This window comes from Mirounga angustirostris, unplaced genomic scaffold (genome assembly GCF_029215605.1).
Source record: "Mirounga angustirostris isolate CCGP_5_RB_7025 unplaced genomic scaffold, mMirAng1.0.hap1 SCAF_10, whole genome shotgun sequence".
Classification (NCBI taxonomy): Eukaryota; Metazoa; Chordata; class Mammalia; order Carnivora; family Phocidae; genus Mirounga; species Mirounga angustirostris.
This window is the reverse complement of record NW_026991718.1, coordinates 74577956-74699851: the sequence shown is the minus strand read 5'-3', so window position 1 is coordinate 74699851 and position 121896 is coordinate 74577956. Positions and strand designations below refer to the sequence as shown.

At 38.9% G+C, this 121896-nt stretch overlaps 2 protein-coding genes across 5 annotated transcripts in view; both read left to right on the top strand.

Annotated features, from left to right (window-relative positions):
• The first annotated feature begins 6749 nt into the window (after window positions 1-6749).
• Window positions 6750-83520, top strand: PPM1B (protein phosphatase, Mg2+/Mn2+ dependent 1B). Of its 4 annotated transcripts, none has more exons than XM_064572534.1 (6): window positions 6750-7183; window positions 58601-58743; window positions 66693-66810; window positions 69627-69738; window positions 70130-70187; window positions 79829-80887. In XM_064572534.1, exons 2-6 carry the CDS (start codon window positions 58615-58617, stop codon window positions 80132-80134), a joined length of 723 nt encoding a protein of 240 aa, XP_064428604.1. In that variant the 5' UTR covers window positions 6750-7183; window positions 58601-58614; the 3' UTR covers window positions 80135-80887. The 4 variants fall into 4 exon arrangements, with proteins under 4 accessions (XP_064428604.1, XP_064428605.1, XP_045741038.1 ...); XM_045885082.2 differs by lacking the exon at window positions 79829-80887 and adding an exon at window positions 81728-83520 and having other exon boundaries at window positions 6751-7183; window positions 58601-59460; XM_045885080.2 differs by having other exon boundaries at window positions 6751-7183; window positions 58601-59460.
• A 21308-nt stretch (window positions 83521-104828) lies between these two features.
• Window positions 104829-121896, top strand: part of SLC3A1 (solute carrier family 3 member 1) — a 47843-nt gene continuing 30775 nt past the window's right edge. Inside the window, exons 1-2 of the mRNA XM_045885079.2 lie at window positions 104829-105668; window positions 118440-118889. Coding sequence (XP_045741035.1) covers window positions 105659-105668; window positions 118440-118889 — 460 coding nt within the window. The 5' untranslated portion in view covers window positions 104829-105658. The remainder of the gene's footprint in view (window positions 105669-118439; window positions 118890-121896) is intronic.

The following is a 121896-nucleotide window of genomic DNA, read 5'->3' as shown; positions in this document are numbered from 1 at the left end:
TTTTATTATGTTATGTTAATCACCATACATTACATCATTAGTTTTTGATGTAGTGTTCCATGCATGGTTCATTATTTGCGTATTGATTTTAATGGAAGTTAGAAGGCTGTAAAGTTCTGGTGTCTCAGAGCCTAAGTTTGTTGTTGTTGCTGTTGCTGTTTTTAATGTAAACATTTTCATTTCTTTATTTGACAGAGAGAGAGAGAGAGAGACAGTGAGAGAGGGAACACAAGCAGGGGGAGTGGGTGAGGGAGAAGCAGGCTCCCCGCTGAGCAGGGAGCCAGATGCGGGGCTCGATCCCAGGACTGTGGGATCATGACCAGAGTCAAAGGCAGCCACTTAACCAACTGAGCCACCTAGGTGTCCCAGGGCCTAAGATCTTTAATGGTTGGGAAAGAGAGGGCTGGGTGCATTGAAGACCCACTAGAGTCTACAAGGACTTCTTGATTTTGCCTCTGCTTGAGCTTATTTCCTTTCTTTCTTTCTTTCTTTCTTTTTTCCTTCCTTCCTTCTTTTCTTCCCTTCCCTTCCCTGTCCTATCCTTCCCTTTCCTATCATTTCCTTCCGTTTTCTATTTCTTTCTTTCTCTCTTTCTTTCTTTCTTGATTTTATTTATTTATTTACTTTTAAAGTAAACTCTACATCCAACGCAGGGCTTGAACCCGCAACCCCGAGATCGAGAGTTGCATACAGTACCATCTGAGCCAGCCAGGCGCCCCTGCTTGATTTTATTTTCATCTGTGCAGAGATAAAACAGAAATAAAGCTGCAAAAATATTGATAAATGCTAACGTGGCCATGTGTCTGGACAGCACTGTACCAATGCCAGGCAATGGATCCAGATTAGCCTAAGTCAGTGGTTCTCAAAGTGTGGTCCCTGGGCCAGCAGCAGCAGTGTTACCAAGGAACTTGTTAGAAATGCAAATTTGTTAAGCTTCTGCCTTCAGCTCAGGTCATGATCCCAGGGTCCTGGGATCGAGCCCTGCATTGGGCTCCCTGCTCAGCAGGAAGCCTGCTTCTCCCTCTCCCACTCCCCCTGCTTGTGTTCCCTCTCTCACTGTCTCTCTCTCTGTCACATAAACAAATAAAAAAATCTTAAAAAGAAAAAAAAAAAAGAAATGCAAATTCTCAAGTCTCACCAGAGACCTACTGGATCAGAAACTCTGGGGGTGCGGCCTAACAATCCTTGTTATCACAAGCCCTCCAGGGGATCCTGATGCTTGGTCAAGTTTGAGAACCTTGACTCTCAGAAACTCATGACATCACAGTTCCCTAAGTTGCAGGCCTCCCTTACAGCTGGGGGTAGTCATGTGATTCCCTCATTCCCTACTGTCTTCAACTTGGGCATCTTATGGGAAGCTGCAGTAACCATCCTGCAATCTTGGGGCAACAAGATAATTGTAGAAGCACTGACGCTGACATCTGTGGTCACCTCCAAACTTCTTGTTATGTGAAAGAAAATGCCACTCGCACCCTCCTGTAATTTAAGGCACTGTTTAGGTTTTCTGTTAGCCAAACATATTTCTCATTTTATGACATGGTTTAAAAAAAACTTGTCTCCTCATGATGATAAAAACTTTAAACAATATTTTAGTGTTGAAATAAGTATTAAATATGGAGCAGAGGGCAACAGTCTTATGGATTTTTAAGATAATTTTTAGCCTGTGTGGCCTAATTCTTGCTGAATCTCAGATACCTTGGGATAAAAGGGCCTTCCTCCTAAAGAGCTCTCTGGAGCTGTTTGAGACAAACTTTGAAGAGAAACTATGTTGTGGTTTCATTTAAATCAGGATTGAGGCTTTCTAAGAAAGTAGTGGTGGTCAGTGAAAAGGGAAAGTTTCCTACTCTACTCACAACACTTCTGACCTGATGTGTGGGTTGTTTTCCTCCTCACCTTAAGCAATGCTGACACTAACTACCTGGAGTTAGGGCAGTTCCCACGGGTTAAGAACTCAGTCCCACAAAACTGTCCCCATTTTTAGAGGCCAATCACAAGTCCCAGGTTGTGACCTGTCCTACTAACCACCCAGCTATACATGGGGATTCCCACAACGCATTCCTCAGGGTTGATAATTTTTCTAGAACTGTTCACAGAACTCAGGAAAGCACTTTACTTACTACGATCCGTTTATATAAAGGATAAACTTGGGAACAGCCAAATGGAAGAGAGGCATAGGGCAAACTATGTGGGAAGAGGCATGGAGCTTCCCTGGCCTCACCAGGATCACAACCTTCTCAGCACCTCAATGTGTATGCCAACCCAGGAGTTCTCTAAACCCAGTCATTTAGGGATTTTATGGGGACTTCATTACATAAGCATGATTGATTACATCATTGGCCATTGGTGATTAAGTTCATTTCCATGTCCTTTTCCCTCCCCAGAAGTAGGGAGTGAGGCTGAAAGTTCTGACCTTCTTATTACATATTTGCTTCCTTTGGCAAGCAACTATCCTCTATGAGTTACCTCATAAGCATAACTTTAGAGGTTCAAAAAGGCTTCTTATGGGGCACCAGGCTGGCTCAGTGGTAGAGCATGTGACCCTTGATCTCAGGATCTTGAGTTCAAGCCCCATGTTGGGCCTAGAGCTTACTTTAAAAAAAAAAAAAAGGGCTTCTTGTTAATAACAAAAATGCTCTCCTTACCCTTTTCACACAAAAAATGGTAAGGATTTTAGGAGCTCCCTGCCAGCAACTGGGATGAAGATTAAATATAGATTTCTTATTTCACAATATCACAGTTAATTAATTTCAAAGGCAGCAGTGCCTATTATTTACCTGATTATTGGTACCTGATTCACAGTGAATGCTTAATAAGTATTTGTAGAGTGGAACTGGTGAAAAAAAATTTTTTTTATGAAGAAAACAGGTTTATCAGTGGAATATTTCCAGTGGTGAAGAGGGGAGTGGATCCATCTGCTCAAATTGGACTACTTGAAATTTGACACCAAAGCTCCCTGTCAGAGAGAGCATAATGGTCTGCACATAACCAGCATATAAATATGCTGAATGAATACGTGAAATTTCTTCTGTGTGACATATAAAAATTATGATTCCACTGTGACAGCCAATGTGTTAGGTGTTATTGTATACCACATCCCATTTCATCTTTATAATAATTACATGAAGTAGGCAGTACTGGATTATCAAGTGTGGGTTTAGGGTACCAGAAAAACTGAGGCACCCAAAATTTGGAGACAATTGATATCTAATGTCTTATTTAAAAAAGAATACCAGGAGTGCCTAGGTGGCTCAGTCAGTTGAGCGTCTGACTCTTGGTTTCAGCTCAGGTCATGTCATGGGTCCTGACATAGAGACCCACGTGGGGCTCTGTGCTCAGCGGGGAAGCTGCTTGAAAGATTTTCTCCCTCTGCCCCCTCCATCTCTCTCAAATAAATAAATCTTCAAGATTTATTTATTTTATTTGAGAGGGAGAGAGAGAGCACACACATGCGGGAGGATGGGCAGAGGGAGAGAATCTTCAGACTCCCCTCTAAGCACCGAGCCCCACGTGGGGCCTGATCTTATGACCCTTGAGATCATGACCTGAGCCGAAACCAAGAGTCCACCACTCAACCCACTGAGCCACCTGGGGGGGCCCTAACAAATAAATCTTAAAAAAAAATAAGGGCACCTTTGTTGCTCATTCGGTTAAACGTCTGACTCTTGGTTTCGGCTGGGATCATGATATCAGGGTCTTGAGATAGGGCCCCATATTAAGCTCCATGATTCTCTCTCTCCCTCTGCCCCTCCCTCACTTGAGATAGTGTGCACTCTCTCTCTCTCTCAAATAAATAAATAAATACAATCTTAAAAAAATAAAATAAAAAGGAACACCAGAGTATGAAAGCCAACACTGGAGAAATCAGGAGTTTTTCTACATTACATTTAGTATTGTTTCCACTGTCTTTTGGAGAGTGCTTTGCATTACTAACAGCATCTAAAGGTCTTCACCTGGCTTCCGAAGATTTCCATGATTCCTATTTACAGAACAAGAAAACAAGCCTCAGAGTGCTTAGACTAGATGCATTCACACAGTAACGGAGCCCATGGTGATGGTACTCAATGTTTATGATACATTATATATTTATGATGGTACACATCAATTTACCTTTTAAACCTGTGAATCTTGTTGGGCCTTCTTTATTGGTTTAGAGTTTTAATCAAATAAAGCACGTGACAAAATTAACCTAAATGTGTTTTGATCCCTATTGTATTCTTAGCCCCTAGAACAGTATTCAGTGCATCTGTATTTTTAGAGATTGAAAGAATGAATGATATGCAATCATCAGCCCACCTAAATGATTGTGCTTTGTATTAGTTTTAGGTTCAACCAAGGGAAAGTGAGAAGGAAATCCAGCAGATCAAGAAACTTCTCTGATGCCCTACTGAGATTGCCTGGATTCTTAAGACCAGGGTCCTACAATGTCTCCATTTTTATGATCTTTAGATTCCTATTTTGGAAGCTGGGATCCTAGACTCCTTTCGCCCTATATAAAGTGTGTCAGACAAAGGAGTGTGATTTAAGGGAATGTATTCTTCTTTTTTTTTTTTTAATTAAGGGAATGTATTCTATAAGTTATTTAAGAAATGTTTCCTAAGAACTGATACTGATAGTAAAGGCGACAAGAGAAAGGCAAAGTCTAAAGGGCCTACTTCTTTTTCTTCATTACTTTTCCTCCCAACATGAAGAAGTGGGGAAACTAAATTTTAGTCTATGGTATCTCCATTACCTATACTAAAGGATCTCAATGATGGGTGTGCAGAAAACCCACCTGGAGAATTTAGAAATTCACCTTTCTAAGTCTTGTTTCAGAGTCCCTGAGATTACAGGTGTGAGTGGACCCAGGAATCGGCACCCCTGGTGAGTACGGCCCTGGTGGTCCAGCCACTGAACTGTAAAAAACACTAATGTTAAGCAAATTTGGGTCATAGACAAAAAATCTGAACTGCAATCAAGTCTTTATTTCTGTCATCCTCACCATGGCTTGGGCAATTGTCCTATTCCTAAATTTGCCCTTATTCCTAAAATATCCACAGCTCCTTAGCTGAATAACATTCTGCAGGGTCTTAGCTTAACTTGTCTGTCCAAACCAGTTTACACAAAAGTGTGAATAAGGTTTAAATCCTTTAACAGGGCACTTTCAAAAAAAAAGTATCCTAAGGTATTAGAATGCTTTCATTACACTTAAGTTTTGTTTCTTTGGCAGGGAATTAACCTGCAATACCTGTTAGTCTAATTCGATTGCTGAAGGAATCCTGTCCACTTCCCTCTTCTGCTTACTGAATTATTCCTTCTAGACTCATACTGTTCTTTGTGAAGACTTCTTGATAAACCTATCCACAGGGACGATCCCTTATATCACCCTCATCCCTTGCATGTTTCAGTGATAGTACCTATCATCTTGTACTGGGATTGCCTAATTTAGTTTCGTAACTCCAGTTCTAGGAACAGTGCCTGCCAAACAGCAGGCGCTCAATAATTGTGGAACGAACAAATGAATGTCAAAGACTAGGCCGAGAGTTTTAAAAATCAGTGTTGACTAAGAAACAAAACACGGAAATGTCAAGGGCTGAATGCCAGGCGTTGCAGGCCTAGAAAGAATAAAAATAACCCCTAACAGCACAGAGTCCTCTTGAAGGGATCACCTGTTCCATTTTCTCACTTCGCTTTCCAGCGTCTCCTGACACCCCAGTTTCCCGCTCACTAACTCATTCTCTTCCCTACTGTGGACAAGTCAGGCAGGTAGCACAGCTCAGCAGCTCTGATTGGTCGGCGATGATTTCATTGTTAGGAAACATCCGGGCTTTTTCCCTCCCCGCAACACCTCCCCCAGGGCCCTGCGTTCCGAGCTTCCCTCTCCCACGTTCGCCCCACCCGTGGCTGAAGCAAAACAACTGCCTCTCCCCGGACCGCTTCTTATCCTCGCCTGCGCCATCCCTTCCCGTCTCTTCGCCAAAGAGAGGCGTTTATGCCCTCCAATGAGGGCCTAACAGGACTTTGTTAGCCAATCAGCAGCCAACCCCCTGCAATTCCGGGTGGGACTAGGCTTCCACACCTATAACTGGACAGCGCGTTGGCTCCTTTATTGAGCCTGTTTTACGCAAGGCTTAGAGGTCAAAAATAAAGGGGCCTGGTTCTCCTAGGACGGGAAGGAACCGCACACACTGTGGATTTGACCGTTTTCGAACACTAGCCAATCGCTCTTCGGATACTTCCCCGCCTTTTGCGCGTTCATTTAAAAAAAGCCAGTGTGACGGACTTGGAAATTGGTTCAGTGACGGACACGGACTGAAAGCCAATCATTGAGGGTTCGGGTCACCCTTTGGACCAATAAGAAAAGAGAATCGCTAGGGCTCGGTCTTTGCGAGGCGGAGTGCAGGTGGGCGTTACTTGATTGATGGTGATCTCTACTTATGGCTGTTGGGGTGGGTTGGTCCCTAACACCCAGAGGCGCGGCTGAATGAAGTAAATGGTAATGAAGGGTTGGGTCTCACTCAGTGGGCGGTGTTTGATGGATAGTTGACCTTGCCAATTGAAGGTGGTCGCTGATGCCCAATGGGAAATTAGGAACTGAGAGGCGGGGCATTGTGGGCGGTGAAAACTAAGTACCGAGGTACAGAGCAGCCGAAGTAGGAGGGAGGGTGATGATTGACGGGTCGTCTAGCCAACCGGGTGCAGCGAGAGGCTGCACCGTCCCAATGGGTGTGAGCTGGGGGCGGGGCTCGCCGAGGGGCGGGGAGGACAGGGTGCGGGGAGGGGGTTGCAGAAGGAGCCGAGCGGCTGCTGCTCAATGGCGGAAAAGCCGCCGGTACTCTGACCGCCTGGTCCCCCTAGCAGTTGCGGGGGAGTTTCCTGCCGGCGCGGCTGGAGTCTCTGTTTCTCAGGGTTCGGTGGCTGGAAGATGCTCCAGAGAGACGAGGCTGCGGCGGAGGAGGTGGCGGCGGCCGAATCGGCAACGGCGCTAGGGTGGAGAGAAGGCGGCAGCGGCGGCGGCGGCGGCGTGCGGGGCCCGACGGTGTAAACAGCCCCGGAGGCGGCGGAGGCGGCGGCCGAGACCCCGACGGGGAAGCGGCGGCTGAGGCAGGGTCGCGCCTCGGTCGGAAGCCTGGGCTGAGTGCAGCAGAGGGTCTCTGCGGCGGGCGAGAGCGGACGCCCTAGACCTCGCTTCCCTCCCTCGCCCCAGGTAAGGCCGCTCCGCACCCCGCCGCAGGGGAAACGGCTCGCGGGCACCGCCGAGGCCCCGGACCGTTTTCGGGGTGCCGCCGGGCTAAGGTCGTGGGCCCTGCCTGCCTAATCCTCGCCTCTTCTGCCGTGGAGCCTGGGGGAGCAGAACGCCGGGCCTGGCTCCTGGCTAGGCCCCTTCCCCAGCCGCCGCCTCCGCGCTCGGCCAGGCTGGGAGAGGCTCGGGGCAGGGAATTTTACTTTGCTCCAACGCCTGGAAGTAAACTGCTTTCCCCTGTTCTCTGCTTCAGTCTGCGAGCATCTCTTTCACACCAAAACACTGGGGCTACCCCAGGCCTTAACTCATCCCTTCCTGGATCGTGCTTATTTGAAAACCTTACCTTTTCCATTTGTTTCCTCATCCGCTTCTGCCCCACTCTGCGCTCCACTTCACTTCCTTGTTAAAATCTTTCTCGCTCTTCTGTCTGTGCGTCTCACCACCTCCTTCCTTCTTAAGTGGCTTTAAGTCGCTTCTTAGCCGACTCCGGGCTTCTCTTCCCTTCCTTCCCCAGCGATCCTTTTCGGATGTCATTGTTTTTAACAGAGAAGTTTTTAAATGAAACTTCTACCGCCAGTAACCCAAATCTTCCAGACACCTTTTAAGAGTAGACTAATCAGCTTTTTGTGGCAGATCCGTTTTTGTTTTGTTTTGTTTTGTTTTTGTAATTTAACTGAGCCTAATAACCTTAAAAAAAAAAAAAGGTTGTATTCTTAAACGCCAAATGTGGAAATGACACCGAGGTAATTTTAAAAACGAGGGACTCAGTGAATGTTGAAAATAGTTATTTCATTTTTTAAGTTGCCTGACCTCTGATGTCGGATTTAGCAGATCTAGAACGTTTGCCCATCTTATTTGGCAAAACTGCTTCTTAAGCCGGCCCAGATTCATCAGTATTCAAGTCGGCTTAAAAACAACGTGAAAACTTTAAAAAGAAGATATTTTATGAACAGCTAACTAGGAAGCTGTTTTCATGAAGTCACAGTTAAAGACCTTTTAAAATAGGCTCCACATGTTTAACGTATCAAAATAAAGTTGGCAGGAGTCTCGTAAAAGGATTATTTAGGAATTTGAGTAGTCTTAGTGATATGTAACTATTTTGGGAAAAACATTCTTTTTCTGTTAAGAGACGTTTACAACTGTGATGTGAGAATTACTGAGGTTTATTGTGGGATTAACAGAGGAACTCATTTTATTTGAGCTACTGCACGGATGTAGAAGTGGTAGATTGTTCCGGGCAGATAGCGTAAGTTGGTATGTTCTGGGAGATAGAGAAACATGCCATCCACGCTGAATGTTAATGGACATTATTTCATTTACTTTATCTGTTGTGCAATAGCAAAGTTCCTATTGTTGGCCTACTTTTAAATAGAGAATTTCTAAATGGAGACAAGTTATTCTAATTATAATAGTCTTTTCCAAGTGTACAGGCTTTAAAAAAAATATGAAGTTATACTATTAAAACGGTAATTTTTAAAGAAATATTTTTGTAGGCTTCTTCAATGGGCAATGTATTGTTTCAATTGAACTTTTAAAATTTAGTGTTTAGAAAGGTTTTTTTTTTTGTCAACTTTTTTTTTTCCAGGGATAATCCTGATTTTTACCATCCTTTTTTGTTTCTCTCAATGTCTTTTTTCCTTTTAATGGTGGTGGTTTGTGTTTTTCCCTTTCATTTATTTTTGCTCTCATAAAGTCTTATCACGGTTTCTACAGTGGCTTTTTATGTTGCTTTATCAGCATGGAATAGTATTTTTATGTGATCTTTCATACCCGTTAGTTAAGATTTCCTCAGTTTTTGTACATTATCCTTTGAATTTCTTCATGTTGTAATTATTCTCTTAGAAGTGACCAGCAAATCTTAGAACACCTGTTTTCTCATACCAGGTGTCTGATTTCTGTGAAGACTCCAGGAATAGGTGAAAGCTTTTAAAGTTTGCCTGATAGTCATGGCAATAAATATTATTTTATGTTAGTAATTAACATGTTATAATTACCAAATCCCTTAAGATTGCATCATCTGAAGGAATGGTATGTCTGAATAGCTGTGCTTCTAAGAATATCTGATTCACAAGTTGAAAAGGTCAGAAAAAGTGGTTTTCTTGTTGAAAATTTATTTTCCTATAATGTACATTTTTTACGAAGTCTTTTGAATTAAAATTTGATGCTGATGGACTCTCTTGGCACTCTTGGAAGAGTAGAATTTGCCAAAGTGTAGTTTAGTGATTGTGGAGATTCATTACAGTCCTTTCGCCCTTGGCTCAGTTTTTAAACATGCCCTTGTAAATGAGTTGGTAAACATTTCTTTTATTGCACATGATACTGACAGTGAATTCCCCCCCACCACTCATTGGTGTTAGTTACACATATTATCTACATTGTATGAAAACTTGTATGTTACATGTAACTATTTTAAAGTATCTTGTGACATTACCTAGAATAGGAAGTAGTAAAATAGTATAATTTAACTCCGTAGTGGTCTTTCGTAAGATACAAGTGGTCTTTCATAAGATAAAGTGAATAAAATTAACTTATTAAAATATAAGACATGGTATTTTACTTTTTCTGTGAACTTTGCCTTTCACAGTTCACTAATTTTAAGAAAAAATTAGTTGGGAAACAACTGACAGGGTCAGAGTTAGAATAGTTAAGCTTTTTTTAAATCCCAGAATTTGAATAGCAAAATTTATTCAAGTAATACTTAGCATAAAATATAAAATTATGGTTAGTCGTAAGAGAATTTGGGGGAATATGGTTACTTCTGGATATCCATTGTGTTTGTTTTTTTTCCACATTGTACCTGGTTCTTTATTTTTTCTTAGTGAACTAATTTCAGAATTTGAGTTGAAACCAAATTATTAGTAGCTTTAAACTTTTATGGTAGAAACATATTTTATATATCACATCAGTAGAATTGTGGATTAAAAGAATTGACAGATTGGGGCTATGAGGTAAAATTCTCAGATACTAGGTAAACCCTGGAAATGTAATCTGACTACTTTCCATCCCACTCTTTTGTACTCCAACTAAACAGTGAAGGGAAATAGGGTAGAGTTTGGGAATATTGGTTTTTGTAGTTTTTGCTTGACATTAAAATTTATAAAATGACAGGGTCTGTCATCTAGCAACTGATCTAACAAGTATAGGTGAACAAAAAGATACTTCATAATCTTTGTTTTATCCTTATTTTTGTTGATGATACTTGTTTATAACAAAACATTTAAAAGAAAATAACTTTTGATCTTCGAGAGTAATTTAAGTATGCTAATATCTCTGATTAGCCATTTTGGAATCTTTTTTCAAATGAAACATTTCTAACGTGGTTTAACCTCTTTGCGTAGACTGGACTTGCATTACATTTTTCAGTGTTTAAGCTGTACCCTCCCCCCCCAAAGAAAACCACCATTTAGACTAACTTGAGTGATTTGATCAGGGAGTTGAATCAGTATTATGATTAAAAAGAGTCTTTACTAAATTCTTGATGGAATGAAATTTTCTGAAAGTGTAGTCTATATATTGTAGTTTAATTTCTCAGATTTTAGGGCGCCTGGGTGGCTAAGTTGTTAAGCGTCTGCCCTCGGCTCGGTCATGATGCCAGGGTCCTGGGATCAAGCCCTGCATCGGGCTCCCTGCTCGGTGGGAAGCCTGCTTCTCCCTCTCCCACTCCCCCTGCTTGTGTTCCCTCTCTCGCTGTGTCTCTCTCTGTCAAATAAATAAATAAAATCTTTAAAAAAAATTATCAGATTTTATAAAGATTGTGAGATTTCATTTTTAGCCTCATCTACCAACCTAGAAAAAAATACCATAAGGTAGCTCGTTCTTTTTTTTTTTTTTTAATTTTCATTCAAACTTCAGGGTGTGTTATTTCTCCCTTTCAATTTAATGTTTGTTTGTTTTAAGATTTTATTTATTTGACAGAGAGAGGTAACACAAGCAGGGGGAGTGGGAGAGGGAGAAGCAGGCTTCCCGCCAAGCAGGGAGCCCGATGTGGGGCTCGATCCCAGGACCCTGGGATCATGACCTGAGCCGAAGGCAGATGCTTAACGACTAAGCCACCCAGGCGCCCCCCTTTTCAATTTAATGTTAATAACAGACATAAACATTTTGTTCTGGATTATGGTAAGTCACGACATAGAGGAGTTCTCAAGTAAATATTTTTCTTTTTTAGCTACAGCTAACTTGTGACCACATCTACGGTATCTTCTTATTTCTTGGCATGACATATACTTTTTATAATGATACCCTTTGTATGTAGCAACTTATTTAAGGACCCAGTAGTTTAACAATTGTGGTATTTTAACTTGTTCATATATTTAGGGAAATTTAACATGGTTTGTAACATTTAAAGCACAGTTCACCAATTCAAAGCTTTTTTCATTTACTTTATTTTTTTTTATTTTTTAAAGATTTTATTTATTTATTTCACAGAGAGACACAGAGAGAGAGGGAACACAAGTAGGGGGAGTGGGAGCGGGAGAAGCAGGCTTCCTGCGGAGCAGGGAGCCTGATGTGGGGCTTGATCCCAGATCTCCGGGATCATGACCTGAGCTGAAGGCAGATGCTTAACGACTGAGCCACCCAGGCGCCCCTCATTTACTAGTGTAATATTAACTTACTAAAAATGGAGTCAAAGGTTTTTTTTTTTTTAGTATGTTGAAATATCAATATAACAACTATTGGCTTTAAATTGATTTCTTTCTGAAAATTAGAGACCTTAAAGTTTGGAAACATAACCCTTGTTGAAAAACTTGTTTTACATTCCTTTGAACAAAAGACTATTAAATACATGGTCTGATATTTAGAGGAGAGAGAGATGAACGCTGGAAGACTTCTATTGAATATTAAGGAACTTGTCTCACTTTCAGAGATGGAACTAAATATTGGCAGGGGTATAAGGAGAATAAGACCTGTGTCTAGTATTGCTGTGCTTTTTGTCTACATAGAATGTCCCCCACTTCGAAATAGGTTCTGTATGTTAAGTGCATTTGTGTGACAGAAACATGAAAAAGCTTTTCCTTAGTGGGAAACTTTTTAAAATGTGGTTATTATCAGGTATAATCAAGTCTGTATATAAGAAAAATCTAAGTGAATAGATTTTGTTTGTTAGATAGTATAGACCCGAGAAGCAGGTTTGATAAAGGATAATTTGTGAAGTTCTGAAGGATTTCAAAACACTTTAAAGCTTGAGAGTAATGTCACTGATTCTTAAGTCTAATTGCATTTTATTTTCTTGTTGTAGGTATGTATAAGTGCACTCTTAACATGGAAAAGGGAGAGTTAATAGATGTCCTTATAAGTAGGAGAATCTAGGAGTGTCCATATTGCTCATGGGTACTTAACCTATCTTGGGAAAGAATGTTTCTTTTACCCTCTTCTCATTAAAGCATTCAATTCTGAGTTAATGAACTGGTATTACCTATTAAATACAGGTGGCCCTTCTTCTGAGTCCCTTACAAAGAGGAAATAATGAACTCAAAGCAACTCTAAGTGATAGAATGTATGGGGAGATCAAGTTCAGATATGAGTGGCTTCCCTTTACTTTTACTTACTGGAGGCTACCAGCCCACTGAGAAGTAAAGAATTCCACGTAGTTAATAGTATTTAGTCTGTAGCCACCCCATCCTCAGCCATTATTTTGGCATTCCCTGAGTGCCTTCTAACCTGTAAGGCACCGTTCATGGCTGAAGACTGAACAAAACAGACAAAAATCCCTGCTCTCATAGATTTTACATTGTGATAGCAAACACACTGCCTCAGTCTACATTACAACTGTGCTTTTTTTGTGGATGACTGAAATTAGGAGTGGACGATTTGGGATGTATGGTGTTTTCTATACTACACTTAGAAGCTGTGATTAGAGCTTTACTTTTTTTTTTTTTAAGTAAGCTCTACATGCAAGGTGGGGCATGAACTCAGCACCCTGAGATCAACAGTCGCATGCTCCACTGACTGAGTCAGTCTGTAGCCCCTAGAGCTTTACTATCTATCTATTTATTTATTTTTAAGTAGGCTCTCCATGCCCAGTGCAGGGCTTGAACTCACGACCCTGAGATCAAGAGTCAGACACTTAACGACTGAGCCACCCAGGCGCACAGAGCATTACTATTTTTAACATTACTATTTTTAACAAGAGGGAAGAAAAATAAAAGAGGAAAGAAGAGTTTTTCTGTAACTAGACCAAGACTGATGAAAGAGGAAGTAGGAAGGGGGAAATATTGTTGTACCTAAGATTAAAAGGTGAGCCAAAGATAGAAAAGAGATCCCTGTATTAGGCATGAGGGAAGCTGAGGCCTTCAGGTGTTTCCATTTACTGCCCAAGCTTGGATAAATGAGTTCTTGGACAGGAAAATGGGAGAAGGTAGGATAATGGGAGCAGGGTAAACAGGACTTTTTAGCAAGACTGGTTTAAGTGACTTGGGATGCACCTATAAAATATATGTTGTCATTTGTATTTAGAAAAAACGCTGTTGCTCTTTGTGTTCTTTTGTGAGTATAGCTGAAAGATTAGTGATTGGCCATTAGTGTCTGGAACTACTGTCGCTGATTTGTGACTGCTACTTCTGTTTTCTGGTTATTTGACAGTTCTGTTGGAGATGGCTGATGGAGCCAGTCTGTCTCAGTTTATTATGCTAAAATTGGTCTGTATATTTGTTACTGCTTCCCTTAATTCTGGAGCTGTGGTGTGTAACTTGAAGTTGTGCCTTTGTTTTTCCTGCATTGTAAATGTCTGCATGAGGATGTCTTATGAAGCAGGTGCTTATTTTTCTACTTTCTGTTACGTACCTTTCCTAGTGATGATCCAGTTTGGTAAAAATGCCTCTTCCTGAGTTTACACAAACATTGCACATTTAAGATAAGCATGAGAGATCTTTGATCTTTGTTTTTATCTTAATTCATAATGGTCTTTTGCTTTCATTTGTGAGGCATTGAGTCAGACTCTCATGTGATCTTGCTTGCTGCAGTAAATTGAGATTTTTTTTTATTTTAAAGCAAATCAACTTGTGTTTATTTCAGTGCCTCAAGATAAAAATGAACACTGGTTCCATTCATGACCTAAGAGACTTCAGTTATAGCACCCAAATTAAGCCTTCAAATTACTAGTTTCACTTTTACTATATTTTTGTGACTGTATTTATCACTTCTATCAAAGTGCTGATGTGCAGAAGAATTTGAACTTTTTAAAAAAAGATTTTATTAGAGAGTGAGTGGGGGAGGGGCAGAGGGAGAAGGAAAGCATCTCAAGCAGACTCCAGGCAGAGTGCTAGAGCCCCGAGCCCATCGTGGGGCTTGATCCCATGACCCTGAGATCATGACCCGAGCCGAAATCAAGAGTCATATGCTCAACTGACTGAGTCACCCAGGCGTCCCAGAATTTGAACTTTTTGAATATATTAAATTTAGTGCTGTAAGTCAGACCAGGTTCACTAAGCTGTTCAACATTTTAGATTAAAAAATAAAGCCTTACTTGATAAATTATCTCTTGTAACTGGTTTCATTTCTATAGTACAGCATTTAATTAAAGCTTTTGTGGTTGTCGGCCCTAAATGTAAGGAAACTGAGTTTAATTTCTTGCTATTCATCTGTTGTCGAGTGTTTTGAAGCAAAACGTGAAAGTGAAATGGTAACTTTTGCCTAATATATAATGGTTTTCAGTTATACTCTTCTTTGTTTTTGTTTTATGTAATCTAACTCTAGTTTGTAAGGGAAGTAGAAGTTTGGAAGGATTCGTGATGATTTAGATTGCATTATTACTGTTATTCTACATCATGTGTCTTTTTCTCAGTGATAGGTTTGTTTTTAGTTCAGATTATTTGCTCTTCTCTTGCGCTTCTAGTTTGCGTTGCTTTTTCTGCCTCTGTGATTTCTTGATTTTTATTTAAGTACAGGGTGGCCACCAGATCTGGAAGCCCAGATGCATAGACAATAAATGGTTTGTTGATACTCCAGTACAGAATGTTAAAATAATATCTATGTTTTCGGACTTTCTGATCACCCTACAGACTGGAATTCTTGTAGATGGGTCTTTTGTTTTTGTTCAGGCATATATTGCATGGCTAAATTATGGAGTCAAGTATAAGGTATATTCTGAATAGAAAGGAGAAGAGATGCATAGTTAATTTTAGAGAGCTAGCTGGAATAACATTGTGCCTGTTTATGAGGACTGAAAACAGTCTAACAAAGATAAGTCTGAGATTTAATTGGTTGTCAGATATTTTTTGCTAACAGAGTTTGGGAGATGCTATATAGCAGTAGTTTCAGGAGCATACTAAGTGAAAAATGGTCAGAGGAATTGGCCAAATGGTCATGACATTAGGAGACTATGTTTTTAGGCCTTAATTCTATTATTTCAGAGTAATGCCTTGATAATAATAAAATCCTTCTTAGTCATATGTGAATGAAAACCTTCTATACCCATAGACCTAGGTGAGAATTACTTGTTCACAAACATGCATGAGGCTTCTTGTCAACATATTTAGATATGTATTTCTGAATTTTTTGCTACTTTATGCATTTAGGTAATGCTGTAGGATGCTTAGCACGGTTTATTTGTGTAAGTGTATATTAAATGTAAGAAGGCTTTATACTTGGAGTGAATTATGTTTCTGGAAAAAGCTGCAAAAGGAGGATGATGATTGGAGGCATTGACACTGAAGTCAAACTACTTGGATTTGAATTCCTGTCCCATCACTCCATAGATGGGTAACTTAAAGCAAGTTACTTACTGTCTCTAAACCTCAGTTTTCTCATTTGTAAAGTGAATGATAATATATGCATATTTTAAAATTTTTATTTTGTTTTTTAAAAGATTTTAAGTAATCTCTGCACCCAACGTGGGGCTTGAACTCACGACCCTGTGATCAAGAGTCACATGCTCCACCAACACAGCCAGCCAGGTGCCCCAGAATAACAATAGAGTTCATAAAATTGTTAGATTAGGACAGTCCAAGGAAAGCCATTACTATAGAGCCTGGCACATATAGTCACTAACATTCGAGTGCTTTCTATTGCTGTTACTACTGCTACTACTACTACTATTATACCACTACCTGATACATGGTAGGTTGAAAGAGTACCTGACCTAGAAGGCAGAAGACCCAGTTTGAGGTTCACATAGAAACTAATGATTCTGTGACTTTGCAAGTTACTTATTCTTTCTAGGATTTAGTAATTTTAATTTGCAATGTAGTAGTTCTACCTGAGTTAAGGCAGAGGGCTGGACCACGTGATATCTTGAGGTCCTTTTGACTCTAAAATTGAGAGTTCTGTTCTAAGATTCTCATTTTCTTTCTTTCTTTCTTTCTTTCTTTCTTTTTTTTTTTTTTTAAAGATTTTATTTATTGGGGTGCCTGGGTGGCTCAGTCATTAAGCGTCTGCCTTCGGCTCAGGTCGTGATCCCGGGGCCCTGGGATTGAGCCGGGGTCCTGGGATTGAGCCGGGCTCCTTGCTCGGTGGGAAGTCTGCTTCTCCCTCTCCCACTCCCCCTGCTTGTGTTCCCTCTCTCGCTGTCTCTCTCTCTGTCAAATAAATAAAATAAAATCTTAAAAAAAAAGATTTTATCTATTTATTTGACAGAGAGAGAGCACAAGTAGGCAGAGCTGCAGGCAGAGGGTGAGAGAGAAGCAGGCTTCTCACTGAGCAGAGAGCCTGATGTGGGGCTCGATCCCAGGACCCTGGGATCATGACCTGAGCCGAAGGCAGACGCTTAACAACTGAGCCACCCAGGCGCCCCAGATTCTCATTTTCTATTAGAGTGTAAGCTACATGAGGGCAACAACTGTGTTAGTTTTATATGCTGCTTTATCTATGTATTATGTATCTACATTGTATTTGTTGTATCTGTAAATACCTGCTGAGTAAAGCTTTCCATAGAAACAGTATCTTTAAAGTTTTTGTGTGTGTGGTTTTTTTTTAAGTTTATTTATTTAAGTAGTCTCTACATCCAACCTGGGGCTCCAGTTCATGCCCAGGAGATCCAGTCGCCTCTTCTGCTGAGTGAGCCAGTCAGGCGCCCAGAAACAGTATATTTTAATGAGAGGACACTAGGGAGTAGGAAGAGGGGAGAGAGGTTTACATTCCTTCTCAAGAACTAGATGCTTAAGGGCGCCTGGCTGGCTCAGTTGGAAGAGCAAGGAATTCTTGATCCCGGGCTTGTGAGTTCAAGACCCACATTGGGTGTAGAGATTTCTTTAAAAATAAGTAAATAAACTTAAAAAAAAAAAAAACCCTAGATGGTTAACTTTTTAAAGGTATGAGTACAAATTTCCTTCTGTTCAATTTTTATTTGGTAAATATTGTCTGCTAGCATTAGGCACTTTGGGGAACAAAGTTTATTTGAATCTGCCATCTGGAGGAGTGAGGGAGTAAAACTTAATGTATATGATTAATTATACAAGGTAATAAGTAAAAATGTTATAAAGGAAATATAGGTATATTCATATGTTAAGAATCTTTCTAAAGGGGCGCCTGGGTGGCTCAGTCAGTTGAGCGGCTGCCTTCGGCTCAGGTCATGATCCCGGGGTCCTGGGATTGAGCCCCGCGTCAGGCTCCCTGCTCATCTGGGAGCCTGCTTCTCCCTCTTCCACTCTCTCTGCTTGTGTTCCCTCTCTCGCTGTGTCTCTCTCTGTCAAATAAATAAAATCTTTAAAAAAAAAAAAAAGAATCTTTCTAAAATGTGTAAAATTCAAATGACAGTATAATTAGAGTATTTTGTAATTGTCTTGTTCTTGCTTTTAGAAAGCAGAAAAAGCATCAGGGTCATGAATTTGAGAAGAGTTTCTTTTGGGTCAAATTTGATACGTGGGGACACTTAAAACTAGTATTTGTGGAGGAGAGTGTTGAATAAAATTTAATAAACTAATAATCTCATAATGCATCATTGCCTTTTTATTATGAAAAATTCTTTTGTCGAAGCATAGTTGACATATAATGCTATATTTATGAACATTTTTTTTTAGTTCATGAAAATTTTTAATCCCACAGAACATTGTCATAGTATACTGAGTACCTATCTACCCACCACTTAAATTCAACAGTATTTATATTTTTTGCCATATTTGCTTTATATAATCTTTGCTGAACCATTTAAAAATAATTTTTTCACCTTCTAATACTTCACCTCTAAATACTTAAATGTGAATCTCCCCCTAAAGTTACATTTTCTTCCTACCTACAATATTGTCATCATACATAACACAATTATCTAATCCCCAGAAATCATCTAATCCGCAATCCATATGCAGATTTCCCCAGTTAGGTCAAAAATGACTTAGATAGCTTTTCCCTTCCACACCAAGGTCCATTGAAGGATCGTGCACTATTATACTGTATTTGCTGTTGTGTCTCAGTTCTCTTTTAAATTTAAATTTAAATACCTATTTCAAAATCTCTTTTTGAAGAGATTATCTTGTAAAATGCCCTATATTCAGAATTTGTTTGTTTCTTTGGGGTCTTTTTAAAAATTTACTCCTTTGTCTTCTGTAGGCTGTTAAAGACTTGAGTTAAATTCAGGTTAAACATTTTGGCCAGGATACTTCATAGTTGATGCTGCTCCGTATTACATCACCTCAGGAGGCACAAAATGCCTGATTTAACATGATTAGTGGGGCTAAGTTTGATCACAGGTGAAGTTGATGATTGCTAGATGTCCCCACGGACAAGGAACATTTTCTCTTTTGTGATTATCGGGTAGATCATGGCATATTTTGTTACCATGCAAATCCATTTCTCCTTCAGAATTTTACTTAATGGATTTAGTGGTTTCTTTCTTTTAAGATTTTATTTTTTAAGTAATTTCTCCACCCAGTGTGTGGCCTGAGCCCACTTTCCTGACATCAAGAGTCACATGCTATACCGACTGAGGTACATGGCACCCCATGATTTCTTTTTTGAAGATGGATCTAGATAGGGGTCACCTAGTTATGGCTCATTGGCCAAATTTTGTCTCCTGTCTGTTTTTGTAAATAAAGTTTTATTAGAACACAGCTATGCTCATTTGTTTACATAGAGTCTGTGGCTGCTTTCCCACTGCTATGGCAAGTTGAGTAGTTGTGACAGAAACCATATGGCCCTGTACAGCCCCAAATACTTCTTGGTTCTTTAAAGAAAAGTTTTGCTGTACCCTGATGTAGTATGTATATATTGTCCCCTTTTTCTCATTGTTACGGTAGTAGAGGTATAAAATTGGTGTTTATATATTTGGTATTCACATAATTGGTGTTTTTATGTAGCTTCTGCACCCTGATGTTGTTTAAGGTATAACTGCTTCTAACATGGTGAAAATTGTGACGTTTTTGCTTATATCTCCAAAACCATAAAGTATGGTGCTGTGCATGGTCCATAAAGTCATATGTTAAAAGCACAGATATATTTCAGATGTAAAAAAGTTATAAAGAATAATGAACACCAAAGTACCCACTACCCAGCTTAGTTTAGGTGTAGGACATCCCAGCATACTTGAAACCCTCTTGTTACCTTTACAGATTCCAGCCTTTTTTCCCCACTGTCCTGAATTTTGTGCCTACCCTCACATATATGATCTCTGTGTACGTATCTGTGCATATACTACTCTTAGGTCAAGCTCTTAAGAGATTTTATAGTTTTTGTGCGTGATCATATATGGAATGCCTTTTCATACAATTTGCTTTTCTCAGCATTTTTGTGAAGTTCTTGTTGCTCTATTCCTCTCTAATAGTATTGCATATGTATTATATAGTATTCCATTGTATGATTATAACACATTTAGTCTCTTTGGATGGACATTTGGGTTATTTTTGTAATTGTAAACAGTAGTGTTAAAATATAATTTACATGTCTTTTGATATACATATTATACTATATATATAAGAGTTTCTCTAGAGCACATACTTAGGGGTATAATTGCTGAATTGTAGGCTTTTCTCATCGTACTGCCTACCAAGGTATTTCCAAAATTCTCTCCAAAGTGGCTGTAGCAATTTATGCTCCCTGTTAGAAGCAGTTATACCTTAAACAACATCAGGGTTCAGAAGCTACATATAAACACCAATTATGTGAATACCAAATATATAAACACCAATTTTATAGCTCTGCTACCATTACAATGAGAAAAAGGGGACAATATATACATGTATATATAAATGTAATATAAATGTATGTATATATTGTCAGAAACTAAAAGTTTCTGTTGCTCTATATCAATATCAGACTGTACTATATAAATACAGCATTGGCCACACACGTAACTTAAAATTTTCTTTCTTTTTTCTTTTAAAGATTTTATTTATTTGTCAGAGAGCGCATGCACAAGTGTAACTTCAAATTTTCTAGTAGCTACTTTAACAAAAAAGAGCAGGAGAAGGTAATTTAGTAATATATTTTATCTAGTATATTGAAGATACCATTTCAGTATGAAAACAATAAAAATTAATGAGATATTTTTGCATTTTTTATTAAATTCTTTGAAATATGGTATGTATTTTATACTTACCAACATATCTCAGTTTGGATTAGCCATGGTTCAAATTCTTACTAGCTACATGTGGCTACTAGCTCTTAGATCAGACAGCACAGCTCTATGTCCTTGTCTACATTTGGCATTGAGGAATTTTTTTTTCTTCAATCTAATGAGAGAAACGCTATTTCATTGTGACTTTAATTTTGCATTTTCCCTATTAGGAAATTTGCATTTTCCTATTACTACTGGGGGTGAACATTCTCATATGTTTAGTGGCCATTTGAATTTCTCTTTGTGTGTATTTGCATTTCATTTGGTCTGTTTTCTGTTTTCCTGTTTGTTTTTTTAAGGTTTTATTTTTAAGGAAACTCTACCCCCAACGTGGGGCCGGAACTTAGAAGCCCCAGATCAAGAGTTGTAAGCTCCACCGACAGCCAGCCAGGCGCCCCATGTTTGGTTTTTTTCTTAATGACAAAATCTTGTAGGTATAAATAACAGATTTTCTTTGCCAATAGAATGCTGGTGTTTCTGTTAATTGTGTTTAAGGGTTTTTAGGGATTAATTACATGGTGTGTCTATAAAATGACACAAACATTTTAGGGGCGCCTGGCTGCTCAGTTGGTGAAGCATGTGACTCTTGATATCAGGGTTGTGGATTCAAGCCCCATGTTGGGTGTAGAGATAGCTTAAAAAGAAAATCTTTAAAAAACAAAACAAAAAAACCCCCACCGCATTTTTAACCTAAAGGTAGTTTTACAATAACTCCAAAAATAATTTGGATTGAAGTAAATGTTTGGAAGGGTAGTACTTGAATAGTAATATGGGGAGTGGGGGACAGGGTAATTGCTTTATACTTGAGGTAAATAATCCTTTGTGTATATTTCTTTTCCACTATACTTTTCCTCCCTTTGCTAGTTTAGTCTTGCTCCTCCTCAACTCTAAGCCCAGAGACCCTTAGGAAGAGTTAAGCTGAATGGCTTCTGGTCTAAAGCCAAAGATGTTCTCAAGCAGGGCTTATAGGGCTAGACTGTTTTAATATAAAGCATTTGGAAACAAACCAAGTGATAAATTCAGTAGTGTGCCCTCTGTCTGCAGTAAGTGGGTGTGATTGACTGTGTTCTTTAAATGTGAAACCCCAAAGGTAGAATTGCTGGAAATCACAGCTGAAATGACTCTGTTGTCAGAGAGTTTACACAGACATCGGAGGCAGTGACAGAAATATAGCTCATGTCTAAGATGGACAGATTCCTGAAGAAGTGCATGAGTGTGTGGAGGTTCTGGTGTGTTGTGGTGGCAGTGATAAGAGATTTCCTAACAGGGTGGCCAAGTACATCAGTAGGTGTAACATGCTATGTACAAACCTAAGCTCCCATGTATGAGCAAAGTCCTTGAGGAGGATACTTAGTCACCATGGTGGAATTGGCCATTCCTGGAAATGTTGGTTGATTTGGAAAGTAAAAGCAATAAAAGATAGGAATCATAAAAATAATGAATAAAATGACTTTAAGCATTTTAAAAGGTTGCTGGAAATAAGAACTGCTTGTACTTCATATATGTTACAGTAGATGACAGAGGCTCGTCGGTGTTCCAATCGATTTTTGGGGCTCTGCCAAGTTAATATTTTTATGAACTTTGGAATGGTTGACTAGGATATCCTTTCTTTCTTTCTTTCTTTTTTTTAAAGATTTATTTATTTATTTATTTGAGAGAGAGAGAGAGAGTACATGAGAGGGGGGAGGGTCAGAGGGAGAAGCAGGCTCCTCGCTGAGCAGGGAGCCCGATGCGGGACTCGATCTCGGGACTCCGGGATCATGACCTGAGCCGAAGGCAGTCGCTTAACCAACTGAGCCACCCAGGCGCCCCTAGGATATCCTTTCTTGAAGAGGTATCTTTTAACTTGTATTTTACGTAGTACGTACTAGGTGTCAGAGTCACAAGTTAGGTAGGAAGGATAATGAAGGCAAAAATGTCAAAAGGAATATGGATGACTGTATAATATAGGGGTGCTGAGAGGCTGGGTTGAAGGGTTACTGATGGTGACAAAAAGGAGGTATTATTTCTTAGGCGCCTTGAATGATTCGGTTAGCCCACTTAAAGAAGTTTGAGCAAATTGATTAAGGTGGGAATAAGAATGATGTATTTGGCCTGTGTAAGGCCTAGGCAGGGCAGGTTAAAGAGGAACGTTCCATACTAGATGTTTTGTCCTCAGTGTAACTTGGAGAGTGGAAGGCCACTGCATCTTTCTGGGACACTTAAGGTATGTTTTAGGGAAATGAAGCTGGTGATAAATCTGCAGGGTGGCTTGAAGGAAGGGGACATTGAAGTCAGGGAGACCAACTAGGAGGCAGTTAGATAATCCAGATTAGCATGGAGGATAAGAGACACTTACAATGGAGATTTGATGGAACATAGTGATTGGTGTGTAGTGATTGGATTTATTTAAAGATTAATGGTTTCTAGCCTGAGTTACTAGAAGAAGGATTATGGATAGGTGGATTAATAGGTAGTGAATACAAATAGATTGGAATATAAAGGTGATTTGCATGCAGAGGGGAAGATTTTGGCTATGTTCTGTTTGAAGAGATAACGTAGAGCAACCAAGCTTAAGGATTAAAAATCTGAGCGGTCAATAGAGAAGTGATGGCTAAGGGGGTGCCTGACTGGTGGCTTAGTTGATAGAATGTGTGACTTTTGATTGTGGTGTTGTAAATTCAAGCCCCACGTTGGGTGTAGAGATTACTTAAAATACCTTCAGGGGCGCCTGGGTGGCTCAGTTGGTTAAGTGTCTGCCTTCGGTTCAGGTTGTGATCCCAGGGGCCTGGGATGGAGCCCCACATTGGGCTCTCTGTTCAGCGGGAAACCTGCTTCTCCCTCTCCCTCTGCCTGCTGCTCCCCCTGCTTGTGCTCTCTGTCAAATAAATAAAATCTTTAAAAAAATTTTTAAAATATCTTTAAAAAGTGATAGCTGAAGCAATGAGATTGGATCAAAGGGCAGATACTGTGTTTTGGGTTGAGGCTAATTACTATTTTGGGGAGCCTACTTACCTCTTGAATTTTGGAGGCTGAAGGAAAAGGAATGGGCATGAATGATTGGGAGTTTTGTGTTTTGAAAGTCGGCAGAAGTAGAAAGAGTTTCAGGAAAGGGGAGGAGTTATTGATAGTGTGAAGTGCAACAAAGTACCTTATCTTGAGAAGCCTCCTTTTTAGGACCAGACTGAAGAATGAGTAGCTAATTCTAAAAAAGACGTCAGTATTTGAGTTGTTTTGGTGATTTTTGTAATGATATAGTTTATATATTATAGCATAAGAAACATTCCCTATATGAAATATTCTAGATATGTTGGTCATACTATGTTGTTCCTTTAGGGTGAAGTAAATTCACTTTTGTGGGTGTTGGGACTATAGTGATGCATTAGAGCCATGTTCTGTACCACTTCACTAACTACTCTTAAACATGGCACTAAAGGCAATCAAACCTATCAATAAAATTCACTCGGGAAGCCTCCTGAAACTTTTTGCTGTCTGAGTTTTTTTCGTAATTTGCTTTTTGTAACCTGGAACCATTTATTTGGGAGGGAGGTGAGGACAGAGAACAACTAAAAGTCAATCATGTAGCTCTGCAGTTTTATTGTCATTGCCAATTGAAAAACTACCGGGATTAGGAAGAGCGCTTATTTGAGTTCTGGGCTGATTTTTGCTGAAGTTAAAAAGGTGATACCTGTCAGTATGTTTGAAATCAGTCTTGTAGTAAAATAAACATAGATCATGACAAAGTTCAAGGTGCATTTAGCCCTTATTTCATCATCTGTATAGTCAGATAAAGATAGGACATGAACTCCCTCTGATTTCAGCAACATTAGCTATAAAATTTAGTATTGTGATCAAGGGGAAATAATTCTTTTACCTTAAAATATTGAACTTTTAATGGACACCTCCAGGTAGCTGGTGATGCATTCTTTATATAGGCCTAAATAAACTACTCTCCTTAGCCTTTGCCTCTCAGTCTTCTTCCAAATAATATTAGGACCTCAAGATTTTAAAAGCCATGGAAGCAGTGAAGAGGAACAGACTAATGATAAACACATTGTGGATGGATTTTGGAGACATTATGCTAAGTGAAAGAAGCCAGACAGAAAGGGGTACATACTATACATTTACATGAAATTCTAGAAAAGGCAAAACTACTCTATGGACAACACATTAATGGTTGTCTAAGTCTAGAGGTTCAGGGGAGATTGGTTTCAAAGGGGCATGAAGGAACTTTTTGAAATGATAGAAATGTTCTGTATCTTTATTGCAGTTGTGGTTGCACAAGTGTCTACATTTAACTCCTCAAACTATGCACATAGGATGGGTGCATTTTATTTTATTTTTATTTTTTATTATTTTTTAAGATTATTTGTCAGAGAAAGAGAGCACAAGCGGGGGGGGGGGGGGGCAGTGGCAGGCAGAGGAGAAACAGGCTTCCCACAGAGCAAGAAGCCTGATGTGGGACTCAGTCCCAGGACCCTGGGATCATGCATGACCTGAGCCGAAGGCAGATGCTTAACTGACTGAGCCACCCAGGCGTCCCAGGTGCATTTTATTATAGGTAAAAACAACAGCCAGGGGCCTTCACCAATGGGAACAAGTTGGATGACAGAATGGAACTTTATGGATTGGACTCTAATCTTAGGTTCTTATCGTGAATTGACTTTTTTTTTTTTTTTTTAACAGTTAAGACACCTAATATTGGTGGTACCCCTTGATGCGTCTGGCAGGGAGTTTATATGTAACATGTAACTGAGATTAATGCAGTGATTTTGCTGCGTTTGAAATATAAGTAAACATGCATATAATCAACTAAAACGTTCTGGTAACATCCAGTTAAATAATTTTTTTTTTCTGGTTTGTTGGTTTCAGAAGTCACTGAAAGGATTTCAGTAGTGAAAAAGCCTTTAAGGAATATTTAAGTATAGTTGAGCCTAGTTGGAAAAACTTGAGAGTTCAAAATGTTATCCATAGGATAATCATCCTCTAAACATCGGATATTTTCTTCTCTGTCAGTTTATATATGGATAGTTGATCTGGGATGTAAATTATAACTTATTTTGCTGTTTGACTACATCTGATTTTATTTATGCTTTAGGTTGGTTATGGTAGACTAGTTTGATTTATGGATTGTAGTGGTAATGATAGTTAATACTTTTAAAGCACTTACTTTATGCCCAGCACTGACCTACACAATTAACCTGCACTATCTCATTCATTTATTACAACAACTCTGTAATGTAGGTGCTTTTATTACTCGTGTCTTTTAGATGAACATATCACAGCTTTAGAAATTAAATAATTAGGTCAGGGTCACACAGTAAGTGGTTGAGCTCGCATTTGATTCAAGTCTATTTTGTGCTAAAGCTCATAACTTTTTTTTTTATGTAAAGTTTTGAAGGGGAAGTGGTGATTTAAAAGAAGAGGGCATGACTTGGCTTTCTGTGGATTCTGTGACCCATAATAAATAGATCCTGGGTACCAGAGAGTCTGGCATTTCTAGCTTTTGACAGCCCACGATGGCAGGCAGTGCTTCATGGATCTGAGCTAATGGCAATAATGGCCACTGGGAATGAGGTTTCTGCCATTCCCAGGTCATTCATCCAACAGTCCGGCTCTTTGCCCTCAGGAGCCCCTTTTTCTTCTTTCTTGTCTTCCTCCTTACTCCTAGCATCCTTCTACCATTATCTCAAGTCAGGTTCTTCTGGAAGGTCTCATGGTAACAATATTCCCTGAGTTCTTAAAGGTTCATAAGAGTTCGTTTACACTCTTACACTTGAAATCAGTTTTGCTGGATGTAAAATCTGTGGCAAATATTTTTTTGCATATCTTAAATACCATTGTTTTTGGATTAGAGCATTGCCGTCAGTGTTGACAATGTGCTATAACCTGAATGCATATTATTCGCAGTTCAGATATGCATGTAGTATAATATTTAGCCCATGCTATACATATCCAAAGAGTGATAGGTTTTTTATTTATTTATTTATTTATTTTTTAAAGATTTTATTTATTTATTTGACAGAGAGAGAGATAGCTAGAGCAGGAACACAAGCAGGGGGAGTGGGAGAGGGAGAGGCAGGCTTCCTGCCGAGCAGGGAGCCCAATGTGGGACTCGATCCCAGGACCCTGGGATCATGACCTGCGCTGAAGGCAGACGCTTAATGACTGAGCCACCCAGGCACCCGAGTGATAGGTTTTTTTTCCTCATTAAAATAGTAGCTGAAGCAAAAGGCCACTGTCAATAAAGTTATTTCCATTTCATGACCTACCTTTTCCTTATTGAAGGACTAGGGGAGGGATTAACAAGTGGTACCATTGCCCGAAGCTTGAAAGTTTTAGCTATGCTTTTGAATTAGAATAAGAAGATCTGAATTATTGTCAGATCTGGTGAACCTTATAAAATCACAAAATCTGTGACTTAATTGATTTGTTTTCACAGTATAATCTAGAGCTATAGTTTCCAGCCTTTGGTAGAGTCTTTGTCTTTTTGTTTGTTTTGGAAGGCAAGCAGATATTTATTAGAATTAGTTGGAAAGACCTGGGGGCACCATGCATGAATGTTCCAAATCAAACGCTAGCTTTGCAGCCAGATTAATTGGTATTCCTATCAGTTACATCTCTTTATTACTGGAACTGGGTGTGGTCAGTGCCTAGTTATCCAACTATTATAATAAAAAATGTTAAAAGTATCAATTTAACAATTATCCAATTGTTAAATTGTTCAACACTTGTGAACTTTCCATATCTGTTATTATTTCAGAAATCTTAAGCAAATGCCACTAATACTACAATTCAGCAGAGTTGATTTGGAAGAAGAGAGAACTTTTGATTTTATTCTGAAATAATTAAGAATTGGAAGGGAGGATGAGAGCCAAATGTTCTGTTTCTGTGAGTTTAGTGAAGGGAAAAGTATTCTTTGTTTCTCAGTCAAGTGGAGACTAGTATTTAGGATTTGAAGCAGATATTTGTGAAAGAATATGCTCTTGAAGGCTCTGGATTGGTATTAGTACCATGTAACTTTTCAAGCATCATTTAGAGCATGAGCTGATTATGGATTTTATTGCTGCTGTCATTTTATTTATTCATTTTTAAGATTTTAGAGAGTGAGAGTGTGTGCACTCGAGCAGGAGGAGGGACAGAGGGAGAGGGAGAGAATCTCAAGCAGATTCTCACCGAGTGCAGAGCCCTACACTGGGCTGGGCTGGATCCCATAACCCCAAGACCATGACCCCAGCCGAAACCAAGAGTTGGTCGCTCAACCAACTGAGCCACCCAGGCACCCCTGTTTGCTTATTTTTTTGAAAAAAGATTTTAATTAATTAATTAATTAATTTTTAAAAGATTTTATTTATTTATTTGACAGAGACACAGCGAGAGCAGGAACACAAGCAGGGGGAGCGGAAGAGGGAGAAGCAAGCTTCCCGCGGAGCAGGGAGCCCGATGTGGGGCTCGATCCCAGGACCCTGGGATCATGACCTGAGCCGGAGGCAGACACTTAACGACTGAACCACCCAGGCGCCCCAAAAGATTTTAATTTTGATCTGTATACCCAACGCGGGGCTCGAACTTAGAACCCTGAGATCAGATGTGCTCTGTGGACTGACCCAGCCATGTACCCCATACTATCATTAATTTTTTTTTTTAAGTAGGCTCTGTGGTTAACATGGACAATTGACTTTTTAACAGTTTTTTTAAGTGGGCTCCATGCCCAGTGTGGAGCCCAACTGGGAGCTTGAACTCACAACCCTGAGATCAAGACCTGAGCTGAGATCAAGAGTTAGATGCTTAACTGAGGTGCCTGGGCAGCCCAGTTGGTTAAGCATCTGCCTTTGGCTCATGGTCATGATCTCAGGGTTCTGGGATAGAGTCCCACATCGGGCACTCTGCTCAGTGGGGTGTCTGCTTCTCTCTCTCATTCTCCCTCTGTGCTCTCCCTCCCTGTCTCTCAAATAAGTAAATAAAATCGTAAAAAAAAAAAAGGTGTTAAAAAGATGCTTAACTGGGTCACCCCGGCACCCTGACAGTGTTTTGTTTTGTTTTTTTAATTCAGAGAAACACGCTTTATGTTTTTTGAATAAATAAATAAAATCTTTAAAAATAAAAAAAAGATTTTATTTATTTAACAGAGAGAGACACAGCGAGAGAGGGAACACAAGCAGGAGGAGTGGGAGAGGGAGAAGCAGGCTTCCCGCTGAGCAGGGAGCCTGGTGCAGGGCTCGATCCCAGGACCCTGGGATTATGACCTGAGCCGAAGGCAGACGAGTAACGACTGAGCCACCCAGGTGCGCCCCTATGCTTCATATTTCATAATGGAAGGCAATAAGAAAATAAGGATGATTTAACTTTATTTTCGTTATCTCTTAAGTGAGCAGTCTATAAAGCTCAATAAAGATAATTTTATATATAACAAATAAGTAATATGTGCTCAGGTTTTTAAAAAATATGTGCTTAGTTTAAAAAATATTGTATAGAAGGCTTATAATGAGGAAAATAAATACTTCCCTCCAGAAACAAATTTTTTTTTTTTAAAGATTTTATTTATTTGAGAGAGGGACAGAGTAGTGACAGCACGAGTGGGGAGAAGAGGGAGAAGCAGGCTCCCCACTGAGCAGGAAGCCCAACATGGGACTCGATCCCAGGACCCTGGGATCATGACCTAGCTGAAGACAGATGCTTAACCGACTGAGCCACCCAGGCCCCTCCAGAAACAATTTTTGTAATATCTGTGGGCTTTTCTGGTAATTACTTCTATTATCTTTAACTAGAATGTTTATACAACTATTTAATGAATTTTTTTAATTTTTAATTATTACTATTTTTTTAAGCAAGCTCTACGCCCAACATGGGGCTTGAACACGACCCTGAGATGAGTTGCATGTTCTATTGACTGAGCCAGCCAGGGGCCCCGATGATTTTTTTTTAAAGTTAGAAATTATTTGATTTCCATCATTTGATGGAAGTTCAAAGGAATTTTCTGTCATCTAGTTTTGCTGATAGGTCCATTGTCATTTGGATTCTTAGTTTTTTTTTTTAAAGATTTTATTTATTTATTTGACAGAGAGAGAGAGCGCACAAGCAGGGGGAGCGGCAGGCAGAGGGAGAGGAAAAAGCAGGATCCCCGCAGAGTAGGGGGAGCCCGATGCGGGGTTCTATCCCAGGACCCTGGGATCATGACCTGAGCCAAAGGCAGACACTTAACCGACTGAGCCACCCAGGTGCCCTGGATTCTTATTTTTTAAAATACTTATTTATTAGAGAGAGAGAGCGAGAGAGCGCGAGCCCGCACGAGCAGGGGGAGGGGCAGAGGGAGAGGGAGAAGCAGACTCCCTACCTACCAGGGAGCCCTGTCCCAGGACTCTGGGAACATGACCTAAGCCGAAGGCAGGTGCTTAACCAACAGCCACCCAAGCACCCGTGGATTCTTATTTTTGTGTAGGTGACTTTCTAGCCTCATTCGTATCCCTAAAAGCTTAAACATTTTTTTAAATTGTGCTTTAAAAAAACATAAAATTTACCTCTTAATAAGTTTTAAATATACAGTAGTGTTAGGTATGTTTACATTGGTGTGCCGTGGATCTCCAGAGCTTTTTCATCTTGCAAAACTGAAACCCTCTCTACCCACTAAACAACTCCCCTATGTCCCCCTCCTCAGCCCCTAGCAACCACAGTTGTACTTTTTGTTTCTAGAAATTTGACTAGTTTAGATACCTCATATAAGTGGAATCATAGAGTATTTGTCTTTTTTTTTTTTTAAAGATTTTATTTATTTATTTATTAGAGAGCGAGCGAGAGAGAAACAGCATGAGAGAGGAGAGGGTCAGAGGGAGAAGCAGGCTCCCCGCCAAGCCGGGAGCCCGATGTGAGACTCGATCCCAGGACCCTGGGATCATGACCTGAGCCGAAGGCAGTTGCTTAACCAACTGAGCCACCCAGGCGCCCCAGAGTATTTGTCTTTTTTGTGACTGGCTTATTTCACTTACCATAATGTCCTCAGGGTTCATCCATGTTGTAGTCTGTGTCAGAATTACTTCCCCCTCACCCCCCTTTTTTTCAGTTTTAATTCTAGTGTAGTTAACATACAGTGTTATGTTAGTTTCAGGTGTACAATATAGTGATTCAAAAAATATCCTTTTTAAGGCTGAATAATAACTGTATGTGTGTATACCACATTTTATGTGTCCATTCATCTGTCATTGGGCACTTGGGTTACTTCCTCTTCTGGGCTATTGTGAAATGTTGCTGCAAACATGGGTGTGCAAGTATCTCTGAGATTCTGCTTCAGTTCTTTTGGATATGTGCCCAGAAGTGGGATTGTAGATCATTTGGTAGTTTTTATTTGTGCGTTCTGGGAAACCACCACATTGTCCCTGAAAGCTTTTAAGAAATTAAAAATTCACAGTGATCTCTCTGAACATGGGTTCCTCCCCTCACCCCCCACTTTGAGTCTGATTGCTTCTATCTTCCCTCAGCTCCGAGAAATTGTTTCTCTTCTTTATTTCTTTGATAATTTATTTTCTTGTTCTCTGTTTCTGGAATACATATTTGGTCTGTTGTGGCACTACCTGGATTGAATCTCTGTGATGTTCACCTTTTTACCTTTTATTTTTGTTTTTGTTGTACAGGCTGGGAGATTGCTTTGAGTTATTTAAACTTCCAAAATGAGCGAGGTGTGTGTTTTTTGTTTTTTTGGCAGGGGGAGTGGTAGGGGCAGTCATATATTTAAATCTGAAGGGCTATTTCTCATCCTGTGTTCATTTTCATAGCACCCTGTTCCTGTTTAATCGAAGCAAGATACAGTATCTTTTTTTTTTTTCCTTTGAGAGAGAGAGAGAATGAGCAGGGGATGGGTACAGAGGGAGAGGGAGAGAGAGAATCTTAAGAAGTCTCCATGCCCTGCTTAAGTGCCTCACAACACCAAGATCACGACTTGAGCCGAAATCAAGACTCTGGCACTCAGTGGGACATTCAGCCGACTGAGCCACCCACGCACCTCGACAGTATCTTTTTGAATCTCTGACGATTCTGATTTCTCATTAAAAAAAAATTCTCTTCATTGTTGAAGTTCCCACGACAGTGGCATCATTCCAGCTGTTTGCCTTTCGTGCTGCTGGGTTTCCTCACATGGTTGATTATCCTTGAGTTGTCTGTTCATATGGCTTCTTAAATATGCATATGAAATTCATTTTAAATTTCTTGAGAACACTTCTATTTTTTGTTTGGGGTGAAAAGTCTGCCAGAAGCTTTTCTGGATGTGGACTGGGGGTGGGGGTGGGATTAATGGTTCTCTGTAACTTTCAGTAGCTTCCCCTGTCTTCATTCTCTTGTTCTCTTCCCATTTTACTGGGTCCAAGCACCATGCTGTGTTTGAGTTCTGAACCTGGCTAGGAGTTCTCTTCCCACTTCTAATTTACTACTTGGATATTCTGAACTGCTGATTCTTGCATTTTGTTTCATTATTCAGTCACCATGCTTCCATCTTTTACACCTTCTAAAGATTTTTGATATCTCTACCCATTGATGGCATGCCTCTTCCTTCCTTCATTGTTGTTTGTTTTATACTTAAATATCTTTACTAACATTTTGGTGGTGTATTGGGAAGGGTTAGAGATAATGGGCTATATGTTCCTTCTGTTTTGAATGAGAAAATCCTTTATCACATGGTAATATATAAATGTGAACGATTATTTTCATCATCAAAACATTTCACTGTCGCTTCCCTGGCTCAATTGGTAGAGCATGCAAACCTTGATCGTGGGGTCGTGAGTTTGAGCCCCACGTTGGGCATAGAGTTTACTTTAAAAAACAAACAAAAAAAACCATTTCACTGAAGATTACACTACCCTAGGGCTTTTGTTTGTGTACAGATAGTTATTTGATAATAACTATCTGTGTACATACAGTTATTTGATAAGTCTTTTTTTTTTTTTTTAAAGATTTTATTTATTTGTTTGACAGAGAGAGAGAGTGAGAGATAGTGAGAGCAGGAACACAAGCAGGGGGAGTGGGAGAGGGAGAAGCAGGCTTCCCATGGAGCAGGGAGCCTGATGCGGGGCTCGATCCCAGGACCCTGGGATCATGACCTGAGCCGAAGGCAGACGCTTAACGACTGAGCCACCCAGGTGCCCCAGTTATTTGATAAGTCTAGAGAAATTTAAAGACATTAGATTTGGGGAATATATTGAATTTGTAAATCTCACGTCTTGTTTTTCAGCACTTCTGAAACTTTTCTCCTCTTCCATTTTTTAAAACTTATTTTTCTTTTGAAAGTAATTTAAAAGAACTCTCAAATTTAGTAGGCAGATAAATTTAAATGAGTTGATCCTTTATTTATAAGTGTTAGACCAGGCGTCTGTTAAAACAGAAGTGACATTTATTTTGGCTAAACAGTTTCTGTTCTACATATGTGTTTACATAGCATTTTCACACTCCATAAATTGAACAGAGCAAGTAGTCATATTTTTGGGTTGACTAAATTTTACTATAATATTTGTCAAGGAAATGGGTATTAATGACCATTTAATTGTAAAAGAAATTGGTGCAGAATTAATTGTGTTGAAATGAAGTTGTACTGAATTTTCATGTCAGTGTATGCAGCTTCTTGAACAGTATGAACGTTTTCTTGCAGCATGAGAATTTGATTCTTGACAAGAGGATCCATGTGCCTGTCTCAGGATTTAAGGGACATTAACATTTTGCTGTGTTTGCTTCAAACTGCTCTCAGAAAGAACGAAAGTGTTACCAACTTTCTCTAAATACTATCATTCCATCTCTTCTCTTTTTCCTTGAAAGTAACTATTATCCAGTTGGTTTTAGTAGTTGAGTAGCTTTAGTTTTTATACTAATCAAGCATGTTTTTAATACTTTCGCTGGCTATTCACCCATCTAATCATTTATTGTTCTGTACATTTTATAACTTTACATAAATAGCATCACACTGTCTGTATCTTTTCCCAGCTGGCTTTGTTTTTGCGATTTATTCATGGTGATGCATGTAGTTGTAAACCATATTTTTAACTTCTGTAGAGTATTACATTGCATCAGTGTCATCGTGTGCTTCTCGTGTATAGAATTTCTCTAGGGTGGATACTCATAACCCAACAACTCCACAGGAAGTTATGAGCATCTTTACGTTGCCAGATATTACTCTGAGATTTCTGATGCCGTTGTGGTTCCTGATTCTCTCTGTGTGACCTATTTTTTTCCCTCTGGGAATTTTCAGGATTTTTGTCTTATCAGTGTTTTGAAATTTCAGTTACCTTTTTTTGTTGTTGTTGTGGTTCTGCTTTCATCAGTTTGGCCAGGCACTTTTCAGTCTTGATACTTAGATTTAGTGCTGGGGAACTTTTCTGAATCATTTTTTTGATAAATTTCTTCTCTTTGCATTCCTTGTTCTTCCTGGAATATCTGTTAGTTGGATGCTATGCCCAGTACTGATCCTAAAACTTAGTTTTATTCTCTCCTTTTTTGAGTGTGTGTATGTGTGTGTGGGAAGGGGTGGGGGATGAGAGAGGTATAGAGAATCCTACTTTGGGGTTGTTTTTCTGACTTAATATTGTAATCTTTTATTAAAAATATAGCTGTCCTCATTTTAAGTCCTAAAGAGCACTTTTTTTTTCCCCTGTGATTTTTTTTTTAACATATATGCTAGTGGCATTTATTTATTGATTGATTGATTGATTGTATTTATTTAAGTAATCCCTACCCTCAATGTGGGGCTGGAACTCATGACCCCGAGATCAAGAGTTGCATGATTCTCTGAGGCATCCAGATTTTTTAAAAATAACATCTCATTCTTGTTTCATGAGTTGAATACTCTTATTTCTCTTGACGATTTTTTTTTTTCCTACTTTGTTGTTCTTTCTGATTACTTTTTGTTTCATTCTTTTGATTTATTCTGTTTTTCACATTGTATGTTTTCCTTCAATGTCTGGTAATCTTCAGGTGTTTTTGGTAGTCCTGCTCATAAGGTGACCTGACCATTTTGTTGAGGATCCTGTGTGTAAGTAATCTGTAAGTACTTTCTCTGGGACTATTGAATTTCCTCAGAGAGCAGAACTGTTACCTGCTTGAGGTTTGTAAACATATTTCTGGAAATAAATTTGGAAAGAAGGCTGAGGGTTTCAGCATTCACAGTTTAAATCTCTGGTTTCAGTAAGGTTTCTTGCTCTGGCCTCTCAACTAAATATGCTGTCTCTAAATTCAGAGTCTTCATAGTTCAGCTTTTTCAAAGTAAACCTCCAGTCTTTCTGCCATGTGTGGTAGTTTTAATATATGTCTGTAAATTCATTCTTTTTTTTTTTTAAGATTGAGAGAGAGAGAGAGTGTGTGTGTGTGTGTGTGTGAGGGGAGGGGCAGAGGGAGAAGCAGACTCCCTGCTGAGCAGGAAGCCCGATGCGGGACTTGATCCCAGGATCCTGAGATCCTGACCTGAGCTGAAGGAAGACGCTTAACTGACTGAGCCACCCAGGTGCCCCTGTAAATTCTTTTTTAATCTCCCTTTTTGAAAGATGAAGTCTCTGCTGTAAGGGGTGGGGTCTGTATCCCCTCCCTTTGAATCTGAACTGGCCTTAGTGTCTTGCTTGTAACCATCAGAATGCAGCACAGGTGACACTCAGAAAAGGACACATAGCTTCTGCTTGGTTCCCGTGGAACATTTCCTCTGGGGAGAGCCAGGTCTCATGTAAGAAGTCTGACTGCCCAGAGATAGTCAAACTGTATAGACCACATGCGGGTGCTCCTGGGGACAGCTCCAGCTGAATTCTCACCAGCAGTAATCAACTGCCAACCATTAAATGAACTTCCAGGTGACTATTTCCCCAGTCAGTATCTGCACAGTGATGTGAGAAACCCCAAGTGGGAACTTCCCAGTTGAGCCCTTACTATTAAGGAGCCAATATTGATACATTATTATAAACTTAAACCCATACTTATTTACTCTGGTTTCCTCATATTTTTTTAATTACTAAAATTTAATATATATTAGATTAATTTTTTTTTTTTTTTAAAGATTTTATTTATTTGACAGCACAAGTAGTCAGAGCAGCAGGCAGAGGGACAGGGAGAAGCAGGCTCAGTGCGGGGCTCGGTCCCAGGACCCTGGGATGACCTGAGCCTAACGCAGCCGCTTAACGACTGAGCCACCCAGGCGCCCCAGCACTGATTTTGAGCTCTTTGAAAAGGAAGTCATTATGCCCAGACCATCCTGAAAGGGGCGGAAAGTGATGGTTCACCTATTTGAGTATGATGTATCTACATAAATTATTTGGAATTCTTCTGCACTGGATATTTGTTTGATCTCTCCCATTCATTTATTCAGTCATTCATTTTTATCAGTATGGACTCATGGAATTTTTATACTTGGGTTGTAATCCAGTACCACTTTATTTTGTTGCTCAGGTTATTCCAGCTTTGCCCATTAAAAAAAAATAATAATAATTGTTTGATCTACCATAGCCTAAGAGTGGCAAATTAGTTCTGTTGTTTCTGGTTCTTTCCCCTTGTCTTACCTGTAGTTTACATTTACATATTTTGGTTGGTGCTTTTCGGTTTATCACTACAGTTAAATTTTCATTGTGGATTATATTTGTTGTCTTCTAAATTGGATTTTTCCCCCTTGAATTTGACCTAGGTTGCTATTAACTAATACTAATTGCTATTAATTAATATATTATTGCATTTGTTGCCCTTGTTTTTTGATCTTTTATCTTCCACCTTTCTAGGTCTCTTTGTTATAAGTGGGGTTTTGTTTTGTTTTTTAAGATTTTATTTATTTGACAGAGAGAGAGACAACGAGAGAGGGAACACAAGCAGGAGGAGTGGGAGAGGGAGAAGCAGGCTTCCTGCCGAGCAGGGAGCCTGATGAGGGGCTCGATCCCAGGACCCTGGGATCATGACCTGAGCTGAAGGCAGACGCTTAACGACTGAATCACCCAGGCACCCCAATGAGTGTTTTTTTTTAAATGTAGTATATAGATGAGTTTGTTTTGTGTTCCAGTTTGAGAATTATTTTTTAAATAGTTGAATTTATACTTTTAATATGACATGTCTTTGTTCTGAATTGTCTTGTTTGCTTTCTCTTTTAAATGTTTGAAAATTTTAGAGTATTTTACCATCTTTTGGGCATGTTTTTTCTTGCTATGACTTAGATATTTTATAATCTCAGTATTTCTCTGATGGTTTGTTTGTAATTGTATAATTTGAAATTCTATTTTAATGATAATCAAAGATGTGGAAATTAGTTTACTTCTAATATTTAATACCTTATCTTCTGACACCTGATTGATTCTTTCATTACTTCTCTTTAGTGTATACCTCCGTCATTTTATTTAATAGCTCCAAACAAATATGACCATCGTTCTCATGAAAGAAGAAATTCACACATATGCGCTACCTTTTACTTTCACTTCTTCCCAGTACCTTCCAGTCTGTGTTAGTTATTTTACTGTTTCTGCTTCATTATGATTAATGTTTATCACTACTTCTTCTGTAGTCATTTCTCGTTTAGCAGAGTTTGCTCTCAATATTTTTTACAAGAAAGGGCCTAGAAGAATGAAATTGAAGGAGACTTTCCCTCTACCCTCTCATATTCATGGGTTGGGGCCTTATGAATTAAACTGACAAAATACAGAGTAACAGGAGAAAAGGCAAAGTTTATTTGTGTATATACATGGGAGGTTAAACAAGTGGTTAGAATTTAGAGTTTAGAATTTAGAGTTCCCCCTAATAGGGGAAGGGGAAGGAGAAAAAAGGCTCTCATGGAAAAACAAGACTTTTAGGAAAGACAAATTAGGTCTTTTTTTTTTTTTAATATTTATTCATGAGAGAGAGAGGCAGAGGCAGAGGGAGAAGCAGGCTCCCCGCGGAGCAGGGAGCCCGATGCGGGACTCGATCCCAGGACCCTGGGATCATGACCTGAGCCCAAGGCAGACGCATAACCGACTGAGCCACCCGGGCGTCCCGACAAATTAGGTCTTTAGGAGAGTAGATGAGAGGTATGACAATGTTTATGTGATTTCTCATCCCAGTGCTGACTTTGTTGCAGGTGATAGGAATAAATCTCTTGTTATTGGAAGCCTCCTTGAAGGGTGATTTTTGTCCTGTTCAAGGATTTTGGAGGACTCTGCTTTTTAGGCAGAAAAGGGGTGTGGAGTTGAGATAAAGCCTTTCAAAGCGTCTGTTGATTTTCAAATGTCTTCAGTGCAAAAATAATTTTTGTGCCACTGTGATAAAATTTGCATCCCTTTACATGTTTTTTTTTTTTTTTAAAGATTTTATTTATTTATTTGAGAGAGCATGAGAAGGAGGAAGGTCAGAGGGAGAAGCAGACTCCCCGCCGAGCAGGGAGCCCGATGCGGGACTCGATCCCGGGACTCCAGGATCATGACCTGAGCCGAAGGCAGTTGCTTAACCAACTGAGCCACCCAGGCGCCCCTTTTACTTTTTTTTTTTTTTCCTTTACATGTTTGAAAGAATAACAGTTTAGAGATAAAACACTTGCATTGTGCTTTGCTTCCTTGAAGTCTTTACTTACCCTCGTTCCATTTCCCTCTGCATTATGCTTCGGAAGACTGGGAATAGCCTGATTTTGTCTTCTCTCCTGCTTTAAGTGGCTTTATTTAAGAGTGATTGGAGGAGTGAAGGATTGAATTCCCATGGGATTCTTTATTGCCTTTAAAATCGAATAGCTTGAACATATTGTGCTTCCCCCAAATTCTTAGTAGATATGACTGTATAGTACTTCTGTAGATGAAGGTTTATTAGCCTCAGCACTGTTGCCATTTGACCCATTAATTCTTTGCTGCCAGGGTGTGTGCATCGTAGGATGTTTTACAGCCTACTTGGCCTCTACTAACTAGATGCCGTATCCCCTCCCTGTGCCACATGTTACAACCAACAGTGTCTCTAGATATTACCAGATGTCCTCTGGGGGCCAAAATCTCCCCTGGTTGAGAACTACTGCTATAGATTTGGCCCATTCCTCTATTGTTAGAAATGCAAGTTATTATTTTAAATAACACTCTAACGAACATCATTATACACAAAGATTTTTCTCTTTTGATGTTATTATGGTGAATTACTGATTTCCAAATATATAACTAGTTTCTTTTTTTTTTTTTTTTTTTTTAAGATTTTATTTATTTATTTGAGAGAGAGAGCACATGAGAGGGGGTAGGGTCAGAGGGAGAAGCAGACTCCCTGCTGAGCAGGGAGCCCGATGCGGGACTCGATCCAGGGACTCCAGGATCATGACCTGAGCCGAAGGCAGTCGCTTAACCAACTGAGCCACCCAGGCGCCCACTAGTTTCTTTTTTTAAGATTTTATTTTTAGGGACGCCTGGGTGGCTCATTCGGCTAAGTGTCTGCCTTCAGCTCAGGTCCTGTGGGTGGGATCGAGTCCCACATCGGGCTCCTTGCTCAGCGGGAAGCCTGCTTCTCCCTCTCCCATTCCCCCTGCTTGTGTTCCCTCTCTCTTGCTGTCTCTCTCTGTCAAATACATAAATAAAATCTTTAAAAAAAAATTTTTTTTTAAGTAATCTCTACACCCAATGTGGGGCTCAAACTCAAAACCCTGAGATCAAGAGTCACATGCTGCAACGACTGAGCCAGCCAGGCGCCCCTATAACCATTTTTCTATTTGTTTTGTTATAGAGGAACGTATTTTTGATATGCCAATAGATTCTATTTGTTAATATTTTTATTCTTTTAAAATAGTAATACAGGAGTGCCTGGATGGCTCAGTCGTTAAGCATCTGCCTTTGGCTCAGTCCTGGGATCGAGGCCTGCATCAGGCTCCCTGCTCAGTGGGGAGCCTGCTTCTCCCTCTCCCACTTCCCAACCCCCCTCCTGGCTTGTGCTGTCTCTCAAATAAATAAATGAATAAATAAAATCTTAAAAAAAATTGTGTCCATGGGCCTGAGGGACACCACCTTATCCTTTTGACAGGAAGCAGATGGGATTGACAGATTGTACTGTTCTTAAGGAAGGCTTGCCAATGTCCATGTGTCCCCTCTATGAAATAGTGTGCCAGCTGTAGGAAGGAGCGGGGGAGTTTTGCAGTATCTGAAGATCCATGGTTGAAATTTTATAATTTGCTGTGTCTAAAGATTTTTGGTTGAAGGTCTCTTTGCAAATTGTTTGCTTTTCAGATATTTGTTTTTCTAAAGGGTAGAATGTTTGTGAAGCCTTTAGAACAGTGCCTGCAACAGAATGAGCACCATGGAAGTATTTGCCTATTCCTTAGTGCCTCAAATAAGATAAAAGCATTGTATGATTACTTGTTATAATGAGTCTCTGGAGCAGAAATTAATTGAAATAGTAAGAGGTGAGAGGACCATTAACCCTCTCAAATTAGTCACCTGGTTGTCCCTGAAGAGGCTTGGTTTCTGACCAAACCTCTTTGCAGTTGGCCCCCTTGTGCTGTTGAGACAACTAAAGGTTCTTACCTTTGGCCTAGGGCTGATGGATTTATGAGTGGTTTTTGGCATTTATAATTATGAGGGAATGGAGGGAGAATGAAATTGTTTTGGCAGGATCTTCTCTACATGTCCTGCAGTTTAAATTTCATTACAGTCACCAGTATCCGAGTATGGTTGTTGAGGAAGAAGTGGTCTTAATTTTGATAGAACCTAGAGAGACAGCAACTAATTTTAAAATTAGTTTAAAAAATTTGGTTATCGAAAATTTGGGACATACATAAAGGTAGAAATAATAGTACATATTGAGCCCCCCTGTACCTGTTTTACTTCAGTAGTATTGGCATTAAGAGGGTATTTTTATTTTTATTTATTTATTTTTAAAGATTTTATTTATTTGACACAGAGAGAGAGAGCACAAGCAGGGTGAGCGGCAGGGAGAGGGAGAAGCAGGCTCCCAGCTGAGGAAGGAGCCTGATGCGGGGCTCGATCCCAGAATACTGGGATCATGACCTGAGCCGAAGGCAGACGTTTAACTGACTGAGCCACCCAGGTGCCCCTAAGAGAGTATTTTTAAATTGTGGTGAACCCTCATAATATTATCCAGTCTAATAACAACCCCCCGCCCCCTTTTTTTAAGATTTATTTATTTGAGAGAGAGAGCGGGAGGGGCAGAGGGAGAGAGTGAGGGAGAATCCTCAAGCAGACTCAGTCAGTGCTGAGGACAGAGCCCAACTTGGGGCTTGATTTCACAACCCCGAGTTCATGACCTGAGCTGAGATCATGACCTGAACCGAAATCGAGAGTTGGAGGCTTAACCGACTGAGCCACTCAGGTGCCCCTAATAGCAAACATTTTAATTTTTGTATATTTTATATGCATAGATTTTACATTATTAAACAAGAGTACAAATATTTTTGTTTTTCTTTGTGTTTACTTTTTTTGTAAGTAGTCTCAGTGATAATCATTTTAGTGGGGATCACAGTTTCTATTTTATGTTCCTCAATTCTCTCTCCATTTGCTCTTCTTTCCATATTCTCTTTCTGACTTTAGCTTGGAAGGGGCACTGACATTTTTATGTTGCAGTTTACAGCAAGATGATGGTGCATCTTGGTTTCCATGTATTTATAAGCAATTGACATCTTCAAATATAGAGATGCCCTTTGGGGCGCCTGGGTGGCTCAGTCGTTAAGCGTCTGCCTTCAGCTCAGGTCATGATCCCGGGGTCCTGGGATCGAGCCCCACATCGGGCTCTCTGCTCTGTGGGAAGCCTGCTTCTCCCTCTCCCATTCCCCCTGCTTGTGTTCCCTCTCTCGCTGTGTCTCTCTCTGTCAAATAAATAAATAAAACCTTTAAAAATATATAGAGAGAGAGATGCCTTTTTAAAAATCCCTTGTCGGGGGTAGGTAGTGGGAGTGCATGTCAACTGAAATTCCGAATTTTTAATTTGATTGCATCCTTTCTTTCAGTATCCCTAATAAATAACATAATCTTTTAAAAAATGTCTTAAAAAAATAGAAATGTCTTAATGTTAACTAGACACCTGTCTTCCACCCATTGATTCTAGATCTGCCCTCTGGAACAAATGGATAAGCCTTTTCTTCTTTAGTAAGAATTCAGTATTGACCACCAGCCCTGTACCTTCTCTCTAGTCTGAGCAATATCAGCTTTTTCAAATGTTCTTTATATGTTCTTCAGGTATTTTTTAAGCTATTTTCATTCTTCTGCTTGGGATATATTTATGTTTTGTCAGAGTCCCTCTTAAAATGTGGTTCTTAGTGAATGCGGTACTTTATATGTTTGGCAAGTCAGAGTATTGAACCTTATGTTAATCTAGACTGTTGTGTTTATATTTTCTAGCTTTAATGAGCTTGAGTTGCGAACTATGGCTCAGCCATTTTCAATTGCAGTACACCTCCCATAATGTGAGCATCATCCAGTGCTGCTTCATTTGGTGCTCACTTGCCCATTCATTCATTCATTCATTCATTCCACAAATACTTTATCGGGTGCTTACTATGTGCCATGATTAGTTTTAGTCATTTTGACAATGAATAAGATAGATACAGTTTCTCCACTCGTGGAACTTACATTCTTGTTGGGGTAAAAAATAAAAAATTTAATGAAAAACAATTTCAGCAGGCTATGAGTAAAGTAAAACAGTAAAATGAGCCATGATTGTGTAGTCAGGGAACGTCTGAGTTGACAGTTGGGCTGAGATCTAAATGTCAGGAAGGAGTTAGCCATACAACTAAGGGTGATTCCAAGAAGAAAAGACAGTAAAAACAAAAGTCCAGAGATGGGGAACAAGTGTGACGTAGTGAGGGAATAAGAAAAGGCCACTGTGGCTAGCCAGCAGTCAGTGATGATGGAAGAGTTACTGGAAGTAAGGCTCAAGAACCAGACAGGGGTCAGATCGTAGAGTATTGTACTAAGTTTGGGTTTTCTTCTAAATTCAGTGGGAGTCAGGAGTGACATGATTTCATTACCTTTAGGAAAGATCACCCTGGAGAATGAATTACAGGGAGGCAAAAGTGGAACCGCTCATTAAAAGGTTATTATAGTAGTGCAGGCAAAGGGTGATGATGACTTAAGCTAGGCTGGTGCAGCTACAGAAGGAGAGATATGGACTGATTTGGGTATTTGGAGATAGAATTGATGGGATTTGTTAATGATTCAAAATAGTGTGTGTGTGAGAGAAAGCAGAATCAAGGCTCTGACATGCAGATATTTTTGTTCATGTGAAGAAACAGATTTGTTTCAGTGCAAGAACAAACCTGGTGTACTTTTAATATCAACTCTATTGTATGTTGGTGGTGGTTAAGAGCATGGACTCTGGAGCCAGACAGCCTGGGTTCCTTACCTTGGACAAGTTACTCAGCCATTCTGTGACTCAGTGCCCTCTATAAAATGAGGACCGTAATGTCTACCTCATAAGGGTGTTGGCAGAGATTAAATGAATTGAGTGATATAGATGGAGTTAATATAGGCTCAGTGCCTGGTCATATTAAAGGGCCTATATAAAGGTTAGCTTTTATTATTTTAACGGTTTTGCAAGGGTAATTTTGAGTCTACGTAATGTTAGCCGTATGCTGAGTTTATACATCAATCCCTATAAAAGATGCAATTCTATTCTCTAATTGTATCTTCGTAATTTTTTTTTCTTCAAGGGCATCTGTAAATTTTTTGTTTTCTGCCATTGTGAAAATGTGGAAAAATTGTTTTATGTAGCTGTATATTGCTAGCTAAAATCTGCATTAATATTGAATTTGTTTCAAATGCTTTCAGAATATGCTTATACTACAGTCTTAGACCAAAGAAATGTCTTGAAAGAATTATCGGAAATACTGGATTTCTGCTAACATGGCTCATAGTATAGCTTTTATATTCATGGTGTCTGATGAAGGATATGTTAATCTTATATCTATAAATTTGTAAAATGCACCATGCAAATTTTTTTTTAATCTGGTCTCTTACAGAAGTGCAGTTCATTTAGGTAGAATTTGATACTTGTATTTACAATGTAGCAGCACTAAATATTTACGCTTGTTCTAAATTCTTTGGAGAAAAGGATTTTTCCCTTAGTTACATGGTATATGCATTTCTTTATGAATTTATGATACGCTTTATCATAGCTTGACGTTATCTTCTAGATACTGTTACACCTCAGTTTTCTTCATGCATTGAGTGTAGGCTTTAGGTTTTTATTCTTTTTAATAGTAGGACTCAACAGTGAGTTTACTTCTTCAAGGAAATGATATGTTAAAATGGAACAGGATATATCTGTTGGGTCTTAATTGCTCACTCTGTTAATGTAGGTGATTGTCCTTTGATTTGTTTGCAGAGGAAAAAAACCTTTGGGTGTCAATATATCGATATTTATAAAGGTTTAGATTTTTATGAATTAGAGCTTTTGATTGCTAAAAGAGGATTCACTCTAAAGGAATTTTCTTTGTTGAACTAGTGTTCATTTAATGGCATTAAATTTATGTAATTTAATTTTATTACATTTATATGTTTTAAGATGGAAAGGGTACATTTTCTTTTCTTTTCTTTTTTTTTAAGATTTATTTATTTGACAGAGAGAGACACAGCGAGAGCAGGAACACAAGCAGGGGGAGTGGGAGAGGGAGAAGCAGGCTTCCCGCCGAGCAGGGAGCCCGATGTGGGACTTGATCCCAGGACCCCGGGATCATGACCTGAGCTGAAGGCAGACGCTTAACGACTGAGCCACCCAGGCGCCCGGAAAGGGTACATTTTCACTCCTGTCTTTCAACTGCTTGATTTCTCTTCCGTGCGGTTTCCAGTTCTGTGTACACTCCCAGAAAATGAATGTGAATACACATCCTCACCAACACTTGTCTTTTTTTTTTTTTTTTAGAAACCTGTAGTATTATAGTGTATTTATTTATTTATTTTTAAATATTTATTTATTTGACAGAGAGAGACACAGGGAGAGCAGGAACACAAGCAGGGGGAGTGGGAGAGGGAGAAGCAGGCTTCCCGCAGAGCAGGGAGCCCGATGTGGGACTCCATCCCAGGATCCTGGGATCATGATCTGAGCCGAAGGCAGACGCTTAACGACTGAGCCACCCAGGCGTCCGTATTTATTTATTTTTAAGAATTCTCTACACCCATGAATCATGGAACACTTCATCTAAAACTAATGATGTAATGTATGGGGATTAACATAAGAATAAAAAAATAAATAAATATAAACTACAAAAAAAAAAAATTCTCTACACCCGTTGTGGGACTCAAACTCATGACCCTGGGATCAAGAGTTGCATGCTCTTGCAACTGAGCCAGCCAGGTGCCTCTCTTGTCTTTTTGATACCAGCCATTTTAGCTGGTGTGAGGTGATACTGTGATTTTGATTTGCATTTCCCTGACGATGAGTGGTATTGAGCATCTTTTCATGTGTCTGTTGGCCATCTGTATGTCTTTGGAAAAATGTCTATTCAGGTCTTCTATCCATTTTTTAATTGGATTGTTTTTTTGGTGTTGAGTTGTAGAAATTCTCTATATATTTTGGATTATTAATCCCTAGTGAGACATTTTTATATATTAGGGAAATTAGCTCATGATATGAAATGCAATTTCTTTTTTTTTTTTTTTTAAGGTTTTATTTATTTATTTGACAGAGACAGCGAGAGAGGGAACACAGCAGGGGGAGTGGGAGAGGGAGAAGCAGGCTCTCTGCGGAGCGGGGAGCCCGATGTGGGGCTCCATCCCAGGACCCTGGGATCATGACCTGAGCCAAAGGCAGATGCTTAATGACTGAGCCACCCAGGGGCCCCTGAAATGCAATTTGTTTTATAGTGTGCTGTTGTTTTACTTTATGCTTCTTTAAATTAGTTTTTTTTTTTTTAATTGAACATTTACATAGTTTAAAGAACCAAACAATTCTGTGGGCACCTCTTTTTGGAGAAGATTCCTCAGAACCAACCATTTCAAATTCTTACAGCTGATTCCTTTGGAATTTATCTTTAAATCTCTAATGTGCTTTTTGATTTTTTTTAAAGGTTTATTTTTATTTATTTATTTTTAAAAGATTTTATTTATTTATTTGAGAGAGAGAGAATGAGAGACAGAGAGCATGAGAGGGGGGAGGGGCAGAGGGAGAAGCAGACTCCCTGTCGAGCAGGGAGCCTGATGGGGGACTTGATCCTGGGACTCCAGGATCATGACCTGAGCCGAAGGCAGTCGCTTAACCAACTGAGCCACCCAGGTGCCCTAAAGGTTTATTTATTAGAGAGAGAGAAAGTGCAGGCAGGGGGTTAGGGGCAGAGGGAGAGGGAGAGAGAGAATCCTAAGCAGTCTCCATGCCCAGCACAGAGCCTGACATGGGGCTCGATCTCACAATCCATGAGATCATGACCTGAGCCAAAACTGGGAGTCAGACAGTGAACTGATTGAGCCATCCAGGCGCCCCTGATTTTTTTCCCCCCAGGTCTAGGAATTCTCTAGGCCATTACTGAAGATGAAATGTAGCTCTTTTCATTCCACCACCCCAACCATACACATAATGCATACTCCCCCATACTTCCTCATTTTTTCAAAATAGGATTATACCCAGTTGGGACCAGTTGGCATTCTGATTCTTCAGTTTTTGAATTAAACCTTTTTCTCTCTGATAGCTTATAGGCTCTTATACCTGTCTCCAGTGTTCTGAAATTTTTAATATACCTTGGTAATTGTTTCCATCCATTGTGCTTGTCGCAGGATGAGCTCTTTCCATTTTGAAATTCATGCCCGCTCTTCAGTTTGGAAGTTTCCTTATATTATTTTTATAAACTATAGCCATACCTCATTTTATTGAGCTACACAGATACTGTGATTTTTACAAATTGAGGGTTTGTGGCAACTCTGCATTAAGCTGGACTCTCCGCACCATTTTTTTGACAGCATTTGTTCACTTTGTGTCTGTCATATTTTTTTTTTTTAAGATTTTATTTATTTATTTGACAGAGAGAGAGAGAGACAGAGAGAGAGGGAACACAAGCAAGGGGAGCGGGAGAGGGAGAAGCAGGCTTCCTGCCGAGCAGGGAGCCCGATGTGGGGCTCGATCCCAGAACCCTGGGATCATGACCTGAGCCGAAGGTAAACGCTTAACCAACTGAGCCACCCAGGTGCCCCTGTGTCTGTCATATTTGGTAATTCTTGGAATATTTCAAACTTTCCCATTATTATAATTCTTAGGGTGATCTGTGACCAGTGGTTGTGATTCATTGAGATCTCAGATAATGGTTAGCATTTTTTAGCAATAAAGTATTTTTACTTATTTATTTGTGCAAGCACTGGGGGGCAGGGGGCGGCGCAGGAGGAGAGGAAGACAACAGACTCCCCGCTGAGCAGGGAGCCTGACTCACCCACATGGTGCTGGATCCCAGGACTCTGGGATCATGACCTGAGCCAAAAGCAAATGGTTAACCGACTGAGCCACCCAGGCACCCTAGCAATAAAGTATTTTTATTATTTATTTTATTTATTTATTTGACAGAGATACAGTGAGCCAGAGAACACAAGCGGGGGGAGGAATGGCAGAGGGAGAGGGAAAAGCAGGCTCTCTGCTGAGCAGGGAGCCCAATACAGGACTCCATCCCAGGACCCTGGGATCATGACCTGAGCTACCCAGGCGCCCCTAAAGTATTTTTAAATTACGGTATACACATTGTTTCTTTAGACATAGTGCTATTGCATACTTAATAGACTACAGTATAGTATAGACATAGTTTTTATGTGCACTGGGAAACTGAAAAATTCGTTTGACTCGCTTTGTTGCGATACTTGGCTTTATTGCAGTGGTCTGGACCTAAACTTGCAATATTTCCAAGGTGTGCCTGTATTTGTTCTCTTCAATTTTCTGTATTCCCTTACTCCCATTTTTTGGCTCTTGAACCTCCTGGGCTGATCCTCTCCTATTGTACCATCTGTCTTGTAGCTATAATTTCTGGGCATTTCCCTCAACTTTCATTTTCCCAGCTTTCTCTTCTATGATTCTGTTTTCACTTTACAGGAGATCTTTTAGTCCTCTGAATGTTTTATTTTTCCTTTTAATAACATCCTCTTATTTCATGGATTCAAAATCTCTCTTACCTTTCTGAAAGGAGTTTGCTTGCATGCTTCCTTCCTCCTCCTCTTGTGATTAACTTTTCTTTGCCCAGCCTAGTCCCTTTCTAGGGTTTTCTTTTCCAAGCTGCCTGTTTCTGCTTGTTTTGGCCCCTCTCTGTTTTATTAGGGAAATTCTTCTATGTTTGGCCGTGGACTGTCTGCTTATATTTTTAAAGTGGACATTGAATAGCTGATTGGAAGCTCTGTGCCTATCTATGGGGTTTGTTGGCTGTGGGATTCACTATGGGGTGATTTGACCTATTTTTTTGAGTAACTTCCAGTGTCAGTACATAAGATCTTTCCTGTAGAACTAGTGAGATTCTAAAGAGTATAAATAAGCCTCTTCTCATCTTTTATTTAGAGTAAACTTTTACTTAGTTTTATGTTTTAAGGCTAGTTTCCAGCCTTAATCTCTCCCTGGTATTCTCCACTTCTAAAGGTTCTGTTTTAACTTCTTCAGAAATAAACTTCCATCTCTTTCTGGGGTGAGGGATTGGTATTCTTTCATTCAGCTTTGCTGACCCAGAGAGGAGGATTTTGGGAAGTCCACTTGCCTCTTCCAGTGGACTTTCAGTTGGTCCTCTTGTTGTTAGCCCCACGTTCACCTCCAGCAGTGCCTCCAGTCTGCAGTTTCAGTGAGCGTGCTGCTTTTTGCCTCACAGTTAGCTTCATGTTTAACTAAGTCAGAGTCTTGGTTCTGCCACTTCCCAGGCTTCACTGTTGTCTCTGCTCTCACTCACTTTATCTCCATGGATTTAAAAGTCCCTATCATAGTCTTTTGGGATTTCAGAGAGGTGTTCCCAACCAAAATGTTACTCCCTTCTTGAGTCGACAGTCATTCTTCAAGGCAGACAGTGCCCAGCAACATGGAGAAGCATTGACTTTTTTAAGGATTTTATTTATTTGACAGAGACAGCGAGAGAGGGAACACAAGCAACAGGCAGAGGGAGCTGGAGAAGCAGGCTTCCCCCTGAGCAGGGAGTCTGATGCGGGGCTCCATCCCAGGACCTCGGGATCATGACCTGAGCTGAAGGCAGACGCTTAACGACTGACTGAGTCACCCAGGTGCTCCAGCATTGACTTTCTTTACACAGAGTGTAAAACTAAACTTCTCGAAAAGATAACCGTGACAAATTAGTGACTTCTTCCTTCAAAAAAAAAAAAACAAAAGGTAGGGTGCCTGGGTGACTCAGTCGTTAAGCATCTGCTTTCGGCTCAGGTCATGATCCCGAGGTCCTGGGATCCAGCCCCGCATCGGGCTCCCTGCTCCTTGGGAAGCCTGCTTCTCCCTTTACCTCTGCCTCTTTCTCTGTCTCTCATGAATAAATAAATAAAATCTTTTAAAAAAATAACTAAACTCTATGGGTGAATAATGAAAACATAATAACAGGCAAGCTTAGTTCTGTTTAATGGTAAATTTCAGTAAGAAGACTGCCTTTGATTTGAATAAAAGGTTGAAATTGAAACTTGGTACTATATGACATAGGCAAATACATCTGGAATGATGTAAATGCTACCATTTAATATAAGGCTTGTGTGTGACATTACTTCCAGGAGTTCAGAAAGGTGATAAATACTTCTGGTTGGAGTAGTTTGTAAGATTTCATAGGAGAAGATCATGCTTGACTTAATTGAGGTTTTGTTTTTTTCAAGTTGGAAAAGAGGATATGGTTGCGATCATTTTGGGAGCCTTGGGCAATAAGCCTATGTAAGTTCTCCAACTTTAAAGTGAGAAAGCTGGTTAAAATCCTTAATTCATTTACTTAACTTTATTTTACTTTACTTAACTTACCTTTTCCCAATATTGCAAATGAAATACAAACTTGCCCAGTGGTACTGAACTATCCATTGTGAGTTGTATTTTGGTCTTACGATGTCATATAATTTTATATTTGTTGGCAGCATTTGGTAGTTTACTTACTAGTCAGACTCTAACCGCATAGAATTTCAGAACAGGAAGAAATGCTCAGTATTGTTTTGTACAGCTTTTCTTTTTTTCCCCCTAGGAAAACAGATACTTGGTAGAGCCAGGATCAAACCCAATGTTTAGGCATTCTTTTCCTTGTTTCCTTCAGTTTATTGTCTTAAGATGGTATGCTTATTACATGTGTTTGTATTTTGGGTGTAAGTTAATATGCTTTTATTTATTATCAGAAAATATTAATTCTTCTAGCCCACTACAGATTTCTTGGTTCTCTTGGGACCATTTTAGTCTTTTGAGATTTAGATATATGTATACTCAAACATGTAGTTAGTTTTCTGGATTTTCTGTTGGGTGAAGCTTTCCCAGATTACTTCAGTAAATTATGGCACTTGGTAATAATAATCTGCTCTAATAGATGTTTTTATAATTCATGACAAAATTTCCATGGGCAAACCTTATAGATGATCCCATGAAATGAACTGTTAAAATGACTTTATGACTATCATGTGTGAGTAAACTGTTACTTCTTTATTTTATTTTTAAGATTTTATTTATTTGACAGAGAGAGAGACAGAGGGGGAACACAAGCAGGGGGAGTGGGAGAGGGAGAAGCTGGCTGAGCAGGGAGCCCAATGCGGGGCTCGATCCCAGGACCCTGGGATCATGACCCGAGCTGAAGGCAGATGCTTAACGACTGAGCCACCCAGGCGCCCCAACTGTTACTTCTTTAAAAACAAAAACAGGTCCAAGCAGGTAGGAGTGGCCAGAACTTTCATTCTCAGCTCTTTTGTTTAAGCCAAAGTTTTTCTCCTCTTTGGGAGACTGTCCGTTATTACTACTGCTTCTTGTTATTACTGACTTAAGGGACACAGTATTCAGTGTGACTTCAAAGCCCTCTCTAGAACATGGGCATGAGACTTTTCCCCCTTAATTTGACATAATATAATTGAGATAAGGTAAGAACTTTTAAACTATGTTAAAGATAGAGGAAAACCAAAGGGAAATAGGCATATAGTACAATAACCAAATACATAATTTAGTTGATTACTTGTCTTCTGGAATGCACAGTTTCATTCATATGGTATAAACCCTGGATTGCCTTAATGTGGTGGACACCATTTTAGCATCCATTATCCCAGATCCCACACCTGGATGCTGTCCTCCTTGGAAGTCTCTCTCTGACAGAATGAGGCTCTTCTATAACACTGGAATGATGAGTTCAGTTTTTTTTTTCTTGCCTGTGGCCTTTCTCTACAGTATAATGCAACGCATGTCTATATCCTTCATCAAATCTACTTCAGTTCTAGAGAAGATACGGCCTTATGGTAAAAGCCGTATGATGTATTATTTATCACTTATTGGGAATGAAGTGTTGCTTTGTTAAACCACTTCTTTCAAACTAATTATTAAAAACAGTCCTCTGACATTTATTCTAGTACTTCTTTGGGCAGGGAAATAAACATACTATTTTGGGAAGTAGGAGGTAAATACAGAGGGACCCATTAATTATGCAAAGTAGCATTACTAAATGGATGGGGAAGAAGTAACTATTAGTGAAGTTTAGTAAAGTACCATGGAGAAAGGATTTCTGGAAAAGGTAAGACTGAAATCTGACATTTCTGTAACTTTGCATAGGTGAGGATAGTTAAGGAGAGGGGAAGGCACGATTTTAAAAAAATTTAGTGTCCAAATTATGGTAGAATAGTTCTGCTTTTGAATTGAGGCTGTATTAGAATCCATTATTACAAATGTTTGGTGCAATACTTGCTTTTTCCTTCACTTTTATAAGTTACTTTTTATTTGAAAAAAATGAAGCTATAGGGGCGCCTGGGTGGCTCAGTCGTTAAGCGTCTGCCTTCGGCTCAGGTCATGATCCCGGGGTCCTGGGATTGAGTCCTGCATCGGGCTCCCTGCTCAGCGGGAAGCCTGCTTCTCCCTCTCCCACTCCCCCTGCTTGTGTTCCCTCTCTCGCTATCTCTCTCTCTGTCAAATAAATAAAATCTTTAAAAAAAAGAAAAAATGAAGCTATATTCTTTGATCTATTATTAAGTGTTTCCTACTGTGCTCTCACTTTTGTTTATAAATGTGAAATGTATTTGGGCTTGATTGTAAACTGAGGGCAGCTTTGAAGTAAGTGTATCCCTCTTGAAATAAGATTGATGGGAACAAATCAGCCATGGTCTGTCAGCTAAGGCAAAGGACCTAGAACTTTAAATTCAGAGGAACTTTTAAAGAACAATGCTTCAGATAATTTTTCTTGTTAGAGAATTTATCATCAGAATAATTGTTAACTAAGTACACTGTATTTAATGCTTTTAGAAATAGTAGTAAATATAATCCATTGAATCTTGGGTGTTTTGTAATCAGAGACTAGCCTTTTTTCTTCTCCAGCAACTATGAATCCAGTTCTTTAGACGAAGTTCTAGTCCCTAGACATGTTCACGGGGAAAGGGAGAAAAAAACCTCTGTCCTATGGATTCATTGGACCTAAGGAATAGAGACAATTATAAATGAGCTGAAGAACGATTTAGGAAAAAAGGGAACCTGAAATTCAGTTTTGCAACTGTTTTAATTATCTGGTGATGAGTACTGTGAGTACCTTTTGACTATGTGTATTTGCATATATTTGACCTTATTTTGAACATTGTGGTAATATTTCAGTGTGAGTATTTGAACAGCACTTCGAGTCTCTTCACTGAAATTTGATTTGTTATATGTAAAAGTTGCCCACCTTCCACACTTACTCCCTTTCAGGGTTGGTTTGTAAGCAAACTCAAAGGTACTAGAATTTTTTATGTGGAGGCTTATTCTACAGAAGAATGTAAACTATAGACAACTCATCTAAATTTTAGGACGTCTAGAACTTTTTCCCATATTTGTTCTTCTCAGTAAAAAGCACAGTTGTCAGATGGGTTTACTACTTTCTCAGGCAAGAAGAGGATGACACATTTTTGAGTTCTCAAATCTATGATTCTAAGATAAGTAGATAATGGACATTTCAGTGAAAATAATGTTATTCTTAGGATTTCAGTGCTTCTGCTTTCCCCCTTGAAATGTTCATGTATATACTCACATACAAATATACACATACATACCAGTTATACCAAATTAATTGTGCTCTTACTCTTCTTTTGGTCTTTGTATATGCTGTCTAATTTCTTCTCCCATTTCCATCATGTAAGTATCAGCTTGGGCTTCTTCCTTTAGAAAAAGAGTTTTTTTTTTTATTTTTGTTTTTTTTTTAGGATTTATTTTTTAGAAATCTCTACACCCAACACGGGGCTCGAACTTAAACCCTGAGATCAGGAGTCACATGCTCCACTGACTGAGCCAGCCAGGTGCCCCTGGAAAATTTTTAAATACATGAGGCTATCTTTGACACCTCCTGTTGGCATACCTGTATTTATCCCATTGTACCCTCTATCACAGGGTGCCTTCATAATCTGTGTACTGGTCTTTATCTTCCACCAGACTAGAAGTTCTTTTAGGGAAGGGGACAACTTATTCCTAGTACCTGATACAGTGCCTGGCATGCAGCATGTACTCAGAAAATACTTGAATGAAAAGAAAAGAAAATACTTGAATGAGGGGCACCTGGCTGGCTCATTTGGTAGAGCATGTGATTCTTCATCTTGGGGTCATGAGTTTAAGCCCTGCATTGGGGCTAGTTTACTTAATAATAATAATAAAGGGAAGGGGGGAAAAATATTTGAATGAGTAACTGTTGTACTGTTGTTATTTGTAATTTTCAATTGATTGAACGAAGCTGAAGTATTCTTTTGCCAGATACATTAAAAGTATGTATAATTTATTGCTGGAACTTAAGCACTAATTATAAATGAGAAATTGTAGGGTCATCCCAGAATTGAATGCTATATAATATGTAAACACATGTGAAACCTTTTAAGTGATTTTAAAAATGTGATTACTTGGGGACCGGGCTGGCTCAGTAGAGCATGTGACTCTTGATCTCCAGGTTGTGAGTTTGAGCCTCACACTGGGCTTGGAGTTTACCTAAAAAAAAAAATCATAGTAAAAATAAAAAAATAAAAATATGATTACTTAGAGTGATTTAAGCAAATTACTTAGAATAAATAAAAGACAACAGTGAGTCCCTAATCTTCCAAGTATGACAACCCCTTTTAAAATATCATTTGTCAGATTCTTACTTCATAGTACAATTATTATATATTGATTGAAAAAGTCATATTATGCTGCTGTGGTTTCACTAATGTATTTTCCTCCAAGAAGGCAATGGAAAAAGACAGATGTGTTCCGTCTTTAGATAATGCTTGCTGTGCATACATTCTCAATCTCGTAAAAAGTCTGTGGCCCACAGAGTTGTATACATCACTGATCTCTGAATGCGGGTTCACAAAACAAGCCATTAGTATTAAGTTTTTAAAAATTAGAACTTCTCTTAATTGTCTTTCGTCTTGAAAAAGTCAAATTGCTTTTAATACAGTGATTGGCCCTGGCTTCCCACACTGTTAGTAGGTCCGATGTGCTGGTGAGAGATCCTAAGGAAGGGTGGAATTTTCACTTTCTCACTTGTATTCGTCGTCGTCGTGACTGAAATTTACCTGTGATTATGTTGATTTTCATATGATTAGGTTTTAATGAAGCTGCTTCAAAAAGTGAGCAAGTGACTAAAAAAGACTCCTATCAGAAAAGATTGGTTGTAGTTATAATAAAGCTCACACAGGCATACACATAAAAATGTTAGAACTCCTAATTCCAGTATACGCTCTCATTCTGGGGTAAAAACTGTGATACAATCAGATCTGAAATACCAAATGCAAAAAAATCTGAGATTGTTGAAGATTGTTTGAAATGTGGATCTAGAATATTGGAACTGTACCTTGCCTGAGTTACAGTGTTGTTTGACATGTAACTAAATGATAGCATGAAATCATAACAAGTTAGCAGGTCATTTAAAAATTAGGCATTCTGAGTATAAAAACCTTTTGAGTTTTTTTTTCCATAGATGTTTGATAAAGCCATCAGTTGAGTGCAAAACTGCACTAAATTATAAATGTTCACAAGGCCCTTTGAGGTTTCTTTTGAACAGTAAAAGATAGCCATATCACTGGGGAAACCCTTGTTTTTTCTGTTTTGGTCGAAATGACAACATGGAATGTATGGCAAAAAATTAAAACACATTTCATTGTCATCACATGCCTTTGAAACATGCGGTGTTTCAGTATACAGTGCTGATGTGAAGAAACCAGTATCAGAATAATTACACATTGTAGAAGATTTGCTTTATGATTGATTTTATTTTAATAAAATATAGATGTTGTAACATACTTTCTCCTTAGTGTTCGCTAACTTGTGTTTCAGTAATAATGACTGGTTTTGGGGGGTGAATAGCAAAAGCAAAGAGATGCTAGGCAAATGTATATTTTCAATAGTAAATGACTTCTTTAATAAAGACAACCTTTTATGGAAGAAAGTCATAGTTACTTAAGGTAAAAATCATTTACTCCATCATTCATAGGTAAATTACTGCAGCAAAGAAATTGAACCAGGAGTTTATAAAGAGCTGTTAGCATGCCATCAATGTAGTTAATTTTATAAAAATAAGACCTTTAACTTTAAAATAAATACAGTAGGTTTTGGGGGCACCTGGGTAGCTCAGTTGGTTGAGTGTTGGACTCTTGATTTTGGCTCAGGTTGTGATCTCAGTGTTGTGGGATTAAGCCCCGCCCACCTTGTGCTCAGCACTGAGTCTGCTTGGGACTCTCTGTCTTCTCCCCTCCTTCTGCAACCCCCCCCAACCCCGCTCCCCCTCTCCTTGCTGGCACGCGTGAGCGCTCTCTTTCAAATCTTTAAAAAAATAAAATCTAGTTTTTACAGTACTTATATGAGAAATGACCAAGAAGTACATTTTACTGCATAGAATTTTGCTGATTATCTCATAGCAAAGTTCTTTGCTTTTGAAGAATAATACAACTTAAAATAGAAGTTGCTAATTCCACAGCAGTATGCAGATACTTTTAGCTAAAAGAGAATACACACACACACAATCTTCCCATTAAGGATAAAGGTTACTTACCAAGAAGGTAGCTATTTTAAAGAAAGTAGTGTTAGCAAATGAGCATTTGAGAAATAAAGCTTTGGAAAGGTAATGGTTTTGTGATTTTTTTTTTTTTTAAGATTTTATTTATTTGTTAGTGCACACATGAGCACGAGCAGGGAGAGAGGCAGAGGGAGATAAGAGAGGGACGAGCAGATGCCCCGCTGAGCCAGGAGCCTGATGCGGGGCTCTACACAGGGCTCAATCCCAGGACCCTGAGATCATGACCTGAGCTGAAGTCAGACGCTTAACTGACTGAGCCATCCAGGTGCCCCTGTTTTGTGATTTTTGTTGGGAAAAAAAAAAAGATCATGTATAGTAACTGTCAGATTTGCATACTTTAAGTACTTGGGAATTTTGGTATATATTCTAGGAAAACTCCTACAATAGCACTGTTTTATTATTTTAAAAAATGAAAAATAACTCCTATTCACTGATAGTAGAATAGATAAAAATTGTACATGAGCATATAGTGAACTATGGCTCTCCATCAATGCGGACGAATCTCAGAAATATAGTGGTGAGCCAAAACCAAGAATACTAGAGCAACATACATTGTACTTCACATCAATGTGTAGTGTCAGACATATAAAACTATGCCTCAAAAGGTTAAACTACAAGGGATACTGATGATAAAATTCAGGATAATAGGATGCCTCAGTGGTCTTGATGATGTTCTACTTCTTAAATTGTATGGTGGGTACATAGGTGTTCATTTTATTACTCTTTAGCTATATGTATACATTATGTAAACTTTCATATATGTGATATTTCATGTTTGAAAAATTAAATCAGGGGCACCTGGCTGGCTCAGTCAGAAGAGTGTTTTGATTCTTGATGGTGGGGTTGTGAGTTTGAGCCCCACGTTGGGTGTAAGAGATTACTTAAAAATAAGTAAAACTCAAAAATCATTAAGGGACAAACCCAACTTTAAAATATCAATTTGGGACTTAAAAATGACCAATTTGTGGGGTGCCTGGCTGGCTCATTCGGAACAGCATGTAGCTCTTGATCTCAGGGTTGTAAGTTTGATCCTCACGTTGGGTATAGAGATTATTTATAAATAATATTTTTAGGGGCACCTGGGTGGCTCAGTCGGTTAGGCATCCGACTCTTGATCTCAGCTCAGGTCTTGACCCTCAGGGTCATGAGCTCAAGCCCCACATTGGGCTCCACGTTGGTTGTAGAGCCTACTTAAATAAATAAATAAAATAAAATCTTAAAAAAAAATGACCTATTTGTGAAAGAATGCAGTCGCTCATAAAGCTGGTCGGTGTACTAGTGACCTAAGCTCAGTCAGACACTCATTTCCTGGACTTTGAATCTTGAGCAAGAGACTTCAGAAGGAAACAGACAGCAGGTAGGAATCCTAGCAGTGAGAGCACAGTATTTGGCTCCTTGTTTGTTAGAGGTTTCTTTTGATTCTTAATGTTCCCTGTAGCTTGCTTTCTTTTCTTTTTTTTTTTAAGATTTTATTTATTTATTTGACAGAGAGAGACACAGCGAGAGAGGGAACACAAGCAGGGGGAGTGGGAGAGGGAGAAGCAGGCTTCGCAGGGAGCCCGATGAGGGGCTCGATCCCAGGACCTTGGGATCATGACCTGAGCCGAAGGCAGATGCTTAATGACTGAGCCACTCAGGCGCCCCGCCAGCATGCTCTTTCGAAGGTCCCCATCCAAGATGTACTGGAAAAAAAAAAACTTTGGGTGTGTGGATGGGCTATGGAATCTGCATTTTGAGCAAATAACAAACATTTTATGGTTTTACTGTTTCAAGTACTGTTCTAAGCACACTGTATCAATTCATTCTTCACTGCAACCCTGTGAAGTGTAGGTATTATTGTTGTGATACGCATTTGCCAGAGAGGAGAAGGGGAAAGTGACTGATTAATTCACAGGAGGAATTTGAAGTACAGATGACTAAGCGCCTTACTCAAGGTCACACAGCTAGTGAGTTTTAGGGCCAGGATTGTAGGTGGGAAACTACCAGGGCATCTGCATGCTTATTTGGAGAACCACCACTCTAGTCCAAGTCATTTGAAATTGGAAAAGCTTTATTCTAAAATAACAGTGAAGTCAGGAGGGAGAGGGATGCATAGGAGTACTTTATAATCCTGTCTATGGATTGTTAAGTCTGTCAGCACTGAGTAGAAGTTGTCCTAATGCTGCTTCACGGATTAGAAAACTCAGCAATGTTAAGTATGTTCTGTAACACATCATTAAACTTACATTGTTTTAACAGACTCTAAGTAATAGATTTCAGTCAATCCAAGTAAAGTTTTTAATTTGATAAACAGTAAAGCTTTGATAAAATCAAATGTTTGTAGAATGGAGATTTTATGTTTTAATTAAATTTTGGGGTTGTCAGGATCACTGGGGGAAAGTATCTTAAAATACATGCTTTTGGAAGTCTTTCTGAAATATATTAAAGTACCTTAATATATTAGAAAAGATGCAACACCATTCTGAATATTCTGATGGTTCAGTCTTCTATATTGAACCCTGAGTTCTCTTATAAATTGAATATTTAAGAAAACTTAACCAGGTTGTGTTTCTTAGTTTTCCTTTGTGGAACAGTGCTTTTCAACTTACTGCACATCTAAATCACCAGAGAGGCTTAAAAAAAAAAATACTGATATCTGGGTCTCACCCCTAGAGATTCTGATTTAATTGGTCTGATGATTCTAATGTGCTAGGATTGAGAAACCACTGTTCTAGAATAAGGATGTATGGGGAAATTTTCTTGGTTTCTTTTTTGTTGTTCCAGTAAATTCAGATAATACTGAAAAATATATTTGAGACAGGAGTTACTAGAGAATAGATGGAATATTGTAGATAATTCTCTGACAGGTTTAAACATATAACCCTTGACAATTTTTGTTTTCTTTCAGATTCATTATTAAACATGGGTGCATTTTTGGATAAACCCAAAACTGAGAAACATAATGCTCATGGTGCTGGGAATGGTTTACGTTATGGCCTGAGCAGCATGCAAGGATGGAGAGTAGAAATGGAAGATGCACACACAGCTGTTGTAGGTATTCCTCACGGCTTGGAAGACTGGTCATTTTTTGCAGTTTATGATGGTCATGCTGGATCTCGAGTAGCAAATTACTGCTCAACACATTTATTAGAACACATCACTAATAATGAAGACTTTAGGGCAGCTGGAAAATCAGGATCTGCTCTTGAGCCCTCCGTGGAAAATGTCAAGAATGGCATCAGAACTGGCTTTTTGAAAATTGATGAATACATGCGTAACTTTTCAGACCTCAGAAACGGAATGGACAGAAGTGGTTCAACCGCAGTGGGGGTCCTGATTTCACCTAAGCATATCTACTTTATCAACTGTGGTGATTCACGTGCTGTTCTGTATAGGAATGGACAAGTCTGCTTTTCTACCCAGGATCACAAACCTTGCAATCCAAGGGAGAAGGAGCGAATCCAAAATGCAGGAGGCAGCGTAATGATACAACGTGTTAATGGTTCATTAGCAGTGTCTCGTGCTTTGGGGGACTATGATTACAAGTGTGTTGATGGCAAGGGCCCAACAGAACAACTTGTTTCTCCAGAGCCTGAGGTTTATGAAATTTTAAGAGCAGAAGAGGATGAATTTATCATCTTGGCTTGTGATGGGATCTGGGATGTTATGAGTAATGAGGAGCTCTGTGAATTTGTTAAATCTAGGCTTGAGGTATCTGATGACCTGGAAAATGTGTGCAATTGGGTAGTGGACACTTGTTTACATAAGGTATGTAAGTCTTTTTGTTATAATTAAAATACCCTGTTAATTTTGAAAAGGCACGGTAAGTAAAATTAACCAGACTTAAATTTTAAAAACTTTTCATTAGGGAAAATCTGTATATTTTTAAATTACTTTCTTCACCAGAATTTTTTTTTTTTTTTTGGCCAGCCTCGTTTGCCTCAACCTTCTAGTTTGAAGATTAATAAATTTGTGGCATTTGTTGTCATTTAAGTACTTTGTGGCTTGTTGCTGTGGCTGAGGCATCTATATAGAATTGTGCCTTTTGATTTAAATTCTCAGTATTGGCAACAGAAGTCTTTTTTTTTTTTTTAAGATTTTATTTATTTATTTGAGAGAGAGTATGAGAGAGCATGAGAGTGGGGAGGGTCAGAGGGAAGAGCAGACTCCCTGCTGAGCAGGGAGCCTGATGCGGGACTTGATCCTGGGACTCCAGGATCATGACCTGAGCCGAAGGCAGTCACTTAACCAACTGAGCCACCCAGGCACCCGGCAACAGAGGTCTTATGCCTGATTTTGAAGCAGTTTAATGAATTATGTATATGGTATATTTCTGTAATAAATACACAAAAGATCAAAAGCCATGTATAATATTGGAAGATAAACCAGAGACCTAGGCTAAGTCAGGTTTTGTAATTTAGATCTGAGCCTCCTAGCAGCTAAGATGAAAACTGAAGTAAAAGTGTAAATTGTGTATTTCTTATTGTTTAGTAAAAGAAGCCCTTTCCTAGCAACAAAATCAAAAAGGAATTTACAGGTGGCTTTATATAAGTGATACATGACAAGGTAGAGCATATCTTAACTTTTGTAGAAGATACCAGAATTCTTTTTGTATAGATGTTTTTTTCATCACTGATTAAAAACCAAAGAGTAGTATAAAATATAATGCTGGAAGAATTCCTGTGGATCAGTAATATTTAATTTAGTTTTGTAATGTCCTGTGAATCTTAACTTGATATAGTAATAGGGAAAGCAAATCCAGACTAACAGACATTTAGCAATTCCCTTGAATGTCTTTAAAATATTCAGTAGTTTCAGGTGGGTTTTTGACAGGGCCTGTATAGCAGTCAGTTAAAATCTGAGTTATCTGGCCAGTGCCTAGAATATGTGAGTATTGTATGACTCTGAGTAAAAAGATATCAAGGCAAAACTAACCTTTGGCTATATGAAATAAAGGTTTTGACTTACTTACTCTGTCTAGATTAGAACTATTCTTTCTCCCCACCACAAAAGTTGCTTTGGAAGGTACAGACATAGCAGAAAGTTTCGGAAGTTCTCTGAGTCTGTGGAGATAACCAGGTTTTGGTGAAGTGTCTACTTCTTTTTCATAGATTGGGAAGAGTCAACTTCAGATAGAGAAAATTTAAGGGCTGGTATTTCCAGTTGGCAGCTTTTTTCTGAAAGGGTTTTAAATGATGGTTCCTTTAGCTTTTCAAAGGTTTTTGTTTTTTTGTTTTTGTCTTTTTTTCCCTTAAGCATAGTGTATACTTTTTTTTTTTTTTTACTTATCTGGATAGGTTAATTACAAAAGTATTGATGGTTGTCGGTGATCAAATAGGCTCTAAAAATGTCTTCCCTTTGGACTCCAAGTGGAGAGATTCTGACCTGCAGCTTTTTGAGACAAAAGCAAGCAGATGTTTTTTGCCTGACTAGCAGATGAAGACAGCATTTTCCCTGATTATAAAACAAGTATATACTTAGCTATTAAAAAAAAATTCCAGGTAATCCAGGAAATATAAAGAAACATTCAAAAATTTTGCCACTCACTGAAGTTGGCTCCATTCATTGGTATATATTTTTCCAGTCTTTTTTGCCTGCCCGTTAGTATGTATATTTTTATAAAAAGGAGATCATTATACTTGTTATTCTACAGTATGCTTTTTTGTGCAACGGTACGCTGTAGCGAGATCTCCATGTCTGTAGGTATCAGTCTAAATCATTTGTCACGGTTGTATAGTATTTTGTTGAAAGAATGGCGTCTTGTTTCGAAGGGAATAGCCAAAATCTATTAGGTCTGTAATTTGGAGTAAAAAAGAAGCTTGTATTGTGGATAAACTGCACACTCCCTTCCATTGAAAGGATGTTTGTTTTCAGGAATTTTGACCCTACCCTTTTGGAGGGGGTGAAATGATTCTGGTGGCGGATCTTTGCTTGACAGCTTTGATCAGTAATTAAATATTCCTGGTGATGGTATTAAATATCCTGGATTCCTAGAATCTCAGAAATGATAAATGACAGTAATAGGGACAAGAGGTTGGAACCCATGAGTCATTCAATTTTAGTGGAAGTTGGCCACCATAGTTCCTTAGGATGAAGCTGCATTCAAATTGAAGTCAGTTTTTTGGTTTTATTTTTAATTAGAGAGAATGGGAGCGTGTGCTGGAGGGTGTAGAGGGAGAGGGGGAGAGAGAATCTCAAGCAGATTCCCCGCTGAGTGTGGGGTCTCAGGTGGGGTGTGGGACTCCCTCTCACAACCTGAGATCATGACCTGAGCTGAAATCAGGAGTTGGATGCTTAACTGACTGAGCCACTCAGGTGCCCCAAGTTGAAATCATTTTTGTTTTGTTTTGTTTTTTTAAGATTTTATTTATTTATTTGACACAGAGAGCAAGAGAGCACAAGCAGGGGGAGCACTAGAGGGAGAGGAAGAAGCAGGCTCCCTGCTGAGCAGGGAGCCCCATGCGGGACTCGATCCCAGGACCCTGGGATCATGACCTGAGCCAAAGGCAGATGCTTAACCATCTGAGCCACCCAGGTGCCCCCAAATTGAAATCAGTTTTGAGAAGCTTAGTTAACTTTTGTGTTGAAACATAACAGACCTTTGAATATTTTGAACCTTTGCATGTTAAAACTTCTTACCCATTTCTGTTTTTCTAACTCCATAATTTGTCACTTGTTTGTAGTGTAAAACCAGGGGTTAGCAATGTTATAAAACAATATGGTTAAAATAGGGTATGATTGCTTTGAACTTTGAAAGATTGAATACAAAATTTTAAAATCCATGGAAAGCACTTTAGCTCAGTGCTTGGCACTTAGCGATTGCTCAGTAGGTGCTAGCTACTTCAGGAGGAGAGAGACTAGATCTGATTTTTAAGTAGAAGTTTCCCTGATAATAGATTTAAATGATGTGTTAATATTTTCTAACACTTCTAACACTTGTCATGCCCTAATTGTTTACAAGCACTTTTATATGTTAACTCATGAAATCTTGGAAGATTGTGATAATCGTCATAATCGCAATAACATCAGTAAATTATTGCTTTCTATGAGCCAAATGCTATTCTAAGCACTTTATACATACCTTAATGCATTTAATTTTCACAACAACTATAAAAGATAGTTAGCATTATTATTGCTAATGATAATCTCAAGATTGCCACTTAGGAATATGAAGCAGTAAGTGTTGGATGACTCTACTCAGGCATTACTCTCTTAAGATACGTTAACTCTAGGAGAGAATAATCCCTAAGAAAGCAGCCTTCCTATTTTATTGCCAATGCTGGTAGCATTCATGGTATTTATGCTAATTTCAGGTTGCATATGCTATGCAACTGCTGTTTGCATAGCCTTTCATAACTTGTAAATAACACTCATTTGTCCTCCTAGTAGCCTGAGATGAACGAAATAAAAATCCATTTCTAATTTGCAAGTAAGGAAATAGAGGTTTGACATTAAAAGATAGCTGTTAAGTCATATTTTGATGAGTGTTGAAGCCAAGACTAGAACTCACATTTCCTGATTCAAGTTTGTTGGGTCCGTTGCCAATGTTTCACAGAAGGTTTGACGAAAAATTTTTTCCGAATGGAAATACTAAGAGTTCCCTTTTCTTTTTTCAATAATTACAAGATGAATAAGAACATTTGTGAACAAATCCGAAGATGTTTGTATTTATGTCCTTTTTAAAAATATCATCCCCCTTAAGCAGCCACATATTCTTCCAAATAATTCTGTTTATTCATACAAACATATAGAAATATAAAAATAGGGTTTCCTTTCCCTTCCTTTCTGTTTTTTGTTTTTTGGTTTTTTATAGAAATGGATCATATTATGTATGTTACTTTGCCACCTGCTTTTTCTTAAATTGTAAAATTCAGTATTCCTTTAAATTGTTCTATTATTTTTTCTTTTAAAATACTATTCGATTTTCTAAATTCTGCTTATATACACTTATCAGAAGCTTATTTATATACATGAGAATAGTACCTGATAGTTGGATAAAATTGAGGGAAAATTTCAGCTCACAACCTGAGCTGAAACCAAGAGTCAAGACCTCCATTGTCTTCACGTTTTGCTACATTGAATTTTAGGAGGTGGTGGCAAGAGTTTTTCAGGGCCTTTATGTCTTTTTGGCTTATTTTCCAAAGGCAGCGCCATTCCAGATTAGTAATAGGACATGAAAAATGTACCCATATACCCCCCAAAATTGTTTAGCTCTAAACTCAGGAGTTTTTCCATTATAGCTTTCAGAAAATGTAATTCTAAATAACACAAATGTAGACATAAATAGTATTAGAGTGGAGTGTGGTTGGGTATTTTGGAGTATGGAAGGGAAGGACTGAATGTAAAAGTATAGTCTATAGTGTAGCAGTTCTCAAACTTTCTTGGTTTCATGGTGCCCGAGTATCTCAGAATTTTTTCGTAGTGCTACTTAGCCATATTAATACTTAGCAGATACAAGTATTATATGGTTAGAGCCAAGCTTAATGAGTATATATATGTCTTAACAAAATAATACATATACATTGAAAAAATCCTTTATTTCATTCTTTAAGAAACTGCAGTTACAGGGGCACCTGGGTGGCTCGGTTGCGTGTCCGACTCTTGGTTTCAATTCAGATCATGATCTCACAGTGGTGGGATCGGTGTGGGATTGAGCCAGCGTGGGGCTCTGTGCTCAGTGGGGTGTCTGCTTGGGATTCTCTTTCTCCCTCTCTCCCTTCCTGCCCCCCCCACTCATATTCTCTTTCTTTCTCTCTAAAATAAATAAATAAATCTTAAAAAAAGAGATACTGCAGTTACATACTAACAAGAAAGATATGTGTACCTGTTCACTGCACAGCTTCTCAGATCTTGGAATCATTGGGCACAGCCACCCTCATTTCCTGTATCACGTTGATTTTTTTTATGGGACTTGCTTTTTATCATAGCAACTCTCAAAACCCCGGCTTTGAAAATATTGGATGTCCTTGAGAGGAATATAGTGTTATCCGATGTTAAAACTGAACGACTTCACACTAGTTTGCAAGGTATCCACAAATGTGGAGTATCACTCTGTTTCCCCTCATTTTTAATATCTCTGTGAGTACACTGTAGCACTCTGGGGCTTTTTTTTTTTTAAGGTTTATTTATTTTAGAGCTAGAGAGGGTGGGGGGAGGGGTAAGGGGCGAGGGAGAGAGAATCTTAAGCAGGCTCAGGGCTGGGTGCGGAGCCTTGGAGCGATGGATGGGTTCGATCCCACAACCCTGAGATCATGACCTGAGCTGAAACTGAAAGAGTCAGTTGCTCAACTGTCTGGCCACCCAGGCGCCCCTGAAAGTCATCTTTATGTAGAAATAGAAGAAGCATCATTGGAATCACACAGAGCTGAGGTGTAAATGTAAATTATTTCCTTTATTTTTTGTTATTTAAACTTCCTGAAACTATCTTTCAGTTAATTTCCCAATTGATAAGATGTAATTTTTATAACATAAAAACCTAATGGAAATTGTGTGTGTGTGTGTGTGTAACTTTAATTATCTCTGGTATAAAGCTTTTGCCTGACCTGAACTTACATGGTCAATCCTGATTCCTGTAGAATGTATTGATTCTTTGGGGGGGGGGGGGGGGAGGATGCTGTTTGGAACCATAGTGTGTTTGTGTGGATATGTATATATATTCACACAGCCAGTGCATATTTTCTAATATGAAGTCATTGTGAAAGTCTTGGTGGATTTCATGAAAGAATGAAATTAGTTTGGGCCAGTTCTGATTTTTTTGGAAATCCTGATTTTTTTTTTTCAGGTATGGAGAATCTGGTTATATACTCATGATATTTTTTCCCACTAAAACATGGGAGTCTGTGGAAAGAGTTATTCTTTTTGAAGCCTTCTTAAGGCCTGACCTCCACTGTCTTCAAGCTTTGCTACATTGACTTTTAGGAGGTGGTGGCAAAAGTTTTTCAAGGCCTTTGTGTCTTTTTGGCTGTGTCATGTGGGTTCCAGAAAGGTGGCAAGTCTGAACCAGACAATGCCTGCCTAGATTCTGGCCATAATGACTGAAAAGACTAGAATGGGTATGGCCTTAGCTTTTTTCACTTGGGTTGGCAAACTGCACCATCAGACAAAGTAGCCTACCACCTCCATTGACTTAGTTTATTTTGGGGGCGGGGGGAGTTGAAACAGTCACTATTCTAAGTCCTGTTCTAAGAAACTCAGTTAAAGTAATATACCTATAGGAAAAGCTACGAGAAGATTTTAAATTTATTTCTTGTAATCTCATGGTAATAGTGCTACTTTTAAAAATATAGATAATTTGCCTATGGTAGTGTGATTACCAAGGCGACAGTAAAATTTGTCCCTAAGTTAGCAGTTTTGGCTCCCCTCTGCAGACTGACACAATTTTTGATTCTATATAACGATCTGATGTCTTTTCTCCACAAGTTATTATATCTGACTACAGTATTTCAGCCATCCAGTTACCTTCCATTGTTTGCTGCTTTATCCTCAGAACAGTTTACAATCTGTTTTATTCTCTGCTTGTAATTGTTCAGTATAGTGTCTTGGGTATCCTAATGATCATTAATTTTCAGCCATGTCAAATTCAGTAGAGTTTTACTAGCATTGCTCTGATGCGGGTTAATTAGCTAGGTGAAAATTGCACACTTGTTTGGGAACATGTGTTTTTGGGCGCAAGCGACTTTGGGAATATGCAGGTTGAGTGGGAAACAGAGTTTAGAAGATGTAATACCTTCATATGTAGGTTGTAGAGTGCTGGTGGGTAAGAATAGGTACACAGAATTAAAAGTCATAAAATAATCACAGATCTACCCATATCTAGAGATCTTGTTTCTTCAGGGAATGCTTCAGATAGTTCTTTAGAATGGAAATTAATGCGTTGAATGTGTACATTCTGGTGATTTAAATAAACTATAATTGCTTAATGTAATTAACTGTTGTGAATGAAATAATAGAAAGTTGCTGGACTATGGAAATCTAATTCTTTTTCTTTCTTTAAAATACAGGGAAGTCGAGATAACATGAGTATTGTACTAGTTTGCTTTTCAAATGCACCCAAGGTTTCAGATGAAGCAGTGAGAAAAGATTCAGAGCTGGATAAGCACTTGGAATCACGGGTTGAAGGTAAGTAAGAAAGGTGATTTTTTTTTTTTTTTAATTCCCATTTAGAAGGAAAGGAAGAGTATTCTCCCTTGTTTATGAAATAGTTTTTTTAGAATTAGGAAAAACGATTAAGTATTTCAAAACAAGGCCTTAAAAAACAAGCATCTGTCTGCCTAAGATTTACTATTACATCTTGGACCAATGTGTGGGAATTTATTGGCAGGGAGAAGACAAATACGTCTATTATACCACCAAAGAGAAACATTTGAAAATAGTCTGTTAAATTTTGCCATTTTATTTCCTCTTTTCCTGATTATACTTTTAGTAGTGAAGAGTCCAGTGAAATTTGCCTCTGGGCTTATGAACATCAAGTGCTCTAATTCGACTAACACTGATTCCTCCCAGGTCAATCATAGGAATTCATTATACCATATGTTTTTATGTTACTGATAAGAGTCAGCATTGATGTTGTGAAAGAGTATTGATTTTACAGTTGACCCTTGACCAGCATGGGGGTTGGGAGTGCAAACACACCCACTATTCCCACCTTCATCTCCCTGTCTCCCCCCCCACACTCCCCCTCAGTTGAAAATGTACATATAAGTTTTGACTCCCCCCAAACTTAATTACAATAGTCTACTATTGACCGGAAGCTTTAAACAGTTAATTAACACATATTTTGTATGTCCTATATATGATATATATGTGTATGTATGTATTTTTACAATAAAGTAAGCCAGAGAAAAGAAAATGTTATTAAGAAAATCATAAAGAGAAAATATATTGACGGCGGTAGTGTACTATATTGAAAGAAAAGCCATGTATAAGTGGACCCACACAGTTGAAACTTAAGTCATTCAAGCAAGGATCAACTGTTCTTATTTTTTTTAACTTTTTATTTTGAAATAATTTTAAAATTAAAGAAAAATTGAAAAAATATAGAGAGCTCCCATGTACAATGTAGTACCTTTTACCTAGATTCCCCATTTGTTTACAATGCATGTGACTCCTCTATTTTCTATAACATACACACTCATTCTTTTCTCTCTCTCTCTCTTTCATTGTGGCAATGTCTGCAGACATACTTGGTGTCATAACTGAGAGGGTGTCACTAGCCTAAAGTGAGGAGAGGCTGGGGATGTTGCTTAACATTTTGTAGTACACAAGACTGCCTCCACCAAAAAAAAAAAAAAAAAAGATGTGGCTGATCCAAAAAGTCAATTGTGCCAAGGCTGAGAAATCCTGTACTGTAGAGATACAAGTATAAGGCAGAAAAATGACAGTCCTGCCTTCAAGAAGCTTGCAATCTGTGATAGAGTAAGCAGCATCTACAGTGGAAGCATGTAGCAGTGCACAGACTTCAGCCTTGGGTTGGAGAAGAATTTGAGAAAGTGACACATGAAGTTGAAACCTGAATATGAGCGAACTATGCAAAATGGGTTGATTGGAATGGCGTAAAATGTGTTTCAAATCAAAGGAAAAGCACATGTGAAGATCTAGAAGTAGGAGAAGGCTTCCCTGCATAGAGCCTTTTTGGAGATAGAGGGGAGTCAGGGGCAGAGTCAGATGGGAGTGGTGAGGTTACGGTGATGGCGAGGGCCTCGTGAGGCATGGTGGCTGCTGAGGACACTGCTTTTTTGTTGTCTTAAAAGTAAGTTGGCATCCTCCGATTTTTGAAGAGTTTATGTCTTAATACTGGCCAAATAATCATGCTCTAAAGATGTATTTTTCATAAATTGTAAATATAGATGGAACGTGTAAATGTTTTGTTTTGTTCTGAGCCTTAGCAAGTTCTGTGATTTATTTTCCTTTTTTAATTTTATTTATTTTAAAAGATTGTATTTATTCATGAGAGAGAGAGAGAGAATGAGCACGGGAGAGGGGCAGAGGCAGAGGGAGAATGGGGCTCCCCGCTGAGCAGGGAGCCCCATGTGGAGCTCCATTCCAGGACCCTAGGATCATGACCTGAGCCAAAGGCAGATTCCTAACTGACTGAGCCACCCAGGTGCCCCTCCTTTTGTATTTTAAATTGTTGTGGAACATAACTACCTCGGGATCAAAAAGCTTATAAAACAGCATGGATGGACCTAGAAGGTATTATGCTAAGTGAAATAAGACAGTGTTTCACTTCCATGTGGAATCTAAAAAACAAAGCAGAGACAGAGTCATCATAGGTGTGGAGAACAAGCTAATGATTGCCAGAGGAAGGATAGGCGAACTAGGTGAAGGGAACTAAGAGGTAGAAACTTCCAGTTATCAAAGAGGTTACAGGGCTGAAAATATAGTCAGTAATATTGTACTAACATTGTATGGTGACTACACTTAGTGTGGTGAGCGTTTTATAATGTGTATAATTGTCGAATCACCTGAAACTAATATTATTTGTCAACTGTTCTTCAGTTAAATAACCTTATAAAACAATTCCTAATTTTTCCCCTTCTCCTTACAGTCCTTATTCATCTATCACTTTTTTTGGGAATTACAGTATTAATAACTTTCGTATTATTCTTGTATAAAATTAGATCAAAGTGTTTTTCCACATAGCTATCCTGTGTTCACAGGGATCATTTTTAGTGATTGTAAACCATTTCACTCAGTGGCTATACCAAAATTTTCTTAACTGTCCCTGTATTGTTGAACATTTCATTTCTTCCAGTTTTTGCTTTTATGTATGCAGATAACTTTTTATATTACTTTTATTCCTTGTGTGATCGTAAGATAATGTTTGCTTTTTTTTACATTTTAAAATCGATACTACCAAATAGTTCCCCTTGTTTCACTCTCTCTGAATCCTGAGTTAACACATTAATTTAGGAATTCTTTTTAAAAACCTGCAGAAATTATGGAGAAGTCTGGTGAGGAAGGAATGCCTGATCTTGCCCATGTCATGCGCATCTTGTCTGCAGAAAATATCCCAAATTTGCCTCCTGGGGGAGGTCTTGCTGGCAAGTAAGTAGAACAAAAAGAACTAATTTTGAGTTCGTTTATAATTAGTAATTAAGTAATTTGGGGGAAGAAGTATATCAATTATCTAAAGATGAGATGGGTTGATGGTTCTTATATAGTAGAGAAGAACTTTAAAAATTTCATCCAAAGGCATTTTTTTTTTTAAGGGAATTATTTATCATGTGTTTTGAAAAGGTGAAGGTTCTCTTACTTTATAAATAAGAACAAATGGCTTGTGCTGAATCAAATTCTAAGTGAAGTGTAGAAACTATGTTCTTGGCAAGCATTTAATGTGGCAGTTAATTTTTGAGGATATTTAAGATGAAGTATTATTTTAAATACTCAGAAGCTTAGTAATTGTAATTTAATAAAACTAAAGCATAATTTTTTTTAGGCGCAATGTTATTGAAGCTGTTTATAGTAGGCTGAATCCACATAGAGAAAGCGATGGGGTAAGTTTTCTTTTATTTCTTAAGCATTTAAAATAATTTTGTAATGTAAATATTAGATATAATACATTCACATAATGAAATCTGTAATAAATTATACTATGTCTCATGTTAAGGAGTCAGTTTAAGGAAATGTCTAGAAATGGAGGTAGAGATACAGTTCTATTTTGTAGTTAAGTTTGTTGTCACGTAACGGGCATCAAGTACCTTCTTGTTGGGCTGTACTTACTTCCTCCCTGTATGTCTGCCTTTCCTTCTCCTTCTCCCTTAAATCTTAATTTTGAAGCGAAGAACATCCTTTTAAATATCTCACTTTCTCCTTCAGCAGGCTGCTACCATCACTAGAACTTAGTGATAGAGAAATGAGCTATTATTTTAAAGACCTGACTTTCAGTGCCCCTGTGTGCCCAGTTGAATACCTGGGGATAACTTCTTTCTTAACCTTAATGTTGCCACTGTAGGTGTTTTGTGTTGAACTGGATAACCGTTTTTGTTGTACCCTGCTATGCTTCATCAGAGCAAAACTCTATCCCTTTACCTTCCTTAGAAATACTGATGAGGTGTCAGCTGCACCTCTGTAGTGTTTTTATCTTCGCACTAGTACCGAGAGACAAAACAGTGCCTTCTTTCTTTCTTTCTTAATTGCCCTACATTTCAGAGTCGGTAATTCGAGTAAGTATTTCCTTGTAGGGTTTTGAAGTTTTTAGACATCTATAAATGAATAACTTAATTTTTAACCATAGGCTTGAAAGATTTAAGGGAGCCAAAGTTAGTAATGAAACTCATTAAGAAGAGAGAGACTCGCCCTCCAAATCTCCAGCTCCTCGGGGCAGGTCTTGAGAGAGACATCAACCACTGGTAGAAATGATGTATCCTCTCAGTTGAGCCGTTCTGCAGGATTCATTATTGCACAGCCATGTCCTATCATTTCCTTTTTCTTAACATAAACGTATCCTTGCAAAAAGAAAAAGTTTACGATTAATACATTTTAGTGAGTTGAATAAAAGTGATATTGTATATTGCCAGTAACAGGTTTTATATCTTGGTCTAGAGCAGTGGTTCTGAGTCTTTCTTTTGTACCCAGGACCTCAAAGTATCAAGACTTGTATCTTAAAGCTGTGAAAATTCATTTAAAAATAAAAATACGTCATGTGCTACATTTAGAGTGAACCCTAAATCAGACAAGGACAAAATGTTGACACAACTGAAAAGCCCATGGTAATTGGGTGGTAGAGTGAAGAAAGGCTGATCCCTTTAGCTAGATCCTAGGTTCCACATGTGGTTAGAGGAAATAAGCCCTCAGAAGGTGTTACTGATTCAGTACTAACCATATAAGTGCTCATGTTTCTTCATGTGCCTGAAAATGTAAGCCTGGTGTGTAAATTTGAAAAATTATCTCATTTTGCCTTGCTGAATCTCTTCAAGGTCCCTCAAGAAAGTTGGCTGCTCTTACTCCAGAGACAGTTAAGAAAAAAAGTTTCACACCCCTAAATTAATGTTTAGGTTAATGTTTTAAACATTTTTTAAAAACAGAAAATACTTATTATACACAGTAGCTCTCTAAACAGTGAATAAATAAACAACAGAGCCATGAAACTGAAGAGAAATGCTCAGGATAAAAAACTGGCCTTGGATAGGATTATTACATGACTCTGTAAGTTAAGGAGATGCATACTTAATTACGTTTATATATAAGCTTTCTAGGAACCTCAGCAGATCAAACATGGACAAGCTATCACGTGGTGAATTGACGTAGGGAGGAGACTGTACAGAACATGAGACATGGTCCCATCCCTACGGTCAGTGCAGCTCCCCATGTAGAGATAAACACACACGTTAGAAAGAAATGATAAAATACAGAATGTGATTAATTGCCATGTGAATTGTACAGTGATTGCTGGGAAAGTCAGATTTGTCAGAGAAAAGAGGAGATTTGAAGAATGATTAGAATGACAGAAATGAAATAAGGAGGATGATATAGTTCAAGTGGATGGGAGAGGCAAGAACAAAATATGAGCTATCTTTAAAGAAAGGACCTCATTTTGACTAGAGCAGCGAACTGCTGTGGTGAGAAATAAGAATTCAGGATGCCAGATGTATTTTTGGAAACACTGGAGAGGCCTTCTGAACTTTATATTTTATAGCGAGGAGCCACCATCTGTTTGGAGCAGAAGAGTGGTACACTCAGAGGGATATCTGTGGTATTGTAGTCTGTTAGAAACACGGCATGTGCAGCGTTAGGTTAAAGAGATGCTGGCAGTCAACTAGTGAAATAATTACAGAGATCACATGATAAGTGTAAACTCATTATTAGACAGATACATGGATTGGAGAAACTTCCCTATTCACTGTAAAAACTAACTTTTGCAGCCCAGAATCCTATGTGGGGAAATATTTCTTGACCCTTTCAGAATAATCACAACCTTAGAAAAATGTTGAGCCATAGTAGAAGCAGAAATATACTAAATGTACATTAGCAGAAATGTACTGAAAAACACAAGCAGAAAAAAAATGAAGTAATTATAGGTATTTAATTAAATTCTTAGCTCTTAACCTGAGCTACTGTAGCAGTGGATTAGGCACAAATGTGTTCCATAACTGTTTCTCAGCTTAGATCTGTGCCGTGTTGTAGAAGATGTGGCCAAGAAGTACAGTGGCAAGAGCTGATAGTTGGATTTTTTTTAATAACAAAAATAAAATTTTGTACAGATATTAAAAAAAAAAAAAAAGAATGCTAGTCAGAGTTAATCCGAGACGTATTTAGGTTCCTAAGATGTCTGCTTTATATCAGAGAGAGAATTATCCTGCTGTGAATGCCTATAGGTAATACCATTAGAAATAGGGATTCATTTATTTTTCTTATATTCAAAGAAAACCTTTTGAATAACATTTCAAAAAGCCAAGTGGAATGTAAGCCAGAATTTGTTTTTATAATATTCCTTTTTTTTATTTTAGAAAGAAAGAGTGAGAGTGCATGGAGGGTGGGGAGGCAAAGGGAGAGGGAAAGAGAGAGAGAGAGGGAGAATCCCAAGCAGTCTCCACACTCAGCATGGGACCCAACACAGGGCTCAATCCCACAACCCTGGGATCATGAGCTGAAATCAAGACGCTTAACCAGCTGAGCCACCCAGGTGCCCCTATAAGTCAGGAATTAAAACATTTAAAATATATTCAGAAAGCTCACTACACTATTTAGGGGAGTCTTCTGAAGTTGTTTACTAAATTTGTTTTTTCAACTTTCTGGAATATGTTCAGATTTCTTAATGCAAGCAATATTGACATTTTCCCAACTGTTAAAATATTTGGAAAAGGGTCTAGCAGGGATTCTTAGGTGGTTTGTGAATCCCCAGAAAATTTTTGAAAATGTGTTTGTGGAAAATGTGCAGTTTTTAATGAGAAGTGTAGTATGTGTGTGGTTTTCATCAGTTCCTCAAAGGAGTCTGTGACCCCAAGAGAATAATCACCTACAGGACCAGAAAAAATAAAACTGCCTTTTGCTCTACGCTGTTCTTACATTAGGCAGGGCTCTGAGATGATGGCCCTTACTTCTACAATGCTAGGTTGGGGGCATCTGGCTGGCTCAGTCGGTAGAGCATGCAGCTCTTGATCTTGGGGCTGTGAGTTCAAGCCCCATGTTGGGTGTAGAGATTACACTGATTTAGATTCTGATCTTTAAAATATACCACTAATCAGGCACCTGGGTGGCTCAGTCGCTAAGCGTCTGCCTTCAGCTCAGGTCATGATGGGACAGAGCCCCACATCAGGCTCCCTGCTCAGCGGGAAGCCTGTTTCTCCCTCTCCCACTCCCCCCTGCTTGTGTTCCCTCTCTCGCTGTGTCTCTCTCTGTCAAATAAGTAAAATCAATAAAATATACCCACTAATCAAGTAGCCATATACATTGCTGATTTTCCAAGGGTAAAGGGGGGGACTTGTAATTACCAGCTGTTGTATAAAGTAATAGGTGATGTCCTCAACATCCTTTTTATAGGTAAGACTAAGACTCAGTGAGAGGAAGTAGTTTGTCTAGGTTGCAAAGCTAAACAAATCATACAGCCAGAATGGGAATCTAAGTCAGGGGAACTCTGAAAACTATTCTCTTTACACAGTTCTTTGTTGTCTAAGTTATTTAGAGATTACATATATGTCTGTACCCCACCTTTCTCCTATCCACGAAAAATCATTTCCTGTTCTTTTGTGAATCTCTTTAGTAGTCTTAAGATACTGTTTGTTTGTTTTTTAAGATTTTATTTATTTATTTGAGAGAGAGAATGAGAGAGAGCGAGAGAGCGTGAGAGGGGGGAGGGTCAGAGGGAGAAGCAGACTCCCTGCTGAGCAGGGAGCCCATGCGGGACTCGATCCTGGGACTCCAGGATCATGACCTGAGCCAACCAACTGAGTCACCCAGGCGCCCAAGATATTCTGGTTTTAATGAAGAATATTTCATAAAGTTTTTGAAACTGAGCAGTCAAGTCCACAGTTTTTTATCCCTTGTTTTTCATTTAAAATAGTACACATTTTAATCCTAATCTAAAATCTTTTTAAGGCATTTGGATTTTTAAGAAGGGAGGAAAGACAGGGAAAGACAGGACAAAAGCCCAAAAAAGTCTTCATATTCTGTTTTCACATTAAGTTTTATATAGTCTTTTTATTTTGATAATTTCAAATAGATCAGTTATAAACATAGCTGCTTTTACAGTTTTATATTACAGTTTCAGGACTATGTGAATAATAGTTCTTTTTGGTAAATTGTTTCTTTTTCACTTGTCAAAGCATTTTTATAGAGAAGATCTATACTGTTTGAAAATACAGTAAACTTTATTTTTAAGGATGGTATGACATACCACTTCTCTTAGCTATGTAGTCTCGACCATCTAAATGATTCTTTAAAATTACTTCAAATTCATTAAATTGTACATGATCCTAGCAAATAACAGCTTATTAGATTCTTCCTTGGTCACTGTTAATTCTATCTCATGAGTGCATATTTGAGGATTTTCAGCTCTAAAAATTATTTTTAGCTGAAAAGCAGAAGATAGGACTCCACTAAAAACACTGTAAATATTTATATTAGCATTCTTCACTATTTTCTCCATTGTTTTAGCTAATCATTTGAAGCATTTTGCTTATGGCAACTGCATTTAAAAAATGCTGCAAATAAATATTAGCTTAGTTAAATTTTATCTTTTAAATGTGTTTATTTTTCCCTTCTGTTTGCTGTCTGATTTATCTATATTCCTATGTCTTATTTGGGATAAGGCAGTGTTTTCATGAGAGATTTGATTCTTTTAAACTGTGTCTAGATGACAGTGAAACCTTGAAAATTAAACAGGGAAAAAGTTCTATATTCTCGGGGCACCTGGGTGGCTCAGTTGTTAAGCATCTGCCTTCGGCTCAGGTTGTGATCCCAGGGTCCTGGGATTGAGCCGCACATTGGGCTCCTTGTTCAGTGGGGAGCCTGCTTCTCCCTCTCCCACTCCCCCTGCTTGTGTTCCCTCTCTCGCTATCTTTCTCTCTGTCAAATAAATAAAATCTTAAAAAAAAAAAAAAAAGTTATATATTCTCATCTCCAATTGCCTTAAGTCTGTTTTGCAGAATAATTTTAACCATCCCATCTAATATTTTTTTGTCCTGTAATTTATTAGTCTTTCTATATTGAGGAAATACATTGTAGATTTGAATAGGAAATAATTTGTGGCCCACTTCAATAATTTTAAGCACTATTTCTTTAGTAAGTGTCTATTTATATGGGGCACTTACTATGTTACCTACCATAATGTATTCAAAAGAACATTCAGAGGGACATTGATGTTAATTACACCTGTATAGAAATACGAGCTGTGTCCCTTACTATTAGCATTGTCACCCTGACAACTTAAATTTCTCTGAGCCTATAAATTTCCAGTTATAAAAATTAGGGTTGTGGTACCTATTATGTTTAGGGTACCTGTGAGGATTAAATGAGATCATGTGCATAAAGCTCTAAGCAGAAACATTAATTTTCCTTCCCTAGCGGGTAGGGAGGATACAGAAAGGAATGTGAAATTCTGTTTACCTTAAAGAGTTTGCAATCTAATTGAAAAATGAACAGTTGCAAGGTGGAATTAATTGCTCTAATAGATGTGTAAACATGATGTGTATATAGTAGTTCAGGTAAAAAAAAAAAAGTGCAGCTGAACAGTAGGTTCCTTTTCTGATATTAATGAAAATCCGTAAGAGAGTTGTGGAACAGAATTTTGAAGAGTCAAATGAAATGGCTGGGGAAGAGGTCTCACCCATCCATCTTTTATCCAGCACAATAGGAAAATGTAATTTGCTTTGAGATAAAATGACTTTTAAATGTGGTCATTAGGTTAAGTTCTATCCAGTTCAGTGGCTCTGTGATACCAGCCATTGTAAATTCATCCTGATCTGATTTACAGGTTTGGTTTTAATGTGGTTTTTTTTTGTTTTTTTTTAAAGCAACTACTCCTCCCCAACTACCACTAGTACAGAATTCACAGAAACATAGATGCTTACTGTAATAATAGGTGTCAGATGGAGAGTGAGAGGTCCTTTATCTTTTGAACCCACCAAAATTGAAATGCAACCAATATAACCACCTTTTTATCAATAAGTTCAAGTAGAGTTTCTGTATATCAGAATCACCTGTCAGGCTTTAAAAAACTCACCCCAACCCAATGCATCTGAGTATTGTTTGATAGAACTTTTAGTATCTATATAATTTTTAAAAAAGATTTTATTTAATTAATTTATTTATTTATATGGGGCGGTGGGGAGGGGGAGGAGCAGAGGGAGAGGGACAGGCAGATTCCCCGCTTAGCACAGAACTGGACATGGGGCTCATTCTCATGACCCTGAGATCATGACCTGAGCTGAAATCAGGAGTCAGACGCTCAACTGACTGAGCCACCCAGGTGCCCCATTTGGTATCTATTTAATCTTAAAAGCTCCACAGGTTGGGGCACCTGGGTGGCTCAGTCAGTTAAGCGGCTGCCCCACGTCGTGCTCCCTGCTCTGCAGGGGGCCTGCTTCTCCTTCTCCCTCTGCCTGATGCTCTCCCTGTTTGTGCTCTGTCTCTCAAAAAAAAAAAAAAAAAAAAAAAACTCCACAGGCAATCCTGGTATGAAACCAAGGTTGATAATCACTTCAGAATTTGTTTCAATGTCCTAGAAATTTTGTTTGTTTGTTTTTGTTTTAAATAAAAAGGGAGTTGTTGGTTTGAGGTTGGGGGGCGCAGGGAGTGAGGTGGAGGAGTCTTTATGCCCTCTATTAAAAGTTCTTTGTGATATACTATCAAGTAGAAAATTTCCGTTTGGAAAACTTGATTAAAGACGAATAGGGTTTATGATTAGCAAGCATTCACCTTGTTGCTCCATCTTAACCTTTCCTGAATAGATTCAAATGAGAAACTTTATTTGGGGAAACATGTTTATTTAGCATAGAGGGAAGGGTAAGGGAGAAAAGGTAAGAAAAATCTTAACAGAGAGCGCATTTTATTATGATCTCCCCATATGATAAATTTTGCAAATTAAAAAAAAAGTTATTTGGGGCACCTGCCTGGCTCAGTTAGAAGAACATGCGACTCTTGATCTCAGGGTTGTGAGTTCGAGCCCCACATTAGGTGTAGAGAGTACTTAAATAAATAAAAACGTGAAACATTTAAAAAAATTTTGAGAAATTATTTTACAGTTAGTATACATGAGGTAGAAAATTGGAGAACTCAAAGAAAATAAACATAACTTCACTGTCCATTATCATTATTTGTATTTTGCTGTATTTCCTTTCCCCACAGGCATTTTACAGATAATATCCTAAAGCCAGTGGATACATAAACATATACATACATATAAAACATATACTGTGCACACTGTCATCTGTTGCTTTTTTTCCATAAGGGCACTATTTTTTCCCCCCAAAGCATTTCAAATGCTCTCATTTTTCTTAACAACGTTGCCATGTTTTATGTGGTTATATTCGTGTTATCTTTGTTTCTTTGTTACAGAATTGTAGGGTAACAATCTCCAGAGATGGTTAAGAGTTTGTGTCAGATCATCTATATCAATAACCTCTTTTGAGTTTTACTTTCCCAACATTTTATGATGAAGAATTCCAAATAGCTAGAAAAATTGAAATGATCATAATGAATACCTATACACCTTCTACCTAGGTTCAACAATTGTTAACATTTTACCGTATTTGCTTTATCTCTCTTTATGTGTGTGTGTGTGTATATATACACTACTTTTTTTTTTCTTTTTTTTCCACTGAACCTTTTGACAGCAAATTGCAGGCATCATTTGGGCATATTTTGGCATGCCACTCTTAAAAATGAGGACATTTTGGGGCGCCTGGATGGCTCAGTTGGTAGAGCGTGCACCTCCTGATCTTGGGGTCATGAGTTCAAGCCCCACTTTGGGCGTAGAGCTTACTTGAAAAAAAAGAAAAGAAAAGAAATGAGGACATCTTTCTACATAACCATAATACTATTATCATACCAACGAAAATTAAGATTATCATCTAGTACCAAGTCCAGATTTTCCCAGTTGTCTCTAGAAAGACTGTGATAGTAGTTATTTTGAATAATGGTTTGATCAGTCAGGTTATCAGTCAAGCATATTAATGAAGTCTGTAATGAGGCCCCCACTTTTTTTCCCCCTTGCCACTGAAAAAGAAGAATCTGAGCCAGCTTTGAATAGATGTCCTACATTCTGGATCATATGATCGTTTTCTTGTTGTGTCCTTTAACGCGATCCTCTGTTCCCTGTTTTCCTGTAAATTGGGAATTTGCTTTATTAGATTTATATTAAACATTTTTTGGCAAGAACATAGGACATGGTTCTGCACTCCTTAGTGCATCACATCAGGAGGCACACAGTGTAAGGTTGTCTTGCTTTTCGACCGTCAGCTTAACTGTGATCAGCTTCGATGTTAGAGCTTGTTCTGCTAATGAGATGAAGTAGCTGCTATTGTAGAAACCTGTAAGTTTTCCAAAATTTAATAAAATAAAAAAGGATTGAGTAGTTTCCTGTTCATATCTTATTATCATGTTTAAAATAATTTATTTTGATATAGAAATGTTTTTATTAAAATATGTAAGAACAAAGAGGAAATTAAAGTCTTACCCACAAAAGCATTAAAATTCCCCGAAAATCCAGTTTAAATTTATATAGTTCTACATTTTGTACCTCCTCTCCTTACCTATCATTTAGCAGCAGTGATGAAGAAACTAATGTTCTAATGGCCTGCTTTTCTGTCCTCTCCTGTTGCTTTAAACACTAATTTCCTTTTGTACTAAGTCATTCTAGCCAATTACTGTTTTTTTCTATTAAGCAAGTCAGTTTTAGGAAATGCTTGTGTTGCTGTTGAATTCTAATAGTGGAGTAAATTTCAGAGGAAGCTTCATATGCCAGTGTGAAATAAGATGTAAACTAGTTCATGGTAATTTGCTAAAATTAACTTGATATTTCAAGTGGAAATTTTTATTGACACAAGTAAGACTTGATACTTTTTAATGAAATGTTCTCATGCTTAGACTCTATTACTTGTGGTAGAGAAATGAGTGTGTTGCTGTGATTATGTTATGAAATACATGTGATATATCCTAGTTTGTCTACTGACACTGGGGTCTTGAATCTTAAAAAAAGGCCTCCGAGGAAGCCGAGGAAAGTGGATCACAGGGAAAATTGGTGGAAGCTCTCAGGCAAATGAGAATTAATCATAGGGGAAACTACCGACAACTTCTGGAGGAGATGCTGACTAGTTACAGGCTAGCTAAAGTAGAGGGAGAAGAAAGCCCTGCTGACCCAGCTGCCTCAGCTACTTCTTCGAACAGTGATGCTGGAAGCCCAGTGACAATGCAGGCAAGCCATACTGAATCAAACAGTGCTCTTGCTGAATTAGACAGCTATAATGAAGATGCAGGGACAAAGATGAGTGGTGAACAAATATGACTTGACTTCGTGGTAATATTTCTGTGATCTTTGATTTGCTGGTTTTTACTTAGGAAGTATAATGTATGCGTTTATAGAACCGTTTTGTTATTTGAATCTTGGTAAACTAGTTTTATTACATTCATATAGCCTTGTTTTTTAAGAAGGCCTTTGCATACACCTTTATCAGATAGTTTAAAATGGACTATTTATAGTACATTGAATTTAATAAAATTATATGTCATTTCATATTGTATGCCAGAAATGAGGCTACTAGTTACTCAAATCAGTAGTTAACTTCATACTAGATTAGAGATTACTTACTGATAAGCAAGATGACATTATATTGTGGAAAAACTTGTAAATGTAGAATTCTACTGCTTCACATTATTTTACATATTAGTACACTCATAGTTAGCTTTGTAAAAAATTTGTGTTTTCTTTAGTGATTTTAGTTCGTCAAAGAATGGCAGATGCTGGCCTGTATTTTTTTTTTCCCCAGGGATGATAATTTGTGTGTTCTTTGACTTGTTTATATTTTACATCTCTGTAGTTTTATTTTTAGACGTTCTGAGCTGTTGGATGTGTGGTTATTTTTCCTTTCTCTGTATTCTTTATTGAAACCTAATTTTTGAAAAACCTATGTATTATTACAGCTTTGGTTTGTATATTCTGTGTAGTGTAACTACATACATCAAAATGTATGTCAACCAAGTGTTTAGAATGAAATTATAAGTGTTCAAGTCCAAATAAAGCATGTGATGTGGAATAATCTATGCATGTTGTACTTATTTTTAAATTAAAAAAATTTTTTAAACAACCAGGTTTGGTATATTGGAAAAATACCCAGTAGAAATTCATTTGTATTGATAGAAAATTTAGAAAACTTTTGGCTTGGCTTTTGTCATTAAAAGAAAAAATTTTGAGAAGTCTTGCTTGCTCAAATCCATTCTGTTTCTTATCCCCTTTTTGTGCTACAAAATATTAATCTTGGGTCAGTATGGACACACATAGACATGGCAGAGAGTTGCCATGATGGGCGTTTTAAGGATTGCAAGACAGTCCTCTTTGCTATAAGTAGTCATCAGATACTAAGAAATGCAAGGATCACAGGATATTTTAAATAGTGGCAGATACGAGTTTTGTTTTTGTTAAAATAGGTTTTTAAGATACAGGTGGCTATCAGTCACATGGGAAAATATTTCTTAAATATTTTGTGAATGTAGAATATTAACTTTTCTGATTCATGTTTATATTTATCATGTATCTAAAGTTGCTTAAGGTGCCCTAAGTTGAAACTTTGGGTCTTTGGATGTAGCTGATGTCTTTGATCTATTTTTCCAATGCCAGAATATTTTTAAGTAGTTTGAGAAAGAGGAAGGCATTTGGTGGAGAGGGGAGGAAAAAAAATCCAACCAGTTTTCTATCTGTATTAGGTAGATCCATGTATGTACACACAGTATACATTACACACACCTCTCTGTAAAAGTGCCTTTTCAAACAAAGCAAGGAAGGTAATTTGTTCATCTGATTTTGTTTTCTTTTGAAATTCAATCCAACCTGGAAGTGGTGGAGGTAAATAATAATAATATTCTTCCTTTTCTCTTCCTGTAGGGTGCTGGAGATCTAGAAGACCCATGGTAGCCTTATAAACCTCCTAAAATGCTTTTGATTCTGAAAGTTGGGGGAAAAAAAAAAACTTTTAATCACAATTTTCTTCAGTACAAGGGAAAAATATTCTTGTGGATTTCCCAGCGTTTTGTGATATGAGCAGAAAATCACTAGCATTTCCCATCATATGTTCATATTTGTGTTTTCTGATAATTGCCACGTGTAGCATTGCCTGTCCTACAGTATTTTTTGCCGACCTCAGGCATAGTGGTTCCATCTGTGTTGAACTTTGGGCCCTAGGAACCAACGGGAGTTATTTCAGCACAAGTCCCAAACTCTGCCTGAGGCGCATGGGAATATAGTTAGCCGTACTCTGAAGACACATTATGTTTTTGTTTTTGTTTTTGTTTTTGTTTTGTTTTTAGACAAGACACACAACATATAAGCATGTAAGAGCAAAGAATTGTATGGGATGTTCCTTTCTCAATTCACCAAGTTGGAAGCCTTTTTGCAGCTCTGTGGCTTGAAATTTCCTTTGAGCGATTTACTATAGGATATATATTTATTATTAATTGTTATTTAATTTTTTTTTTTCTAATTTTACCTGTATTACCAAACTGGGTTCTCCAATAATGTCCAAATTGTAACGTTGCCTGCTTTTCAAGATAAAGTGTATTTGGCAATAATATTATAAAACCCTTACAAATTTTATGCATGTACCTACTACATCCTTCAACTCTCACTAGAAAATCTTTTGAAACCAAATGGATTAATTTATGGCTATTTATAATTTGCTTTGACATCTCACTGCTGCAAATTTTTTAAATGATGAGATTTGCCTTTACAATGTAAATTGTGATTTCTGTTTTACATGTGGGTTTCTATAGTTTTAATTTTTCAGCTTTTAAGATACAAGTTTTGCGTGTAATTTGGTATAATTTTTAATTGTTTACGTTATTTTCAAAGCTCAGAATATCACATTGAAATGACTATAAATACATTTAAAATTATCTATTTTAGATCTAAGGAAGTATTACAGAGATATTTTCATGGGTTCAGTAACCTTTCATTTTATAACATTGGGCACGGTACAGAATGGCTGTCACATAAGGTACTTGAAGATTATTATTTTAATTCTATTTTTACAATAACCTTGAATTCTTGAATTCTTTTTGAGTTTTGCATGTAGTAAATCCAATTAATGCTGAACATGAAGAGTAAAATATTTATGGAAAAGAGGCTATTGGGGTAGAGAAGCAATGAATGTATCCATTTGTACATGGTTTACATGTTGTGGATGCTTTGTAAACATTTTCCTATATGTTTAAATTGTGTTTCAGCGGGATGTAATTGCCCTTGTGTGTAGTTAAAATGAGTCATCATCTGGTCCTGTGTGAAATGGAATTCATGATATTTTCTGTAACATTTTCCTGAAGCTGTTTCTGGAGAGCCACACATTTGAATACAGACAGCTTTCCTGATCATTTGATTTATTGTGCACCTGATTTTTGGTCTAAAAGGAATTATTGCCACAATATATTTTATTTATTCTCTAGATTTTAGCCTTGTAAGTTAAAGTGCTTTACATGATGATGTTAAAAGCTATCTGTCCCTTTACTGGGTTTGGGGGTTGTAAAAAGATAGGGAATGAAGAATGCAAAATGGTTTATTGTTCAAACTGTCTACTCTGATCCAACCCTGTACTGATAATACCTTTCCAGTATGATATTGTGATGTTTCATACAATGCAGTGAACATAACCAACTTGTTACCTAAATAAAGAATTGATAAAAACAGTGTGACATATTACTATTTGGTATGATTTTTAAAAGTAAAAGTCCAGTTCTGAATGTAATTTTTAAACATTTTACATAGTTGGAATATTTATTGTGAAATGTTTCATACAAAACCATGTAGGTGAATTGTAATCCCAGAGGGGAATTAACCAAACTGTGTAGGACAGTACTAATTAACCCCCTCTTCACTCCAAACCCCCCCCCTTTTTTTTGCCATTTCAAAAAACCTTTTTCAGGTGGTTTAGTGACCCTTGAAATACAAATAATGTGTGAATTAGCAAAAGAAAAACCTGAACTCAGTCTTTACTAATCTCAGTCTTCTAGTCCAGCTGTTTACATTCTTTTTTCCATTTATATTTTTTAAAGATTAAAGATCCCAAAGAACTTTTGCTTTTATGGGTTTTATTTTATTTATTTTATTTATCACATTAGAAATTAAAGCCAAGAAATTTTACATACTACTTCAATCATTAAAAAATGAAACCATTGCCTGGTAACATAAATAGCATTGTTTTATGAAAAATAGTTATTTTCCAAATTTAAAAAATTTAGTGTGAGAAGTAGCCGTGGTTTTCGTTTTTGTAAACCCTTTAATATTGGGCTGGATTCTCATATCTGATTGTGCGTTCATTTTGTTGCAATGTGGTCCTTTGTTGGAAGTATACGAAGAAATCTGGCCTCACACAAATACGTATTTGGAAAAGAGTATTTTAATAGCTTCAGGTAATTGTGACTATTCTGTTTGATTCATTTCTTAAAGGTTAGGTGCAGTCAAACTGTCAGTCCACTTTGTACTCTTACATTAAAACCCATTTGATCTATCTTGTTGGGAGTTTTGAATGGATGTCCTACTTTGACATGATTTGGTAACATCATGCATTGATCGTTTGGAAAATACTGGTTCATTGAATTATGCGGTTCTTCAGAATATTGACATGTTATTATACAGTGTTTAAATTTTTTTTCTTAATATAACTGATCTCATCAGAAAAAACTTTCAAGTATCGGGAAGCTGTCAAGCTCACGGCAATGGATACAGATTTTTCAAAATTCTGATTTTCATTTGAAAGGTGAGATTTTGTCGCTGGCACCAAATATTGTCAGTTGTTTTCCTTGAGTGACAGGCTTACTTCATTTACTTCCGAGAAAATGTCTGCTGAATCACCATAGTCTGTCAGTCACTCTTTCAAGTAGAAGTGGTAAAAGGCGGAAGATTTATGTGGTGCTCCACGAAAGCGGCTGGTTCAGCACACAGCTCGCTAAGTGTAAGCGACGGCCATCACACTTCGGCATAAAATTTAGCTGGGGGGAGATGGTGGTGACTGTGGTCACTGTTCTGCTTAGCAAGGTGAACAAGGTGCAATCTTTAATTTTGTATTTTATCAGGAAATAACTGTGATGGGTTTCAACTTGGGAAACTCCTGTTTTGTGGTTAAAGTTAACGAGAGAGTTTGGTTTTCATATTGCATATATTCAGATCACTCTAGTCTTTTAAGATGTCTTCAGTGTAGATTCGTGTTATTTGAAATAAAATCGTTTTGCCACAAAATGATTTGAGATGTCACGTTGGGTTGCCCAGATAAAGATAGGACTTTTCGTTTTTTAATGACCATTAAATAAATCAGGGCTTTTATGTTGAAGTTTTTCTGTTAGGTTTTTCGATTTTCTGAACATTCAACAGAGTTGAGTAAAGTTGCCTTGGAGGCATTAAAAAAAAACACTCATAATTTCTGTCTCATGTTTCTTGCCCAATTATGAGGCTTGGTAATTAAAATATTTACTTAAGACACTTATTACTTGAAAAAGAAAACACTCATTTCTTGAGCTTTTTGTTTTAAATGTGTCTAGTTAAAAAGCGACGGCAACTCTGAATTCTCCTTCAGTCCTTAAGTCAGTTTTATTTTCAGATGTGGGGGATTCATTTGGGTTTTGATGTCTTTTCATAGTGTTTGGCAGGCTCTCTAGCCACCTAACTAGACACTTGGTCTTCATAAGAAACTGTAGCAAAATTTAAAACTAAGATGAAGTTTCCATATAATGAATCAATCTTCCTTTGTGAAAAGAGGGTGCTGTCATGCTCTCTGAGGTCTGTTTTTGTTTTGTTTTTCTCCTAGCTCGTCTTCAAAATGTCTTTTCATGACCAGGGAAATGGTATCAGTTGAGGAGAGATGTTTTGATAATATTAGCCCAACATTTGAGCCAGAATTTAGAGTCTCACTGGTTTATATTCCAAACTAAATTACCTGAAATACTTGATGGAATGAGACCATGCACTAAGTAAATAAGTATTTTGATGTTATGAACGGCGTTTTTGTTTTCAGACAACAAATTGGTCATCAGAAAACAAATGTGTGTGTTTTCCGGATGTGGGAAAGTATACAGTCAAACCAGAGCATCGATCTATGTTGCTGGAGTTAAACTGAGTTTTTATTCAGCTTCAGTCACAGAAATTAACCGGAACTTGCCCATTGAATTTCTTTTGCTAGCCAAATCATACTTTCTGGTCTTGAATTTAGATTCCATTTTTCAGTGACTTCTCAAATTCACATTTCTCTTCTAAATTGCCTTTGTATTTGCATTTGATAAAAGATTTTAGGGCACCTGGGTGGCTCAGTTGGTTAAGCAACTGCCTTCGGCTCAGGTCATGATCCTGGAGTCCCGGGATCGAGTCCCGCATCGGGCTACCTGCTCAGCAGGGAGTCTGCTTCTCCCTCTCCTGCTCCCCCTTCTTGTGCTCTCTCTCTCTCTCAAATAAATAAATAAAATCCTAAAAAAAAAAAAAGATTTTAGAACACATTTGGTTTTGGGTGGCTAAATAGTAAATCACATATTGTAATTTTTTTCACACACTAACAATGCACAATGCAGAAAACCCATTGTATTCGTAAGGTAGTGAAATAATAATGTAATAATCATTACGGCCAAAATTTAAGTTATTTCAAAGCAATTTGCAGAGTTACTTTGGCAAATAAATTCTTAATGGGCATTATAATGATTTGTTTTGCATTGTTTTCTGTGTTCAGTTAAGATTTTTTTTCTGTTCAACTTGGGGAATTTTTCTATAAGCTTTAATGAAAATGCTAAGCAGGTGTTTATTTTTGCCCATTGTTTTGGTTTATGTATGTTACCTTGTGGTCTAGAAGTAAACCAGGGTAGCTCCTAATATGGAATAGGTTTCTTTTCGGGCTTTGACTACATCAGTGCTGGTTCTCTCTCCTTGCTGGTTTTCCTTGCTGTGGTCTCTTCTCCCCCGCCTCTTATTTTGTTTTAGTTTATTCTACCTGGCAAACACTTCTATTAACTAGATCATTTATTGTTCTAGTTGAGCAAAAAAGCACCATACCTTTCAAATATGGGTGGAATCAAACTTTTGGGATTTCCCTCCCCTTGACTAATAACTGTAGTCTATAATGGCAATAGTGATTGCTTTAGGAATTAAATCTGTACAACAAATATATTTTACATTTATCTCTTTTATTTTCTATTTTCTCTCTCTCTTACTGTCTCTAGTATTTTACATATTATCTCATAATATCTACTCTAATGAAAATACATGGGCATGTATTTGAGGTGAAGAGGACCAGTACAATCCAAGAATTACTCTAATGTAACAGTTTGATACCTTCTTTCCCTTTCCTGGGTCATTTGTGCTTCTTTTTCACTTGTGCATTCACTATGAAGAGGAGTTTTGTTTCATTACTAAGTCTTGAAGTCATGAGGTGCAATTTATTTTGGCAAAATTCCACAGTGACATGATTTAGAGGACCGTGTTTATTTTCATGAGATTTTGCCTATGCGTAAGCATCTTCTAAGCCAATTAATATAGTATAAATCTTATCTTAAATACTTATATTTAATATTTGCTGTTGAAATTGATCTTAGGTAAGACTGGCAATCGTTATTATAGAACTTTGATGCTGTTAGAGTAACTGGATTCTATTAATCCTGGAGTTACAGGTTCTTTAGGAACCTTAAAAGCATTTCAGGAAGAGTTCACATTTTAAAATTATACATACTCAAACTAATAATCTTAAGAATTTTTGTGTAGTTCAAACTCCCTAAAATGTTACAATTACAAGGGGTGCCATTTTTCAACCTCCGTAGCAGTTCTCCTTTTTTCTGTGTTACTTGTTGGGATTCCATCTAAGCTTTGATTTGAGTAAAGGTTTTATGACATTGGAAAGTTTAAAGATCACTAGGCTCAGAGAGTATATATATATGTGACTTGGTGGATGAAACTAGACAATACACTCTTTTACAAGGAAGGAAACTCAGAAGAATGTTGGCTGAGCCATGAATGATATTTACAAGTTTTGACTTGCGATCTACCCAAAAATTAAGATTTACCTATTTAGAAGGTGGGGAAGGGGAATGAAGTTGCACAGTCAAGTATCACCCACCACGAGGGGTCAGCCACCTCATTACCCCTTCCTCCACACATCCCCCGTTTGGTTAGTTTTGATTTTGGCCTGGGGTATTATGGGGAGGAAAAGATGTTATTCCCAGCCTCAGGTTTGAATTGATCTGCTCACATTATTACCTCTACATCCCCTCCCCTATAAAACAAGCTAATGGTTAGGAGCGCCTGGGTGGCTCAGTTGTTAAGCGTCTGCCTTTGGCTCAGGTCATGATCCCAGGGTCCTGGGATCGAGTCCCACATCGGGCTCCCTGCTCCGCGGGAAGCCTGCTTCTCCCTCTCCCACTCCCCCTGCTTGTGTTCCCTCTCTCGCTATCAAATAAATAAATAAATAAAATCTTAAAAAAATAAAACAAGCTAATGGTTAAACAAAAACTGATATAATAGTCCTTTGTATGGCTGTACCACAATGTATCCATTTCCCCATTGAGGGATATTTAGGGGATTTGTAACTCTTTACTAAAAAAAAACAAAACTGATGCAGTGGGCCTCCTGGCATATGTTCCTTGAGCACATGTACTAGTGTTTTTCTAGTATTTGCCTAGAAATAAAATTAACTAGGTTATTAGGTATGCATACCTTCAAGTTAATATTGCAAATGCATTATACTAAAGATATCCTAGTTTCCACTTCTCCTAGAAATGTACAGAAATTCCTGTTTATCTATCTCCATTCTCAGTTAATGCAAATAATTGTCAGACTTTAAATTTGCCAGTTATGTGACCATGAAATAGTTTAATTTGCATATCTGGTTACATGTGAGGCAAACCTCTTTTTCTGAGTGGCCATTTGAATTTCCTCTGAAATGATTGCTCATATCCTTTGCTCATTTTTCTTTTTGGTTTGCTATTTTTTTCACTTGTAGTTTTTTAGGTATAGTCTGGATACTAATCCTTTGTTTATATGTGTTGCAAAACCTACTTTTCTTTTATACTTTGCATATGAGGTCTTTTTTTATTTATCAGTCTCTCCAGTTTGTACTATTGTCTTTCTTGTTCAAGGAATCCTCGCCATCTCAAGTTCATATATTCTTCCAGTAGTTTTAGAGTCTTCATCCTACCTCCCGAGTGCATGATATATTGGGATTTTAATCCATCTTGAATTTACTGGTTTTTACAGTACAGAGTTGGGGATCTAGTATTTTGCATTCCGCTAGCTAATTTCGCCACCACCATGCCATCCCTGTCACCAATTTCCTACATAGGTCATCCATTTCTCATTCTCCATTCTGTTCTATTGTCTTTTTTGTCTAACCTTAGCTGTATAATAACACACCATTTTCGTTACTGTGGCTTCATAAATGCTCCTACCTGGCAGGTAGGCATCGCCTTCATCTTTCATAAACTTCCATTCCTTTTAATAAAAATACAGTGAATAACCACACTCCGCTGCTTAGTAGTCTGCATCCATTTTGGCACCTAGTATTGAAAATTGTTCACCCTACCTATGAAAATGTGTTGCACATTTACACGTGAAGCTAGTGTGGCCCCACAGCGGTCACTGACCCCTTGCCTTCCCCTGGAAGGCCGGCTGGACCAGTAACAGCCCTGCCTGCGATGTTGGAGCCTGAGACTCCAATGAATGAACTCACTCACTGAAATGAAAAACGCTCAGTGAAAAGTTCAGCGATAGCGATTTTGTCTTTATTTAATACCTGATATTTTGTTTGTCGTGGTTTTCACATTAGTTTTCTTTTAAATGTTGCATTCGTGTGTTTTTCTTGGTTACTGAATCTTTGGGCCCCAAGGCAAGTGTATCAATTGGGGCACCTTAGGCTCAGCTGATAAGTATGTGAATTTCTGGGCTGTTGAAGTGACTCTCGCTAGACCGTTTTCCTGATTTTAGGCAGATGTTGCCAAGGAGGAATAACTCAAGCTACTAGTAAGTACCCTTTAGCACAAAACAGTTTTTCCTGGGGTGCTTAGTGAAAATGCTAGCGAGGCTGGGCTGAGAATCCTGTGCTCCAGCAGCAGCTAGTTGCTACTGGCTTTTCCTCCATAGGCAGTGAGCCCTCTTAATACTCTTAAGAACATAATGCTGAAAGAAACACCGAGTTCTACAATGATGTCGTTGGACAGCTTTAATATCCAAAATTTATTCCCAAATGCACTTTTTCGTATTTTAATTTCTTTGCGATTGAGAAGCATCCTAGGTCAGTGGCAATTTATATACAGTAAACTGCAAAGATCTTAGGTGTTTAATTTGATGAATTTTGAGACTCAATTGATAGGTTGCCATTGGCTAAGCACAGTTGCATCTGCTGCTTAATGGTGGTTCCTATTTCAGTTCCATGAGTCCGCTTTGCATAAGGTTGGGACTACATGTGTTAAGTCCAGTGCTGTTTAAAATCTCTAAAATGATCACATATGGGGCACCTGGGTGGCTCAGATGGTTGGGCGTCTGCCTTCGGCTCGGGTCATGATCCCGGGGTCCTGGGATCAAGTCCCGTATCGGGCTCCCTGCTGGGCGGGGAGCCTGCTTCTCCCTCTGCCTCTGCCTCTGCCTCTCTCTCTGACTCACATGAATTAAAAAAAAAAAAAAAATCACATATGATTTAACATAGAAGCAAAGTTATTGTGTATGCAAAACAAATGACAAGATTTATAAAAAGTCTCTTAAAAACCTGTTACAGGGCACCTGGCTGGCTCAGTTGGTAGAGTGTACTATTGTTCTCAGGGTCTGCTTTCAACCCCACGTTGGGTGTAGAGCCTGCTTAAAAACCAAACCCAACCATATTACAATAGGTATAAAATAATCCTAAGTGTTATTAAACACCACTTCAGGGCGCCTGGGTGTTTCAGTCGGTTAAGCGTCTGCCTTCGGCTCAGGTCCTGATATCAGGGTCCTGGGATTGAGCCTATGTCGGGCTCCCTACTCAACGGGGAACCTGCTTCTGCCTTCTCTCCCGCCCCCCCCCCCGCTTGTTCACTCTCTTTCTCATTCATTCTCTCTCTCTCAAATAAAATCTTAAAAATAAATCATTGTTTCATTTTCTTCTTAATCATGCATTAAAAGTGGCACGGAAAAAAATGGAAATCTTCAGAGTTGAGGGATGAGGGAATATGATATATAATTTATAGGTAAATAATATGTATAAAACATGCATAGGAATGATTTAGGACAGCATTTATTCAGAAGCATTGCGAAGTGTGAGATCTTTCTTTCCATCCCTCAACCCCACAAAACAAATCAAAATGTTAACATTGGTTAAATTTGGGTGGTAGGTAAGGGTATCTTACATTCTTTTCTGTAATTTTCTGTATGTTTGAATTGTTTTATAAAGTTTTGAATTAAAAAATAAAAAACAAAGTGAATTTAGTGTACCAATTTATAATCCCAACAGTATACAAAAATGCCTGTGTCTTTTGCTTTCTCTCAAGTGTTGTACATTGCTAAATTGATAGGTAAAATATTGTAATTTATGATATTTTCTTGACTTAATTCTCAATTATTTGAGTACTAGTGAGATTGAACATTTTTTCTCACATTTTGGCTAATTTTTTTTTTTTTTTTTTTTTTTTTTTTGCAAGAGAGAGAATGAGAGACAGAGAGCATGAGAGGGAGGAGGGCCAGAGGGAGAAGCAGACTCCCTGCTGAGCAGGGAGCCCGATGTGGGACTCGATCCCGGGACTCCAGGATCATGACCTGAGCCGAAGGCAGCCACTCAACCAACTGAGCCACCCAGGCGCCCCATTTTGGCTAATTTTATATCTTTTATTAAAGCCTATTCAACGTGTTGCTTATTTTCTAATATAGTTATCATTTATTGATTTGTGAGAGCTCTTTGTATATTTAGGTATTCAACCATTCTTTCAAATATGCCATGAATTATTTTATTAGTTATTGTTTGTCTTTTTAAATAAGGATATTGAGGGATGGGACTAAGGACAAAGTACATCTAACAATATGGAAATGACCTAATTCCTGAAAAACTGCAAGCTCAATAACATGGTTTTTTTTTTTCCCCCAAAAAAATCTTATGCTATGTTACTTTATTTCTGTGCTTTTTCTTACACGGTAACTTTCTGTTTCTGTGCCAGTTTTTCCTACGGTAAGAATAGAGACTTTCTGCTATGATTGGAGATGCACAGGGGAGAGCTAAAATGCTCTGATCTGAAAGAGTATTGGATAGCTCCCTTTGGTCAAAAATACTTAAAAAATAACCCTTTTATCTTCCATATGCCATTTGAAGTCAGATACAGTGGTGTTTATTTTTTGTTTTACTTTTTTTGAAAATTGAAGTAAAATTTATATACAGTAAACTGCAAAGATCTTAGGTGTTTAATCTGATGAGTTTTGAGAAGTGTCCCTTGGTTGTTTATATTCAAAAATTTTAGAATTTGGGGCACCTGGCTGTCTCAGTCAGAAGAGCATGTGACTCTTGATCTCGGGGCCGTGAGTTTGAGGTGCACGTTGGGTGTAGAGATTACTTAAATAAATAAGCTTCAAAAGTTTTAGAATTTTATTATTTTCTTTAACAGTCTCAGCCTTCAGTTGTATACATAGACAATCTTTTCACATTCTGAGTAAGTAAATATTTATATTTTCTTTTACGACTTTGGTTTTTGTTATAAATACTAGTCGAACTTATTTTGGGGTATTACTCCATGGCAAAAATCTAATGTAATATTTTTCGTTATCCTCTTAAACCAGCTAGTTACATGAGCCAGTCTTTTCTCATTTATTTGAAGATGCCCTTTTACTGTATATTCTTGTATATGCTTGTATTTTTATGGGCATTCTATTTCATTGCTTTGTATTATGTATCAGTATGTCATCTTAAGTATCATAGTTTTATTATATGTGTTATTATATGGTAGGGAAAGTGCTCCCTTATTACTCTACTCGAACAAAAATTCAGTTCATTCCTCCAGATGAACTTTTGACTAATTTGGCCAAGATTTCCCTGCCAAATAAAAATCCTGTTAATGTTGAGTTGTGATATGCTTAGAATAATTAGGGGAGGGGGTCATTGATAACTTGAGCAGAGCAGAGCTCCATTCCAGGAAAATGCTGTATCTATCTATATGAGAGTTTTTATGCCCCCAGTAAAGTTTTATAGTTTTCTCCGTATGCTTGACACGTTTCTTCAGTTAATTCCTTATTATTTTATATTTCTTATTGCTGTCATGAATGAACCATTCCCCGCCCCCCCCCCCCCATATATTTTTAATTCATACCTTCTTTGTAGTCGACTGGCTTAATCACTTACAACAAAATCATTTCAATTTCTATCATTTCCACCAGATGGCAGTCTCGGGCATGTCCATTTGTAAACCCATCGAGGGCTGTGGTGACAAGAAAGACGGTGGCTGGCAGACCTCCCAAGCCCCTAAAGTACAAGGACATGAAGGTTTTTTTTAAGCCTGAAAGAAAAATGAACCCAACATTATGTAATTGTATTATTTATACTGCTATTAACTGGTACTCTTACAGCCCATTAGTGGAGGCAGAGAAAAACTGTCCCTGCACCTTTCAAAATCCTATTTTTCTCTGTCCCTGTAATAAACACCTGTGGCTTTGGGGAATATTTTGGTTTTATTCCCGGGATTCTCATGGTTAGAGGCAGGCTTTAATCTGTCATTATTGTTTCCTTTCTCCTAAAAGCACCATTTAAATGAGAAGTTACTGGGTTTCTAAATGTTCGTGTAAGAACATCTTTCTTTGATTCTGGTATTTGTGCTGTCCAGATCTCTTCTGAAATGAGATTCAGTGTTTATAGTCAACAGAAATTTCCGAAGTAAGTTTGTAACCAGTTTGTTCTACATGAATACAAATCTTAACAACCCCCTTAGATCTGGGCGCCTGGGTGGCTCAGTTGGTTAAGCGACTGCCTTCGGCTCAGGTCATGATCCTGGAGTCCCTGGATCGAGTCCTGCATCGGGCTCCCTGCTCAGCAGGGGGTCTGCTTCTCCCTCTGACCCTCCTCTCTCTCATTCTCTCGTTCTCAAATAAATAAAATCTTTAAAAAAAAAAATAACCCCCTTAGATTAGACGCTTTGTAAACTAATTTAGATGATGTCAAAGACTTGTGTTTAAGAATATAGGAGGTAGTGGATATCTTGGCACACAAGAAACCAGCTCAAGTATTGTCTCGTAAATGCTTTTCCGAGTGGCCAAAAAATTGTACTTTTGGACGACATGTCACCTAAGTAAGCTCCCTTCTTGTGCCTTTTATCACAATTCCATTTGTTATCTTACTTTTATATAATAGAGTAGTAAGTGACTAGGACTGTACAGTATGTACATTCTCTTTCTGAGAGATTGTATTTCTACTCCAAGACCAAAAGGTGCAAGAAAGAATGATAAGAAAAAAGGAACCCTTGTTTGGTCCTTGAGCACAAAGGCTGCCAAATTTAATTCTTGCTCTTCCAAAGAACTGATTATAAATATTCTAGGAAGTATAGCAAAATTTTTGAAAGACAGTAGATCATTTCTTTTAGGGAGAACCATGGAAAAGTTTCATGTTTTGATCTCTGGATAATTCTATGATGTAGTATGTAGATCAAATATTTCTTTAGTGTGTTCCATGGATTTATCCATATTTTGCATAATCTCTGAGAATGAATGTTGAAATGGGTTTATGGCGATCTCAGCTATGCAGTAGTTATTTCTAGAGCTTACGTGTAGTGTACTAAGACATACCTTCGAGACAGAATTGGAATTGGTTAGAATTAGGTTTATACCATACCACACATTTCCAGATAGTTAGGGGTAACCTAAATTATACAAATAAAATGGTAAGTTAAATGTACCTAGAAGATTGGCTATGTAAAATTGTCTTTGAAAAGGAAGGAATTCCTTTCTAATAACCCATGTTTGTATTGTATATATGATTTTTTTAGGGCTTTTTGCTTTTTTCAGGGTGGAACATGCATGAATGTAACAGGTAAGATGGAGTATTCCCTATTACAGTATAAAAGTGTATTACACTGTACTAGTGAAGTATACCATGAAAAATTTATACAATGCTGATTGCTTTAACACTAGTGGGGGGAGGGGGCAAAATAAATTACATTTTCTAGACTGATTTCACATCCAAAAAACAACTCACATTTCAATTGTATCTCAGTAAAGCTAGGGGGAAACACCCCCATATTTGTCCGGGAGATAAAAAGTGGCCCAAAAAAGCAAATTCTGAATGACTTGTAGTTTTATGTCCTCAAGTTTTAACATAGTAGTTCTGAAGAATTGTCATTTGTGTGTTCTCCAAAAATAGAGTAATAAATTTTGTAGCTGGTTAGATCTTTATGTATTTATGGAATCTCAAAGTTGGAAAAAACATTTAGCAGTGTTAGTCTGACTCCCGGAACCAGAATCTACTTTCATCTTGGGCAGTTCTACCCGTCCCAGTTGGTTCTTTGTTTCTTCCCTTCATTTGTCTTATTAGCTCGAGACCAAACATTTAACAGCAGCTACTATGATGACATCCAGCCTCTGCTCTTTTCTGTCCCCAGTTCACTCATCATATGTCATGGGCTTCAGTTGTCTTTACCATCCAAGACCTTTTTCTGCAAATGCTCTGGTTTTCTAGGGCTTTCTGAAAGTACACAACCCAAAGCTAAACATTTATAAGTAGCAGAGCTATCATTCCTTTGTTCTAGTTAATGCTCTTCATCTGTTAGCACCCAAATGTTGGACTAGCTTTTCTGGCACCCACGTGATACCGTGTCTTTGGAGGTTCACGATTTTTACTGCTGTAAGTGATTTTCCCCCATCCTGCACTTGTAGAGTTGGTGTTTTGCAGGACCTGCAGAATTAGAAAACACTGAAAGGATCTATCCTGGGGTCTTCCCTGAGATTAGTGTCAAGTTGCCATCATTTTTTTACCTTTCCCCAAAATTGGAATGACCTTTTCCCTTTCTGATGTTGTAGCCGGTCCCTACTGCACACTTGTCTCTAACGTGAAACAGTGGGCCACTCAGAAATATTCTTAGATTTTCAGTATCATTTTCTTGTTTTCCATCAGCGTAAAATAGGAAATAAAGTTCATATTGGCCCAATCACTTGTGTATAACTTGGCTAATTTAAGTTTTTACTTTGACCCCATTCCTACACGTACATGCAGATTTCTGGTGGTGGTTTTGCTTATGGTGTTTCTTGTATCATTTATGCATTTTTTGAAATTCTGAACTTGTTACATTTCTGTCTGTGAAAACTGGTGGTTTCTTGTTTTTGTTTATTTGGTTGTCTTACTCTTTTTAGGTACATCTCCCCTTTTCATCTTGTATGTATGTGATTCTTAAAAAGCATTTTTAAAAATAACCCTAATACATTAAAAAAAAAAAAAAATCAAAACTACCACTAGGCTGACAGCCTGAGGCCAAGTGCAGCATATAGATGGGACAGAGCAGAACAGTGCAGTGTCCAAAAGGATGCTTACTCACATTTCAGGCCGTGGGTCAAGATGCAGGAAAGCATTCTTACTAAATAAAATTAGTACCATTACGGGCGCCTGGGTGGCTCAGTTGGTTAAGCGACTGCCTTCGGCTCAGGTCATGATCCTGGAGTCCCGGGATCGAGTCCCGCATCGGGCTCCCTGCTCAGCGGGGGGCCTGCTTCTCCCTCTCCCACTCCCCGTTTGTGTTCCTGCTCTCGCTCGCTCTGTCAAATAAATAAATAAAATCTTAAAAAAAAAAAAAATTAGTACCATTACATCACAGTTAGTATCTGACAGGTGCAAGTAAAGTGGTCGAGCAGCAACCCTAGCTGGAGCTTGCGTTCGCTCTGGGGAAGGAGCACAGCGTAGCTTCTCTTCTCACCTTCTTCCCTGCCTGTATCAGATCCTCTTTCCCTTAAAAAAAATGGAAAATGGTGGCCCTGGAGGAGGGTGGCAGAGGAACTCAGCAGCAGGCCGGTGATGGGAAAGGACTAGCTGTGACTTTGAGCCTTGAGTTGGGTCCTCTTGGAAGGGTGTCTCTGTAGCACACTCCGCTGCAGGGTGCCTCTTCTCTCTTGCTTTCTTTTTTTCTTTTTTTTTTAAAGATTTTATTTATTTATTTGAGAGAGAATGAGAGAGCACATGAGAGTGGGGAGGGTCAGAGGGAGAAGCAGACTCCCCGCCGAGCAGGGAGCCCGATGTGGGACTCGATCCCGGGACTCCAGGATCATGACCTGAGCCGAAGGCAGTCGCCCAACCAACTGAGCCACCCAGGCGCCCTAAATGATCTTTTTTTTGAAAAAAATATTTTATTTATTTATTTGAGAGAGAGCACACGAGAGGGGGGAGGGTCAGAGGGAGAAGCAGACTCCCTGCCGAGCAGGGAGCCCGATGCGGGACTCGATCCCGGGACTCCAGGATCATGACCTGAGCCGAAGGCAGTTGCTTAACCGACTGAGCCACCCAGGCGCCCTCTTGCTTTCTTGACTTCCTCCATGACCAGGGCTGTGAAAACAGCAAGACATGATGGGAAGGAAGAGAACGGCCCACGTGTAGACAGCTTTGTAAATCTCAGCAGCTCTATGTATCCTATAGAATGTTGATCAAGATAGTATATTTGTGTGCATATATGTATGTATGCTATACTTCAATAAAAATTTATTTTTAAAAGAACCTTGGCTGATACAACAAACTTCATATATGTTTATACTTTTATGAAGTTTTTGTCTGTTAATGGAAACATATGAAAATGGTTGAATAGATGGGTTGGATAGTATGAACTAAAATATAGTATGTTTTATGAAAAATTCAGTTTCAGGGTATTGGGGAGAAAGCGGAGCCTTGAAAAGATAAGCAGCATTGTAATCAGGGTGCGCAGAACTACTACAATAAACTGGTTCAAATACTAGAAGTTCATTTCTTGCTTATGCGTACACCAGAACGAGTGTTCCAGGTAAGTGAGCTGCTCTCTCCCACGTGGTGATTCAAGTCTGAGACCTTTTCCAACTTGTGGCTACATCATCACCCAGCGCTTTATGGTCATCTGTATCCAATCAGCAGACGGGGAAAGTGAGCAAGGAAAAGGTTCCCCTACTTCTTAAAAGCCTCACTAAGTATGAGGAATTGATATCATAGAAGACATATTCTCTGACCACAAAGGAATTAGCCTAGAAATCAATAACAAAAGAACAGTACACTTCTAAATAATCCACGTGCCAAAGAGTAAGTTATAAGGAAAACTAGAAAATGCCTTGAACAGAATGAAAATGAAAATCACAACATAGCAAAATGTTGGGGCTGCTGCTGAGGCGCAATGCTTAGTGGGAAACGCGTAGCTTTAAACACTTATATGAGAAAGACTGTAAGGTCTCTAATTAACTTTAAATTTCCAACCTAAGCCATAACTACAAGTGCAAGGAAGGAAGGAAGGATGGGAACAGAAATCAGTGAAATATAAAAAAAAAACAACAGAAAAATCAAATCAAAAACTAGCTCTTGAAAATACCAATAAAATTGATCAATAAAAATCAATAAAATTTATTCAATAAAATAAAATTTCTAATCAGAAAACAAAGACAAATTGTCAGTATGAGAAATGAAAGGGGAGAGCACAGATCCTACAGACTTTTATAAAAAGGAATATTGTGAAAAATTTTATGCCTATGAAATGGACAACTTAGAGGAAACATTTGAAAACGAATGTGATTCAAAATTGAGAGGGAGAAAATAAAACCATATTTCATTACATTCAGAAAAAGCATTTGACAAAATTCAGAACCTATTTTCAACCTGACAAAGGGTAACTATGTAACACCTAAACTTAACATCTTTAGTAGTAAAAGACTGATACTTTCCCTCTAATACATTGATCAAAGCAAGAATGTCTGCTCTCACCTCTTGTATTCATAGTGACTGGAGGTTTAAGCCAGTGCAACAAGACAAGAAAGGAGATTAAAAACATACAGATTGGGGGGAAAAACACAAATTGGAAAGAAAGACACATAAAACTGTCTATTTGAAGATGATACGATTGTGTAAGTAGAAACTGATAAGGAACCTATAAATAACACAACTAATAAGCTTAGCAAGGCCGCAGGATACAAGGTCAATGTACTAGAATATTTCTATTTTTATATATTAGGAGCAAGCAATTGAAGATTGAAATGAAAAAAAATTTACAATAGCATCAAAAAAAAAAAATGAGGGGTGGCTGACTGGCTCAGTTGATGGAGCATACGACTCTTGATCTCAGGGTTGTGAGCTTAAGCCCCACGATGGGCATAGAGCTTACTTAAAAACAAAAACAAGAACTCTTCAAGAGACACTGTTAAGAAAATGAAAAGGCAAGCCTTAGGCAAAACCTAACTGATAAAGGACTCATGTTTATAATAAACTTTTTAAGTGGGTAAGATAATTGGAAAATTGAACGAGCATTACACCAAGGAAGATATAACAAGTGGCTAGTAAGCACCAACGCACAGTTATTAGTCATCAAGGAAATGAAAATTGTAATACCACTACAACTCACTAGACTGAAGTTACAAAGACTGGCATCGCCCATCATCAATAATGGGGAGCAAGTGGAACGCTCACGCATTGCCCATGGGAAGGTAAAAAGGTCCAACCACTTTAGAGAACAGTTTGGCACATTATTTTAATTACTGTAGCTTCATAGTAATTCTTGCAATCAGGTAGTATGAATCTTCCAACTTAATCCTCCTTTATCAAAGTTGCTCTGACTATTCCGGTTCAGACATTCCAACAAACCACCTCCCTTCTAAGCTTAAATATTATACCAACCCTATGACCCAGCAATTCCACTCCTCAGTATTTACCCAAGAGAAGTGAAAACATATGTCCACATGAAAATCTGTACAGGAATGTTTATAAGAGCTTCATTTATAATACTCCCCAAATTAGAAACACCCCCAAATTCCATCAACTGGTGTAAAGGATAAACCACATGCAAACAGATGAATGTTGTTTCACAGTAAAAAGGAACAAACTACTAATTCATGCAACAACATGGGTGAATCTCAAAGGCATTCTGCTGAATGAAAGAAGACACAAAGGACTACATATGGTATGATTCCATTTATCTGAAGTTCAAGAAAAGGCAGAATTTATAGTGACAACAGGTTAGTTGTTGCCAGGGGCTGGGGATTGACTGCAGAGGGACGTGGGGAGCTTTCTGGAATGATGGGACAGTTCTATCTCATGATTGTGGTGGTGGTTACATAACTATATGTTTGTCAAATCTCATCAAATTACACATCTAAGAGTGGTAAGTATGGATTCTATACCCCATTAATCTGACTAAAAGAAAAAAATGTAGATTTGGATTTGTGGGTATTCACTGTAAAAGTTTTTCAAACCTGTTTTATGTTCCATTATTTTCATTTTAACGTTTTTCAAAAGATACGAACTTGAGATGAAATTCACCAGAGAAGAATACTCCAAATTTTATGGCCTGAGTTATTGTTCACAAGGGTTCCCTTCAAGTGACCTGCTTAGGGTAAGTAGCAACAGGGATTTACTATTTATATATTTATATAGTAGTTTTATATATGTATATATGAATGTACTTACTATCTGATTATTACTTAATGGTTTTCTTAAGCAGCTACGGGAATGAGGGTAGGGTTGGAATGAGGAGGAAACTTTGCTAAGTAATCCATTCATATGGGCTGAATTATATGATATCAATAAATATAAATTGATGAAGACCATTTTATTGTATAATCCCATCTGCTGCCTCCCTCAACAATCAGGAAGACTTATCAGTAGAACATAACTTTAAAATGTTGTAGGGGCTGGATGCCTGGGTGGCTCAGTGAGTTAAGCGTCTGCCTTCAGCTCAGGTCATGATCCCAGGGTCCTGGGATCGAGTCCCATGTTAGGCTCCTTGCTCGGCGGGGAGCCTGCTTCTCCCTCTGCCTCTGCCCACCGCTCCCCCTCCTTGTGCTCTCTCTCGCTCTCTCTCTGACAGATAGATAAATAAAATCTTTAAAAAAAACCAACATTGTAGGGGCCCCTGGCTGGCTCAGTCAATGGAACATGCTGCTCATGTCTCTGGGTCATGAGTTCAAGCTCCATGTTGGTCATAGAGTTTATATTACAAAATAATAATAAGATAAAATGTTATAAAAGGAATTAAGATCGTATTGAAATGCAGCTATAGAAGATACCCATGGTTGATTTTCTCTCTTCAAGAGCCGTGGTTTTGTAACAGTTTAGAGCGGTCCCTTTTGCATGGCATCCTCACTAATGCAACATTGCCAAAACCAAAACCCCTTTCATTTACTACTCACAAAAATAGAGTGTCTCCTTTGTAATTATGACTTTCATTTTGACATCTACTCGTGCTTAGGAAAGGGCAAGTCTACTTTTTAAGCAAAGACCAGCCTTGCTGGTACAAAGGTGTATAAGCTGAGGGTGGCATCCTTTGAAGCTTTTGGAGTGATAACTTTTTTCCTAATGATCCCTTAACATACTTAGTTATTTGTCTTTATGCGATAGGTCTAGGGCTGACAAACTGTAAAGGGCCGGAGAGTAAATATTTTAGGCTTGAGGGCCACCTGGTCTCTGTCTCTCAGCCCCTCTGCTGCAGCAAGCAGCCACAGGTAACATACAAACGAATGAGAACAGCTGTGTTTTAATAAAATTTCATTTACAAAAACATGTATTGGGCTGGGTTTGACCTGAGACAGAGTTTGCCAACCCTGGCTGTAGATGATAAATACCCCCCAAAACAAATCTGCTACTTGTTGTGACAAAGAGTTTATATAATCAAATAACCCAGGTACTTCTATGAAGAAAACTAATACTGAATGATAACAGTGGGACTCAGGAAATGCTACCCCAAAATACAGCAGGTTGGCATATTGCAGATTTCAAGCTGGAGGAATTTAAGAAATGGCATGTTCAGGAAAGACTTTCTGACCTTCCTCTGAAGCAGGTCATAAAACCCATCTGTGACAGTGGTAGAGCATGCAACTCTCCATCTTGGGGTTGTGAGTTCAAGCCCCATGTTGGGTGTAGAGCTTACCTAAAAAGTAAAGTAAGACCCTCTTGTGAGGGGCACCTGGGTGGCTCAGTCGTTAAGCATCTGCCTTTGGATCAGGTCATGATCCCAGGATCCTGGGATGGAGTCCCACATTGGGCTCCCTGCTCAGCGGGGAGTCTGCTTCTCCCTCTACCCCTCCCCCTGCACATGCTCTGTCTCTCTCTCAAATAAATAAAATCTTTTTTTTTTTTAAAGATTTTATTTATTTATTTGAGAGAGAGAATGAGATAGAGAGAGCATGAGAGGGGGGAGGGGCAGAGGGAGAAGCAGACTCCTCGCTGAGCAGGGAGCCCGATGCGGGACTCGATCCTGGGACTCCAGGATCATGACCTGAGCCGAAGGCAGTCGCTTAACCAACTGAGCCACCCAGGCGCCCTCAAATAAATAAAATCTTAAAAAAAAAAAAAAAAGACCCTCTTGTGAGAAGTGCTCCCCCGCCCCACCATAACCGGAGAATATATTTTAGCTTTGCTAGGTTTCCCCGCATTACCAGGATAATTACCATTATCCTTTGTCCTATCATATCTTTCCACGACTTTCCACTCTTCATCAGACCTAGCATAAAAACACTCAGGCTTAGCTGTTTCTTCAGGTCTTCATTTCCTTATGAAGACATCCCCATCACATAAAACTTATATTAAATAAATGTGTATGCTTTTCTCTTATTAATTTGTCTTTTGTTACAGGGGGTCTCAGTCGAAACCTTAAAAAGGTAGAGGAAAAAGGTATTTTCCTCCCTTACAATAATGAAATGTTCGTCAGAAAGTTTCCAGATCAGTAAATCAGGGTATGCATATTCTGGGACTGTATATGATTAACTGGTATACAAAAATCTCTAATTTCTAGAAAATATGAAGATATTTGTTCAAGTTGGTTTACAAGATATTTCACATAGTTGATTTTGACTTTGCTTGGTAAAGTGTACCTTAGTAACAAATGTGAAATTCAGATAGTAGGTATTACTTTTACTTTGGTTACCCTGCTATTATAAGATTACACATTTTTGGGGTGCCTGGGTGGCTCAGTCATTAAAGCGTCTGCCTTCAGCTCAGGTCATGATCCCAGGGTCCTGGGTTCGAGACCCACGTCGGGTTCCCTGCTCGGCGGGAAGCCTGCTTCTACCTCTCCCACTCCCCCTGCTTGTGTTGCCTCTCTCTCTGTGTCTCTGTCTGTCAAATAAATAAAATCTTTTTTTTAAGCATCTGCCTTTGGATCAGGTCATGATCCCAGGATCCTGGGATGGAGTCTTTTTTTTAAAAAATATTTTATTTTATTTATTTGACAGAGACAGAGCGAGAGAGGGAACACAAGCAGGGGGAGTGGGAGAGGGAGGAGCAGGCTTCCCGCCGAGCAGGGAGCCCGACGCGAGGCTCGATCCCAGGACCCTGGGACCATGACCTGAGCCGAAGGCAGATGCTTAACGACTGAGCCACCCAGGCGCCCCAAATAAATAAAATCTTAAAAAAAAAAAAAAAATAGAAGAGCTGAGTCCTTGCCCTCAAGATCTTATCATTCAAATTAAATAAATATATTTTAACAAGTGGAAACAAGACCAGGGTGCCTGGCTGCCCCAGTTGGTGGAATGGGCAACTCTTGATCTCAGGGTCATGGGTTCAAACCCCGCATTGGGTGTTTTTACTTAAAAATAATAATAATAATATTTATTTCTTAGTGAGAGAAGTTTCTAGCTGCCCCTTGGGATAACTGAGGATAGAAAAATTACCCCCAAGCAGATCACTCTTGTTTTGTGTAGAATAATTTGAGACATTGCCTTTAGTTCTGTAAATGTGGTGAGTAGACGCCATTGTTCTGATACTTAATGCTTAACGGTAGTTGTTATAATGTTAACAGTAACTTGTATCAATGACATAGGGCCTCACCATGCAAAACTCTTTGTTGGGGAGGAAGCTGACCAGCTTTCCTAAGAGGAGCCTCTTCACACTGGTAGGTAGTTTGTATATGCTATTTAATTTTTAATTTTTAAAAATTATTTATTTATTTATTTGACAGAGAGAGACACAGCGAGAGAGGGAACACAAGCAGGGGGAGTGGGAGAGGGAGAAGCAGGCTTCCTGCTGAGCAGGGAACCCGATGTGGGTCTCGAACCCAGGACCCTGGGATCATGACCTGAGCCGAAGGCAGACGCTTAACGACTGAGCCACCCAGGCGCCCCCAATTTTTAATTTTTTAATTTAATTTTTATTTAAATTTAGCTAAAATGTATTAAAAGATTTAAATGCATTTTGCTTAATCTTCATAACAACCCTGAAGTAAGTGTAACAAATGAAAAAGCTGAGATCTAACTCTAACAGAGTTTGAATAATTGACCCAAGACCATGGAGCTTATAAGTTGCTGATCTGGGATTCAAACTGGTCTCAAGACTTTGCCATCTCACCATGCTGAATGGTGATGAACTATCACGAAATTGTAACCCCACCAGCAAGAACTGTGGAGGCCAAAGCCCAGTGGCAGGTGGCACTGAGTAAGTCATATGGCTGTTGGGCATCTTTGTTTCATCTCTTATAAACAGAAGGGATTAATAATCAGTGGTTCCCCCAAACCAGAACTTGAATCAAAGTTTGCACTTGTCCATCACAAAATTAGAAAAACAAGGAAAGTGTAGCTTTCCCTTGGAGCTACAATTCATTCTACTTAAAGAATTTTCCTTTGATCTAAGATTTATGTTCTTCCTACATGTTTTGGTGTTATAGTGTCCTTCATATAATAAGATACTGGGAGTAGACTCTTTTTTTTTTTTTTTTTAAGATTTTATTTATTTATTTGCCAGAGAGAGAGAGAGAGAGAGCAAGAGAGCTTAAGAATACAAGCACGGGGAGTGGCAGGCAGAAGGAGAAGCAGGCTTCCTGCAGAGCAGGGAGCCCGATGCGGGGCTCAATCCCAAGACCCTGGGATCATGACCTGAGCCGAAGGCAGACGCTTAACGACTGAGCCACCCAGGCGCCCCATCTTTTTTAATATCCTTATTGAAGAAAGTGAAATGTTGGTACTTTAGTTTTGGTTTCCCCCCATTTTTTTTTTGCCTATAAAATCCCGAAGTTTGGAAATCATCGTTCTAATTACACACAAACTAGTAGGTCGAATATTGATTGTTAGGGCTTTGTTAGGGCTACAGATTTTTTTTCATTAAAACATGTTTTTCAGTTTGAAAAATCTGGTCTATACATAAAGCCTATTATTGAAAGAAAGCTAAAACTTCCAACAGAGCAAAGAGTGAGACTAGTATTCGGTCACAGAGCGGGCCCTTTAAAGAGATCAGGGGGATGTTGTACAAGTCCTCTCAAACGTGGATTTAAATTAATTGCCCACATATAAAATTTGGGGAATTCTACAGATGAATGCAGATTTTCAGCTTCTCTGGAAATTAGATCTATCAATTTCAGTTCTTCGTTGTTGCTGGACCTGAGTGGCCACTACCCCGAACCCTTCTAATCTGCCACCACTCTGTTCTTTCTGCTGTGCCCCGTGTTGCCTGGTCACCCATGGGTGTCATCTCAGTCCTACGGGCCTTGTCCCTCGCAGCCTCCTGCAGTGTGGGACCTGGACCACAGCACTGGCCTCACCTGGGAGGTGGTGAGAAAGCAGAAGCTCAGGCTCCACCCAAACCTATCGAATCAGAATCTGCATTTTGACAAGATCTGCAGAAGATTACTACACAGATTAAAGATTGCCGAGCCTTGCCCACAATGATCCCCAAGCTCCTTTCCCAGCAAGATTCGGAACACTGACCACTGGCGGAGCCCTGGTCTGCTCACCATGGTAACAGGTACCATGCTCAGTCATCAGAGTGGGAAGGCCGGATAAAATCATATATTAAAGTAGCCGAAATTATGAGGATGAATATACAAATGAGTAGGGGGTGCTGGGGGGGCTAGATGAGTGTCCACGGGAGTGATATTGATGTTGGGGTGGCGGGGGGAGGAAGGCAGATGGAGCAGGGCCTCAGGAGGAAAAAATGTCCAGAACGAGGTGTTCAGAGTTCGTGGGGAGGGAACGGTGAACATCACTGGTTGACTGGAGCGGAGGGCCTGATTTGGAGATATTAAGAGAGAAATAAGATTCGAACATAGAATGGACATAGACTGAAGCTTAGACTTCAAGGCCAAGATATATGGACTTTGTTCTCTTTATAGTGAGAAACCACTGGAAGCTATGGAGTCTCAATACCAGGGTTATCGAGAAGGTCAATGGTCTGACAGATTGTGCACGTTCAGTGGGCTTTATTTTAAAGGGACACATTCACAATGGGTTTATGTATATGCCTAGCCATGGGCAAAGCCATTTCCTTAAAGTATGACATGTTTTCTATCTTTTCTACCTGTACCGACACTTTGTCCTCTGATCTGTGTTCTCAGAGACCCTGATCCAGTGCCCAAAGCCGTGCTATTTCCTGGCTTTAAGTCAGGCCTCGCTAAAGAGGGTCCCTCAACGGTCAGGGCGACATAGAGCCCCGCCCATTCCCAGAACACTGGGTTTGGCCTAGGAGTGGAGGGACTCACTCAATACCAACAACCACATTTCCCCAACTTTAGATTGCAGAGAATGGCATTTGTGTCCCAGTGAAGTTCTAACACACAATGTTCTCAGATGATGGTAGCTCGTGATTCTTGCTCTTTGAATTTGGAGCAAGATGCTTTGTGGCAGGACAGTGTCTCCCGGTGCTGATAATTACACGTTTTCCGGGGCAGCTCAGTGTATCTGAATTTGAAGTATTTGTCACAGGGTAGGGATCTTGGCATTTAACTGTTGGGTGACCTTTTTTTTTTTTTTTTTTTTTTTAAGATTTTATTTATTTGCGAGAGAGAGAATGAGAGACAGAGAGCATGAGAGGGGGGAGGTCAGAGGCAGAAGCAGACTCCCCGCCGAGCAGGGAGCCTGATGCGGGACTCGATCCCGGGACTCCAGGATCATGACCTGAGCCGAAGGCAGTCGCCTAACCAACTGAGCCACCCAGGCGCCCGGGTGACCTTTTTCAATAGAACTTTGTTAAAGACCAGATATTATGGGTCATTATTTCTTTTGTGATTCTGGACTTTTTTTTTTTTTTTTTTGAGAACTGTCTTTAAAAGCAGGAAAGCATTGAGACACCCAAGGGTTCAAACACTTTATAAATCAGCCCATTACACTGTGGATTCAATTATACTGTTGGCCAGTGATGTCACATAAGGACATTATTATGCTTTTTTTTGTTTGTGTATCTGTTGTTTTTTCACGTCTGGAGGATAGGCCACCAGGAAGGCACAGTGGCGAAGTATTACGATTAACAGCAGTTGCTTTGGGTTGACCATAGCCACTGAGATCCCCTGGCCGTGGTTGTCACAAATTTGGGCCTGAGATGCACAGAAACATGCCTTTCGTCAGGTTGACGCACCAACTCAGGGCTGCACCTGGCCCTGTAAGTGCCTGTTGGGAATACAGATTAAACATTGTTAGAACTCAACAACAAAAAAAAATCAAATACCCTGATTAAAAAAGGGGCAAAGCACTTGAAGAGACATTTCTCCAAAGATGATACACAAATGCCAGCAAGCATATGAAAAAGATACTCAATAACCATCAGGAAAGCACAAATCAAAACCACAATAAGGGGTGCCTGGGTGGCTCAGTCGTTAAGCGTCTGCCTTCGGCTCAGGTCATGGTCCCAGGGTCCTGGGATCGAGCCCTGCATCGGGTTCCCTGCTCAGCCGGGAGCCTGCTTCTCCCTCTCCCACTCCCCCTGCTTATGTTCCCTCTCTTGCTGTGTCTCTCTCTGTCAAATAAATAAAATCTTTAAAAAAATAAAAAATAACATATCACCTCACATCCATTAGGTTGGCTACTATAAAAACAAAACAAAACAGAAAATAATGAGTATTGGCAAGGGTGTGGAGGAACTGGATCCCTTGTGCGCTGTTGGTGAGATTATATAACGGTGCAACTGCTATGGAAAGCAGTATGGAGTTTCCTCAAAAAATTACAACTGGAATTCCCATATGATCCAACAATCCCACATCTGGATACAGATCCACAAAAACTAAAAGTAGGCTCTTGAAGACATATTTGCACAACCACGTTCATAAGGCTAGCCTTCACAATACTCAAAAGATGGAAGCAGCCCAAATATCTGACAGGTGAATGGATAAGCAAAATGTGGTATTATGTGCAATGGGATGTCATTCAGTTTTTAAAAGGGAGGGGCGCCTGGGTGGCTCAGTTGGTTAAGCGACTGCCTTCGGCTCAGGTCATGATCCTGGAGTCCCGGGATCGAGTCCCACATCGGGCTCCCTGTTCAGCAGGGAGTCTGCTTCTCCCTCTGACCCTCCTCCCTCTCATGCTCTCTGTCTCTCATTCTCTCTCTCGCAAATAAAAAAAAAAAAAAAAAAAAAAAGGGAAGGAGATTCTGACCCAGGCTACACCATGGATGGACCTCAAGGACATTATCCCAAGAGAAATAAGCCAGTCACAAAAAGACAACTACTGTGTGATTCCATTTCTATGAGGTACCAAGAGTGGTCCCATTCATGGAGACAGAAAAGAGAATGGTGGTTACCAAGGGCTGGGGGTGGGGGGAAGAGAAAAGTTGTTTAATGGGTGTGTAAAGCTTCAGACTTGCAAGACGAAACAATTTCTGGAGATCGGTTTCACAACAATGGGAATACACTTAACATTACTGAACCATACGCTTAAAAATGATAAGACGGCATATCTTACATGTTTTTTCATCACCTTTGAAAAAAACGTTCAGCACGTGATAAGATTAATTGCATTAATATCCCAGGTAATGGCTTCCCTGTATCCATGTCCTTTGCCCCAGAACTTCACATGTGGACTCTGGGCTTGGTACATACAGGACAGTCCAAAAGGGGCTATGTCACTTCTGAGGCTGGTCCCAAAAAACATGGAGTTGCTGCCTTGCTTTCTTTCTTTGGATGGGACCCTCACATATGGGACCGAGCCAGAATGCTATGAGGAAGCCCGAAGTAGCCCATATGGAATGACCACGTGGAGAGAACTGAACCCCACTGGCTGATGGCCAGCGTCAACTTCACCAAAAAGCTAGATGGATGGCAAGTAAGCCCTGAAAAGATACTCAAGATCATTAGTAATTAGGGATGTACAAATCAAAATCACAATGAAATACCACTCCCTACCTACTAGAATCACTAAAATGAAACCTAGTGAACATTACAAGTGCTGGCAAGGATGTGCAGGAACTAGGGCTCTCATATACTGCTAAGGGTAATATAAAATGGTGCAGCCACTTTCTGAGACAGTTTGGTGGTTCCTTAAAAGGTTAAACATATACCTCCCATATGATCCAGCCATCCCGCTCCTAGGTATTTACCCAAAAGAAAAGAAAGCCATATCCTTACAAAGACCTGTATGTGATTGTTCATAGCAGTTTTATTTATCATAGTAAAAAACTGGGGAAAAAAACAGCAAGTGTTCAGTTTTAAGATTTTATTTATTTACTTGAGAGAGAGAAAGAGAGCATGAGCAGGGGAGAGGGCAGAGGGAGAAGGAGAAGGAGATTCCCCGCTGAGCAGGGAGCCTGATGCAGGGCTCAGTCCCAGGACCCTGAGATCATGACCTGAGCTGCAGGCAGATGCTTAACAGACTGAGCCACCCAGGTGCCCCCCCAAGTGTTCAGTTATAAACAATGATACATTCATACTATGGAATTCTACTCAGAGGTAAAAAGGAATGTGCTAAACAACCACGAGACCGCACTTTACTCCTAACCTCTAAAATAGTAACAACACTAAATGTCAGTAAGGAAGTAGAGCAAGAACTCTTATTCATTGCTGTTGGGGGGGGTGGGGGTGGAAAATGGTACAGCCACTTGGGAAGACCATCTGGCAGTCCTGCAGGTGATGGACATGTTCATTCTGATCGTGGTGATGGTTTCATGGGTGCATACACATGTTAAACCTTACCAAATTATATACTTTAAATGAGTTCGGTTTATTGTATGTCAGTTACCCTCCAGTAAAGCCATTTTTCAAAGGCCAGAACCAAACAGTAACCCAACCATTTATTAATTTTCATGACACAACAATTGACAGGCAGCTTGGCTGACCTGGACTAGGTAGCCTCCACCGATCCCGGCTGGGCTTCCTCAAGGGTCTGTGGTCAGTTGGCCGGCTGCCTGGGCATGGCTGGTCTAGGGACCCTAAATGCACAGATTTCACACTCCTTCCCACATCTCCCACATCCCTCCTTTACCCTTCAGCGGGCCAGCCTGGGCATAATCTCATGGTGATGGCAAAGGTCCAAAAGAGGAGCAGGAATGCACAAGAAATTTTTAAAGCTGCCTTTTGTGTTAAGTTTGTTATTGTCCCATTGGCCAAAGCTAGCCACATGTCCAAGCCCAGGCTCAGTGTGTTAAGGGTCTAAGAAATGAATGGGGAAAAGGCATGTGTACAGGGATGCAATTCATGCATCATGTACCTCAACAGTGTTTTAATTTATATTTCTTTAATTCCATCAAGAAAGTACTTTTATGCCACGACTTTTATGTGATGTTAATTTCTTATATATAATTTGCAACCTCTTTTAATCTCCTATTGAATGTAATTTAGCTATTGATTTGTATGTTTGCATTAATTCTTTGTATATGAAACATAGTAAGGCTTTGTTGTGACATTTGTCATGCTCTCATATTCTGTTCACATTTCTTTTGCCATTTGGGGGGTTATATTTGGTCATAAAAATGTTTTAAAATAGTCTAACTTTCAGCAAAAAACATGTTTAAAGAGTCTCCTCTGATTTCAGTGGTGATGTAAGTTTATAAGTTTAACTATCCCTAGCTGGGATAAATCCATTTTTTGTTTCCTTCTAATTAGAACTGTTTTTTAAAAACAAAACAAAACAAAACAAAACATTTTACTCTGGTAACAGTCGGCCCGGAACCAAGTTAAATGTTACAGTTGAGGGAACAGACACCTTCGCGAAGCTGGTGGTGGGTCCAAGATCCGAGAGCATGTGGTGGAGGCACACTTGCCTCTCACTTCCTCCGACTTCAAATCTCACTCATTAAACTGTACCGAGGCAAGAACATTTGGCTAGGTGATAAAAATCTACATTTCTGTGCAGATGTACTTTCTACTTTTTCTCTTCCTCTTCCTCCTCCTCCTTCAGCATAGAGTTCGGTCTCTCCGTCTTTAAGTGACTGTTCTTTTATTCATTTAATAACGTGCCAGTCCCTGAGCCAGAGGCTGGGAACTTAGAGATAACTTTGCAGCAGGTCCCACCCTCAGTTCACAGAGGCTGTAAATAGGGGAATGCAATATGGAAAATTGTTCTGCTCTTTCAAATGTTCACAAACCTGACAGGTTATACATTGCGTGTCACTTTGGTAGATTTGCTGCTAAGTGGACGTCTTTATGATATATGATGGCTTTTAAAATGCATTATATACATATATTTTTCCCCACTTATTACTACTTCTGTATGTTTGTTTCTTTGTTTACTCACAGGATGTTTCTGGATCTTGTGGCGTTCCCTAACATTCTAGCTCCTGTTTTCTAGATATTTCACTTTTCTTTGTTTTATTAGCACGATTGTGTAAGTCACTTGGGATTTGAATTTATGGAGCAGGTTTATCTTCATTATCTCTGATTCTTGGTTCTGATTATCCGTGTTGCCTCTTAAAGTTACCTTAGTCGTCTTGTTCCTTTTTCACATTTAAAAGTTGTAACAGTAGTGTGTTTTGCTTTCTGCCATCGATATTTCATTTTAAAATCTCCTTAAAAGTAAGTGATACTGATACTTTTGTACTTGGGATTCTTAGCTTTCTGAGTATCTTGTCTAGATTACTGCCAACTGCCTCTTCTGTCCAGTTTTTCAGAATTGGTTCATTGAATTCTGTTTTCTTTCTGCTTGTTTAAGTTTGCTTTTTTCTCTTTCCTTTAGATATGGGTATGGGGTGTTTACAAATTTTGGGTGGCTGTTGCTAGGAGAAGTTACCTTATTACTGAACTCTACCACCTGCCTAGAAGTTCTAGGTAGACAGACTCCCAACTCAGGTTCCCTGACTTATTTTTTTTTTCCAGTGGAAGAGAAATACATATTTATTATAGAAAAATTAGAAAAATAAAAAAAGGTTTAAAGAACAAAATGAGTGTCACCTATAAACTTAGAACCCAGAGGTAAACACTCTAATTATATTTTCTAATAGGATTTTGCAGATATACATGCAATTTTTTTCACATAACTGGGATAATTTCTTTATATTCTGCATTGCCCCACTCAACATGATAATGTGGGATTTCTTCCATGTCATTAAAAATCTTGGAAAATACGCTTAATGACTAACATTCTAGCTCATGGATATACAATAATTTTTTAGCTAGTCTTGTGTCATTGAACATTTAGGTTATTTCTAGTGTTTGCTATTATAAATAGCACTGTAACTTATAAGCCTCATTATGTGCAAATTTTTGTTCTTTTTTTAAAAAGATTTTATTTATTTATTCGAGAGAGAGAGAGAGCACAAGTCCAGGGGTGGGGGACAGAGGGAGAGGGAGAAGCTGACTCCCCACTGGGATCATGACCTGAGCCTGAGCCGAAGGCAGATGCTTAACCAACTGAGCCACCCAGGCGCCCTACAAATGTTTGTTCTTTTTTTTTTTTTTTTTTAAGATTTTATTTATTTATTTGACAGAGACACAGCGAGAGAGGGAACACAAGCAGGGGGAGTGGGAGAGGGAGAAGCAGGCTTCCCGCTGAGCAGGGAGCCCGATGCGGGGCTCAATCCCAGGACCCTGGGATCATGACCTGAGCTGAAGGCAGACGCTTAACGACTGAGCCACCCAGGTGCCCCACAAATGTTTGTTCTTATCTTGGATTATTTCCTTAAGATAGATTTTGGAGAGTGGAATTGCTGAGTTAAAGGTTATGAACATTTCTTTCCCTCTATTATAAAAGTCATATATGGGGCGCCTGGGTGGCTCAGTCGTTAAGCGTCTGCCTTCGGCTCAGGTCATGATCCTGGGGTCCCGGGATCGAGTCCCACATCGGGCTCTCTGCTCGGCGGGAGGCCTGCTTCTCCCTCTCCCACTCCCCCTGCTTGTGTTCCTGCTCTCGCTGTCTCTCTCTGTTAAATAAATAAAATCTTAAAAATAAATAAATAAATAAAAGTCATATATGTTGAGGGCAAAAAAGTCAAGGTAAAGTGAAAAGTAAAAGTCCAAGGATTATTGACCTCATTCTCTTATTCTCAGTCTCCAGTCAACCACTAGCTGAAAAATTTTTTTAAGTATTTTATTTATTTATTTATTTGAGAGAGAGAGAGCATGAGCAGGGGAGAGGGCAGAGGGAGAAGGAGAAGCAGATTCCCCACTGAGCAGGGAGCCTGATGCAGGGCTCAGTCCCAGGACCCTGAGATCATGACCTGAGCCAAAGGCAGATGTTTAAGTGACTGAGCCACCCAGGTGCCCCTACTAGCTGAAAATTTAATATGCATGCACACGTATATGTGCCATTTCCCCCACACACATCTGATTATATTATCCATACTGTTCTAGAACATTTTTCCACTTCACACTATACTTTGGACATTTTTCCTTATCAGCCCAGATACATAAATTTGTTTTTTGTAGGAGCTATGTGGTATTCCATTGTTTGAATATGCCATAATTTATTTAAATTATTCTCTAGCAATGTATATTTAGGTTGTCTCCAATTTTATTGCAATTTACATCCTTGTACATATATCTTGTTGGTTCCATCTTCAAGATAAGGTTTTAGCAGTGTAATTTCCAAGTCAAACATTATGCAATTTATTTTTTTTTAAGATTTTATTTATTTATTTGAGAGCGAGAGAGAGCACACAAGCAGGGGGAGTGGCAGAGGGAGAGGGACAACCAGGCTCCTAAGCAGGGAGCCTGATATGGGGCTCGATCCCAGGACCCCAGGATCATGACCTGAGCTGAAGGCAGAGGCTTAACTGACTGAGCCACCCAGGTGCCCCAAAGGTTAGGCAATTTCTAATTTTGACATATACTCCCAAATTGTTCTACACAAGGGTTGCTCTACTTTATGCATGAGTGTATGAATGCTGGTTCCCTATATATTTTCAGATGCTGGGTATTATCAAGTCTTTCATTTTTGCCAAAATGATAGTTTAAAAGTAGTGTATCTTTTTTTTTTCTAAAGATTTTATTTATTTTTTTGACAGAGAGAGACATAGCGAGAGCAGGAACACAAGCAGGGGGAGTGGGAGAGGGAGAAGCAGGCTTCCCGCAGAGCCCGATGTGGGACTTGATCCTAGGACCCTGGGATCATGACCTGAGCCAAAGGCAGACTCTTAATGACTGAGCCACCCAGGCGCCTAAAAGTAGTGTATCTTTTTCATTTTTCTCTTTAATTTTGGGTGAAATGTACATTTTTTGTTTACTAATCACTTGTATTTTTTTCCTGTCAACTGCTTATATCCTTTGTCCATTTTTCTATGTTTTGGTGTTAATTTGTACAGTCTGTTTCTGTATTATGGAAATCAGCTTGTCATATGTGTTTGCCATTTGCCTTTTGTCTTTGTGGATTGTTCTGTTTTTATTTTTATTTTCATTTTTTAAAAGATGTATTTATTTATTTTCTAGAGCACAAGCAGGGGGAATGGCAGGCAGGGGGAGAGGGAGAAGCAGGCTCCCCGCTGAGCAGGGAGCCCGATGTGGGGCTCGATCCTAGGATGCTGGGATCATGCCTGAGCCGAAGGCAGACGCTTAACCGACTGAGCCACCCAGGCGCCCCTACAACTTATTTTGATGTAAGGAATAAGGAAAGCTATATGGTTTTGTTTTCTTTTTCAAATAGCTAGCTAGTTGTCCAACATCACTTACTAAAATAATTTTTCTTTTCCTGATTTGAAATGTTGCCTTTTCATATTCTAAATTCCCTTTGGAATAAGAATCTGTTTTTGGTGACTCCAGTCTGTTCAATTGATCATTTGACCTATCCCTCCTTTCATACCAACTCCTTATTTTACTGGAGTTTTTATTTTAAAATCTGATAGAGTTGGCTTCATTTCCTACTCTGAAAATGTTAAAACTCATGATACACATTGCCAAATTACTTTCTAGAATTATTATGTTAATTTACACTAGACACTTGCAGCACTATTATCTTTTAGAAGTTCTTTGCCGGTGTGATTGAAAATGCTCATTTGTTTCTGATATTAGCGAGTTGATTTGTGTGAAATGTCTTTATATTTTTCCCAAGTTTTCTACTGACATTTTTTTTTTAAGATTTTATTTATTTATTTGAGAGAGAGAGAATGAGAGACAGAGAGCACGAGAGGGAAGAGGGTCAGAGGGAGAAGCAGACCCCACGCTGAGCAGGGAGCCCGATGCGGATTCGATCCTAGGACCCTGGGATCATGACCTGAGCCAAAGGCAGTCCTTAACCAACTGAGCCACCAGGCGCCCTCTACTGACATATTTTTTAATTGATATCATGAAATTTAATATATGTGTGTGTGTATATATATATATATATATATATATATATATATATATATATATGGCCTAACAATATATATGTACCTTTAATGTTAAAGACATAAGTTTTTTGGTGTATTTATTGCCAATATATTTCCCAACTTGATATATGCTCTTCAGTCAGTACCCTTTGTGATATAATAAATTCAAAAATTTTATTCAGTCTATTCAAGCAATTTTTTGTGATTGCTTTTATTTTTCAAAAAAATCCTCCCACCAAAGACCAGATAATCTTTCAATTGTTTTTAGTTTTTAGGTTTTTTTTTTTGAAGATTTAAAAAATTTTTTTAAAATAATCTCTATACCCATTGTGGGGCTCAAACTCGTGACCCTGAGATCAAGAGTTGCATGCACTTCTGACTGAGCCAGCCAGGTTCCTCTAATTCAATTGTTTTTAAAAGATTCCAGGGCTCCTGGGTGGCTCAGTTGGTTAAGCTTCTGCCTACAGGTCATGATCGCAGGGTCCTGGGATCGAGCCCCGCATTAGGCTCTGTGCTCAGCGGGGAGCTTGCTTCTCCTTCTCCCTCTGCCTGCCATTCCCCCTGCTTGTGCTCTCTCTATCAAATAAATAAATAAAATCTTTAAAAAAAAAGATTCTAGTTTGCATGTTCTGGAAACTCAAAGTATTGTTATTTTAAATAAAATGTAGGGAAGTTGTTATTTTAAATAAAATGTAGAGAAGTAGGAGGGGCACCTGACTGGCTCAAGTCCATAGAGCATGTGACTCTTGATCTCAGGGATGTTAGTGCGAGCCCCACGTTGGGTGTAGAAAAGTTGAAATGGAACATTTTTGTCATGAAGTCATATTGCTGTGATGTAAAGTTTTCTCTGCATATATATGATTGCATATTTAGAATTTAAAGATAAATGAAAGTTATTTTTTTATAATTTAAAATTATTTTAAAACTCTGAGTATTTTTGCACATTGTTTTTTCCCCAAACAGTAACTGAATTTCAAGAATTAGATCTTGTGTGAAAATTACCATTATGTGTTTGAGAGATAAAACAATTCCAAGACATAATGTTAAATTCTTTTGATTTTTAAAAAAATACACAATGTGCATAATTAATAATGAGAGATGCCAGTTATTGGATGCATTCAATGACCTAGGTATTGAGATTTTCTCATTTTAAAAAAATAACTTGGACAGAATCAAATGGTTTATTCCTCTGTACCATACACTGCTTCTAAGTCATTCTACAAAAAACAAAAACAAAAACCCAGCAATGTTAAGAATTCATATAGCTTTATTTAATGAAGAAAAATTCTTGTTATATGATCAAATGAGTCACAGGGTTGTTTATTTCTTATTTATTTTTTTTTTTTTTAAAGATTTTATTTATTTATTTGACAGAGAGAGACACAGTGAGAGAGGGAACACAAGCAGGAGGAGTGGGAGAGGGAGAAGCAGGCTTCCCGCTAAGCAGGGAGCCCGATGCGGGGCTCGATGCGGGGCTCGATGCGGGGCTCGATCCCAGGACCCTGGGATCATGACCTGAGCCAAAGGCAGATGCTTAACGACTGAGCCACCCAGGCACCCCCACAGGGTTGTTTAAATGCCTTTGATTAAATGCGACCCATGAATCATCACATTCTTGGAAGGCTTGCAGAATCTTCTAGGAAAGCACACCTAACTTTAAGGCAGTTTCCTCAAGGCTGCAAATGTTGTGTTTTACACATGTCAATGATTAAATAACCCTTTTTAAAAAAGCTTTTATTTATTTGTTTTAGAGAATGAGCAAGCATGAGTTGGGGGGAGGGGTAGAGAGAATCTCAGGCAGACTCTGTGCTGAGCCTGGGGCTCAACGCAGGGCTCGACTCAGGGGCTCGATCCCACAACTCTGAGATCATGACCTGAGCTAAAATCAAGAGTTGGCCACTTAACTGACTGAGCCACGCAGGTGCCCCTGATTAAATAACTTTGAAGTGCAGTTATTAAGGACATTTATATTTACCTATAGTTAAGCACTTGAACTTGCAAGACATAGGATCCCTTTTCCGCCATCTCCCCTCCACCTTCAGAAAGTGCTTCCAAGAATGGAAGCTGAAAAACAGAAAACAAGACTGAAGACACCTGGGGTCCAAAGGAGTGTACAAATAGTTATTTATATGGTTGGCCTGAACTGAGATAAAATGAAATTAGCTTCCATAACAAAGTGTTGTTCCCTGTCTCCAGACATTCTTCCTCTTGGATTTGTAGAAAGAAGAGACCTTCAAAACAAAAAATAAAGAAGAGCCTGTTGCCCCGTGCAAAATTTGGTTATTTGTTTCTTTTTCTCGTACCTAGCTAGAATGAACATTTTTAAGCTTCTTTTTTTATTGTGGTGAAATATAAAATTTACCACTTAACTATTTAAGTGCACAATTCAGTAGCATTAAGCACATTTACATTGTTGTGCAACCATCACCACCATCCATCTCCAGAAGTTTTTCATCCTCCCAAATGGAAGCTCTGTACTCAGTAAACAATGACTTTCCATTTCTCCCTTCCTCCTAAGCCCCGGTAATCACCCTTCTATTGTCTCTGTCTCCATGAATTAGTCTAGGGGCCTCATATAAGTGGAATCATACATTATCTGTCCTTTTGCAACTGGCTTATTTCACTGAGCATAATGTCTTCGAGGTTCATCCACGTTGTAGCCTGCAACAGGATTTCCTTCCTTTTTACGGCTGAGTAATATTCCATTGTATGTATATATCACATTTTGTCCATTCATCTCTTGATGGGCACTTGGCTTGTTTCTACTGTTTGACTATTGTGAATAATGCTGCTGTAAACATCGGGGTGCTCAATCAAGTAATGTCTTGAATTGCCTCCTCTTCCGGTTTCTCCTCCTCTGTGCCCTTGTCCCAATCCAGGTCTGACCCCCTCAGTGTTGGGACTGTAGCCACAACAGCCTCAAGGGCTGATGCACAGAGAATTTTTTTAAACCCCTTTTACCTTTACCCTTTCTTGTTTGGCTGGACTTTGTCCAGCCAGGTTTATTTATAAACCACGAAAGCTCATTAACACCACCAAGCATTTCATCCGGCTACCTCTCCACCTTTGTTATTGCAGGAAGGTACACTGAAGGGATCAGGCGGTGGGACATGGCTGAGGATAAAGGCAAGAGAGACTCCATCGGTATGAGTCTGCGGGGATGTCGGACCAACAACGGGTTTGTGCAGAACGAAGACATCCTGGAGAAGGAACCGGACCCGGGCAGCCCTCCGGACAGCGCAGTGGCCATCCTTGGCCCTGGCAAGCCCGCCCTGCAGATCATCAGGCCATATGCGGGCATGCCCAAGGAGGTGCTGTTCCAGTTCTCCGGCCAGGCCCGCTACCGGGTGCCCCGGGAGGTGCTCTTCTGGCTCACTGTGGCTTCTGTGCTCGTGCTCACCGCGGCCACCATAGCCATCATTGCTGTCTCTCCCAAGTGCCTGGACTGGTGGCAGGAGGGGCCCATGTACCAGATCTACCCGAGATCTTTCAAGGACAGTGACCAGGATGGGAACGGAGACCTGAGAGGTGGGTGTAGGGGCCAGATTCGGGCGGGGCTGGGATGAGGTTGCGCTTTATGGCTCTTAATCCTCAAAACCCAATCATGCCTGGTTTGTGCATTAAGCACATTCCGTTGTGACTGGTTACACTGAGTGTCTCCCTGTTTATGGCATTTGAAAAGCCATTCAGCACAACCCAGCAGTTCTTCACATGATGAAAGGCTGCTTACTGGAGGCCTTTGAGCTCCCACTGAGTTGTTTGATTTATTGCCCACTAAGTACATATACTTAGCTAATCAATTCTAACTTCTGACGGTGGAGTAGACTTCCTCCTTGGTTGCTTCCTGCCTCTGCGCACCTTCTAGTTGATTTCTTCAGAGCTGACAGTTTAGAATTATTTTCCCAGTGTATGTAGGAGCTAGTTTGGTAATCTGGCTGGGAGTTTCTTATTAATGAATAAAGCATAAATAATGTCAAAGAAAAAAATTAAGCCATATCTTTAAAGGGTATAGGCTGAGCCTTTAAAGTTTAAATTCTGAGAGATGAAAGGGAAAAAGGTGTTAGCAGGGTGTGTTGGACATTACGTGATTTGAGGATTATTTAAAATAATATCCCTATTAGTAAAAACAAAATGAAACACAAAGTAAAAAATTACTTTTTTAAAGTTACGCCAGTAATTTCCAAGTGAGTTATGTGTAGAATATCCTTATACTTCATTGCTCAAACCAGGACACTTTTTTTTTTTTAAAGGTTTTATTAAGTAATCTCCACACCCCAAGGTGCAGCTCGAACCCACAACCCTGAGATCAAGAGTCACATACTCTTCTGACTGAGCCAGTCAGGTGCCCCTGGGGCACATTTTTTTTAAAGAGAGGGAGAGAGGGAGGGAAGGGGCAGAGGGAGAGGGAAAGAGACAATCTAACTAGGCTCCATGCCACGTGGGGCTCGATCTCACGACCCTGAGATCATGACCTGAGCTGAAATCAAAAGTTGGACACTTAACCGACTGAGCCACCTGGGTCACTTTTAAAACTAAAATTTTGCCAGAGCACAAGCATAAACTGAATCTGTCCTGGGCAACTTGGTTGATATGGTCACCCTTGTTCAGGGTAACTATAAGAAACAAAATAATAAGGTAATTTTTGATAATAATACTTAATTTGAAAAAAAAACCAACACAGAATGATTTAATAGAGTGTGGGACCTGGGGATGAGCTTAATCTAACTTTAAAATGTTACAAATAGGAACTTAAAATCTCTAGCTGTCCTTAATAATTAATAAAAGGCTTCTCTTTTTCACGCTCATATCAATTTCTCTTTTTTGTATCTCTCTGCGTCTTCACCAATTGAAATATTATCTGTCCTTCAAGGTGCAGTTGAAACCCATCTTCTGCATTGGTTTTTGCTTTGCCTCCCGCTCAGAGCATGCGCTCCGTTCCGCAGAGCTCCCGCAGGGCTCTGCACTGTGTCCAGCGCCCTCTGATAGCGCCTTGTGGGCTGTCTGGGTGACTTCCCCAGCACACCCTCCTTGCTGGCGTGGCCGTAGCACCTGCTGCCTCTGCGTAGTCAATGCTTAGCGAAAGTGATGTTTTGACAGAATAGAGCTAAAACCCCTAAACCCAAAGATAAATTCCCCCCTTCCCGCCCTCCCTTTGTAATCTCCTTCTGATAGACCCCAAATTCTCGTGCACAGGGCAGGGTCTTATCAGCTCCTACATTTGCCGTTCCCAGTAACTTTGCCTGGAGGGACTAGCTGTTTCCTGTAATCAATAGGTCTTTGTCCTTGAGGTTGAGGGGATCTGCTTGTTATTATTTGAAGGAACCATTCCGGGTTTCAATTTGTTTTGGTGATTGCCTTCTGCCCCTTGGAGTGGGGGCCTGGGATCCCTGTTTACTTTGTCTCTGTCTAGACCCTTTGTTTTTAACATCCTGTTCCTGTGCGCTTATTCTTAAGAAGATACATTGTATCATTCTGATTTCATTCAAAATCCTTTTGTTGGCTGTGAACAGTCTCCGAGGTTTCACAGATACCTATAATGGGGGAACTGAGGTACAAAGAAGACAAAAATAAGCAGCCAATTATAGGGGAAGAGCCCCAGTGCCCGGAGTCAGGAGGCTTTGTGCTTTGGTCTTAGTGATCTCCAGCTTGCCGTGTGACCTCTGACAGGCTCTGATTGTAGGAAGGCACAGAGGGGTCCCAAAGAAAGTTACTGGAGATTGAATACTAGACTCAAGTCTCTGATCTGCGTTTAGGACTCTGAACCGGAATCACACAAAAAACCACGCTATCTGCTAATTATCCTACAAGGTTCCAAGTACACAGAGTTTCATTCCTGTGTCTCTACATAAAAATTGAGCTGTTAAAACTTTAATCAGGGGCGCCTGGGTGGCTCAGTTGGTTAAGCGGCTGCCTTCGGCTCAGGTCATGATCCTGGAGTCCCGGGATCGAGTCCCGCATCGGGCTCCCTGCTCGGCGGGGAGTCTGCTTCTCCCTCTCCCACTCCCCGTTTGTGTTCCCTCTCTCGCTGTGTCTTTCTCTGTCAAATAAATAAATAAAATCTTAAAAAAAAAAAAATTTAAAAAGAAAATCTTTTAAACAAATTTAATTTTAATTTAAAATCCATTTTAATAAAATTCATTTAAAGTGTTTCGTTTATGGGGCAACTGGGTGGCTCAGTTGGTTAAGTGTCTGCCTTTGGCTCAGGTCATGATCTCAGGGTCCTGGGATCAAGCCCCGCAACGGGCTCCCTGCTCATTTGGGAGTCTGCTTGTCCCTCTCCTCCCCAGCTCATGCTCAATCTCTCTCAAAGAAATAAATAAAAATCTTAAAAAAAAAAAAAGGTATTTTGTTTAAGCCAACGTATCATTCCAACATATAACCAACATAACAGTATTAATGAGATAGTTTACATTCTTACATTCTTCAGAATCCAGTGAGTATTTTACATTTATAGCACATCTCAGTTCACACTGGTCCCATTGCAAGTGCTCAGCAACAGCTCCATGGGGCATGCGGCTGTCATGCTGGATAGTGC

Bases quoted from the DNA above. Each gene is read 5' to 3' on its own strand.
- PPM1B (XM_045885080.2), top strand. From the start codon at position 58,615: ATGGGTGCATTTTTGGATAAACCCAAAACTGAGAAACATAATGCTCAT. The intron at 66,811-69,626 runs GTAAGTAAGAAA...AAAAACCTGCAG, and splicing joins CTTGGAATCACGGGTTGAAG to AAATTATGGAGAAGTCTGGT. The intron at 69,739-70,129 runs GTAAGTAGAACA...AATTTTTTTTAG, and splicing joins GGGGGAGGTCTTGCTGGCAA to GCGCAATGTTATTGAAGCTG.